Genomic DNA, 144179 nt, shown 5'->3' with positions numbered 1-144179 from the left:
TTCATACTCCAGCCTCAAAAAATGTATTCGAGATTTTTAGCACGACATGTGCTAGCTAAATCTAGCGCGTCACGGCCAAGCAAAAAGAGGAAAGTGCAACCAGCTAAACCTAAAATACCTACCCCAACACCAACAGTGGGAAAAAAATGGAAAAATCTTGTGGACTCGTCATTGGATCAGACGCATGTCTCTACATCTGACCCTGGTCCCCAGATTCTAGAGACAATTCCAACGGTTGAGGCGATAGTGCCACATAAAACATTGGATGATATAGTGCAGATGGTAGAATGCAGTAACGAACAGCGAGTCTCTCAGCTAAAAGCCCCAGAAGTATCCTCCTCAATGTCCTCTGTAGTCGCTGCAGCAGCCCTGGCCGAGTCCCTGAACCAAACTTCCATTGCTCAGATCGCCCCCATCTTGGTGGCGATTCAGACCCAAATACAGAAATCTATTGATTCATACATGAAGCTTTTACCAAAGAAGTCCTCACAGATGGTAAGGCATGAACAATGTGATATTCCCTACCCAACAATCTCGGGTCGCCAGGCCGAGGTTCAATTCTTACAACCTAATACCTTATAAGGTCCACAAGCTCATGGCCACTCAGCTCAGAGTTTAGTAGCCACTGATGCCCCCATAAAAGATGATTGCTCCACAAATAATTTACAGGATGAAATTAGAGCCTCAGTTGAGGCGTATCTGATACGGAACTCCAGTACTAACTTACAGACAAAGCCTGCGCAACCACTGCAGGCTTCCATCCCCGTTCCTGTTTCTAACCTGGCCCCAGTCTCTCGACAGGAGCTACGGGAAGAAATCAAAGCATCTATTGAAGCCTTTATTCAGCAATCAAATGAGACTAATCAATATAAAATGACAGAAAAAGGATTTCCCTCACTCAAGCCCCTATTACAGGGGCCACAATCAACTACTGCTACATACCAAGAAAAGAGGGCCCGATCCCCAGCAAGGTTACCAATGCCATCAAGAGATCGATCTGCTCAGACCAAGGCAAAACAAGAGCTATCTCATCATCGTTTCATAATCAAATGTCGAGATACCCCATTCAAGTCCTATGATCTGAACCGGTCTAGTATTCTCAATATCTGTGCAGAAATCCCTGCTCTATCAGCTATTTCATCACTGGACATTGAGCAGATCGAGTTTACAAATCATACTGATTTGTCTGTAGCGCGATTATATATTTGATCATCCTTGGTGGCCGAAATTTTGTGGCAGGCCACAATGGTTTTGTTTGACCTAGGGTTTAGTCTAACACAAGAAACCCGGCCCGGTCCTACCACACTACAGGGCCACATGTCTCGAATTTGTACATCAGCTTGTAATAGTGCCCCCCACCAAGAGTTAGTGGATCAGATCAGGTCTGCATAACTATGCCTGGATGTCAAAATTTTGAGTGTGATTTCCTGGAACACACGAGGGCACAACCACCTCAATTCTATGACCGTTGGGGATCTGGTTGATATTGATGTTGTTGCCTTCCAGGAAACCTGGCTCGTGCTGCCACCGATTTGGGACTCACATACTATACTGTTTACACCAGCAGAAAAAGGTGCCCTTGGTAGACCCAAAGGTGGGCTCATAATAGCAGTGAAAAAGAAATGTGGCCTGGAATTGACCATTTGTAAGTCTCCATCTTTATCATTTCAAGTGGTAAAACTGTCTAACATCTATCAAAAAATAGCAATTGTCAATATCTACTGGTGTATTAATACGTTGAAATCAGAGGACTTTTTCAATCAATTTGCGGAAATATTAGATGCTTTGGCCCTTGAGGTTGGTCTAATGTATATTTTAATATGGGGCGATCTCAATTTGCATCTTATTACAGAGGGGGACTTTGCCCTAACGGGAGATAAAATGATATGGTCTTCAATTATGGCTGAGCGCAACTTCCTGATGTTAAATGGAAACGTGAGGGGCGATTGCCCCGCCCAGGCCACCTGGCAAAGAGGCGCCCAGCATGCCATAATAGACTTTATTTACATTAATGCAAAAGCTTTTAATTGTGTCCAAAAGTTGGAGGTTATCCACACAGATTTAAGTGATCATCACAAACTAAAATTGTCATTGCAGATTGGTCAAACGCAAATGATACAATGCTCGAACACAAACATAACCGATGCTGTAGTGAATAATGGGAGAAACAGATTGTCTTGGGATAGAGAGAAATTAAGAAATCTAGATTATAATTTAGAGAACATGTATCAGAGCCATGATCTCTTGGTTAAAGATTGTACAACTGCCATGCAGATGTTTACACGAGTTGTTAGTGGTAATGGGCTGATTAAACAACGACATACTCATGCCTATGACTCGGAAATTAAATATCGAAAAGCTGACTTAAGACAAGAAATTCAACAATTGCGGAAGTCAAATAAAATTGATATTGCTGAAAGAATCAGATCAGCTAAGCAAAGATATAAAAAATGGCTCAGAACAAGAAGAGCCGTGCTTTATGAACAGGAGGGGGCATCCATGCTTAAACAACTGGTATCGAAATCAACAGCTGGTATATGGGCCCTGCTTAATCATACTTCCGATACACCCCAACTCGGAGCCCAGATCAACTCGATATCATCTGAGACATGGCAGATGTATTTTCAAAAATTATATCTCTCTCCCTTCTCTGACATGCGATTGTGTCTCCATTCGATCACAGCATCAGGAGAATTTACATTTGAAATTGATGATATCAAACGTTGCATTACAAAACTGAGTTCCTCTCGTGCAGTAGGTCCTGATGGACTGCATAATGTTATGTTAAAAATGCATATTAATGAATGGGCAGGTATTCTCCATCGTATCTTTAATCAAGTATTGAAATCTGGCTTCATTCCTGAGACCTGGAAAAAATCCACCATTCTTCCGATCTTTAAAAAAGGTAATCGTGAGAATCCCAGGTCCTATAGGCCAATAGTGCTACTGGACTGCCCGGGTAAATTATTGGCTAGGCTGCTCCGAAAAAAATGTAATACTTGGTTACAGGACAGCAAACTTCGAGATCCATTTCAAACAGGGTTTTTGCAAGGCATAGGTACTGGAGTAAATATCATCACTCTATCAAGCCTCATTCACAGAGCCTATCAATGGAAACAGCCCCTGTATCTTGTTTTTATTGTTTTATTGATTTCCAAATGGCTTTTGATGCTGTTCCAAGAGAGCTTCTGTACAAGTAACTGGCTGATGCTAATTGCCCATGGAATATTCTGAAATGGATAATCCAATTGCACACTAACACTTCAATCCAGGTCAGACTAACTAACGGCGGTCTATTAACATCTCCAATTGCAACTGCAAGAGGTTTAAAGCAAGGTTGCTTATTAGCTTCAGCCTTATTCAATTTCTTTATTTCCGACATCAATCAAAGCTTTGCTAAATTGATATCTGACTCTCCGAAAATCATGGGGTTTCAGATACAATGGTTATTGTATGCAGACGACATGGTACTAATATCACATACACCTAAAGGCTTGCAACATCTATCAGGTGCCCTGGACGTATACACCAAAGTAAACGGCATAACAATCAATATTGCAAAGACAAACATCATTCAATTTGGTACCAGGAAACAAAGTCTTGCCAAGCTATATTGGCCTCTTCAAAATTGTAAGATCACTGTTACCAAAGTTTATGTGTACCTGGGTATGATCATTTCCAACCTGTGTGCTCCTGACCAGTACAACAAACAAGGGTTCCATAAATTACAAATGTGCATCTCGCAAGCCCGTATCATCAAAGCGAGATACTGTAAATTTTCTCTCTTACCGATTCTCACTTATTTCAAACTAAAAGGGGTGCCTGTTATTCTCCATGGCGCGGAGACCCAGAAGATAATGTCATATTCTTACTGGGCCCTTAGGGAAGGTCGATACTGGAGGCAAGTTTTAAATTTGCCAATCTCACAACCTCTACCACTTTTAAGATATGAGTTGGGCCTAATTTCCGTCTACGCAGTCTACAAATGGAACTTGTGCGCATTGTATCGCAAATGCCTTCTGAATAAAACTACAACAGGGATTACTAACATCATATCTACATACCTAATGAGCTCTATGGATACTTTTCCGAAAGTATGGAGCTTACAAATTCAATCAATTCTAGAAAAAGCCCAGATAGATTCAACCTTGTTAATGGAAAATCCAAACAAAGCGAAACTAAAAATCTGGGAAGCTGACTGGATCCACACAGGTCTTGCTTGTGCCAAAAACACAAAATCAACAGTTTGTGTAAAAACTTTGAGGCTTATCCATTTTGAACTGAAGCGTTACAACACTGTGGCTGATTATATGGGGAGGTCCCCAAGCTCTAGCCATCGAAATAGCTTTATTAGATTTAGACTAAAACTGTGGTTGACAAACGACGTGCTGAACAGACGAAGTAATGTTGACATTCCTCTGCCTTGTAGGTTTTGCAAGCAACAGGTAGAAACCCTTAAGCACCTGTGTACAGAATGCGATAAATTGTTACTAATACGTTGTGTTCACTTTAAGCCTTTATTTACGGACCAACAGGTCTTGACCCCAAAAGATTTATGGGACCTATTATTCCATACCAAAAGAAAGTCAGTCAGATATGCTGTTGTTAATTATTTGCATCACCTGAAAATACCAAAGTATGCAGTGCCAAAATGATTATTACTTTGAGTGTGTTGTAATCCCTGTTGAAACTTTTAAATGAGCTATGTCTTATTTTATATGTGAAGATTTAATCATTTTATTTATGTATCACTTTGTAATTTGGTATGTTTTTAAGTTGAAAGGTCTCGAATTTCTGTTCGCGACCAAAACAACTATAAATATAAATAAATAAAATAAGGGTCAAAGACCCACTATTCCAAAGGAAGGAATGATGTGTGTATGAATATTGTTAAAAGTGAAATGGAAACCCAAAACCATAAAAGAGGAAGTGCAAGACTTATTGGGAGACCCTACCCTTGGAAAGAGGAGATAAAGTAAACACAAACTATGTTGAGAAGGGGTCAGTGACCCAACTGTGGAAGGCTGTTGTGAAGTGGATGAAAGAAAGAGTAATTCAAGAAAGAGAAAGTCCTGGCAGGTTAGTGCACCGGGCAGACAGAAAGTGTGAGACTTATAACCAGGAGGGGGAGACAAGAAGCAAAGTGATATCCTGGCAGGAGAGTATACCAGGAGTAGGAAGTGAAGCAGTGCCCTGGCAGGAAAGTATATCAGGAGTAAGAAGTAAAGCAATATCCTGGCAGGAGAGTATACCGGGAATAAGATGTGAAGCGATACCTTGGCAAGGAAGTAAACCAGGGTGAGAAGCAAATCCCTGGCAAAAGAGTAAACCAGGAGTGTGGAGTGAAACAATATTTTGGAAAGGGAACATCCCAGCAGTGAGAAGAGAAGTAAAGTGACATTCTGGAAAGAGAGTAATCCAGGAGTGCGAAAGCGAAGTGAACTTGAATTTGTGGAAATAAAAAGTTAAGATGTATACCCCTTGTAAGGATTGAAGAGAGATACATTAATACTATGGCAGGAGAGTACACTAGTGATGGAAAGTGAATAGACACTTTGAACTGCCAGAAGGACTCTAGGGGAAGGGAGATCTCTTTCCTGGTGATAAACTGTTTTATTCTTATGTTCTACACCTTAAACCCTTATGTTGAGAACTTTTTAAACAAGCTATCAGTGTATCCTGATTCACATTATATTGAGTTTAGCATGTAAGGGTCAGATTCAGACACAGGACGGAAGAGGCTCTTTTGTTTGAACATCCTGACACAGGCGGTCCTTAGTTTTGTTGAGGCAGAGAAACCTCTCTTAGGATTAAGGATATATAGGTTGTTTTCCAACCCTTCATATTATTTTCTGGAAATGAAAGTTTATAGCAACCAACAAACATGTCATGATGTCCTAGCCTTACTCTTGACCCCTTTCATTCCATTGCGCTTATCACCCCCAGCCCAACAAGCATGTAGAGCACTGAAATGGGGATCTTAAATACGGCTCTGGGTTTACAGTTTTTATGGATTTTTACATATAAATACAGAAAGAAATGCATTTGTTTTCTGTCTGTATAAAAAAAGAAATTAAATGGAAAAAAAAGGGAAAAACCAGCCTTCCCATTGTGATGCTGGAAATGCATCGGAGGGACAGGGCCTCCGTATCCTTGTCCTTTACTGCCTTTTATCGTGTGTTCTGTTGTATTTTCCACGCAGGAGTTCATGTGGGACTCCTGGCAGTGCAGCTCTCTCTCTTTTGGTTTGGTGAACAGACCAGTGGGATACCCTAATGGCACCCATGGGTGGGGATACAACCCTGTGCCCCTAGTGTATGTTTTTGGGCACCTATGGGTGGCCCGCAGAGCAGGGTATGGGCTGGTGGCAGCTCCATGCTGAATTTGACAGGTGCGCTGAGTATCCTCCATTTTGGGATACCCTGGCCCTGCCATTGGAATCAGTTGATTCCTGATGGAAAACAAGATGGCCCCTGTGGCCTCTTGCTTTCTATTACCTTGTTTTCCCAAAGTCCTCCGAAGCCCTGACTCTGTCCCTTCCCCCTGACTGGCTGTTGGGTGGAAGTGCCATATATGGTGTTGCTGTGAAGGCCCGGCTAGACTAGCTGGAGCCTTCCCAGTGATTGTATGCTGTGGGTACCTCCTGTGGGTGGGACCTGGGTGAATGGAGTGTGTGACCAATATGCACTTCTTGTTGTGGTTGTCTGGTTTCTGGCATGAGAGACAAAGACTGAGACAGCCCTGCCGGAAACTGGCCTGAATGCAGTGTGTAGTGTTGAATGGCTGGGTACTTGTCCCAATCCACATTCCTTGTTGTGAGTGTCTGAGAGGGGGGAGGATGGCCTGAATGCACTGTGTGCCTGATTGGCTGACTGACTGCATGAATGCCCTTCTGCATGATTGGCTGCTAAGAGTGCCCCAGCAGTGTGGATGAGAGACAAGATAGTATATCTGGGGACCTCTCACCACTGGAAATTGTTCAGAAGCGTTCAGAAGCTGTGTCTTCACATTAAGAGTAACTGGAACTGCTGATCCTCGACGCCCAGCTGGAAGAAGAAGACTTGCTGTTGCATTTGCTTCGACCGATCTGAAAGCTGCCGAATCCGTCGAAGACTGATCCGAGAGAGGACCTGGTAAGGCACCCTCTTCCCATGCTCCGAGGGACCATCAAGCACCGCTAACCTTCGCCAAAGCTCCCTGGAAGTCAGACCCTCGAAAGGCTGCCGACCCGAGACGGGACCGCTGAGGAAAACGAAGCAAAGCACCCGGACTTCGCCGCTGTCAAAGTCCATTGCCGTCGACCAGGGTTTGCAGGTTTGTGTAACCGCTGGAGGCCCGTCAAAGTTGTGTTGCCAGCCGTGGGGACCACTTGACGCCGTGCCGGCGATGACCGGAGCAGCCCGCTCCTTTGCCTAAGAACATTTAGAATCCAAGGACTCCCTTGTCCGCAACGTCGACCGCTTTGTCCCGCTGGAGAAAGTCGAGGACGACCAACGCGCCGAGGAGAATCCGCCGGTGGGTTTCCCACCACCTAAAGGCCACAAAGACTTCGCCGACTCGACGCCCTTGTTGGGCCACAGTTCTTCCGAAACTCTTTGCGGTCCTGAACAATCGCCGAGGTGCCCCGCACACCTCATCCTCACAGGACGTCGCTGACGAGCACCGCCTGGATCGACATCAGGGTCTCGGCACCCTTGAACTTCTCATTGCCGCCGTCGACGACAAGTTCACCCTCTTCGACGCCTCTCAACGATCCGTGGCTCCTGCTTTAAAGGGAGGCACTCAAGAAGGATCCTTCGACACATCTTCGAAGAACTCTATTCCACCAGGTACATTGGGGGGGTAAAACCTTAATAGGAGGAAACAAGGCTATTGAACAATATATGGACTGGGCTTGTGCTATTTTTTTTTTAAAGTATTTTATTGGTGTTTTGTATTAAACGCATACAAATACAAACATATAAACTGTATTCGGTAACAAGTAAAAATGGAGAAAAAAAAAAAAATAAATAAAAACAAGAACATAAAAAAACAACAGTCTTCATGAGGTGTGGTGCATGTCTCTCGGGTGAATGTGAGTAAAGAGAGATCGCTTGTCTCGAGGAATCGGTGGAGTCTTCTGTGGTATCTCAAGCGTTCGGTTGTAGCGTATTGTTGGGAGTTGTCAAGGGGGTTTGTGGTCTGCGCTGAAGGATGTGTCTCTCAGTAGGGCCTTCCAGGAGTCTAGGGTGCCACTCGCCATGTCTCCGGTGGAGTTGGCTCCATCTTGCCAGGCTCTGGTTTCAGCTGCTGTCCATCTCTGCATCTCCTTCAACCAATGTTCGTATCTGGGGCCGGCTGGTTTCTTCCATGCCATGGCTATAGTTCTCTTTGCTAGGATGCATGAAATGTCCATCATTTTTACAAGGTGTTTGTGTTTAGTTGGTCTGGGGTAAGTGCCCAGTAAGCATTCTCCTGGTGTCCACTTATATCTTTCCATTCCTACATCTTTGCAGGTCTGTTTGATTTTGGACCACAGTTCCATCGCTTTAGTGCATGTCCAGAACATATGGATCAAGTCCGCTCTGTCGTTCCCGCACCTTGGGCATGCCGGGGAGGTTTGTTTGTTGAAGGAAGCCACCCTGTGTGGAGTCATGTACGTTCGATAAAGGACGTGCAGCTGGATCTGACCGAATCTGGAGTTCCTGGACACTTTCTTGGGGTATATTAATGCTCTTTCCCATTCCTTGTCTGTGAGGGTGGTTCCGATATCTGGTTCCCATTTCGCCTTCAGTGCCTCTCCCTTGGGGTTGGGTTTGTCAGTGAGTCTGTTGTAGAGCCTGGAGATCGGTCTCCATCCGTCCCCAAGATCGTGCATTTCATGCAGTAGCGGGTCTGGAGTGGGCTCCTCTGGCCAGCCGTTCCAGTTTTTCTTGCTGGTTTGTTTGATGCGTTGGTACCAGAGAAACTGGCCACTTGAAAGCCCTTCTTTGGTCTGCAGCGACTCGAGTTCTCTGAATTCTCCCTCCTCAAACATATCTCCCCATGTGTAAATGCCTGCCACTTCCCATCTTCTTGCTGTGGATAGGTCGGATTCTGATTTGCACACATCCACCAAGATGGGGTTGTCTGGGGAGTACGGGTGTTTCACCTGCCTGATGTAGCAGGTTCTGGCCCATACCTGCCTGCCAAGACCGATGACCAAGGAGGCGTCGGGGGCTTGTAGTAGGGGGCTCCATAGGGTTTCCTTGGGTGTTAATTTGGTGGAGAATTGACTCAGGAGTCCCAGATCGGCGGATGGTACATCTGCGAGCCACTTCGTGATGTGGCTGAGCTGCGCCGTGAGGTAATATAGCTGAAGGTCCGGTAGTTTTATTCCTCCCTCCTTGTGTGGGAGAGATAGTGTGGCCAAGGACAGTTTGTGCCTGTTGGGGCCCCACAGGAAGTCTCTTATGAGCGCTTCAAGTTTCTTGAAGAAGGGTGGTCTCACGTAGAAGCATATATTCAAGAAGAAATACAGGAACCGGGGGAGAATTATCATCTTGACAATCGCCGCTCTGCCAACCATTGCTAGCGGGAGCTTAGACCAGAATTTCATGGATCTGCGAAGGCTTGATATGGCAGCTTCCGTGTTGTGTTCATGTGTGAGCATCGGAGTGGCCCACTTTAATTCCTAGGTACCTGAACTTATCGAGTTGCCATTTTATTCCAATAGCCGGGAGATCGGTCTCTGCCAGGCCTCTCAGGCCGGCCAGGGGGATTGCTGAGGATTTGTGTCTGCTAAATTGTATTCCAGAATATTTCGAGTAATTATCTAGTACCTCCAGTGTGATCGGTGCATTGACCTTGGGGTCATTTAGGTACAGTAGAACATCATCAGCGTAGAGGGAAATCACGTGGTAGGCATTGCCGACCTTGATGCCAGCATCGAAAAATTGTTGCCTGAAATATATGGCAATCGGCTCTAGGCCAAGTATATATAGCATAGGCGAGAGAGGGCATCCCTGCCTAGTGCCCCTCTGTATCTGCCAGGGTTCTGACACCGTTCTGCCTGTCTTCACTCTTGCGGTTGGAGAGTTATATAGTACCGTGATCCATCTGATGAAGCCCTCGCCAAACCCAAATCCTCTCAGTACCTCGATAAGCCACTCCCAGTAGATGGAGTCGAAGGCTTTGATGGCGTCAAGTGAGAGCACCGCTAGGTCTTCATCCCTTTCATAAGTCTCTGCCATGATGTGTTGAAGCCTTCTCAGGTTGGCTGTGGTGTTGCGACCGGGAACAAACCCATTTTGGTCTTCGTGGATTATGGAACCTAGCACTCTGGCGAGTCTACCAGCTAGTATGGTGGTGAGGATCTTGATGTCGTAATTTAGCATGGCGAGAGGGCGATAGGAATCGCAATCGGTGGGTGTTTTATGTGGCTTGAGCATGGGAATGATTATTGTCTCCCTCATGGTGTTGGGTAGGACCCCGTCTGTGTAGGCCTCTTGATATACTTCGTGCAGGATTGGGGTGAGGGTGGATTCGTATGTTTTATAGAACTCAGATGGGAGGCCGCCATTTCCGGGGGCCTTGCCGGTGGCGAGCGATCTAATTGCTGCCTTCACGTCCTCGGCCGTGATCTCCTTCTCTAGTTCATCCCTCTGTTCGTTGGTGATCTTGGGGAGGTCAATCTCTTCCAGTGTATCAATGATTTCGTCTCTGAGAATTTGTTTGTCGTGAGTGTACAACCTGGAGTAGAATTTGGCGAAAGCCTTGTTAATTCCCATCTGCGTCTTGTGAGATGTCCCTTCTTCGTCTAATATCTCGGTGGGGAGCTGCTTAGGATGTTCTTTCCTGCATAGCCAAGCCAATAGCCTACCAGGTTTATCTGATTCTTTATGGGATCTGGTGGTGTACGTTGCATAGTCGAATTTCTCTAATCTGTCCCAGGAGGACTGGCAGTTTTCGCAGAGCTCCCTCAGTTGCATCTCAATTACTGGAGTGATGTTAGAGGAAGATTCCAGGCGTGTTATCTCCAATTCCTGTTAATCAAGGGACGCCTTTAGTTGCCTGCGAGTGCCGCCAGCTTTCGATATTATTTCACCCCTTGTCACCACCTTCATGGCCTCCCACAGTGTGCTCCAGGAGGACACTGAGCCTTTGTTGGTGTCAACGTATTCCTCAAGTTTTTCGGCGAGGTCCTCTTTGAACACTGGGTCTTCGAGGGCCGCAACAGGCATCCTCCACATAGGGATGGGGGGTCTGGGACCTTTAAGCTGCCATTGCATGATCAGTGGTGAATGGTCGGAGATCGATCTGCCCAAATATTTGGAAGACTCCACCAATTGTATCTGTTCTCTATCAACGAAGAGGTAATCAATTCTTGTGTAGACTCTGTGTGGGGCTGAGTAGTAGGAGTAGACCTTCTCGGCGAGGTGTTGTTCTCTCCATATGTCCATTAAGTGAAGCTGCGATAGTGCCTCTTCTGGGCTTGTGCTATATATCTTTATTTTACAGGTTGCCCAGGTGGGGGGATCTCCACACAGAACTGTGCCTAGCGGTAGGGGTCAGAAATCTGCCTATTGTTTCAACCATCTTGCGTTCCTTCCTATCTCTATTGCTGGTTTCCTCGTTATTGATCTGTGTGACATTTTAACCGTACAGTTGATGCACTTTAATGGGATTTGATAACATTGGTGGTACCACTTTAGAATTGTATATATTTATCATTGTTGATTTCCGAGTACAAAGTGCGTTATTGTGATCGTGTACATACCTTTGAATATTAATTATATAAAGACTGTGTTTTCAGTAATACAGTGTGTGGACTTTCCTTTGTGGGGGTTCGGGGACTACACTGTACCTAAGAACCAGCCCCCATCACCTCCTGAGAAGCTAGGCCTTGATTGCTCGTCCATTGCTACCTTATAGAGAATCTTGGCTGGGGTCCCCTGTGCCTCTCCTCTACCATATAGAGAGCAGAAGTACAGACACCCCCCTCCAGTCTTTACACCCATGCTGCCTGACATTCATATCAGGCCCAATGGCTATGCAATCTAAAGGCATGCAGGGTGTTTGTGGCTCTTAATTGGCTGCCGAGATTTTGCTCGAGTCCTGTGCCATTTTGGAAGCAGTTCCAACACAACACTACAGCAAGGGAAACGTGCAGCACATGCTACCAGGGCACTCCGGAGCGAGTGCAGCAGACCTTCTGTAATGTGAGAAGTCTTGCAAACATTTTGTGAAACTATTCAAGTTTCCTAGCAGTATTTACTGCATATTTTTGAGGCTCAAGGTAATTGAAATAAGAAAACTTTGATCTGATCTCTGGACGACCTTGTCTGTTCATGTTACAATCACGCAGAGCTCAGAGGCCCGTGTGTGTTTGTTTTAAACAGTTTTATCACTCTAAGTGAAAACAAAAAGTTGGGTGATTCTATTCTATCCTATCTCGGTAAGCCAAGTTTCTTTTTAGTTTTGTTTTAATTTAACTCAGCATAGTTGTGTTCTGAACGCAGGACCTTGGTAGTACGTTTCTCCTATGCTGCCTGTGATTTTGTTACTTCTCCCCCCCTCCCCGTCCTGCTGTCCATGTCTCCATTTTCGTATGGGCTATGGCTTAAATTCTGTGTAAAGCTTACTTTTTCCCTCTGCCCTACTGTCTGTGTCTTCATTTTCGTTTGGGTTTTGGCTTCATTTTTGTTTAAAGCTTACTTTCCCCCCCTTGCCCTGCTGTCTGTGTCTCCGTTTCCTTTGGGTTTTGGCTCCAACTTTGATTAAGTCATACTTTTACCACCCTGCCCTGCACTCCGTGTCTCCGTTTTCATTTGGGTTTTGGCTCCAACTTTTTTGTTTAAAGTTTACTTTTGCCATGTCCCGTACCAGGTTTTAACAAGCATTGGCAAAGTCAACAGTTTTGGTTTTCATGTAGGCAAGGGAGAGACATTTTCAGGCACTGCCCTGCTGGTACTAACTGACGATAAATGGCAATAACTGGAAAATGGTGTTAGCACCTCTGTCAAACACACAGTTCTTGACAAATACCTATGTAAGAGCCAGAACTATTGGCTTAAGCAATGCTTATTAATAGGAATTCTGTGAAAGAAACAAACGTGAGGATACACATACTTTTTATAAATCTTTTTTTAAATCTTTTATAAATCAAGTGCCTGAAGGCACACTTGGGCTTGGCATTTTTATTACACTAGGAGCTGGTCAATAGTAGTTGTAAATACCAATTAACTTACAGGGACTAGTTAAAAATGACACAGGCTTCCCCCGAAAAGTACAGTGCTAGCTTAAAGAGATCTGGGGAACAGTGTTTTAGATGGTGAGGTGAGGGTAGTGTAATAATTGCTTTCTCTTTGCTTTGGAGCCAAGATCCCTGTGCTCAGTGTGCGGTTTAAAAAAGTGATGCATATTCGTTGTGTAGATCTACAACCACAAAAATGCCTTTTCCTGCTAAATAAACACCTTGCACTGGAAATTGGTTGCCCTGATGTCATGGAGTCCGCTGGTCACCCGAGGCCGTCTCTTCTCCTTTGAACCTTCAGGTAAACCAAAAAAACATATGTGTAGCGTTTGAGGGGTCACCTGGGTCTTGTATCACTACATGTACAGCGGAAGACTTAAAGTTCATCAGTAAGTTAAGCAGGCCCTGCAGTCCTATTCAACAGTGAAGTGCCTAAGAACTAGGAAACAATAATATAATAGTGAAGAGGCCTCGCTAGTTTATTTAGCATAAGCAAGCAATCTCACACACGCGCATCAGTTTAGACATTCTTATTTGCCCAGCCTCTAGCTTGCATACTTTCTAGGGGGCGCAGAATATTTCATTTTCTGGTTCCAATTATTTAGAAAGAAGTACACCCACATAACCACTTTTGAGTCCTTCTGAAGTAAACTGAAGATCTGGTGCTTACGATCTTTTATTGCATGGCCATTATTTTTTGTGGCGTGCACTACGCAATGACTAAACATCTCCTAGATCTCAGACCACAGGCCATACGTCGAAATCCTCATCATTCTTGATACCTTACATTTGTAGAAATGGGTTGCAAGCGTAAGGACATTGAAGGCTATCCATTGGAGTACCCAGAGTTTGAAGCTGTCACCGTTAAAGGGGAGAAGATGTTTACCGGCAAGTCTTGTCGAACACCTATGATGATTACACATAGAGCAGCAGATAATATCAAGGCTCACCTAAACAGCAAAATGCATGATCGACTTTCTGTTCCACCCACAAAGCAGGCACTGATGGAGCAAATGACTATTGAGCGATGCACAACTCGAGCACAACAATACATTGAAACAGCTTCAGACATTCCATGTACATTTGTAAAAGCGGGTTTAGACCATTCTGCCCTGCAGCAAGGACAAATATCTTCCTGAGGTGTTTGAAGTGCAGCTCGGAAAGATATGTGAAGATATTGCAGACGTGCCTATATCTTTGACTATTGATGAAACTCCAGAGCTGTATGGGGATCCTGCATAGGTACACTAATCACACATCAACCTGATGATGAAGAGAAAGGCCGCTGCTCACCCTCAGTAGATTTTACTGTATCTGATGAGTGTAATTATGCTACAAAATTGCCCTGCTCATAAACAAAGTGCTTCAGAAATTGGGGAAATCATGGCATTACATATTATCTGTTTGTTCTGATTCTGCCTTTTACATGACCAAGGCAGTTACAGATCTGCAAGCGGCTCAAGATGTTAATTTCCTTCATGTCAAAGAATCAGGGCTATCCTTCTCTTAGACACACAGCAAGTGCGAAAAAACCTACAGAAGGCTAGGAATTATTATAAACTAGCCATTTGGTCACACAAACAAAGTGGGAAAATTACTGAGAAAACAAAATGTATTCTCATTGAAGAAGCATGATGGAAATAAAATATTCTTCAATTACTGAGCGTAAAACATACAATTCTGTACACGGTGTGGTTAGTAGTACAAAGGGTGATATTTCATGTACTGTCAAACATTATCAGTACATATCTACTGTCAACACAAAATAGGTGGTTCTGGTTCGGAAGTGGTTTAGCATCAAGTTCTCTGAGTGGTACAAAATATAAAATGCTCCGAACTGTCTTCAGGACAATGTGGGATGTTGTTAGCGAGAGACTTGAAGAAGCAGAGGTGTCTATTCATCTATAGATGATTGATGGTGTCTTGAGATAGGACTGGTGGACGGCTGTCTCATGTACAGGCACATTTGAACAAGCATTCAGTGGTCTTCACTTTATTAACAAACCAGAAAGTGCCTCCATGTCAGCAAAGTCTCTTGAAATGCACATGTGTTTGTACTACAATGCTAATGTTTTCCGATAAAGGTTGTACTATACTGTACTGTATTTTTCTCTACGTCTCATGAAGCACTAGCACAAATTTTAAATTTGAATAAATGTGGGAAAATAACAGTTGCAGTGTAATTAACTATACAGAAAAAAATACAGATATAATTACCAACAAATTAATATGGTTAAATACAGATTGAAAAGTTGAAAAATAAACAGGATTGAAATGGCCCCAAGCCTTACCTTTGGCTCTGTTTGGCATGCGCAATAATACCCAATGTGAACACAAACTGTCTGCGCATGAAATCCTCAAAGGTCGTCCCATGAGAATGGAAACTGCACCCTCAGCAATTACCCACATCCAAAGTTTGACTTTGGAGGATGATACTTTACTCAAATACTGTTGCATGTTAATTACAATTGTTCAATCTCTCCACGCTCAAGTTCATGAAGCCCTGCCTTAACCAACTATTGAGCTCTGTCACGCTTTAAAGTCAGTATATTGGTTCCTGGTGAAGGTCCATAAGTGGAAGTGTGTGCTGCAGCCCAGGTGGCACGGCCAGTTCCAGGTCTTCCTAACTATGCACACTAAAGTTAAATGTGCTGGGACCCCAGTCTGGATTCATGCAGTCCCCCAGAACTGCCATGAAGCATTGCGTCAACATTCCCCGATTCAAGCAACAACGAGCCGGCGGGGTTATTTTCCTTGTCCTTGTGGCCAGAAATTGGAATGCCCTCCCTCCTTCCCTAAGAGAAGAACCATCCTATTACCTATTCCCCAAAAAACCTAAAGCCTGGCTCCATGAGCGAGACACTACCTCGATGGTATAACTATCTGGCCCATATCCTTCTGTAAATATCCTTCCAAGATTTTCTGTATGTACTCAATGATGTAACCTGCTCTTCCTTACTGTCACATGGTGTATATCTGTAAATGCTATATCTTACTGTCTCCGGATAACATGCCTGTATATCTGAGAATTGTTATATCTCACTGTCAGCCTATAACATGCCTGTACTTTATGTAACATGTAAGATTAGCGCCCAATTGCCCAAGGGTTCGGTGCGCTCTACAAACAAACAAACTAAACTAACTAAACTAAACACTGTTGAAAGATCCCCACCCCCGTCAACGACACCACCTCCGCTTCGACCGATCTTCCTTGGCTTAAATCCAGTCCCACCGTGACCACCGTCTAATTCACCAGTGACGCTGCCGTTTGCCAATGTCAGCCCCTTCCAGTGCTGCTGGAATGGAACAGTCAGTTCCAGAGGGCGAGGTTGCAGCCCTCGATCACCCAGTTTGCTCAAATGCTGAAGCAGGACCCACAGCTTTTGAACCTCTTGCATACACTGAGGTCCCTGCAGGAGCTTTTGCTAAGGCTCCTTCATCAGTCGATCGAAGCCCCAGAGGAAACAACCCTAATTCAGACCTCACTTCTAGCATACCACTTCCAGTGTCTAACCCCCATGGATCTGACAACACAGCCCCAAAAGGAATGCTTTGCAGTCCTGCAGAAGAGCTCCCAAGAACCAGTAGCTCTGAACAAAGTGGCAACTGGCCAGGTCACTCGTTCCTAGATTTGTCCCCTCAACTACAATGAATCCCCCTGAGGTGGCAGTGCACTGTCAAAGAGTAAAAGCCACCACTGTTGAGGCACCGATACCTGCAAGTTATGGACTCTGTGTTAGAAGGTCCTCCCGGTCCTTATGGATGGAATGCTGAACGAATGCATGACGAATGCCAGAATTCTACAGTTTTATCATATCATAGTTGTGCCCAAATCGAGTTTATAACGTCATGTAGGTAGAGCCTATGCTCGGACACTCCTTTAGAACATGTTTTACTGTTCTAAAGTAGCACTACATTTGCACATAGAACAAAATCTTTGATCCTTTAACAGTTTACATCTTGCTCCCCATACAGCTCTAACTGGGAGTTGGTTGGTGTGCACAAGTAGTCTATATTTTTTAACAGCCGAATCAGGGCACTTTAATAGGTATGAATGGGCACGGAAATAGGTATATAAAATTCCTTCTATTTGTGTGTAATTATGAAGAGTATTCATGTAGTTGAAATTGTTTACAAAATCCCATTTCTTAATCTTTCTTTTGAATGCACCTTTCAAGATATTGTAGTTTCTACAACGTGCCCTATCTATTGACCAGTGCATTTCTGTAAATAATTAATTTACTAGATCATTATATATGTTGGTATTTTGCAAGATGTTGACATTATTTCCCAAAACTCTCAGCACAGGACATTCAGGGTGGGTTACCGCTTTCAGTTCAAGGAGGCCTCTGCATTAATATAGTGACTTTAAAACATAGTAATCCCAATCCAGCTTTCACATGTTGGATTGAGAAGGTAGGAGGCAGTTGTAATATAGTGCGCCAGAAAAAAACCTTAGATTCTGTCCAGCCATGTCAAGTCTCTGATAACCAATGCCTCCAGTCCATATGATATAACTGGAATGAACCATTGATTATAGCGCATTACTATCCCTTGCAAGGTATTTCCTGCAAATCCTGCTACAAATCTCCGTACTAACATTGTGATTTGCTTAGCATAGCGAATCTTAGTTTTGAGTAGCTGAGTGTAATTAAGGCTACACTGCATTACAATGCCCTGATAGGTATAGCTATCAGTATAGTCAATCACATCCCAACTTGTCTCTTGTCTCCATTTTATGTTTGGGGATTTTCTTAGCGGAGATTCACATTATTTGGGTTTTGTTCAAATTGATCTTCAGCTGGTGTTCATTTACAAATTAACCCAGTTTTTCTTATATCTCTTGCATTCCTCTGAAGGTGTGATCGACAATACCTAGGTCCTCTGCATATAACATTGCAGTTACACGTGTAGCTTCAAATTTAGCAGGGTAATTGGCCTTGTTTTCTAGTCTAGGAAGGAAATCTTATAAATATGGGTTGAAAAGGAGGGCTTCTAATAAGCATCCTTGTTTCACACTTCTATTTACATTATTAGGTCTAGATAGAAGTCCTTCATATCCAAGCAGATTTGGGAGCTATTATTAGTATGAAGCGCAATGACAATCCCCAAAAGCCAGCTCGGGCATCCCAATTGTTCTAACTTACCCCACAGGATATGTCAGTCAACACTATCAGAAGCAGCGCTGAACTCTATACACGTCACATATACTGAAGGGCTATTTCTTGTTTTTACTTTCGTTATTATAGCATCTAATAATCTAATGTTATGAATGATACAAGGACCTGTCCTAAATCCTGTTAGGAAGGGATGCAATCAGTTATTTTGCTTTCTCCAGCAAAGTCACAAGATTTTAGTATCTGTAGCGATGGAATTTTCGAAAAAAGATTTACTAATGCAGATCTATTCATATATTTTTTAGTTCTGGTTTCAATCTTTTCACTGATCACTGCTACGCAAGCATCAAGCGCTCGTTCCAGTTCTTTTTTGTCAATCTCCTCCACAAAGATGTCTTTTGGGATATGGTTAGGCTTAGTGCACGGTTTCACAAAATGTTGAGGGTTGGAATTTATTTAATTCACTGATGTTGTAGACTGGTTTACTTGTTGGGGTTTCAAACCATTTCAAACCATAGTGCTCATTATTGCTGGAATTGCTCTCCTGTAGTAACTAGCTAGTTAAGGTTCCAATTTTCTGTTGTCAGCATTTCTTCTCACGATTTTCTCTTTTTCCTTAGGCATTTGGTTTTCCCTCGAGGCTCGGAGGGATACATTATAGCAGAGTTTAATGGTTGTGTTTGTTCATCAAGCGGTAAGTCAACAGCAGTAATTTTCTCTGTGTTTTTCTTGCAGTTTGCGTAGTTTATCATATCTCCGTCTTTGTTTATGCATCGGATATGTGAGAAGGGAGCTGGTTTGGTTGTATATACTTGTCTGTTGTTCAACATCCTCTTGGGTAGTAATGATGATGGGAAGTATATTAGTACTTGCTGGGTCGTTGTCAGGGTGTTCTTGGATTTCGCTACCGTTAATGTTGCCTTTAAGTTGGTGACAGAGTCTTTCCACAATGTTGCTGTGATTCTAAGTCTCCATATAAATGCGACCACAGAGCTTTAACAGGATTTTCATAGGGTAGTTTAGTAATCCATTTGTCATTTGTGACCCAGTTCTGGAGGAATTTTTGTATCTTAACTGTTGATTGCTACGTGGAATTTCATCCACACCACTTTCTCTTTGTTCAGTGTCTGCCATGTCGCATATGACATTATCAACTCTGGGTGGTGAGTTCAATGTCATAGGAAAGAGTATTAGGGAGGTGGAAAACCTTTGATGATTAGTTATCATGTCAGTTCCGTTTACTTGAGGGGGCATAATACCGGCTCAGATTATTTTACAACACTCTTCTCTGGGTTAGCTCTAAATGATCCACATAGGCGGTAACATAAGTCGAGAAGAGAGTTGTCGTCAATCTCACCAAGGGAGCCAGCTGATAGTAAGTTGACATTGTTGTTGCCTGGGTGTATTTCGGCTTCAGTCACATTTTTCGGCATGACTTCTTTCGCTTCATTTGCTTTATTTCCTAGTTTGAAATAGACAGTGAAATGGCCAATGGATGGATGGTCTTGAGGGAATTTCTTTAGTGGGGCTGGGGAGAATCGGTCCATGATGCTGACTCGCTCGATTTCCATGATTAGTTTCTTCCCTTTCTGCCCTCTTACAACCATTTGTTTTCCATAGGGGTTGGTTTTACACAGGTTGTAATGTTTGCTTTTGCATTGCACTTTGCCTGGCATCGTCTGGAATGGGGAGGCTTACCTTTTTTTCCCTTCTCCCACTCACCCCGCAGACCGTTGCAGACCACTTTAACATCGCTTTCACATGCATGGCGCTATGCGCGTACTAGCCGGTTATAAGTAGTCCTTCTCCACAGGACCAGTACAGGCTCTGCCTTCTCCACCAGCAAGGCACTGAAAACAGACTCCAAGAGCACTCTACAACACAGCATAACCCGTTGCAGACTGCTTTAACATCGCTTCCACACACGCGGCACTACGCGCGTATTGGCAGGTTATAAGGAGTTCTCCTCCACAGGACCAGTACAGACTCTGCCTCCTACATCAACAAAGCACTGAAAACAGACTCCAAGAGTGCTCTACGACCCAGCATAACCCACTGCAGACCGCTTTTAACACCACTTCTACACACTGTGTCCTACTTTTGCATTTCTGATGCCAAGGCCACTTATGTGAATTTCCTGACTGTTATGCAGGACAGCCATGTCATGTCTAGGAAGCTCTTTGCTCCAGATGTTTTTATCCCCAGGTAGTTAGTTGCAGCTGAGAACTCAGATGGGAGAGAGTTATCTATTGAGTTCTAGTGAACAAAGCATAGCAATCCCTAACCTTACCGGCACCTCATGAACTTTGTGAGCAGTGGTCTCAACGGGGATACTAAGATAGGATAACAAAGGAGATATTACAGAAGGAGGAAAACCGGAATCACCCATTGGAGGATGAAAAATATTAGAAATATAGGTGAAGAACAACCAATCATTGTGGGTCATTGAGGGGAATAAATGAAGGGTATTAAACTAGAAAGGGTACATGGATGTCCTGCAGGAGGAGCACGTGTCCATCCTATGCTGGCAGCACAAGTCAGTCCTGTGGGGTGCATGCCAAAGCCCCCCTGGATCCAGCGAGATCTAGAAACAAGTAACTCAGGTGTGGCAAGAGCTGAGGCAAGCCAGCCCCTCCCCTGAAGTGCAGCCGGTGGGGTGGACCAACTAAGGAGAAATCTACTACTACAATAGGGGATGCCAGGCCCCTGGCCTACATGGCAGAGGTGACCTAGGGAATGTGCAGGGCCTGAACAGCTTCAAAGCGACAAAAGAATTCACGTAGGTGTTTACATTCATTCACTGATCCCTTGATTCTAAGAATAGACCCTAACGCAAACTGTTAAAAATTGCTTTTATTTTCAAAATACATCATTATCAAAACTATAGTAGGTCTACAATTGATACCAATGTTGCTATTATAAATGCACACAAGATATTAAAACATATATGCAGCTTCTAGTCTGCCTATAGCCATTCGTTTCTATAATTCAGCCTCCGCCCCTCTTCTCCCTGATCCAGGATCCTGCCTGACCAAACTTTGAAAATGCTTCCCTACAGCTGGTCATTACACCTGTCAATCATCTGCCAAAACACTTCCAGGTTACCCGATGTCAAAGGGGACCGTACTGCCTTCTAAAGAGACAAATTCGACACTGTAATCACGTCAACTGCCCAGAGAAACTGACCACTGTGCGTGATGTCACTGTCTGAAAAGAGAAAGAAAAAGACGAACCCCCTGGATATCAGGAGCACTGCAGCGTCAAAAGCAAAATTTAAAGTGACAAACACATCATACAGCCACAAATACAAATAGTGGGATATAAATAAAGTGGATCGCAAAGCTTTAGTCACAGACACAAAAGAAGGATGCATGTGGCTCAGTGAACTGCATGGTTAAAAGCGTATATGCACTATGTTGTGAGGTGAACGAGTGAGGAGCAGTGCTCCAGGAAACGGCACAAAGACCCGGAAGCATTGCTACCAACACTGCGACTGCATAGCTCTCAACCATTTGTGTTGCAAAGGCGGGTGAAAGCACTCGATTTTGTTTTTGGCGGGTGAGACGCCCATTGGAATGCATGGGCGTGCAGCAGGCTTGGCGGGTGAGTCAACCCTTTAGAAGGCGGGTGACACCCGCCAAAAGCGTGTGAGTTGAGAGCTATGCGACTGTGATGCCTGCATCTGTATTAGGGCATGTATTTATCTGCTTCAGAAGTAAAATGCCTCTTAACTGGAAGGATGCTGCAGCTGCTACATTTCACGTGCCGAGTAGTAATGCAAGCACCAGGGGCCACATTCCACAAGTTCTGCACCGGTGCAAGGGCAATTTTGCAGGGTATTATGGCCAATGGTGCTAATACCATTAATGCGTACTAGCACGCGGGGAAACTTTGCCCTGATGCAAGAATGCATTGAAAGAATAGGGATTTGCAATACTGCTAATACAATGCAAAATTGCACTTGCACCGGTGCAAAGTTTCTGTGATCTTACTCCAGAAGTTAGCACCATAAATAGTGCCGATTTTACAACCGGCGCAAGGTTATAAAAAAAGCCCCAAGTGATACGATTTTAGGAGAGTATGCTGTTTACAGCGAATTATTTCCCCACCAATCAAATGTTTTTATAAAGTTATGAAGCAATTAGATGTTATGGTATACATTTTAAAAGTGGCGAAAAGAGTACACCGATAACTGAGATAAAAAGGGTGCTAGTTTAGCGTTTGCACGTGACTGAAAAAAGAGGAAGCGTGATATGATGTGCGGAATATGCAAAGACTGAAGGGGAAGCAAAGATCAATTTCTGAGATCAAGCGATGCCTAGGTTGTGATGTGGGAAGTGAAGTGTGAATGAGAAGTCTTAGAAAGCATTACTTTTCAGTGTAGTTGTTCACGTTAGAAGATGTAATGTAGAGTGATATGCGTTCATACTAAGGATTCCAGGTTTAATACAGCTACTAAATGCACTCCGGTGTTCCTTGCTTTTAACTGCTACATGTGGGGTCGTGTGCATGCTCACTGCACTCTTTGCCCATCGTCGATCTCCCATTGTGAGTTCCTTGCGTGATGTTTTATGCACCAACTCCCATGTTGAGTGTACAGAGACCCATTTTACAGTAAATTAGCTCACTGTCTTTTGTATATGTATAAAGAACCTTACTCCAGAAATATTTTACGCCAATGCTTAATTGAATGCACCTCTTCCTAGCTGAAGGGTTTTTACCTACTTTATCATGTATTGAACGTTTGCATGTATTCCTGTCTCACATAATGTTGAGATCTGGATATCTAGGAGAGATCGCCATTTAATTGTTTAATAACAGCACACTTGTTTCAGGCGGAAAACATGGTTCCAGTCTGAAGGATGACTCGTCTCTAGGTGGAAAAGTTTAATGAAGATGGGAAAGGAAAACCAGCGGAGGACTGAATGGGGAGGTGAAGCAAACTGGTGCAAACATGCATGGAGAAAGACACAGCCGGGGCCTCTGGGAGAGAGATATATTAGACTAACCTCCATGACACACATATATATCAGTCACTGCCATTTCCTAATATCCCTCCTTTCTCTCACATACTAATTCATCAAACTCTAGCAAACTGGGGGCCTAGCAAGTGTAGTATGGTGTAAAGTAGTCCTTTGTCTAGTAATTCACAACCTACCTCCTCTGGGTGCCGAGGCACCTCCTGAGGCTCTGCCAGGACTAATCCGTGGTGGCCTCTTTTTCTCAGGTGGCTCCATCAAGAGCCCAGCAAAAAAGCCCTCATCAGACATTCTGCTCTTCCTTCAATAATTACCCTCATTATCGTAGCCCTTCCCTTTCATGGGCCACCATACTCCCGTACCGGGGGGATCGTACCACACACCTTGTAGGGAGACAGTTGTAGGCGGTGTGAGTAACCTGAGGGTGTCCTCACTTCTTCTTTTCCCCCTGGATCCTCCTCTCATATGGCCAGGGAAATGCCATTGCTTTTGGATCCCGATCCTGAGGTGGATATGGGAGGGAGGATCACCTGGGTGGAGGGAACTTGGGGATTGGGGAGAGGACGTCTTTAGGTGAGACATAGTATTCCCATTCACTTTTCAAAATAAACCTTCCCTCCCCCCCCCCCAAGATGCAACCCAGAAACACCACAACAACACTAGGACGAGGAAGAGACCAACTAGGAAGACACATCCTCATTTGGGAGAGACAACCCCATATCAGCCCGATAGTGTTCATACAGAGACATATCTGTCAGGTACTGGGACAAGGAGGAGACAACACAGAGTTATGCATACTTCCTTTATTAAAACAAACTTCCCCAAATACCATTTTTGTACTGAGACAAAGAAGAGGAGTATGGAGTTAATGCAGACTACATGTTATTTGGTCCAAGGTGAGCGGAATAGCTCTAATTATCCCAAGCCCCTGCGCGGGTTTAAAGAGCTTAATGGAGATCAGCTAGATAGCAGGAGAGGAAGGCGGAGACAGCAAACCAATTTCCTTGACCGGAGCGGAGAGAGCACAGGAATCTCTGAAGAACTGAGACCAGGTGCGGAGTGAAGGCAGCAGAAGGTGAAGCAATTGGAAGGCAGAGGTCCAGTGTGAACTGCGAGGAAAAGGCAGTAACCAGCCTGGGGGTTCACGCTGGGAAGCCGAACCTGCTGACAGCACGCCAACATTGGGAGCAAGCCACCGAATACCGCTGCATTGCTACAGCGAAACGCCCAGAGGGGAAGCAAGATTGTGGCTGCCTGGGACCTTGCAGAAGTGCTGTGAAAGCTGTGAAAGACATCCGGTGAGTCCTCTGAGAAAGGGGGCCCAGACATGGCAAGATGGCAGTTTTGTCAATACATGTAATATATTCATACAACCTTTGAGTGGGGAAATGTAAGAGAGGCAATTGTGAATGACGGAACAAGTACTTTTGAATACTGAACGAGCTGAAAGACATTAAAAGCACATTTGAATGCCACCCAGAACAAAAGTCAGTTATGAACACTCGTGAGTGGAGTGAAAAAAGGTGGTACATGTGGCAGATACCACAGAATGTGTTATTTGAGATCCAAGCAGGGGCAAAAGTCGAGAGTATACAAAGAAGGGTATCAAATGAGAAATCAAGTATTGGGCTAAGCCAAAGAAGCTCAAGGAACTGCAGGTGCAGAGGAAACCTGTATTGGCAAGAGACAAAGGAATACAGAACTAGGCTAGCAAAGAGCATGGTGGCCCAGCAAGCCACACAACAGTCTTAGAAGAGCGTGACACTGATGAAAGAACCAAGCTGCACTGTCAAAGGAAGGCAGTTGCCAATTATTGATGGAAAACAGTCAAGAAGGGGCATCACTGGTCCAAAACTACGCCTAGGCAGAGTGCTCCTCTGTATGGAGAAGCTAAGGATGGTTTCCATAACACTTGTGCTTTACAACAGCCGCTTATGTGATTTGAACATTAAGAAACAGAACTATATGTAAGCCAGTTAAAAATACTGATGTCAAAAGGGCTGGAAAGTGTCCCAAGGAACTGTGTTGTTTTGTTGAAAGGTGGAGGATTTGAACTCTTGGGGGAGGAAACCCCTTTTGTTGCTTTTTTAAAAGCTGGAAGATTTGAACTTTTGTGGAAAGGAACCCATGTACTGTATGAACTATTTTGAACTTGGCGGAGGGGAAGCAGATTACACGCAAAGAGCTGAAAGAAGCACTGAACTTTATTTTGAACACTATTTCTTTTGATGCTGGCATCCCTACATTCTGTATTCATTTACTTGTGAGGACAAGATTAGTATTTGGACACAGACTGTTATTTAATTTGGACATCCTGATGCAGACCATCCTTAGTTTTCTTCAGGTAGGGAAATCCCACCTTAGAATAAGGCAAGTTCGTCATTACTCCACCGTGCCATTTGAAGTTAATAACATTTTATTAACGAACTTGAACCTGTTGTCTGCGTCTTACTCATGACGCCTTCATAATGGGCACACAACATACTTATCATATACCTTTACTGAATACTTAACACGCCTCTTACCTGTCTCCAACACCACTTACCTGGGTCCAATTTCACCCAGGTGAGCCCCGCAGTGACAAGGGGAAGGGATGAAAAGAAAGATTAGGGCAGGATTTTCCCCAAATACCCTTAAGGAAAAAAGACACTAGGTTAAAATAATCTGACATACAAAAGGAGAGGCGGACAAAGGAATGCTGATTTACGGTTCTTTTAGTTGTTTGCTCATATATATTTTTCTCTTGCGGTACTCCAGCAGGGTTTTAGGAGCGTTGTAAAAAGTGGAAATCACAAGACACTATATACATTTAACTTAACCCTAAGCATCTGCATATCTAAAAATACCTTCGCAAAAATACCTCCCCCACAACCCTACACAATGTGCACCATGTCTGCCAGGTGTGGCCCAGGGAGTCGAGGTGGGCCACCTGTTAGTGGCAGTCACTTTAAAAACTACACAGCCCGGGAGTGCTGAAATTTACACTGCATTATAGTTCATTAGAGTCGGCCAGGGAATTGACCGGGGAGGCAACTCCTGGTTAGTTCAGGCTATTAGGAGTCGCTTACAACACCTATGAGCCGAAACTATTGCATTAGAGTACAGCTGGGGAAAAATGGCATGGGAGGAGCGACACACAGATTGTAGGTGTTAGTTGGTTATTTGCCCACCCATTGATTGCCCATGGCCATGCTACTCCCTATGGACATTCCCACCCAGTTCTTGTCCCACCTCACTCAAAACACCTCCTCATGGGAACTCTTTGAACTGGCTTAAATCAAGCTTTACCATCAAACATTGCACTCAAAGTGCCTGCTAGTATGTTTTCAAAGTTAATGACTTAATTGGAGCAGTAAACGTGCCTCTAGTGTAATAGAAATGTCTTAAATGTCTGCCTTCAGTCACTGGATTCATAAGCACTTAGCGTGTCCTTCACTGAAGTCCTGTTAAAAACAAACATTGGCAAAGCCAAATGTTTTGGCTTCTGTATAAGTACTAGCTGAGCGGAGAGCATCGAAAGCAGCTGCAGTGCGAGTTTGTGTAGCATGCTCAGTGTGGTTTGATGCCTCTTTGGTCCTTTCCTCTGACACAAGTCGTAAACGGATTGTTGCTGATGCATTGCTGGTGAAGCCAGTGACGTTGGTGAAGCGTGAACTGCGAGTCGAGTCGTGCTGTGTGTCGGAAGGACATTGCCAAGGGCCGGGTGGTGAAGTCAGGGTGCTATGGTGAACAAGCACTCACAGTTTGAGGTAGGCTTTTGAACTGGGCTGTGCTGCAGTGAGCGCAGACAGCACCCTGCCATGGGCTTGCAGATTAAGATAGCCTTTCCGGGTCCTCAGTAAAACCTGGAGACTCCTGTAGCGCTGTGAGGCACTTGGGGACCACCACAACGCCATACCATCATTTTTCTATTGATTCTCACTATCCCCCAGATTAGTGCGTTTTGCCGCTCAGCGCCTCAAGCTGAGAGCGGTGAAAGCCCAGAGTGGGTAAGATCCTTTGAAAATTCGCTTTACTTTGCTTGTTTGAGTAATTTATTGAGAACTTCAACTGACTCTGAATCACTGAATCATTGAACCACTGAACTTGGGCTCCCGTGCCTCGAAACTGCAACCCGATTGCATATTGTGAACACCTGTGTGCATCTACGAACTAAACTCTTGTCCGCTGTATGCCCAATGTATGGTGGTTGTCGGAGGCAGCAGAACTTTTTTCGTTACCTTTGTCATCGTCAACGTTGTTTCATTTCCATGAAATCTAACAAATTGCATAGATATGGACTACAAAGCGAGTTGCACAAGGAAACATACTTGCAGTCCACTGAACCACTCCGGGGATGTTAATGATACCCCCTGTCCCAAAAAAGATAAATTAGACTTGGCAGCTGTTAACCAAACCAAACTCACTGGTTTTTCTTTTTATCCCGCTGAAGTCCCCATCGAGGTTGGTATTAACAACACGCATGTGAGCTTTTCTTCTGCCAACGCTCCTTGTAATTTGGCTAAAAATACTTTGGATGGCTCTTCTATTATTGACAATAACGGCCCACTTCTCAATCTATGCCTAGGCTTACAAAGACGATCTCTGGGGACCTCCTTGGCAAGCTGCAATAACATTATTGGAACTCATCTGTCCACAAGTCTTGATTTGGAGAAATTGGTCTCCTCTTCTGAAATATTTAGTGGCAACAGTGCTACTGAAGCAGAGGGCCCGTCCCCTGTTCATAATACATCTTTTGTGCCAACTTTCTCTTCCTCTACATTCAATGTTCTTATTTCCAGGATAGATGCTCTATTTACCCCTTGAGCAAGTACGCCTGAAGAACAACGCAAACGTAAGGGTATCCTCGCCTGCAATGCTGATTGCAATATGATTAAGACTGAAGACTTGAATAATGCGTGTGATCCTTCTACACAGCCATCTATACCTTCTGGAGACTCTTACTGCTCACAGGGTGATACTGACATTTTACCATTAGTCTGCCCTGGGCGGGAGCCTAATAAATCAGATCTATCGACTGCTGAAGTTATTATTGTACGACAGGATTCTGTAAATGTCATTGCAGAAACAGAGGAGGAGGCTATCGAAGCACTCTGCAATGAGATCTCTATGATCAGCATCCCATTGAAAGCATGTAAAGAAAGGCGTAAAAAGCGTCATCAAATCTACAACCAATGTCAGCAAGTCTGGCGCGAGGAGCTTTTCAAAACAGCAACCACTAACGTTATATTAAAACGTGTTCCTCATAAGAAGTCTTTAACCTCCACCGGTCAAACCATTGTTACTAATGACCTAGGAGGTGGGACTACTAGCCAGGTGATATTATCTGGTCCTTTGGACGGATGGTTACGCCCTGGTCACCTACCTCTTCCTCTTCATTTCAGACTACTCACAACCAGGAAGAGTTGGCTCATAATTCATTCGAAGCCCATAGACCCCCATTGCAAACTGATATGATTACAAGGACATGTTCATTGTCTAAGGGAAATCGCTTACCTTATACAACTGTATTGGTAGATTGTGCCCTAGCTATTAGGGGTCTAAATCCCTTTAACAAACCTAGTGATGCATTGCCACTGGGAAAACTGGTCAAGCTGGAAAAAATGTGGCCTAAAGCCGAGAGGCATTTTCTTAACTGGTCTTATCTGCTTGCATTGTGGAAGAATATACCCTGTTTGTCATCTATAAGTAGTGATGATTTGTTGCACACCGAGCTACCCAAATTGAATAGCCCAACAAATTGGGTTTGCCTCTTCTGCTATAATGTCTCTTTTGAATACCTGTACTGGCATATTGTAAAATATGAGTTTTACTCTTATGGTAGGCCGTAAAGTTAGGCATTCTGACGATTTCGATCTCAATCCCTTACCTAATCGAAACACGAAATTAATGTTAGAAAGAACCAGTCTGCAGGCAACATTTGCCCAAGCCACGGTAGTCGTACGAATGCTAAGGAGAGTACTCTCTGGGTGCTGGATACTCTGGAACTGCCTAAGTATTGACAAATGACCCAATTGGCCACCATCAAGTTGATTTGTTACAACACCAGAGGACTTCTATCTTTCTTAGTGCATCCTTTGGGTGTAAAACACATCACTTCTTGTGATGTGAACCGGCCAGCAAAATCATTTAACTTGGACAGTAATAACATATTGTAGCGTCCTGCTATTCAAGGAACTAAAGGTGGCCGGCATGCAGTCTAGCCATCACTGCTCAATCCCAATATGTTCTTAAACCCTTTATTGTTGATATTGTCTTGACTTATGTTTTGTCTGCTATATTTAATGATTTATTCCATTCCTCTCTACAAAGGTTGATGATTATCAACATTTACAACCCCCCTGGGGGATGCCATCTCATCATTAATTATATAGAAAACCTGTTGTTTAAATGGATTGATTTCTGTCCTGTTGGTAGCATGGTTATTGCTGGTGATGTGAATGCCCCCCAACTGATTGCTTTTATAGCCTCGTCTGGTTCTTCAATCCGATGATGCATCACGGGAACGCAACTCATCACTGTCATTTGGGGTCTTGGGAAGGGCCAAGCTTGCCAATCTATATTGTCTAGGCCCACATTGTGTGGGTCGCCCTAGTGGAGAATCTCATCCTGGCCAAATGAGAAATCTTCCTCCATTCCTGACTATGTCTTTGAGGATAGAAAATTCTATGAACGTTGCAGCCCCCTATCTGTGTAGTTTAACCTCTCTTAGTGACCACGCCGTTCTATCCTGGTCTTATAAGATTTCTTGCCAATATAGAATTAACCATACCAACCACCAAATAACTACAAATGTACAGGGAAATCGTATAATTTGGAGTGGGAATAATGTCATGTGAATTAATGATTTTGGGTGTGTGCTCTAATCATCCTTTTCTGATGCTATGGCTGGCAAGTATGGATGGGATCTGCATAGTTTGATGCTATGTATGAGAAAACACTGGCATCTGGATAATAACAATTTGGTTGGCCCACTGGCCTGGTATGTTGGATATTGTAGTGCAACAAGCAAACAGGAATTATCGGAAAAAGTGTTCTGCTGTCAAGAATAAACTTTTTATTTACAGCAAGCGAGAAAAGAAAAATGCTTGCTCAGGCCTTTACCCATTACAAAAATTAGCTCAGAAACCATAAACATCACATTACCAACTCCGACTGGAAGCTCCTGTTTGGCCTCCTTAAAAGTAATGATAATAGGCAATGTTGGGCCATGGCTAGGTGCTACATTACTGGATTGTCCATGCAGGAACTAAATCCAATCAGCAAAATTAAATGGATTGATGCAATTTTGAAACTTTATTTGGATTACAATTGTCCATCTGTGGAGTCGGTTACATATTCTCTGTCCACAGGTCTGGTCGAGGGATTTGAGGGAGATGATATCCTCTTGATTATCGGGTCACTTAAGGCCTCTCGAGCCCCAGGACCGGATTCTTTGGTAAATGTAGTTTTCAAGGGAAATCCCCAGTTTTGTCTTGGAACACCTATTCCATAAGATTCTAGTTAGTGGGCTCATCCCGGTAAATTGGCGGAAATCTATACTGGTGTCTGTATTTAAGGGTTGTTGTCTAAACCCTTACAATTACAGGTTTTAGGCAATGTTAGACATTAGCCAAAAGATTTTCTCTGCGATCTTGCTAAAGAAAAATAGGCAGTGGGTTACAGATAAAGGCCTATTATCCCTGTTGCAGACGGGCTTTCTTTCGTAAAGCGTACAGTACTCTACATAACATCAGTGCCCTTCATTTTCTTATGGCCCGTAGTTGAGGTCTCATGAAGAGAGATCTTTATCTCTGCTGTGTGGACTTCACAAAAGCCTTTGACACTCTATGCCGCCCTCTGCTTTGGAGCAAGTTAAGAAACTGGGGGATTGAATCATCCTTATTACACGTTCTCACGTCCTTGTACTACTCTGACACGCTGGTTATTGTTTGTATAAATTAATTAGGGGTGACCACACAACAATTACCTACGAACCTTGACCTCAAGCAGGGCTGTGTCTTGGTCCCCCCATTATATAATTTGTAAGTCGCCGACTTGGGCATTGATATCAGTCTAGCCGGTAATTTCCCTCCTCGAATCGGAAGTACTGTAGTATCTTGGATCGGGTATGCTGATGGTACCATCTTGTTAGATTATACCCCGATCGGCCTGCAACACTCGCTGGATACATTGGCTATTTATGCTGAAAAGAACCATCTTAGTGTCAATGTATCTAAAAGAAAAATGTGGATCATTAGTACATTAGTAGCAAAAAAAAAAAATCACCAGCTTAATGGCACACTCCGAGCAATCGCTAAAATATCTATCTATCTAGGAGTGCCGATTAGCTCCTTCCCTGTTCATATTTTTTATGGCAATTACATCATGCCTAAAGGCTTAAAGGAATGGTTGCTGCTCACAAGATGCATTGCTAAGAAGGGTGGCCACAATGTAGAGGGTCTTATTATAGGATTATTGTGCCTGGGATACTCTATGGTCTGTCCTCACTTTCTGAATCCATGATGAGTTGTTTGGAAAGGTTTGAGGGCATGCTTTTATGGTTTGTACTAGGAGCTGAGAAGTCCCCACTGTCTGTACTAGGAGTGCCTAAGTTAGTGCCGGGTGAGGCTCTGAGGTGCATATTGGGAGTGCCATCAGCTCATCCAGCACTGCAAGTTCTTTTTTTATTAGATCGTTACTTGCCCCTCTGACTCAGTCTAATCAGTGCTCTGGCTAACCAATACTTATGTGCACAAACCAATTATTTTCTATCTGACTTACTACGTACTACCGCACTTAATCATTTGAAAAGTATTGGTGTTGTACTAGAGGACCTGGTTGAAGGCCCCTAATTCACCCGCAATATTAAAGAACAAAACAAGGGATTTGGACATGGTTTGAAACATAGATAAGTTGGTGGAAAAACAGATGTATGTGGCATATAGTACGCAGGCTTTCTGCCGCAACTCACCTTGCTCCTACCCGAGTAAGTTGTGCTCTTTGCAACTACGCAGATTTATTCCCTATATGCGATTTAATATTCTCCCTATTCGTAAGCATACATGCGAATGAATTGGCAAGCCTCATGGGGACAGGACTTGCCGTCTCTGTAACTTAACAATAGAGACGGCACGTCATGTGCTTCAAATTGAAGGCGTGTTATTTAAAAAGCTAATTACATATCATCTCAAATGTTGAGTCGATTGAAACCGACCAGTTTGGGAGCTGTATCTTTGGGGCGGAGGCTCTGGTAATTTATGCTGTTGCATATCATGTGTGGAGGGAAGCTCTTCATCTCTTTACACTGCTTTAGTATCTTGATGACTGCCTTTTTAGTAGTATTCATCAATTTATGAATTCTATTAGAATTGGGTATCAGCCTGGTATTAACTTGTGAATTTGTTGTATGATCATTATTAATCAAATTAGCTGTTTTTAGACGTGTAAAATGTTATCTAGTCTTATTATGTCCTATCTGGGGTTCTTGCCACCTTTTATACTTCTTTCATCAACTGTGCTAAAGTTTTGTATTTTGATAACCAATGCGCGATAAAAAATAAACAATAAGTACTAGGCCTATGCCAGACACTGCTATTAGATGCCCAGGTACTCGCACTATTTTGCACCTGTTAGCACCAATTGCCAGTTAATACGACAATGGATGTGCTTGGTAAGTGTTGTTGCCATGCCTACACAAAAGCGCAAACTGTTGGCATTGCCAACGCTTGTGTTTACATGGTCTGTGGTCTTGTGTATTACAGGTCTCTTTTCGAGACCGCAGTTAATGTGTTAGGTTCTTCTCTTCGGTTGTGAAGACCCCACACCTGCTGACTGTGCTGCTGGGGTTGGCTGATCACTGACTGGCAACACTAGATCCCTTCACCGGGCAGGCGGCAAGACGGAGCATTTCACTTTCCTGCACTTGGGCACGTGCCCATGTGCATCTAGGCATCCCTTCAATTCAAGCTGAGATCAAAATAATTGAGTTAATGGTTAAGCAACCCTTCAAAAACTCAGAGCATCGCCATTAATGCTCAAAAGTTCTAAACACCGAGGTCAAAATGGGTGGGAAGTAAAGGGTACGACGTTCGGAATTATCCGTCATTGTTCCCTTACTTTATGTGACCAGGAAAACAGTCCCAGAACAGCAGGACAGGCTACCAGGTAACAAGTCACTGCTGCATCTCGTTGCACTACCTCACAGGTGCGCTCGGTGCGCTCTGTTCATTTGAATAGACCGCTCGTGGGACATAAGTAACGCCCATTCCCAAAAGGCCAAAAAGTGTATGGGATCAGGTGGGGGGTAGGGGCATTGTTCCCTTACTTTATTTTGTTAACACTTCGATCCTTTATTAAAGAACAGCTTACAATTAAACTCCTGATAATCCTCACCCTCGGCTCCACTGCAACCATTAGCGGACAGGCACGGGTTTGGTCTAATTCATCTTGCAGAGTCTGTGCATTTCATGAAAGTCAAGCTGTGAATCGTCCAGGGCAGAGGTAGCGTACGTGTTTCTGTTGAAATGCACACATAACATGCATGCATAGTTGCGTGCACAAACCTCTGCATGTTACATCACCGGTGTATGATTTAATATCCCATAGAACTCCCTACTTATTTGGGTGCGGGGGGGCTGGTTGAGTGATGCAGACATTTCCCACACCCATCAGCAAAGGACACGTATTCTCTCCACCCTTATATGCACACTCAACTGTAAACCACAACTCCTACATCTTGATTCCCAAGCAGCAGTTTAGTCTCAGCACACATCGCTTGATCGTTGTAAAGCATGCAGTGTTCTGCACCCTAAATGCCAAGTCACCTTCTATATGTTCTTTCACCACAACTCGGGATTAAGGCAACACACAAGACTTTGTCTTTCCTAACAGTGTTAGGAAAGATTTCCATGTATGGGTAATTTTCCCTCCAGTGGCTTACCCCCCACCTTTTTGCTGTTGACTGACCATCAGTGGCGTATTTAGGCTTTCTTCTGCCCTAGGCCCAAATAAGTGCATGCGCCCCCTTCCCCAACTTTACTCTGCTTCTGCCACACTCTGCACCTCTACCAGATTCCGTTCCTTCAATAAACTCGGTCAGCGGTGTCCAAACTACACCCCTTAACCCCCATTTATTTTGTCCTCCATTTTGGCTCCATAACATTATAACAATGTTTTTAAGGTTGCAGGGATTAAAAAGCCATTGCTTCCATCTCTATTAATTCAAGCCTGTCTTCTATGTTATGTTACTTGAAAGAGTGTTTTCAGATCTCTGCTGCCCAAGATTTGGAGAAGGCAGTGTGTTCTACAGTTGAGTGCACTTGAGGTTATTGTTACAGCTAATTGTCTACTTTCGGGTAGCTCTGAAAACAATCTTTTAGAGGAAGCAAAAAGAACATAAGATGTCTGCCAACTGGACACAAGTGAGAGAAGGTCAGATTTGGGTTTCAATGCTAATATCTGTTTTCTCTCACAAATTGCCTGCTGTCACTCTATGAGAAGCACCTAAACTGGTCTGTACTATTAATGCAACATAATGTCATGATGCCCGCTCCCGGGGAGCCGGTTCAAGCCCTGCGTCCCCGAAAGCGAACATCCAGTCCCCAAGGAAGGACCCAGCAACCCCATATAGGGGCCCTTTGGACAGTGTCCTGGCACCTATGGCACCAGGCTCATAAAAGACATCAGTCCTGGCGCCAGGCTCATTATGGATGTGCTTGGGTGCACTTACCTGATTACAGACCATGCTGCAGGATCCCGGCCTCCTTGAGGCCTGAAAGGAACTACTTTACCTGTGGGACTAATTTACCATCCGGGCGTGGTCGGGGAAGGATACATACCTGGAACTTCTTCCAAGGCTATTTAAACCCCACCCGAACAGCCACACGTGCTTTGCGTTGTTCTGCATCTAGCAGCTGGACGCTCACCATGTCTGCTCCTGCATCCTGACTTCTGCCACGCCTGCCAGCATCCTGGATCACCTGCAAAGGAAGAGAAGAAGAGAACAGAAGAAGGAAAAGTCCTTACCTGCTAAATCCGCATCCCGGAGACATCTCGTCGACAATCCTGAAAAGGAAGACTTATTTAAAAGCTCATCGCGTCGATCGCTGCAGCGCCGCATTCCACTCACCTTTACTGGGCGCCTCCATGTTCAGCAGCGATCATCCGGATTCGCAGTCACGCCCCAGCGCCTAGGGAGAAAAAGACCAGAACAAAAGGCGAGAGAGAGAGAAGGGAATAAGGAAAGCTAAATCTCCATGTTAAGACTTACTTGTTGATTCATTCCCTCTTCATTTCGGGTCCGCGCCGCATCCTGGCATTTCCGGACCCCGGCCCCTAAGGGGAAAAAGAGACATCAGCGTTAAAGAGCGAATGAAAAGACATTACCAAAAAACGCTCATTAAAGACTTACCTGATTTCTACAAGGATTTCACCTCTCATCTCGGGTCGGTGCCTGTTCCCCGGCATTCCGTACCCCGGCCCCTATGGGGAAAAAAAGACACTAGCATTAGTACATTAATGCATGGACACAAGGGGAACCTCTTATCAAAAAGACTTACCTGGAAGCCAAGCAAGTTTGGTTCTCACCAATCCGAAAATCCAGTGAAGGAAGTAACTGGATACCAACGCGCCCCTGCATCAGAAGCAGGATGGAGAGCTCGTCCTTCCAGACCCTAAGGTGAGACGCTACGAGGAATCACAGAAGGGTTTCGAGGAGGGTGAGAGGGGAAAGTGGGAGGCTGATTGCATTACCACGCAGACAGTTAATCCCCTATTTTCGCCTACAGAAGGATAGTTCTGCGAGCCAGACAAGCCAGATTTGGGGGCCCGGCCCGGTCCAGTCCGTCTTCCGAACCCTGCGCATCACCTTAGAAGAGGTCACAGCAGCGCGAACCAGACCAGCGCCTCCGTGGGAGTCAGGTGAGCATTACACATAACTACATTTCTACACCCAGTCTTGCCAAATGGTAAATTTTACATATGAAATATATGCAAGTGGTACAGGTACATCTTATAAAAATGTTGCGTAAAAATAACTCAAACCCCTTCTCATGGTTACAGCTCTGGTGTTAGCAGGGGGCAAAATGGAAATAAGGCAAGTTACCTGCTGCAGCCGATGTACCTCCAGTCCCTTGGGCTGGAACGCCAGTAAACAATGGTAAAATCACAAGTGAAGTTTGTAAACTCTGCCTGGGCATAAACACCTCAGTAGAGGAAAGACAGTTGGACAAGGTTCTTGGAATCTTTTGCTGTGCACTTACACGGTGGAGTAATATATAAGGAAGACCCTGAACATTCATGTGTATGAAGCAACAGCATTCCTCATATCTGCACAATGCAGGCACCTTTTATAACAAACTAGAGAAGTACCTATTCTACGAATGGGTTCTGTAGACAGACATAATAACACTCATCCTAGAGGTTGCTGATCCGATTTACTTATCGCTTGAAGTAAACTGCATTGAGAAGGGGCGCGTGTGGCTGGCTGACATACCCCGGAAGCAGAGGTTGGCGCAGGTTAGAGTTGGTGTGCTGCTGCATACTGAGTCTTCGGTGCTCGCTTCTCACCTGTTGCCTCACCCTGGCATGGTGCAGTTCGTTGCAGTGCATTGCAGTGCAAATATCTTGCAAACCGTGCATCCTAGGGCTTGGTCCTCGAGTTTGGTTCATCGCGTTACGACCAGTCCATCTATGACCACATTGATGTTTCGCTGATTCCAGACAACCATTTCATGTGTGAAGGTGCTGAAATCCGGGGAAAGGGGTGGGGTGTCCATATGCCATGTAGCTAGTAATGTCTGGATGGTCGTAACAGGTAACTATGCAAAATGTAGTGCAGATTGGGGGAATATTGTGGAATTGTATAAGAAACAACACTTCACCAAGCCACAAACCCACAAACAAATGTTGACTTTTGCTGAAATACGGGGGAAGAGGTTGGGTGTCCAAATGTCATGTACCAGTAATGTCCGGAGGGTCCTAACAGATAACTATGCAAAAATTGGTGCAGATTGGTGAACAGATTGGAATTGTATAAGGAACAACGCTTTGCTACAAATCCCACCACAAACAAACACATTTTGACTTTTATGTATGTAGATGAAGTGGTACATACTGTTTACATCATTGTTTTTTGTGCACTTTGAGATTTGTGGGTATGGATATAGATGTCCTGCTGTCATTTGAAGTACTGTTTCACAGTAAAAGTCCTACCTTGTATTATATTTAAAATATAATTAATGTATTAGATCACTTATAAACATCACTGTTATGCATTGTGTCACATACTTTGTAGTTGGTTCTCCTGGTAGTACTGAGCGTGCAGCAGAATGTCATCAAAGACACATGATAAACCCAGCAGGGATGCCATTTGCCTGCTTAGCACTGAGCACCTTCTGTAAAGATGGCAGAATGAATATCTTTGCGGGACACCATTGGCACACAGTTTTTGTTCTCACCCTTCTATGGCTTTAGGTATGCTCTCACAGGTTTCCTGAAGCACTTGCGCATTCAGGTTTACAATAGTTCAAACATGCAATTAATTCCATTGTTTGGCAAATAGATTAACTCAAGCAGTCCATTCCAATGTTTGGCAATTGATTTTCATTGTCATTCACATTGATTCCATATTCTATGTAGGCCCCTCTATACATGTTTCCCATACTTTTGTTGGTATGGTTCCTCAGGAGAGATTAAGATACACTGATCCTGAATTGCAAAGATCTTATATTTTTGTTTTGATGAAACTAGGTAAAAGGGAACAAAAAGTTATGGCCAAATTATTTGCATGCCCTGGTACAATATTTGCCAATGTCACTAAAAGACCCCATGCTTTTCACTTAAAACTGATGAAAGTATGTTATAGAAGTTTGTTTCCTTATTTTTCAACTGAAATTATCAATTTTGCTTTTCTATAGCCCTCATATACGGTTTGCTGTGTTTGATTATCTATAATATAATAGACAGATTGCTCATTAGTAATAGAATTTCTGTTTGAAGTTGCTAGTGGTAATTCAGTTAGGCACTGGCTATCCTTCCCCTTACCTTCATCTGTTGCAAATGTGATTCTTTCTGTCTTTTCCGGCTAGATTTGAATGCAGGATTCAGATACGATTGTCCGATCTGCAATTCAAAATGGCCACTTCATATACTACGTCCGGGACATAACGTGATGACGTCACTACATTCCGGAAGCGTTTTGCGCATTCCCATCGCCATTTTGGATCGGGATTTGCGCTATGTTATACCGTATTGGAAGAATTCTTATGTCTGATACAGAAAGTATCTTGATCCATCTATCTTCTTTGAATATAAAAAAAGGTGGTGGATTAACCATGCAGTGAATATTTACATTTGATGTACATGATCTTGCTCTGCATTTTTGCAGTATACTTACTGAGCCGTGAAATATTAATATGTCCAATTAATATTTTCTAATTCAATCAATGTTGCTAAATAAAGTGTCCCAATTCCGTATCAAAATTAAGTCCATTGTTGCAGCAATCTAGAATGCATATCCATCTTGCGTCTCTTTGTGGTAGTCTTTTTTTCTCCATTTCCTCCTCTTTGCTGAACTTTTACTAATTCTAGCCCATGGTATTTTATTCCATCGATATCATCATTGGGGTGCTCCAAATAAAAATGTTTGCCCAAAGGATATCTTGTGTCTTTGTTTTTGATACTTCGCAAATGTTCCGGGAATCTGATCTCTCACTGTGCTGCCTACATTTAGTTTTTTACATAGGCATACTACCACATATACTACATAGCTCGTATTACAATTTTCACATTTTCAGCATGAGTACAATAGTTGCATTGTCAACATTTATAGAATCCCTTCAGTCTTTCTTGAGACCACAGTTGGCTTCTTTTATATTCTATAAATGTGGACACTGCCTCACCCATCTTCCTGAGTCGCTACAACCCCTTGAAGAGACCCCATTTTTACTTAACCGCACGATTGAGTGCACCGGCACCGAAAGTACTTTTGAGCTCAAGGCTCCACTCATCTTAGGGACTGGACTGCCTCTTAGCTACGGTGTGAAATGTGAAGGACTGCCACAGAGATATTGTCACTGTATAACCCCTTTCTTTACAGTTTGTGGTACTGTACCGAGTAATATCCCTGTTGGCCATTGGTTTGCTAGATAAATGTATATATATTTTTGATATACACCTGTAAGAGTAATTTGTGGTGTTCTTTACCGTGTGTGCTCATTGTGGGCTTTCTATCACCCTCACCCCTCCTGAGACCTAGTCTTGACCACCGCCAATGCTACGGTGATTGTTCTGGCTTGTCCAGAAGGTTACCCTGTTCCAAGAAACTAGGGTGGCCTTATGAACCTCTGCCCACCCAGAGTTCAGAAATCCATCTTAACAGTCTGCCTATGCTAAACATTTTTTGTTAACACCACACAAAACCACTCCTTCAATTGCCTAATGAATCAATGGAGCAAAATAGCACAACTGAAAGGATCGCAAAGAATGTGCTCATTTCATGTGCACTGTTTTTAGAAATGCTCAAGTTACCCTATTCACAAAGGAGACCTGAGCATTTCAGGAGGGGCTGGATAATAGTGCAAAGATGCACAGTGTAGCCCCTTGCGCTCCCGATACCAATGTATTACAGGCTCCAAAAGCAACTACGTGGTTGCTGGGAGTGCATGTCACTGAGACGGCCGCTAAAGGACAAAAAGACACAACACATTTCTACCCTCGGCTGTCACGCTTCAAAAGAAAATCATGGCAGGGTCACAAATTACAAGCATGATTTGCACCTCCCCCGGCGCAGGTTTCAAAAGGCGCAGTGGGGTGCGTGGGGTGGAGGGGTTTACCCTAGTTTCTGAACATTTTTAAGCACATTGTACATTTGGACATTTGTGATGCACTTTAAAATGCCCTGAAATGCCCTCTTATTTGCGCAAAGGGGAAAACAAATCCAAGATGCTCATTCAGATGCCCTTTGTGAATTGGTTTGTTACGTTTTGGGCACAAGTGAGGAGATGCGCGTGCACATCTCCTCACTTGCGCACAAAATGGTTTTGAGAGTCTGGCTCACTGTGATGAATTGCCATCTGGTAAGAGTGTAGAAGCCCTGTGTTTTATTAAATAATAAAATTATGTAGGTAATTCCATCTCAGAAGTGATGGTGGGGAAATCTGAACCCAAACGGTCCATACCAAGAGTATAGTGTCACCTCTACCCTGCTGAAATGGGTCTCCAAATCTTTAGCTACTACTCTCTAATGGCGGGTTCAAAGGTGCCCTGTTTGACAGCTGCAAAGTCACTGCAGAGGTTGTATTTAAATCAACACCTCTCATCCAAAACCATAATAATGATGATAGACTATTGCCTGGAGATGGGGTAATCTTGAAATATAAGTGATACCCAGTGTTTGGTATGGTGGCCGGTAGTTCACATACTTATTAAAGTCACATCAGCTTTGTAGCATATACATGTCAGGACTGTGAGCCCAGGCCAGCCAGGGAAGGGTGGTGTGCATTCTAGACAGACTGCCTGCCTCTGCTCAGCCAGCCGGAGAATGGGCAGAGAGATTGTGCCTCTTTGATCCTTTGCTAAATCAGGTAACGCCTCTCTCCACCAGGGCAGCTTCCAACAGGTGCCCCCTGGAGAAATACAAAGCTTCAAAGGGCACACCCTACATTAAAGGGCCAGCCTCACACCAGGTTGTTGCATCCCAAAGGGCCTTTAAAGTGTGTAGGTTTAGGGATGTGTGGGGTTAGACTGTCAGACAAAAAAGAAAGGTAGGGAGCAGTCTCCCAACTTGGTTTTCTGTGGGCTTCCCATTCTTTCCTGTCTCCTAAACTTCCAGCACAACATATCACATAGGGTATGATGCAAGAAGTCAAATGTCACTTAACAGGGATTGGATCCCTTAAAGCAGGTTACCCTTTATCCAAACCTGAGCAGCCTTTTGCCTTTAGAAGCAAGGGATCTTCCACTCCTTCAAATCCTTGAAGGTCCACAATGAATCGAGGAAGAAGAATTAATTCGGAACTCTATTGGGAGGGCAATCTTTTCCAGAGTCTCCTGCCTGAGATGAAGATAAGAGTGAAAGGAGGAGGCAAGCTCTGCTTCCTACCCATCCCCAGGGCACATTGAGGGTGAACTGCTGTTGGTAAAAGGTTGGCATCCCTCTGCCAGTTTCACCGGTACCCAGCCCCCTCAATGGAAGTGAAAGACTCCTGCAGGTGTTGTTAAACCTCCACCGGGTTGGGAGTGACCAAAACAAGGTATAGTTTTGCTACTGAGCCCCTGGATTGGGACTCACAGTACCCAAAGAAGCAAAGCAGCTGGTATCTTGCATTCTAACATGCCAAACCACTGTCAACCATATTTGAACACCTTCCAACCACTCAGACCCATGGTACTGCTTTTGGCACTTCTTTGAACCTCTGCATTCCTCGAACTAGTTTTCCACCGCATCACACCAGCTCTGCGCAGCCTGTGCTCAGGCTCAAACAGGAAGCTCACTGCTGTGGAAGCCTTCAAACTGCCACATATCAAATAGTCTCAGACCACCAGTGACCCAAGCTTGGCCTTTAAGCCGACCCTGGTGGCCCACTGAGCTGCATCAGTGAAACACCACATTGAACTGCACAAAGCTTCATCTCAAACCTGACTCAACACAGGCCCCCCAATCCGGATCACCACATCCAAACCAGGTTCGACCTGCTTGCACAACACCGAGAAGCATGGTTCTACACAGTTGAACCACTATAAACTGAGAGAGCACTGCTGGGAGGCCCCAGCATCCTTGACCTCTTTTGGGACCTTATAGACTACTAAGCCAGCCACCCTTTGAACCTTTTTCTATAAGACATATCCTTGTTGGTGACATTGTTTGCCCAGTGTGCTTGCCTCATCTACATTTAGCATATTCACTGTTCTTTCCAAAGGGGTGGGTTCTTGTAAGGGTTTTATAGACAGTTATTACTGCAGATCGGTATGTTTAGTTAAATAATACCTCTTTTTCGAGAACCTTGATTGGACATTCCTTTACTTTGTACTGCTGTTCCATTCACGTTTCGTTGCTACTGTGATCACATTCACACCCTTCTTAAGAGTATAGTCTGCCCTCAGCCCATGTTACAACAAAAGGAGGTATCTGTCTTGATCGCACCTGTGTCACCTTTGTGATTGTGATCACTGTCGGTCTGTAGTAGTGCGAGGGTTGAATAGGAAACAAACTGCTCAAGGGCCTCAAAGCTTTTGAAGGAGCTAGGGGGATGGGTGGAGAGTTCCCAGGGGCCACCAGCTATCTGGAGCCCCAGCTCATGTACCCATTTCTCTGGGGGTGCAGAGATGGAGGGGGGACAACAGCAGTTCTCACCATTCATCGTAGAGGGCAGGTAGTCCCAAAGTTCCTGCTGGTCTTAAGCCGCAGTTAAGTCCCACACTTCTGTATGGTCCAAAGCTTCAGTTAAGTCCTGTGTGAGTCGTACTGTGGACATGCTAGCTGAAAAGAAGTTCATTCTAGATGAAAGAAGGATAGCCTTCGATGAAGAGAAACACAATGAAGCAGCAGCTTTAATAGTAAAGGCACTGATGGCTGGAGTCACTTCAGCAGAGCAGAAACAGAGGGAGGCACAGAAAGCTGCAGCGATTCTAGCCTAACAGACAGAGATTTGGCAGTGCTAGAGCTGCGCGAGCTGGAGAATTAGCTGTAAGGCAGACCACCTCTTGGGGAGAGAAGTATCACCAGAGGAGTCACCCAAGAAAAGCCTAAGTGCCACATCCCCTGGGACGTGATGCAACCAAGCGAGGTGGGGGAAGAGACATCTTTGATTAGGTTGAGGCAGTGGAGCTCGACTTCCACCTCCAGGGAGATGGGGAAGAGATATGGGGAGCAACCCTTATGAGCCGCCTACCGACAGCTTGAACTGAAGTCATGATTCAGTTGGCTCCTGATGAGAGAGAGCCATTGATGGAAAAACGAAAGCCACCATCCTCTGAATGTTACGCAAAACCCCATGGCAGTACCTCCAGAGCTTTGGAGAGTGCACCAAGAAAGGAAGTCAAACTTTTGAGGAGTTTGTACAACAGCCCTTGAAATATCTGTGCAGATGTGTCACAGGTAACAGAGCTAACACATTTGAAAGGCATGTACAATTGAGTGGCTTGCGAGAATAACCTTAGGAATTGTGAGATTGAGTCACACCAGCATTTAGTGGACACGAGTATCATAGAACCAAAAGAGCTGAGCACATGAGTCCAGAAAAAGGCTTAGGCAACTGCAACCAAACCAGAGGACAAAGCATCTGATAATATTAAACATGAGGGATCGACAGAGGGTTTGACCCTTCTTCCAAGAAAGACCCTCAAAAACCCAAAGGGAAAGCCCACACCATGGCTGGTCAAGCCCCACAGCAAGTGTGAGGGCACCTCTAACACAGAGACCCCCAGCACTCTCAAAAACCCATAGGTTGTGTCCTGTGTATATGGGCGCCCACAAGGGAAATAATAAATGCCTCAGATACACCACACTCACACACATTATATACACAGCTCCACAACCACTGCTCACACACCTATGCTACAACAATTCAGCTCCTCACATGAGACTCATTTAACACTACTCCCTGCCAGCCCATACTCCACTTACCAGAGTAAACCTGGACTTCATTCTGTGCACACCACTCATAACAGACATATCCCTGCTACACATTACTGGCTATATCCCAATTGAACCCATCCAAGCCAGTCACACTCGCCACCACCCATTATGCACAGCCTGCTGCACCCTTAAAGTTAGAAATAGATTACTAGGACATTCACGCAGATGTATATATGTTGCATGTTCCAACAATACCATGGGATCCCACTACCCCAACTTCTAGGGAAGCCCTCAAACAGCAGAATAGGGTGCGTCAAAAACAGGGTGTGTGGCACAGTCGTGAGGAGTTGCCAGGTGACGACACACTCTATGGCTTTACTTTTCCTTTTATTTCTGTAGGCCCTTTTATTTAGTTGAAGTGACCAGAGACTACAACTCGTAGCAGTCAATTATTGGATACGTGGAAGCCCATTACTGGGATACTGTTCATAGTGTTTCATACTCTGGTTACTTGTAAATCCATTGCAGACTATTGCCCATCCTCCCTTGTTAGATTCCCACTCCCTTGGTTCTATGCTCCCTAACCTTATTCTTCCCCCTACGATTGTAAAACGCTCCATTGATTCCCAAAGCCAAGTCCATGCTCAATATTTACCCTAATAATAATACAGGGGTCTTATTGGGTAGCCGGCAGGAACTTTACAGGAGGATAAATCACCAGGACATACTTAAAATAATTGTGTGGACCGCAGCACTCAACAAATGTTCCAGCATGGCATGTAGCCTAGCTGACCATGCTCTCCATTTCTGTGGTGAGGCACTTCCATGTGTGGGGAAAGGCCAAACTGATGCTCAAACATGGCACAAGTCCAGCAATTGATTACTTTTTTTCCCCATATCCTTCCCCAACCAGTTCATAAAACAGAAGCTACTAAAGTTACTTTTCCTTTCTGCATATAGGTACCGAATCACAAAGTCCTTAGAACGACTGGATATGCATGTGTTGAGAGACAGATTAATACATCATCCATAGCTTCTGCCCCTCCCCGCCCCAATTTTGCACAGGTGAGAAATGCACTCACTAAGGCAACCATACCGCCCTTATCCCAGTCAGGTACAGCAGGTGATGAATACAATCTAATGCTGAACATGGCACGAATAAACCAAACCTACGTTACAACAATACATATGCATGCATTTGACACAAAGCAAATATGCATTCAACATGAAGAATGCGAACACTAGGTAACACGTGCATTAATACATGAAAAATATGAACATAGCATCCATAAGACATGAAGCATATTAACATAAGCAATGCATTAGCTGAATGCAACATTAACAACACAAATATAGCTCACTAACATGAACATTTTGAATTAACAGAAAAAAGATCTGGGCAGAGCTCAGACAGGAGCCGATAACCACAGTGAAGGTTACTGCAAATTAAGGGAGGGTCAGAACGTTGATGTGAAAGCACGAGATCCCAATTCCCACGATGCAAGAAGGATACTCCCAAGTTAATTTAAGTTTATAAGAGAACAACCAGCCTTTGTAAGCCAGGAACAGGATAATTATAAGCCCAAAAACTCCATGGGGAATAGCTCAAGAGTGTCCCAAGTGGTAAAAGAAACTGCAACACATGCACCAATATTGGCTAAAATCCTAATATATGCTAATAATCCATCATTTTCATTAGTAAAGGACACAGATAAGAAACCTGTCTCACTCCTTACACATATCGCCAGACATGAGACACCACACAAGGCCAAATACAAATGGATTATCCTGGCTCATGGCCTAGAAACGAGGGATGGTATCTTCTTTAATTGAAAGGAAAGCAGTCTGTGAACTTCTCTCCCCTTACCCTTGTCTAGCGCATATCTTGACAGCCTGTCAGTTCTCCAAGGTGGGTAGTACAAAACCGACCAATGAGAACCCCTAATGTTATGCCACCCATTACATATTATGCCAACAAATAGTTTATTGTAGAGATTATGTCTTTTTACTATTAATACCTGGTGAGGCATAATGTGATTGTAACATGCAATCTCATTGGCCCTCGCCAGGGTATTACCCAACCGGGAATCCCTCTCCCCTACAACATTCCTTCCTTTCTGTCCCCGGTAATCCCCACTCCGAGCCACCACACGGCTGGAGGCTGCCATCTTCCCCCGCCAGGGAAGAAGTTAAGTGTTGTTCCCTGCCCCCCATCCAAAGAATCCCCTCCCTGCCCTCCCAACCCCACTTACCTTCTTTTTTGTCCATTCCGGGAGTGGACGCGCTGGGAACAATTCTGTTCCCAGCGAGTCCGGTCCTGATCTGTGACAGGCTGTCATGGAAAGGAAGAAGGGACTTCTCTCCTTTCCATGGCGCCCATTTTTTTTGTTTACATTTTTTCCTATTTTTTGAATGGCCATCATGGAAAAGGAGAAGGGACTATTTGCAGTCCCTTCTCCCTTTCATTGGCGGCCAATTTTTTTTAACCTTTTTACATTCATTTTCAATGGCTGCCATGGAAAGGGAAAATGGACTTCATGTTCCCTTCCCCAGTGGCCATTTTTCTGAGCGTTTCGGAACAGAAACAAAATGCTTTTAGTACTCTGGTTTTATGGGCCAGGGTACTAATAGCAATAGGCCCCTCGCAGGGGGGTATTACCACTATAACTATGGGCACCAGGCATTACCTGAAGTGGTAATGCCCCCCCTGCTCGCGGCCTATTGCTTAATTATCAATTGTCCCGGGAGGCTAGCTCAGGGGCAACGTGCTCACCTTGAAAGCAAGACGACACAGAGCGCACACTTAGAAACCTCTGGGTATTAAGCGCATTATAAATAACCTTTTCAATGACTGCAAGGAGATTGTTGTGTGCTGGTAGTGTGTTGCCATTACGTGTTTCCAGTTGCTCCTGGCTAGGGCCTACTCGAGATGAAAAAAAAAACTCCACTTCATTGGTGTCATGCTTTTGAAATATAACGTTTTTGACTGAACCATGGAGTCTGTGTGAAATGCATTCTGGGTGAGCCCAGACGAGCAATGGACATTTTTCTCCCTTAGTGAGATCTGCATTTTAATGCAAAGTCTGAATGCTGTCTGTATTCTTCCTTTAAAAAGCATGGTTTTCTCACCTATGCTAGTTTGGAGTGCATCAAGGATTGTTTTGAATAGAGATGCCAGCAGCTGTTAGATGATGTGGTAGTGTCGATGCAGTCTTTCACGCTCCCGTGAGAAAGGGAAGCGTTTACCTCTTGCGTTTTCGATGTGGCATTTCAGCTGAATACCCATGGAGGCGAGGAAGTCAGAGCTTTCTGCAAAAAGACCCATCCTGTATTTATGGGAGGGTTAAATTGGAAAGCACCAGATTAGGCAGATGCGGAAAGGGTGGACGCACCACTTTCTATTGCACGTTAAGCACAGATCTCTGTTCACCTGGTTTGGAGATTCCCAGTGCAGGTTTGGCAGAGACTATGAGTTATCTGGCTGGTGCTTGAACGGTGAAGCATACTTAAACTACATAAAAAGGTTAATGTAAAAAAGGTTATTTCTTTTTGTATGCTAATTTGATATTAAACAGCCATAATGAGCCATTTTACATTTTAGTTGAAAGTGTATTATGTGAATAAATGCCTTTCAGAAAGTAAAGGTTTTTCTCTCTGCTTTGTGCATTGGGGCTGTGAAAAAAGTGACCGTGCACATTTGAAAAGCAAAACAATTGGATGCAGCCACAATTTCCTTGAAGGAGAGGGCCTTTGATGTGGTGGTGGCCAACATGAAAGCGATGTCATTTCAATGAGGACACTGCCTTTTTTGGTGGCAGCCTGTTGATGTAGAGAGAGAAAGTCCACCGGGTTGTTTTCCCTAGATCAGTAGGTGCTTATTGTCCTGCAGCTGTAGGATCCATGTTTCAATCCATGGTGGAGATTGCAATGCCAGGCCATTGCATATTGGTATCAGCGGCCCATGGCCTGATGAGTGAATTGTTGTCCATATACAAAAGACTTGGAAGTGCTTGCATCCTCACACAACGGTGATGGCCTCATCCTCAATTTGCAAATATGTTCATTCCAGTGGAATGAACGCTCTATTTGTGAGTGCGCTGGGACCACTTCTCCCACCTCAGTCACATGGCTTAGGACTAGGACAGCGCCCAGCCTTAAGGACTAACGCCAACTACCACCTCTGCCTGATGTGTCAGGTTGACGTGCACCATGGTAGTGCTCTCTGCAAGGGCATCCTTTGTGGCCTGGAATGCTTGTTTTTAAAGTGCGCCCCAGATCCAGAGTTCCATTGTGTGTAGTCTTCTGAGAGGTTTGGTGACAGACACCCGGTCCAGGATGACACTGCCACAGTAGTTTACCATACCCATGAAACATCTTACTTTGAATTGGTTTTGTGCCAGGGTGCAGAATTAATATCCAGCACTTTACAAGGATCTGTGGAAGTCTTACCCAAATAATTACGGCTTTTTGGGTCAAACTCACTTCTTCCTGTTCAGTGAGAGCCTTCTATAAGTTACTGCAGTACTTTCCTCAGAAAGCAGTGGTGCTCGGGTGGGGATCATGCAAATATCAGTATGCCATCGCTCGCATTCACTACACCCTGTAGGCCAGCCAGCGCTCCATGGATCACATCTTGAAAGACTCCAGGTCTGCAATAGTCAATACTTGGTGCATTTGCCTCTCACTACACAGCCTTGTTTGGGAGAAACAGGTAGACACATATATATGGACTTGGTCCGGCTGTTTGGGTGTCTGGGCTACCACAATGGGCGATATCAATGGCCTTCGACCCTGCACTTGTTCGACAGTGTCCACCTCTAGCTTGCAGCGCTCTTCCTCTGCCTTGCCTGGGGTGGAAAGCGGTTTCTGTGCTGCTCCATGTCGTACATGTTAAAACGTCCCTTGCGGTGCTTCAGCCTTCAAATGTTCTGGAATAGGTTGCAAAACTCATCAAGGAGGTCTTGGAGTTCTCCTTCTTAGATACTATCTGGAACCGGATTAGCACCAGCTCTTCAGCTGTGTCACAGGTAAGAGTGTAGCGTTGTCTACCAAATTCACATACAATGTTACATTTGCACCGTTTTGCGCATGCTTCATTTGTGCGAGTAATCTATCCATATGTGGCATGGGGGCATCCCTGCTGCAAGCAGAGATCTTCACCTCGTTGCTCGCCAATTTGGTTTGCGACCGGAGCAAAATAAATTGGACATGGCTCATTACATTCAAGGACGCCCTGCTGTCAATGGGGGCTGGGATGGATGTACCCGACACTACCACCTGGAATTTTGGCTTTCAGTGGCCTTTGGTTTACTGTCCAGAGGGCGAGATTGGGAAAACGGCCAGCTCTTGGTGCAACTACTTGCTGCGAGACCACTTCCCAAATCTTCTCTGCATCAAACAGTGCTCCCTTTGGGCAAAGGAACATCAGGACAGAAGCACCCACACTTTGAACATGACGTTCCCCGGCCTCTGCTGTTGTGGGGTAATGACCCTCCACATTCTCCACCACAGCACTAGGTGTGTCTGGGAGGTGTGGTACTGTGTGACTCAAAGTTCCCTGCGGAGCCCACCTGGCCTCCTCTACACCGGTTTTAGGACTTCGGCCACTTCCATGTTCTGAAAAATGGCCTCCGCCTTCCCCGCACACACCTCTGGGAGCTACTGGGAATGCTACAGCTCTAGGATCTTTATGCAGCAATGGGCCGGATACACAAAGTCTTTGCCTGCAGGTTGTTAGAATATTATCTTGAATAAGCTGGGGCCTCGCCTCAACAATTATAGCGCAATGGCGCATCCTTGCATAGAAGGTGTGTATTGGTTCCTGTGCCACCTGCCATTGCTGGAAGGGTTCAAAATCTGCATTTGCCTTGAGGTTGAAGTAGTCCAACATCTGCTTTGTCCCATTGCAGGAGTAATCAGATCAGTTCAGTCTGGAAAATTCGGTGTACGCCTTTGCAAGCAGAGAACAGTTTTTATGACCTCAGTCTACTTGATGAAGGAGAAGTACATTGCCAAACGCTCCACCCAAAGAGAGCACTTAAGGCAAATAAGAGCTCCAACTACCTGGAATTTCTTTATGGGTACTGTAGTCTGAGCAGGCTTCAAGGTAGTGTGGCATCCTTGGGCTGTCAGGCTACCAGGAGGGGTTAGAAACGACTCCTTCATCCCCACTCGCCATCCTCAAACAATTGTTACAGGGCTCCACTTGGTCTTACTGGGTAGTTAGCAGCAGCTTTGCAGGAAGAGAAATCACCATTAAATACTTCAATAGCATGGAAGTCAGCACCCCATAATAGCTCCGACACTGTATATTGTCTGGCAGATTCCCACGAAGCACTGGAACCCTGATTTCTTCAGGTCCAAGGCGACGCGTGCATGTATGAAGAATTCCTGGACTGATGCGAAAATGACAGCAGGCTGGTGCGATTACAGCTTCCCCACATCTCTTGTGCAAAGAACAAGATCTGTCTGCATGCCTCTTTGCAGGGTTCCCCTCATAGGAAATCAGGCAACACACTGCTAATGTATGCAGCTGCAGCCTCTATAGTATTGTCAGGCAATATCCATTTAATATCTTAGTCTAGTCCCTAATTGTCTAGATGTCCTTTCAGGAAGTTGCCCCAGGGAGGGCAGTGCCAGTAGCCCAGGGAAGATGTATATAGTATGTAAATAGAGAGATGTGGCACTGTGAGTTAGTCAAGTTTGTGATGGTGGTGAGCATTGGTTAATAGTTTTGGTGATGAGCATTGGTTTGTAGTTTTATCTATCAGAAACATGCTAGACCTTTAACATGCATCGTCTTTTTTGTACTTTCTTCTCATTGTTGAAAAGATGAACATGGATAGAGGACAACGAAGTGTGAGACCATGTTTGCTAGCCATCTCTGTAGTGATATTTTATAATGCAGATGAGCAGACCTGTTCAACTTACTGTAGCAGCACTGGAAATCAATGATAATGTAAAGCATTTGCCAATCAAGTCAGGCACTGAACAGAGATCAGCTCTGTTTCTAGGAGATCAATGCTTACCTACAATTAGGAGGACAATGATTATTCATAATGCGACAACATCAATATAACAAACTTTGGTAGTGTTCATTTTCGTAATGTTGTTCGATACTTTTGTTCCCTAGACATTTGATAAACCCTACGTGTGCAGTATGCCAGAAAAGGCAGACTATGAGGGTCGATATTACTCGAGGAAGAGGGCTAAGCCAGCCCGCAAAGGCCCCCCAACTTAAGGGCACAAACATATCGAGGATCCCCTAACTGAACAGCGGTGCCGTTATCAGCAGGGTCGGGACACTGCAATATCGCCATTAGCACACATGGAGTGCTAAAGGCTACACAAAATAATAAATACAAGTTTTGTAAAAACTCCCCCACTTCTGCAACAACGCGTCGGTGGGAGGGAGTCCGTATTCATTGTGGATTGCAATACTGTGATCAACATAGAAAGCAGACTTGTACAGGAATGAAGGTAAACACATTTTTCGTTTTTAGGATTAGGGCTAGCCTTTAACACGTGATTTTCTCGGGCACTATAGGCGGCGCATGCGCATGCAAGGCTCAGGACTTGGGGGCACTCAGCACTGAGGAAGGCAGCCTGGAACACTGGCTTAAAACCAGTGAATCCAGCCTGCATACCCAGCTGCTCGATTGTCTAGCACCCCCACCCAGAGTGCTAATGCACTCTGGCCATAATGTGACGTCCAATACCTCAATGCAGACCTCAGAGGGTTCTCTGTAGATCCGGCTGCCATGGCATAACATCTGGAATCCTCACAACGATATCCTTTACATCTGTATTGGACCTCTGCACGTGTCAGCCCACTGCACTACAGTAGGTACCATCAGTGCTAGAAGTCAAGAGTACGAAGGAAAACTCGAGTGTATTGGCGTGCAGACTTCCAGGTGTAGAAGAATGCGTTGCTACCGTAGAAACTTGAGAACAGTTGCAATGTGTGGGGAAAGAGCTAGTGGCAGCGACATGGACAACTTGGAAGATCGAAACAGGCACGACAACATGCGCCTCTTTCGAAGTCCTAAAAACGTTGAAGGTGCAGATCCAAAGACGTTCAATAAAAGGTGCTCTCACAAGCCTCAAGAGTTAAATTGCACGATGCTAGAAAAAATATGCAAAAGACCTTTTAGAAATAACGACTACTGGGGAGTGTCCACAGATATAAAAACAAAAATGGTATACAAAATAAAATATAAACTCTGAGACAAGTGAAATGCTGCAGTTTGACCTGCTGTTATGTGTGTCCGTACACCCCTTGCTCTCCTTACAAATTGCCCTAGTCATCGCACCAATCATACAGATTAGCAGATGTATTATTGCATGTGAAGAACTGAAGGCTAGAATATGTACTGCCCTAGATGGAGAAGGTAGCACACATATTGCACTCAGATCTGTGAAGGTTAGACTGAGTTGAGGGTGGGCAGTGTGCTGCACTTAGATGGACTTGGAAGTGGGCACTTTTGTTGCACTTTGTTAGCCTGTCCATTGCACTCAAAGATAGATGATGATTGCCATTTTAAGTGCAATGGATAGGCTAACTTCTATATCTTGTAACACAAATATATATGCAAGTATCCTTAAGATGTCGAAGGTAGCCCAATATAGAACTTAGAAGATATATAGCAAGACTATAAGGGTAAGCTGTATTGCGTTCAGAGAATCCTACGACCCGAAGATCTTATTGTAGCCTGTCTGTCACACCTAGATGATGTAGTAAAATAGCTAGTATGCTTAGAAGACCTTGAGGGTAGAATGTCCAAAGTGCCTAGAAGAGCCTATGAGAGTACCTTCTCTTTTCACATAGACGATCGGTTCACACAACAAGATCAGTCTGAGCTTAAGGTACGTATAACACCACTTCGGTGGACATCCACACACATTAGAAAAGGCAAACCCCAATAGATCTGCTGGCCCTACGCTAACAACAGGACACATCATAACATGCACTTTATTCTAATCAACTTCCTTGGCTTTACTCAGAGCTGCAACAAAACAAAATAGTTTGAGATAATTGGAGAGTCCCAGCCAAGCCACTTCCAGGTACCACATCTCCGTTTCCCAAATATGAAAAAGAAACAACTTTCCCACTTAAAAAGAAACCATTTATTCAGAGAAAATCAAACATCACATCAAAGGATGTAAAAATATAATTAAAATTCAGTCATAGATTATTTGACAGAGATCATTATTTACTGAGTTTGCATGCTTCACACCCCCAAACCCAACCACACAGGCATCCTGTAATTGGTGTCCCATTACATACGAAATCCATATAAGCCTCAAAGAAATCCACGCCCAGAATAAACACACCCGCTTCCTGTGTGTCAAGGATGTATGCATCTTCTGCAACCTTGGGTTCTGGTGTAGATTGTGTGAACCAATTTATCTATAAATGGATGGTGGGAGAATGCATCGCTGGAGTGCCTTAAAAGGGACACTGGTAGGGGAGATTGGAGACCTGAGATTAGAAATTACTGGCATAAACAGAACATCGTTGCCTGAGGAACTCCCTCAATGTGTGCTCCCATTGCTCAGTCACTTGTTGCGCCCATGACCATACCCACATTCACGCAAGGACTAAAGCGCATTTATAGAGGCCCATAGAGACCAGAAGCCATGGCAATCAGAGGCGCACCTATACACAAATGGCTGAGCAGAAGCCCAGCATGGTCTGTTGTACAACATTTGACCTACGTGCCATACTAGACTAGGAAGCAGACTGGTCTGAGCTCCCGGAGCTCGTTGTCCAGCGAACCTCCCTCACTGAAGGAGACCCAAAAGGGAAAAGGAACCCAAGAGGTAGACTAGAAAATTAAAAGTGCAGTCCCCAAAATGACTGGCCTTTCCCAGCTACATGGAAAAAGTAGGATGCGAGGCACCAGAAAGGGTGAGTGGCGAGTTGCAATAACAAAAAACATACATCTCCAATGTTTTCGCATTATAAAGAGTACCTTCCTAGTTGCTTCTACTAAAGTTATGTTGGTGGCGAGATAGGTTTCAAGCCAGCCAAACACTTCGCCAAGTAGAAGTAGACTCCTCAAATTAGCTGTACCTTAAATCTCAGTCTGCCAGCAAAGGACTCCCAAGCCCCAAAACACGGACCACTAAAGTGCAACAAGTCAAGTTCTGGGCGAGACGAGAACATTTCACTTTGCGATTGTAGTTTTTTTTTCTTCTCATCTGCCATTCACTTCTAACCGAGGCACTGGATCCAGGTATCAACTGAGCAACGACAATGTGACTAAAGAGCCGATGTGAGGTCCATCAGGTTCCACCGAGGCCATCCTCTCTCCGCTAGAAGGGCTGCTTCTTGATGAAACGGCTAAACATAGTAAGAGCAGCTTTTGGCTTATCTGTTGGCACCATGTGACCAGCTCCCTGTAGGATAGATAGCACCACAAGAGGTTTGACTATTTTTACATATTCAGCGATTACATTATAGATGACACTGTAGGAGGGGGGAGTAAAGAATTTGCAACATAAGAAGAGTAAAGAGGAAAAGTGCAAAAGCTACATGGGTGTGAATGAGGATGGGTCAGAACAGACAGGAAGGAGAGGAGTCAGAGATCAGGAGTCAGCGATCAGAGGGTTAGAACTGCAATGGATTAGTATAAAGAGACTAGGGAATTTAGGTGGGGGGGGAGAAAGAAAAGCAAGGGATCACAGAGGAGATTGGAGACCTAAACACCAAGAGGGGAGGAGGGGAGGCGAGAGGGGGTTAAGCAAAGATAGTGTGACTATAGAGGAAAGAAAGCTGTGAGAATAGGACAAATCAAGAGAGAAAGGGCCAAAATAAATCAGCACTGCCAGACCCAAGGTGAACAACAGTAGAAACATATCAGCTGCAAGAAGATAAGGAGGGTCAAGAGAATGGGGCTGGCAGGAGGATGTGGGTCTAGTGTCTGAGAAGCAGAAATAACAGCCGAGTCCGTGAGTTTTATTTCCACATGGGTCTCAATTGCTAGGGCAGCTATTCTGGAACACAGAGGATTCCTTGAAAATGCCACGAACTGCAGATTCCTTGAAAATGCCACGAACTGCAGTTAAGGTGTTTTGACGCCAAATTTGCACATTTTACACAAGGTGATAGATTAGGGGACAGAACTTCGCTCCAGGAAGACAAAGTAATATTATTTGCTAGGAGCGCAGGATATTTACAGAACAAAAGGCCAAGGAGCGCCAGAGAAGAAGAAAGTCAGACCGGTTCCAGCATACCTTGATCGTCAGGAAACTGATGTTGGGGAATTCTTTAACAAAACCTCCAATCTGCAGTCCATGGCCATCATCATACTTCCATACTCTGCGGTTCACCTGCACCTAAAACACAAGAGGCAAGGACATGCAACTACAAGTAAGAAACAGGACCTGATGGTGTGACATACAAGGAATGATCCTGCTCCCTTTTGCAATCACCATATTTTGGTGCGTTTCAAATGACACATGTAGCAAGTGTAATATGTTTCATTATAATTTTAAGACAGGAGCACTTCGTCCCTGCATTCATCACACAGAGGGAAGTCGGAGTAAGACCATATACATTTTTTTAAATGAAGAACAGGACTCTTTGATAGCATCATACCTGAAGGAGGATTTGCTTTTATGGGGCTATTGAACTAAACAGGGTCGTCATCTACAGAGCATACATTGATTTACAGCCCGGGACATCGTGGTTATGAATAGGAAAGCCGTCCCAATATGGCCACCGCATTGGTCCCCATTTCATCAACCATCTGAAGCGCTGTGGTCTCAGCACGTGGGGGCTCACACAAACACTGATCATGTGACCACTACAACGGATTAATTTATATTAGTCCCGGAGAGGGTAGTCTGTGTACGAAGGAGCAAGCAGCAGAGGGGCGTTAAGCCCCATGCTTGTTTGCAAATTTCATCCCATGAATGCAGCAAGAACATTCATTGGCAAGGGAGTTTGATTCACTGCGCAACTTTTTATTTTTGTATTTGTAAAGCAAGTGAGCCCGCAGGCAACTGGGCGCTAGTGACATGAGGTACAGTTGATAAACATGAGGGTAACAAGTATCAATTAATTGTCAAGTTGCAACGTCAGGGCATTGTGACGGGATAAAGGAGTATCTTGAGACAATGTGCATTACACTAGAAGAAACACAGCAACCTACTGTTAAAGTCTAGGTTTTGAGACGGTAGCGATACGTAGGCAAAAGGGTGAAAGTTAGTCCAAGCACTTCTGTATCAGGCTCCATACTGACTGGGTGAAGTGCCATCTATGACGCTTGGATAGATTGTTGTAGATTTCAATTTAGGAAGAGGGAATACATGTTGTCCCACTTGACACACATTACTTAATGTGGAAGATAAAAAAACAAAATGTTTGTGTATCACGATGAGATGGGTAAACAAAAAGGTGATTCTGTATATCCCTTTTTTTGCATTTTGATAGAATGCAATAATGACATGGGCTGTAAAAACCGGGTTTAGCTGTATGAAGAGAATACATTATACTGAAGGCCAAGGTTAGTGAAGTACCTTATGAACTATGATAAAATAAGAAGTGAGAAGGATCCAAATCTGGACTGGGCACAAGGTGGCTTGGGAACAGTCAGCTATTCCAGAGGATACTGCAAAACTTCTGACAAATCAACAGCAGATAAATGAAGTTCCTTGAACCTATATAATTTTCCGCAAGGCAAGTGCATTCATTGTGCCGAAATTCAAAAACTCTTAACTTATAAGATTTAGAGCAATACTGCACTATGGGGATGGATTCCAGGTTTTTGGGTTCCCCTTAAAAACTTTTTTTTTTCTTTTTTGAATTTATAGAAAAAGGGCTTGGGTGCCTTAGAGGTATACCAGGCACTGACAGAAGGAGGCAAAGCAGTAGTCAAATTGAAATTCGGATTCAGCTTAGTTTTAGAAGTATGCTAGCAGAAATACTAGTTCTCTGAATGGGTTCTGTAATCATGATAACTCTGATCCTGTAGGTCGCTGTTCCGATTCACTTAATCGCTTGATCTGCTTTGCACCCTGAAGTTAACTGCACCCAGAATGGGCGCATGTAGCTGGCTGGCATAGCCGGGAGCAGATATTGGGGGGGAGGCAAGAGTTGGTGTGCTGCTGCAACTGGGACCTTCTGTGCTCTCTCCCCACCTGTCATCTCACCCTGGCGAGGTACTTTTTGTTGCAGTGCAAAATTCTTGGAAACCATGCATCCTAGTGCCTGGATCTTGTGTCAGGATCAATCCTTCTACAACCACATTGATGTTTCATTGATTTCAGGCAACCATCTCATGTGTAAAGGTGCTGAAATCCAGGTAAATGGGTGGGGTGTCCGAATGTTATGTAGCTAGTAATGTCCGTAAGGGTCCTAACAGGTAACATTGTAAAATTTGCTGCAGATTGGTGAGTGAGAGAGAGAGGGAGAGAGAGAGAGAACACACGTTTATGGGTATCCGATAGTGTTTTTTGCTCCACTCTCTCTTCCTTTTCTCTTTTTTGACTCTGGCTATCTAATACCGTTTCTCCTAGGGAATAATATGGTACACCGCCCTGGCCTGGTAATACCGCTTCAATTTTAATTTTATTATTTGTGTAATTTCACAATAGATCCTTTTTCTTTTTGGCTCTAGGGCTGTCTTGTTTCCGTTAACATTTGGGGAATGTAATTTTATGATTTTTGCAGGACATTTTATTTTAATCTGTCTTGCATTTTCTTTTCCCAAAAAAATATCCTTCCTTTTTTGCCCTCTATACATCTTTGTTATCACATAGGTCCATTATTATTAATGTAACTTGTCTTTAGGCATTTGCACTTCATAACGCAGCTTTAAATGCTGTAGACTAAAGGTTATATATTAATTTAATGCACCTGCATTTCAGCTTTCAACTATATGTATTTTATACTGGTAGGTATTATGGATAGGAAGATATCAGTTTACATATGCACTTTATGGCTAACGATATTTCTGACTGTATATTGCTGCTATGTGAATATTTGCACTGAAATGCATTTGCACTTTATGCCGAAGTTATGGACTGTAGAATGTACGACATCTTTAATGAATGCACTTGCACTTCATGGTTTCTCCGAAACATGTTTTATTTTTATGGTTGTCGTACTGATACTATTGCATTTGTCCTTGGTATCAATATGTGTTATATACTTAAAACGCAACCATACCTATGGACTTGCACTAGCACTTTATGACTTTTATTATTATCGGATTTAATGTTTTCCATTTGGTTACATTTTATCTGTTTTCATTTTAGACACGTTCCTTAAACTGCTTTATTTTGCAGCTTGGGAAACCACTGTGCTCAATCCATTCCATCATTGGATTGTACTTGGTTTTACTCCAGTTTAATATGGCCGCCCTGGTTTCATGGCATATTGTAGGACCTAATGGAGATTGGCGAAATGGTAAAGGGACTACATGCTAATATCCATGTTGATTGTTTGCCTCGTTCCCCTAACGTGACCAAGCGCCCAGGGAAGCACGAAACGCATTGTTCAGGATTCCCCCTTGGCGTCCTGTTTTGTTTGCTGTGATTTTTGTCTACAATAAACTCACTTCTTTACTCCGATTCGAGTTATTAATTTTTTCATCTTTGGGATTTTGCAGTGCCTCATTTTTGGAGTGCAGGTTTTTTTCTCTGACGTTTTTCAGGAGAATATATATCACACTGCCATGATAGTGGCAGTGTAGTTATGGTTAAGTTGCTGTTTCCATAGGAAGAGCACTTTGTGGGCGGCTTATAACTTCGCTCCCCCTGGACAAATCCTCACCAGGCTTTGCAAAAAAAGTATATGGCCCACTCTAAATTTTTTTGCAAAGTTTGGTGAGGATTCGTGCAGGGGGGGAAAAGTTATAGGGGGGGTCCCAAAATTTCTGTTTTTCCCATAGACTGAATGGGAAATTTTTTTGCTCGCGCCTACAGACCAAACCGATGGACGGATTTTCACCAAATTTAGACCAGGAGCAGCGGCTTGGTCCCGAAAGCATGCTTTTGCAAATTTGGTGAAAATCCGTCCAGTAGTTTTTTTTAAAATGACCAAAAAGTAGGGCAAAAGAAATTAGTGATATCTGTGTTTGGTCCGCGGACGGACTTCCCTGTTCGCTCCGCGGTCAGGACGGTGATTGGGCCAGCAGCTTGCGTGATGTCCGCGGACATCTGACGTGCTCCCTCATTGGATGCGGTGAAAGCGTGCAGTGCGTCTGGCTTCAGAGACGCCCGCCATCTTTCTTTCCCGCATGAGAGGCTTTGTCAGGTCAGCAGGAGCGTGTCTGTCTCCTGTTCCTCCCACCCCCACTCATGCCCCGTGTCTGCCCAGTGTCTGCCCCACCCCCGCTCATGCCCCATGTGTCCTTTCTGTCCCCCCCACCCCCGCTCATGCCCTGTGTGTCCTTCCTGTCCCCCCCACCCCCTTTCATGCTCCGTGTGTCTATCCCCTCCCGCTCACCCCCCACTCATGCCCCGTGTGTCTCTTCCCCTCCCCCCCACCCCCCACTCATGCCCCGTGTGTCTCTTCCCCTCCCCCCACCCACCGCTCATGCCCCGTGTGTCTCCTTCCCTCCCACCCAAACCCCGCTTATGCCCCGTGTGTCTCTTCGTCTCCCGCCCACCCCCACTCATGCCCCACGTGCCTTTGCTGTTGCCCCAAACCCCCCGCTCATGCCCCGTCTCTCCCTGGTGTTGCCCCCCGCCCCCCGCTCATGCCCCGTGTCTCTCTCCTGTTACCCCCACCCCCCTCTCATGCCCCGTGTCTCTCTCCTGTTGCCCCCCAACCCACCGGTCATGCCCCGTGTGTCCCTGCTGTTGTCCCACACCCCCCGCGTCTCCCTGCTGTTGCCCCCCACCCCCTGCTCATGCCCCGCGTCTCTCTCTCCTGTTACCTCCCACCTCCCGCTCATGCCCGTGCCTCCCTGCTGTTGCCCCCCAACCCCCGCTCATGCCCCGTGTCTCTCTCCTGTTCCCCCCCACCCCCCGCTCATGCCCTGTTGTGTTCTCTTTATACACCCCGCCTTCCCTTTCCATGGTGGCCATCTTGGTAAAAGATTCTCCCTCCCGCCCCCCCACTCATGCCGGGTGTGTGTCTATCCCCTCCCGCCCACCCCCCACTCATGCCCCATGTGTCTCTCTGCTGTTGCCCCCCACCCCCTGCTCATGCCCCGTGTCTCTCTCCTGTTACCCCCCCACCCCTCTCTCGTGCCCTGTGTCTCTCTCCCGTTACCCCCCACCCCTCTCTCGTGCCCCGTGTCTCTCTCCCGTTACCCCCCACCGCCTCTCATGCCCCGTGTCTCTCTCCCGTTTCCCCCCACCCCCCTCTCATGCCCCGTGTCTCTCTCCTGTTTCCCCCCACCCCCCTCTCACGCCCCCTGTCTCTCTTCTGTTACCCCCCACTCCCCTCTCATGCTCCGTGTCTCTCTCCTGTTACCCCCCACCCCCTCTCATGCCCCGTGTCTCTCTCCTGTTGCCCCCCACCCCCGATCTTGCCCCATGTCTCCCTGCTGTTTCCCCCCACACCCGCTCATGCCCCATGTCTCTCTCCTGTTAACCCCACCCCCTCTCATGCCCTGTTGTGTTCTCTTTATACACCCCGCCTTCCCTTTCCATGGTGGCCATCTTGGTAAAAGATTCTCCTTCTTGCACCAGGATTTGGGAAGAAAAATCTTTTTTTTTAACCACCTGGGGTTCCCACTTTGAGGACCTAAGATGCTAGTGGTCTTCATCTATTGAAAAGGATGTTATGGTGACGTTGCACTAATAAAAACCTATGAAATGCAGTAAAAAAACTTTGTTAAAGGGACGTTATGGTTCCAAGTAAAACCCTTGAAATTCGCCAGTTATGGTAAGCTAAGCAACCATAACTCGCGCCACCACCGTGCACTGCTAAGACTAACACCCACGACATCAAAGATGACATCACAAATGTCATTGATGACATCACTGATGACATCACATGTCTGGCTCACTTTTTTCTTTTGCCGACAAATCTAGGCCACATGGTTTTCTTCAGTAACAGTCAGAAACTAAAACATTTATTTTATTTGTAGACGTATCCTTCAAGGAGGTTCTTACAGTAATTTCCTTAGAGTCCAGTCACATCATATGAATCATATGCATAGGGGAAGACACAAGCTTGAAAGACAGCAATCCTTTTTGTGCATAAATATAATCAATAGACTTATCAGCACTTTGATAGTTCTGTTGTTTTTTTATGGCTGTACTTTCCCTGTATATGGTCATATTTGTATACATTGTACTCTCACTACTTTCCTTAGGGTCCAATCACATCAAGTGATACATATACATAGGGTAAATAGCAGCTTTGAAACAGCAATCATTTATTTGCATGAAAATAACCAGTTAGGTTATGAATTGTTTCTGCTACTACTTGTGCTTTTTTGCTAACTTCACTTTCCCTGTATATACCCATATTGGTATGTGTTCTTGTCTCTTTGTGTTTTGTCTATAGTAATGCAATTATGTAATACATGGGTTTTATTAGCTACTTCTTACATATTTCACAGTACACAAAAATCTATTAAGAAAACAATTATTTAATTATTCAACATATTAACATTACGAATATTATACCTTCATCTTGTACGCTGCACACAATGCTATGTTTCTGTATGAGTAGCTTAGTATACTAGATAGAACCCCATAACAGAATGCTATTTATATCAATGCATCGTTCAATGCACTAATTCGGGTATGATATTTATTGCAATGATCCTTGACACTTGTTTCGCAACATCATAATAAGAATCCCTTGTACACATATTTCATGAAAAGTACATACACATGTGATGTCATCAGTGATGTCATCAATGACATTTGTGATGTTTGATGTCCTGGGTGTTCGTCTTAGCAGTGCACGGTGGTGGCGCGAGTTATGGTTGGTTGCTTAGCTTACCATAACTGGCGAATTTCAAGGGTTTTTCGGTTTTACTTGGAACCATAACGTCCCTTTGACAAAGTATTTTCACTGAAATATATATATATCTCTCATAACGACTCTCAGAGACCCAGATGCCCACTACCATGTGGCTCCTCATTGAATGTAAATATGTTTATAGTATTGCCTTTAGTGTACGTGTTCTACCCTTCCTATATGGCGTGATACGTCCGGCACTGTAACCCTAGCTGGACCTCACCCCACTGTATGTAACTAAGCTTTGCAACCCTCTTGCTGCCTTTGCGCCTGGCTACCCTTGGGTTAGGTGCGCATTACAAATAAATATATATATATATATATATATATATATATATATATATATATATATATATATATATATATATATATATATATATATATATATATATATATATGAGAATGCATTACTTACCGTAAAAGCATTTCTGATGGTTGTATCTGCTTAGATTCACATGCTGTGCATAGGTCCGACATCCAGTGGTCACTGCGGAGTATTGCATTTTGTTTTTCGTAGTCCAAAAGGGGACGTCGACCAGGCGTGTCTGAAACACTATCCCTATAGTGACGTGCGTTGTACCCACAATCCCTCACGCGTCGAGGTCCCTCTGTTTGTATTTTTTCTGCCCTGAGGGAGCCTTCTAGACGTGAGTGAGTACAGAAAGAGAGAGAGATATATAAAGGAAGTCTATGTTCCTTCCATCCGAGCGGGGAGGAAGGGTGGGCGCATGTGAATCTAAGCAGATACAACCATCAGAAATGCTTTTACGGTAAGTAATGCATTCTCTTCTGATGTTTGTTAATCTGCTTAGAATCACATGCTGTGCATAGACTAGCGAGCAGTACCCGGAGTTGGCGGTGGGTTATGAGAAGGAACAGTAGAGAAAAGGTGTCGTAATACTGCCTGTCCCACCTGGGAGTCAGATCTAGAGTGTGTATCTAGACAGTAGTGTTTTGTAAAGGTGTGCACAGAACTCCAGGTAGCCGCTTTGCAGATGGACTCAAGGGGAACATTTGCAATGAATGCTATGGATGCCCCCGTGCCTCGAGTAGAGTGTGCTCTTGGCTTAAAGGGTAGTTCTCTCTTAGCAAGAGTATAGCAGAGAGTGATGCATTGAACAATCCATCTAGAAATAGTGGATTTTGAAACCGCATCTCCTTCTCTTCCTGCTGCCACCGAGACGAAGAACTGATTAGTCTTCCTCAATGGTCTGGTTCTTTCCATGTAGAACATGACCGCCCTGCGTACATCAAGTGTGTGCAGAGTCCTTTCTCCCAAATTGGAAGGATTTTGAAAGAACGTTGGTAGTTCTATAGACTGGTTTACGTGGAATTTAGAAATAAATTTCGGAGCAAACCTAGGGTGAGTGCGTAGAACCACTTTATCTTTGTGAACTGTAACAAAGGGGTCTAGAATAGAAAGAGCCTGAAGTTCACTTACTCTCCTGATGGAGGTGATAGCTATTAAAAAAGCAGTCTTAAGAGTAAGATGTTTAAGGGATGCTTTGTGCATGGGTTCGAATGGAGAGCCCATGAGTCTGGTAAGTACCACATTAAGGTCCCATCCGGGAGCAGGGTCAGCTATCGGGGGGTGTATTCTTTTTACTCCCTCCATGAATGCCTTTATAACTGGGATCCTCCACCACGACACTTTGAGTTGGGAGGTGGTGTATGCAGAAAGTGCCGCTAGGTGGACTTTAATGGAGTTAAACACTAGGCCTGAATCCAAGAGATGGGTCAGGTATAGTACCACATGTGTGGGAGAGCAGTCAATAGGGTTGATGCTTTTACTCCTGCACCAGATGACAAATCTCTTCCACTTGCTAGAATAGCAGTGGCGAGTGTTCGGTTTTCTGGCTTCCCTGAGGATGTCCATGCATCTTTGCGGGAGTTGTAGATGTCCGAACTCTATGACCTCAGGAGCCAAGCTGCTAAATTCATGTTCGGGGGGCATGGGTGCAGAGTCCTGCCCTTGTTCTGAGATAGCATGTTGTACGGGCAGGGGAGTTTTACTGGGGGAGATAGAGACATCTCCATCAAGTGAGCGAACCATGGCTGTCGGGCCCACATTGGGGCCACCAGTATCATGGTCACTTGTTCCTGGTGCATCTTGTGCACCACCTTGTTGAGAAGGGGAGTCGGGGGAAAAGCGTAAACAAATTTCCCTGACCATTGCATCGATAGACCGTTCCCCTTGGATTGGTTCTGGGGGTACCTGGAGGCGTAACTTAGGCATTGAGAGTTCTCCAGGGTTGCGAACAGGTCTATTTCTGGGAATCCCCATTGTGTGAAGACGTCGAAGACGATGTCTTCGTGCAGACGCCATTCGTACTCTTCGGGCAGGGGGAAATCTCTGCTGAGTCTGTCTGCCAGCAGATTGAGTTCCCCGGGTACATGTAGTGATAGTAGGAACATGTCCTGTTTGAGAGCCCACTTCCATATATTCTGGGCCAGTTTGGACAAGCCTGGAGAGTGGGTGCCCCCCTGCTTGTTGATGTAGTACATGGCTGTAGTGCTGTCCGTAAGGACCATTACTGTCTTGCCTTGTAGGTGTTCTTGGAAGGCTTTTAGCGCCTTGAATACCGCTAGTAGCTCCAGTAGATTGATGTGTTTGGATGCTACGTTCGGAGTCCACACTCCGTGAGCAGTCTGATGGGATAGGTGAGCACCCCATCCTGTGAGGGATGCGTCTGTGGTTAGAGTGGCTTCCGCCGCGGGTGTGGCAAAGGGTTTTCCTTTTTCCATGTTCCCCTTTGTCCACCACTGTAGCGAGAGAACCAAGGCCTGCGAGACCACCACTAGATCGTCCCATTGTCCGCTGGCCTGACACCACTGGCTGTTGAGCCACTCTTGCATTGGGCGCATGCGCAGGCGCGCGTGAGGTACCAAATAAATACACGACGCCATCATTCCTAGCAAGCGCATTGCTTTGCGTACCGTCACCTCTCGGCCGGTCACATATTGGGGGATCTGAAACAGCATGTTTTGGACCCTCTCTTTGGAGGGGAAGACGAGGCCGTCCCTTGTATGAATTAGAGCCCCTAGAAATTGTTTGATTTGACTGGGGTCTAGACTGGACTTCTTTTCGTTGATGGAGAAGCCCAGTTGGAACAAAAGGTCTACCGTCTTTTGGGTATTGGAGAAACATGTTTCGTAGGAGTCCCCTGTTATGAGCCAGTCGTCGAGGTAAGGGTAAACTGGGATGGACAACCTGCGCAGGTGGGCCGCAGCCACTGCCAGTACCTTTGTGAATACCCTTGGTGCTGAAGCTATACCGAAGGGTAGCACCTTGAACTGGTAGTGTTTGCCCTCTATCATGAACCTTAGGTATTTTCTGTGCGCTGGCAACATTGAAATATGAAAGTATGCATCTTTCATGTCCAATGTTGTCATGTAATCTCCCTGTGAAAGCAGCGGGATCACCTCCTGTAAGGTCACCATACGAAACTTTTGGGGTTTGATAAACTTGTTCGCTGGGCGCAGATCTAATACAGGGCGCATGGTTAGATCCTTTTTGGGTACAAGGAAGTACACTGAATAAATACCTTCCGTTACCTGAGATAGAGGCACGACCTCTATGGCTCCTTTTTCCAGCAGTTGTTGTACTTCTTGAAGAAGGATGGCAAGATGTTCCGGCGTCAACCGCCGTCCCCTCGGGGGTCTGTAGGATGGGGAACTGTTGAATTCGATACAGTATCCGTGGGCTACGGTGGAAAGTACCCAACGGTCTGACGTTATCTCCTCCCATGCAGGAAGAAAGGATGTTATCCGGCCCCCGACCGGTGTTGCATGGGAGGGGACGCGAATCTTCGCGTCACTTGGAGTTGTTGGGGGCTTGGGAGCCTCTGGGGGTGGATCCCCGACCTCTCCCTTTGCCCCGGCGTTGGCCTCTTTGGCTGTACTGCCCACTATTGGCTTGGTAATTGGTGGCAGGGTATTGCTGATGGTGACCTTGTTGTTGTTGCCGTTGGCCACGAAAAAAGCGCTTGTTGCCATAGCCGCGTCTGGTAGTGGGCTTAGAGATCTGGTCAAGAGTCTTGATAGTGTCGAACTCTTTTTTGGCCATCTCTAGGGCTTCATCTACCGCTTTTCCGAAGAGGTTGGCGTCCTCGACAGGTTTATTTATTAAAGACGCCTGTGTCTCCGGTTTAAAGCCCGAGTTGCGCAGCCATACATGGCGCTTTAGGAGTATTCCTTGTACCAGGGAACGTCCTGCTGTTTCTGCCGCGTCCAGAGAGTTTTTTACAATGCTCTGGTTCACTTGTGTTCCTTCGCCAATAGTCGACAGTAGGCGTGTACGTAAAGGCTCCGGTGCTTCCTCTGCGTCTTTGCGCAGTTTGGCCCACTGCGCGTCTGCGTAGCTCGCAAGCAAGGAATTGTTGTTGGCAATTCTTGCTGAGAAGGCAGCCGAGGAAGTAACTCTTTTTGCAAGGGCATATAGCCTCTTGCCCTCCTTGTCAGGGGGTGCCTCACTGGTGGAAAGTGGTACCCCTGCCCTCTTTCTAGTATTAGATACAACTAGGGAGTCCGGTATGGAATGTCCCCTAATGTAGAGCGGGTCTGAGGGTGAAGGAGCGAAAAGTTTCTCAATCCGTGGATTGACCCCTCTGATCAATGCGGGAGTGGACAGCGACGGGGTGATCCTCCTTTTAACTGAGGCGAGGAGTGGAATGGTCTGGCTGACCGGGGGTTTTTCTTTAATGACTCTTTCTACAAAGTCTAATTCTGGAGAGAGTTCTCCCGTGTCCAGTTCGAAATGCGCTGCTGCTCTGCGCAACAGTGCATTGAAAGTAGGCTGATCGTCAATTGGAGACGTGTTCCTAACTGGAGAATTATCCGGAGGAGTTAGATTTAGGGCATCAGTGTCGGAACACACTGATGGTGATTGTCAGGGGTGCGAAGGTCCTCCTCCTGGGCTAATCCCGAAGCCTTCTTCTATAATGTCTGTTCTGTCTTCTAGACATTCCTCCTGGTTCTGTCCTTCGTTGTCCATGAAATCATCTTCTTCCTCGAAGTATTGTTCCTCCCCAGTGAGGTCATATACATCTTGGAAGTCTGAGGCTGTGTCCAGCAGGGGATCGACCAGCCTCGGTTTTTTGGCTCTGGGGTCGTCTTGAGGCCCTTCTCTAGTTCTTCTGAGAGTTAGAGGGGCCTGGGTACTCATAAACTTTTCCATCCTCTCCATACAGAGGTGGAGTCTCTCCATAGTTTCATGGGGTACCCCAGAGCGGTCTAGCGGGGGAAAACTCGAGTTGTCTACCTCGAAATGGCTCGACCTCTCCCAAAGCGTCGAGGAAAGTGTCCCGTCGCCCTCCTCAAAACCCTCAGGTGTGTCGGGAGACTCCCTGACTGAAGGGGGTAGTCCCTGCTTTCCTTCGGGTGTTTTCGGCGTATCCTTTGATCTATGCGTAACGCTCGACGAAATCTTCGGCGTACGCTTTTGGGCGTCGGCTACAACGATCCTGGCTAAGCTATCGGCGACATTCTTGTCGGCGGAAGTTTGAGTTTTCGACGCTATGGGTATCGAGCGCTGTACGGCGGTCTGCGCCTTCTGTTGATGCGCACCGGCCGATGGTTTGGTGGTGGCGCCCTTGTTTGCCGAAAGCCCAGTCGCAGGTCGCAGCTGCGGTTGCGAGAGGGGCTTCGAACCCGAACGGTCCGAGGAGGCCGCCGGTGGAACCTGCGTCTCCTTGGGCGCCGAAGCTCTCTTCGACTTAGACGAAGAAGAGCCATGGGTTGTGTGCTTATCTTTATGTGAATCTTTGTGTGCGTCAGTGTCGCCGGGGTGTTCATCCCCATAAGCAGGGCGTGAGCCGAGCCCGTCGGGGCCGGGGACAGACGACGAAGCGCGTAAGCGCTCCTTAGAGGGGGTTTCGACTTCCGTGGCGGAGGTCGTGTCATCGCGTTCCTCGTCACTGTCGGTGGTAGCAGCGGCGGGTGAACCTTCGGCCTTCGACATCGCGTAGGCCGCCCACCTTTTAACCCTACGGTCTTTTAGAGTTTTAGGCTTCAGAAGCCGACAAGCCGCGCACCCTTCCTCTTTGTGATCGAGGGGCAAGCAGCGGTTACACCGTGAGTGCTTGTCCTTCCAAGTGAATTTGCCTTTACAAAGTGGGCAAAACCTAAATGGTGTCCTCTCCATAGCAGAGGCAATAAATCGCGATAAACACCCCCAGGGAAAGGAAGGGGAAAGGGAAAGGCATTCTCAGAAAGACCCAGAGATGTCCCACGACCCCACTCTCCCTACTGTATGTGGCCAGCGAGGCCAGGCCACGTGTTCGGCAGCGCCGAAGATTTCCTCCGCTCGACCCTCCGTCGACGATTTTGCTCGGCGGAGAACAGCTACACTGCGTCGAGGGAGTGCTGTATTAATCTTCGTAGAAGAAACGACCAAAGGTCGAGGGTTGCAATGTCTCTCGAGGAGCTCCGCGTGAAGGCGACCAGAAGCTGGGCGGAAAAAAACAATCTGAGGGACCTCGACGCGTGAGGGATTGTGGGTACAACGCACGTCACTATAGGGATTACTCACCGTAATCGTATTTCTGATGCTTGTATCTGCTTAGATTCACATGCTGTGCATAGGCCGACATCTAGTGGAAGCTGCGGAGTATTACAGTTTGTTTTTCGAAACTCGAAAATGGGCGTCGACACAGGGCATGCCAGTAATACTATCCCTAGTGTGACGTCCACTGTACCCAAGATCCCTCACGCGTCTAGGATCCTCAGATTGTATTTTTTCTGGCATGAGGTAGCATGAGGAGTAGCGTGAGTACAGATAATCCAAGCAGATAGACAGAAAAGTAAGACTACAAGCAATCATGCGCCTTCTCTCGGAGGGAAGGAAGGGTGGGTCGCATGTGAATCTAAGCAGATACAAGCATCAGAAATACGATTACGGTGAGTAATGTATCCCTTCTGAGGCTTGTGGAATCTGCTTAGATCACATGCTGTGCATAGATTAGCGAGCAGTACCAGAAGAAGGAGGTGGGATGTGAGAAGGGTCATGAGCAAATAAGTGTCTTAGAACCGCTTGTCCCACTTGTGTATCTGCCTTGGAATGGGTGTCAATGCAGTAATGCTGAGTAAAAGGGTGAATAGAGCTCCAAGTAGCTGCTTTGCAAATGGTGTCAAGGGGAACAGGAACATTTGCAATGAAAGCCAGAGTGGCCCCAATGCCTCTAGTAGAGTGGGCTCTTGGCGTAAAAGGCAGAGTCTTTTCAGAGAGTGAGTAACACAGCTGGATACAGTTAATAATCCACTTCGAGATGGCACCTTTAGAGACGCGATCCCCCTCTCTGCCTGTAGCTACGGAGACAAACAGTTGATCTGTTTTCCTTAGCGGTCTTGTTTTATTTACATAGTAGAGGACCGCCCTACGCACATCTAGGGTGTGTAGTTTCACCTCAGCAGAACTTTGCGGGTTCTGGAAGAAAGCCGGAAGCTCTATGGACTGGTTTACATGGAATTTTGATATAAATTTAGGTGAGAACCTAGGGTGTGTACGTAAAACCAGTTTGTCTTTATGGATAGTAAAGAAGGGATCCTGCACTGACAGAGCCTGAATTTCACTGACCCTTCTTATAGAAGTAATAGCTACTAAGAAGGCCGTTTTATAAGTCAGGTGTTTGAGACTGCTTTTATGCATGGGTTCGAAAGGGGGGCCCATGAGCTTGGCTAGCACCACATTAAGGTCCCAACCTGGTGGTGGGTTTGAAATAGGAGGGTGAAGTCTCTTTACTCCTTCCATGAAGGCTTTAACTACTGGTACTTTCCACCACGACACCTTGCTATGGGAAGTGGTGTAAGCCGAGAGGGCTGCCAGGTGTACTTTCAGTGAGTTAAAAACCAATCCTGCATCTAGCAGGTGGAGCATGTATGTAACAATGTTGGAAGGAGTGCAATCAACCGGGTTGATTTGTCTACTCTGGCACCAGATAACAAACCTCTTCCACTTGTCAAAGTAACAGTGCCTTGTGTTTGGTTTCCTAGATTACTTTAGGATGTCCATACACCTCTGTGGCAAATTGAGATGTCCAAACTCTATGACCTCAGGAGCCATGCTGCCAGGTTCATTGAGTTGGGTTGCTGGTGCACTGTTTGACCTTGGTGCTGGGACAGTAGGTTGTACCAGGCTGGAAGTTTGATGGGCTCGCACACCGCCATCCTGCGTAGGTGTGGGAACCACGGTTGTCTAGCCCACATGGGAGCAACTAGGACGAGCGTCATCGATTCCTTGTTCATCTTGTTCACCACTTTCCTGATGAGAGGAGTTGGTGGAAAAGCGTACGCAAACATCCCTGACCAGTTCATCCACAGGGCGTTCCCCTGGGAGTCTGGTTGGGGGAACCTGGATGCAAATCCTGGGCTTTGTTTGTTTTCGCTTGTGGCGAATAAGTCTATAGTGGGGAAACCCCACTGAGAGAAGAGATCTTCTACGACCTCTCTGTGAAGAACCCATTCGTGTTCCTCTGGGAGGGAGTCTCTGCTCAGAGCATCCGCTAGGGAATTGAGCTCCCCTGGAACATGTTGCGATGACAGGAAGATGTTCCGTCTGAGTGCCCATATCCAGATTTTCTGGGCAAGCTTGGGCAGATTTGGCGAGAGAGTCCCTCCTTGCTTGTTCAGGTAGAACATGGCTGTAGTGCTGTCCGTCCGGATTTGCACTGACAGGTTTAGTAGATGGGGCTCGAACGCCTGAAGCGCTCTGAATACTGCCAGAAGCTCTAGCAGGTTGATGTGGTTCTTGGCCACTGAGTGAGACCAGAGACCCTGTGCTGTGTGGTGGAGATGGTGAGCTCCCCACCCCGTCAGACATGCATCTGTAGTGACTACTGCCTGTACTTCGGGATCGTAAAAGGGTTTCCCCTTTGCGAGATTCTCTCTTGTCCACCAGTGGAGGCTTTGTACCAGTGTTGGCGAAACGACCACTAGATCGTCCCACTGACCACTTGCCTGAGACCACTGTTTCGCCAACCATTCCTGCATGGGACGCATGTGCAGGCGCGCGTGGGGGACCAGGTAAATGCATGACGCCATCATGCCCAGTAACCGCATTGCCTTGCGTACCGTTATTCGTTGACCGGACTGATAATGCGGAATTTGCAGTAGTATATTCCGAATTCTTTCTTCTGAAGGAAAGGTCAACCCCTCCTGGGTATCCAGGATTGCTCCTAGGAATTGTTTTGAGGTGCTTGGCACTAGGCTTGACTTCTTCTCGTTGATTGAGAAGCCTAATTCATGGAGGAGGTCGATAGTCCTTTGAATGTTTGTCCTGCAAATTCCTGGGGTTTCCCCCGTTATGAGCCAGTCGTCCAGATAAGGGTACACTGGGATTGCCTCCCTGCGTAGGTGTGCAGCTGCCACCGCCAGTACCTTGGTGAATACCCTTGGTGCTGAAGCTATCCCGAAGGGCAGTACCTTGAATTAGTAGTGGCGACTGTCCACCTTGAAGCGCAAGTACTTTCTGTGCGCTGGGAACATGGAAATATGAAAATAAGCATCTTTCATATCCAAGGTTGCCATGTAATCCCCCTTTTTTAGGAGGGGGATTACCTCTTGTAGCGTGGTCATACGAAATTTTTGGGGCTTGACATACTTGTTGGCAGGTCGTAAGTCCAATACTGGGCGCATTGTCAAGTCTTTCTTTGGCACAAGGAAGTAAGTTGAATAAATACCCTTGTTTACCTGGTGTCCCGGGACGAGTTCTATCGCGTCCTTTTGTAGAAGAATGCTGATCCCCTCGAGGAGAATCTTCTGATGTTCTAGGGAGTGTACTTTTTGTCGTGGAGGATGGTTCCGGGGACGCTGCAGTAGTTCTATACAGTACCCTGTGGATACTGTTGACAGCACCCATCTCTCTGAAGTGATCCCTTCCCAAGCCTGGGTGAAGTTTGAAATGCGTCCCCCTACTGGGGTTGCGTGAGAAGGGACCCTGAACTGAGCGTCACTGCTTTGGTGGAGGCGTGCCGCCTCCCTTGCTGGGGCTGCCTCTGCCTTTACCACGACCTCTCCTATTACCTCTGCTGTAACCCTGGGTAGACTGTTGGTTGTTGTTCCACTGTGTACCCTGCCCCTGGGAATAGTTGGATCCTCTCTGGGAATTTTGGCCGCGTGGGCGACGAAAATTACTATTCCCTCTCTGGTTGGGGGGTTTATTGGTTAACTGGCCAAGGGATTTGAGTGTCTAGTATTCGTCCTTGGCATTTTTCAGTGCGTCTTCGACCGCCTTCCCAAACAACAGATCGGCTTCCACCGGTTTGTCTAACAATGATGCCCGAGTTTCTGTCTTAAAACCAGACTGCCGTAACCATGCATGTCTCTTGATAACAGTACCTTCTGCTATCAATCTGCCTGCGTTGTCCGCGGCGTCAAAGGTTGCTTTCAAAATGCAACCAGACACGGCTCTACCCTCTGCGGAAATCCGAGCTAATTGGCCCTTTAACGGTTCAGGAGCAGAGGCTATGAGAGCCGCGACTTCTTCCCACTGATGGCAGTTGTAGCTGGCCAACAGGGTGGTGGAGTTAGCAATCCTTGCTTGATAGGCGGACGTTGAGGCTACCTTCCTGCCGAAACCGTATAGTTTTTTGCTCTCCTTGTCGGGAGGAGCTTCTGACGAAGACAAGGGTGTTCCAGCCCTCTTACGAGTGTTGGTAACAACTAGGGAGTCTGGCTTCAGATGTCCTCTTATATAGAGAGGGTCAGACTGAGCTGCCCTGAAAAGTTTTTCAACCCTGGGATTGACTGCTCTGGTGAGGTTTGGGTTCACCAGGGACGGATCTATTCTTCGCTGAATGGATTGAAGGATAGGGATGGTCTGGGCAACCGGCCTCCTTTCTCCCACTAACTCTTCTGCAAAGTCCCTTTCCTCCTGTACACCGTGGGTGTCAATGTGAAAATGTTCTGCTGCGCGAGCGAGAACCTCATTTAGGAGGGGCTGGTTATCGACCGGGGAGTCGGTAACCGGGGCTTCGTTCTCTACCGGGGAATCTACTCTGTATGTTTCCGGGTCATCCTCTTCTTCTTCCTGGTCCTCATCATCCCCATAGTATCCCGTCCCGGTTTGCTCCTCTATCATCTCAAACTCTTGGTCCCCACCAAAGGAAGCCTCTCCTTGATACCGAGAGTATGGTGTTGCGTAAGGTTGTACCTCGAAGGGTTCAGACCTCATCGGGGTTTCAAACCGGGCCTTCTTACTCGGGGGGATAGGATCAGTAGAGCCTGAGGGTGTGGCCCCTTGTGGATCATATGAGAGGAAATGTTCAGGATTTTTATCATAAAAATCAGCCAAGGAAGACATTCTTGACATGACCCTATCTATGTCTTCACTGGACCATTTTTTGGAACTGGGAATGACTTTCTCAGCAAGTCTATGGGATTTATCCTGAGTAGCTTTGCTGGTTGTGGACCTATCAGCAGACCTGGACTTGTCTGTCTGTTTAGGGGGGTTGGAGTGTCTCACAGGTGTGGAAGAATGTACAGGTAGTTTCTTCTGCTGTTTTCCCCCCTCCCCGTGCGTAGAAAAATGTTTTCCCTGTCCCTTCGTGGCTCCGGAGTTCTTCGACGCCTGGCGTCGAGGATCGGGAGAGGTGTCCCTGTCCTTCGAGCGTGGGGCCTCGCTGGTTTTAATTGCGGGCTCCGTCTCCTGGAGCGCGGCCTGGGGGTGGAAGTCGTCTTCGTCTTCTGACGATCGAACTTCTGTTAGCCTAGGGAGCGAGGCACTATTGGCAAGAGTGGATGATTGCCTGGCGTCATGCGGCGATCTCGATCGAAAGCGTCCAGAGGACACCGAGTCGGACCGTTCTGTCTGTGCCTCTTTCCGAGAACTCGACGTCGTCGACTCTCGGTTGGACTTAGTGTGTTTAGTGTGTGTAGTATGTGAAGCGCTTGCGTCGCCGGGGGTCTTCCCCATAGCCGCCCTGCCGGACGACCTTCCGAGGTCGGGGCCCTGCGCTCGGCTGTCTTTCGACGCCGTAATGCCCTCGCCGTCCGAAAGTACGGCGTTGCTGCCATCGCTGAAGGCGCCCTCCGCTGCCATGGCCGCCTGCCTGGCGTGGTGGGCCCAACGCTTCGTCGAACGGTCCTTAAGTGTCTTAGGTTTAAACCTACTACACGCTCTGCAGTTCGCTTCGGGGTGGTCCCTCGGCAAGCAGAGATTGCACATGGCGTGCCTGTTGACCCAATGGTATTTGCGGTTGCCTTCGGGGCAGAATTGAAAAGGGGTACCCTCCATACGCACCTTGAGGCAGCGGGCTGTTAAGTGTAGGAAATATATAAGGTGTACCTATATATCAAGAGTGTAGAGTATGTACCACCCCCCACTCTCCCTACCTGCAGGGCCGAGGCCAGCGGCCTACCAGGCCCGGGCCGAGGCCAGCGGCCTTCCGAGGCCCAAATCCGTCGTGCAGCAGCTGACGGTCGATTTCTTCTCCAGCCAGCGTCGAGTGTCGAAGTTCGACGTTGGGGTGGGGAAGGATGTGAATAGATTATTATTTTATAATTTTAGCAAAAGTATGGCTAAGACCAGGGGACTCCGCAAGATGCTTCCGACCAGTATGGCAGAAAAAAACTATCTGAGGATCCTAGACGCGTGAGGGATCTTGGGTACAGTGGAAGTCACACTAGGGATAGTATTACTGGCACGCCCTGTGTCGACGCCCATTTTCGAGTTTCGAAAAACAAACTGTAATACTCCGCAGCTTCCACTAGATGTCGGCCTATGCACAGCATGTGATCTAAGCAGATCCCACAAGCCTCAGAAATATAATTATATATATATATATACACACACACACATATACACACACACACATACACACACGATAATACAAATCCTGGCAGGTTGTCTAACACAAAAATGTGATTTAAATAAATTCAATGCTAGGATTGAATAATGTTGAATTTTATGTTTGATGAATCAGCCTTGTATCTAGCTAACATGATATTATGAGAAAGTTATAAAAGTAGATTATGAAACCTTCTGGATACATTATTCATGTTAGGATTCCCCCTGCACCCCCACGCCCCCCCAAGGCACACCCCTCAATGCAATACACCAGTGGACACAAAACAAGATGGTCCGTTCCATCAGGTAAGACCTCTGTAACATGCCTACAGCCAAAAGCTTGCTTGGGTTGGGAGACATCAATCTCTCAAATTTGAAAAAAGGTCCGACGGCTCCAACTCGACTATTGACAGCTCACTAATCAAACTAGACAATCTTCCAATGCACACCCAAGTCCACCATCGATCATATATTCCTATCTTCCACCCTGTTCTCCTCTACTCAACAATCTCTATTCCTACCCCACACTTCCATCTCAATCCCTGATCTGTCACCAAACTAAATTCAAGCCCGACTCCAAGATCCCCTGTCTCAAACAAGTAAACTGATCACCCCAAGCACTTGCTCAGGCTCACTCCAATTAACTCGGCTTGTCCAAATTCAACTCTACACATCTTACTGCATTTTAAATGATCACTACCCTGCCCACTCCTTCACACCCTTAACAATGCATCCTCCCACCCCAACCATGCCACTGGTGAGGACAACGATGTGTTGCTATTTTATTTTTTTACTATGGTATTTACTGAGCATATCCCTAGCTTCAAGAAGCAACAGAGCACTTTACAGAAGTATACAACTGTACAGATAAACATCAGGGGGAGGGGGGTATGAGTAGGATGCAAAGGGGCACAGAGAAGTGATAATAGCTGTGGCGGAGAGGACCGGGTGGTGTCTAGCGAGGCATGTGGCATGAGGGGTGACGTTATGGCCTAGGTGGAGGAAAGACTTCTTGAATAGGTGGGTCTTGAGTTATTTTCTGAATTGTAGAAGTGTGGGGGATAGTCTGATGCAGATGGGAAAAGAGGTACAATAGTCTTAGGGCATAGGCAGAGAAGGCTTGTTTTCTAATCCTTTCCTTTTTTGCAGCAGCCGATTTCAAGTCTCCACGTGTCCTAGCTTCTGGTGGTGCACTGTCCACCGGAGATGCAGAGTTTCTCCGGGAGGTAGCTGGGTGACTGGAGGGCGACTCCCTTATGGATGATGCAGCAATACTTGAAGGCGATTTGTGGGAGCTAGTGGCGGTCGATATGGGTTGGAGGTGATGTGGTCCTATCTGCATATACCCTTCAGGAGGTGTGTAGGACACAAGGGCGGACGATAGGAGGCCTACAAGGAGTACATTGCCCCCATCCAGGGGGGACAGGAACAGTGCTTGAATGGTGGATCTTAAGCTGTCTGGAGGAAGGAATGGTTTGACTTTCAGCAGGGGGGAGATCCGATACCATGCAATCTGAGTTTTCTTAGCTTTGCGTGTCTTGAAGGAGAGGTGTTTGTCGATGTAGAACATGAGTGACTTGGCGAAGGAGGTTAACCCCTCAGAGTTCATGGTTGATAGCCAGGTCTGCATGTCTGGATGTTTGGTGAGGAGTAGGAATTTGGTCTTGGAGGGCGTGTGGGGGTGGGGACGGAGGCGAGCTTCACTGGACATCCAAGTCTGGATAACCAAGAGCCAGGTTTCGAGCCTATGGATGTCCTTGATGGAGTCAATCTTCCGGGTATAGCTGTGTTACGTCAGCGCATCAGTGGCTGTGGATGTTTTGTGCATTTAGGAGCACTCCCAGCAGCTTCATGTATAGATTGAAAATCACTGGGGTCAGGATGGAGCCCCGAGGGACTCCAGAGGTGACAGGTAGCATTGGCGATGTAGAGGAGTCCATCTGAAAAAACTGCTGGCTGTTGGCGAGGTAGGACTTGAACCAGTGGCGGACAAGGTTGCAGATTCCCATGGGCCAATGTAGGGTGTCCTTAAGTACCTTGTGGTCTACTGTGTCAAAAGCAATCAAGAGGTCAAGCAGAACCAGGAGGCAGGGGTGGCTATCATACAGGATGTTGAGGGCGCTGTCAATCACCTGTATGGTTGCAGTCTCCGTGCTGCATCTGGGTCTGCACACACATTGGTAGGTTTGCCAGAGATTGTTGGTGTCGATGTGTTGCTGTAGTTGTGCAGCTACTGCGTTCTCAATGATTTTATCTAGGAAGGGAAGATGGGTGATGGGGCAATAGTTACCTAGGTTGTCGGGATCCAGAGTGGGTTTCTTTAGTAGAGGGAAGATTTGCCCTGTCTTTAGCATCGATGGGAAGGCGCCTTGAGTTGGGGTGTGGTTGATGATCTCCAGGTAGGGAAGGAGAGCTTCTGCAGGGAGGGTCTTGAGGATGGATGCTGGCAGGATGTGATCTGTATACAATGTGGCTTTGAGGGTGGCCAGGGTGTCTACCAGGTCCTCTGCCGAGTGTGTCTTGAATGTTGTCCCGCGTGTGGAGATTTCACGAGGGAAGCGCAGAGGGTCTGTGGATGCAGAGCCGATATCTATGTGCTGGCAACTCTTGCCGATGAAGGTTTTGATGGGGTGGTGGATTTTTCAGTGGAGTGTGGTATGGGAGGGTAGGAGACAAAACTCTCAAGAGGGCTCTGCATTTGCTGTCAGCTTCTGCTATGGTTTTCTGATAGGAGGCCTTGGCTGTATTGATTAGTTGTCAGCAGGTTGCTCAAAGTTCCTTGAGGAATGCCAGGTCAGATGTGGTCCTGGAGCGGCAGCAGGTTCTCTTGTTTCCAGATGACTCTCTTGGCAAGGTTTCTTGCTTGTACCAGGGTGCTGACAGTTTCGGTTTGCAGGTGCATTGTTTCAGAGGCGCATGTTAGTCGATGGAAGCTGAGCAGGTGGTGTTGAGTGGTTCCAGGAGGGGAAGTTCGGTTGGTGGTGTTTGGTCCATGCAAGATGGAGGTTGGCAAGGTCTTCTGTGAAGGCTTCCACCGGGAAGGACCTGAAGGTTTGTCTAATGGAAATGCAGGATGTTAAGGCAAGGCAAGGTGGTCAGACCAGTCAAGCAGGGGAAGAGAGCAGTAGTGGAGGTAAGGCAGTGCAGTGATGATTAGGTTGTGTGCTGTGTGAGGCTGAGGGCGTCAAGAAGGCTGAGGAGAGCTTCCCTCATCGGTTTGGTGGCCTTGTTGCTTGGGAGGTTGAAGTTGCCTAGGAAGATGTTAGAGTGCGTGAGGGACATTGTGGTGACCAGGTCGATGAAGTCTCTGATGAAGGCAGTGTTGTGTTTGGGTGGTCACTGGGGAGTGCAGGAAATGGCAGCAGAGGACTTCAAAAAGGAGCCAATGTTGTTGGTGCAGGGCCACGAGATGACTGCAAGGCCTCGCCTTTTCAGCCAGTATCTGTGTTAGATGCTGTAGCCGTAGGGGACAATGAGATGTAGGATGTGGACGGTGTCAGCCAGGTCTCAGAGTGAAGATGGCATCAAGGACATAGTAATAGAGTCAATACAAACAGAGATTCTCCCACTCTTCTCACTGTCTCCCCTCCCCCCCCCCCCCCCCCGAGTTTCACACATACACCCATTTCTCTACTATAAACAAAATGGGTGTGTGTAACACCATGTCCACCCTTTAATCTCTGCCACCTCCTGCCTCATTCTTCCCTTCTCCCATCATCCCCAGTTCCCCACAGTAGGTCTACCGTCCTTTGCCCTGCAAACACATGCCATCACTTGCACATCCACTCAACTCTTGGCCTCATTCAACCTCGCTCACAACTAGTATATTTCCAGACTGTTGTACAAAACGGGCTGTTTTGTACCTCTCCTAAAAATGAAAAACCCAACTCAATACCCCAAAAACACAACTCATCCAGAATTCACACTAGTTCCCTATCATGCTCGATATGGTGGTCTTCAAAAAGCATGATCAGTTATCTTGAGATAGTCACTTGTTGCCCCCAATCCTTAGGCTTCCTTGTGGATAACAATCTTTATCTTATTTATCTGTTTGTAATGCTCCGGAGCCCGCAGGCATCATGGTGCAGAGGAGAAGGAGGAAGGGCGAAACCAATGCCAAAAGAAAAAAGCCTAACATTGAGTTTATTTGAACAAAGCGGTCTTCAAATCGCTTCCTCAACGTAGTTAGGTTGCTACCGGTACACAGATTCTTCAGGAGATTATTCCATACCAGGGCTGCCTTTGTCTAGAAGAGATCTGCCCATGCCTCTAACCAGTTTTCTAATAGGTATGATCAACCGTATAGCATTGGTAGACCTTGTGGTTCTCTCAGGTTTAAATGCATTAAATAGAATATCTAGGTGCATGCCCATGACATTTGTGTACAATCGTGCCGACAATGTAGCAAATTGTAGCCTCAACAGGGAGCCAATGTAGGTTTCTCCTGTGGATCGATATTGGCTTGTGCCGGTGTACATTTTTCACGATGCGTACAGCATAGTTTTGCACAATCTGACGTTTCCCCAGACTATCCTTACTTGCACCAGCTAACAATGCTCCACAATAGTCGATCCTAGGAATCATTAAAGCACAGACTAGCATGGTGCAGTTGGCTTCAGAAACATAAGGTTTCACCAACCGGAGTCATCTCAAGTAATAGAGTTTTGCTGGTGACATTATGTACATGAGCATCTGAGCTCAAAAATGCTTCGAGAGCTACCCCTAAGGTTTTCACTTTGGCCACTGTGCTAATGCAATGTTTATCAATAAAAAATCCAGAGTACTTGCTGTCTAATTTTGAGTGTGCTGGTGATGATCCTAAAATAGAAAGCTCTGTCTTTGCAGCATTTAGGCACATGCCATTAGTTGCCATCCAATTTTGAATGGATTTGTAGATCAGGGAGATCCTCTCTGCATAGCTTTCATAACCAGCACATAGATAAACACACTCCCAGTTTTGTCAAAAGTCATAGTGGACGGCAATATACATTAAAAAGGGCTAGTGATAGGCATGCGCCTTGCGGCACCCTGTATCCCAATCGCTCTGGTTTAGAACAGACTTCTCCCCAAACAACTTTGGACATTCTATTTTGAAGAAAGGTTTTAAACCAAGTGACTGCATCACCAGAGCAATTGCCAACATCCTCGAATCTATCCAAGAGCCTATCATGGTCCACAAGGTCGAAGGCTGCTGAAAGATCTAATAGCATCAACAGCCCCACCTTGCTGTTGTACATTATTTTCAGCATTTCATCTTGCAGCTCCAGTAATGCACTTTGTGCCATGAAAAGACCTAAACCCCGATTGCCTAGGATGATAAGGCTTCAGTCCTTTTCAAATGTTGTTGAAGTTAAATAGTGGCGCTATTTCCATCAAAAAGGGCACATTTGTAATGGGCCTGTAGTTCGTATACGCCCTAGGATCCAGTCCAGTTATTTTTATAAGCAGTGTCACTGACACATTTTTCAGTGAGTCCGGCATTAGATTATCTTTAAAGTATGCATTAATAAAGCTAACTAAAAAAGGGAGGAAAAAGCTCAATATTAGCAAGGACGATTTGAGAAAGGAGAAACTCACCTTCATATGTAGTGGGTCTTATTTTATTAAGGACTTGCCCAAGGTTTCCTTAGGGATAGCTTGAAAAGTGAAAGGTGGGATACCCGCCTTGCTTATGTCCTCTATACCCTGACAGGAATTCTTATGTCATGGCCCAGGTTGTCCTTAATTTGGGCATGGGTCGCGACGACCTTATCCGCTTCCTGCACTGCTTCACAGTCAACCTCTTGTTACCGGAGGATCTCAAAATGTTTTCTAGAATAGTTTTTGGATGCATTAATTTGAGAATCAAAGTATTTCTTTTTAGCCACTAGGATTTCTCTAAGATATAGCTTCACCAGAGACTTGCAGGTTTCTTTATTTATCGGTGTCTGATCTTTTTGCCACTTTCAGCTCTCCTTTTTCTCGTTTCCGAGCAGTTAGAGCCGGGGAAAACCACCTCCGATTGTTGGCCTTTTCTCCGAATGCACTGGTGAGCGCCACCTTGTCCAGATAATTACCAAGGGCCTTCTTGAATTCTAAAACCAGGGAAACTCGCGAGGCACCATCCAAAATTAGAGTCCATAAATCCTATAAGGCAGTGTTCCAAGTCGTCATGGTGAATTTTATTACAATCTCTATTGTTGACTTTTTTCAGAACATTTTTCGGAGTCACAGTAAATGTCAAGTTAAATGTCATAAAGCAGTGCTCTGACAAGATACATGGATTTACATATTATGGACAGGACAACAGATTCTTCATGGTGACCTAGTCCAGCACGTTACCCATATTGTAGGTAGAATCGATGCCTTATTACATACAAACTCATTTATCCCAAAAATCTGTTCAACACGGAAAGCTTCCGAGTCCTGCGGAATTCCAAGCCACCTTTTTAAATGCCCTAACACACTAGTGGAATTATTAGGTTTATACAAGGAGGACAAGATGCCTGCCAATTCCTCATAAAATAGAAGGTTGATACAAAAGCACAAAATTTCACGCAACTGTTTGGGGGAGGCATAGTTTTGAGCAAAATAATTTCATATCCCATGCATGAGATGGGTATTGAAATAGTTAAAATGTTCACGTGCCAAAATAGCCACTCCCCCACCCTTCCCACACTCTTGTTTTTGCAATAGAACATGTACCCGTTGGGTGTCACCAGCTGAATGTTTGGACCACTGGAGTGGCACAACCACGTTTCTGTGTGACACATAATGTCTATTTCTTGGCCCAATATATAGTCCCGAACATTCATAACATGCTTGTCTAATGTAATTTTCACAGAATTAGAATTATAGTGTGTCTGTAGTTTATAGGGTCCTGTATAGCGGAATCTGTGCCAACTGGACTGCATTCATATGGGACAGGAAGGGGTACTTGCAACATAGAGCAGAACATACCAGCAACAAACCAGGGGTATAAGCGGCAAGGTAGGCGGTCAGCGCTGGCACGTATCTGCGGGAAACTCACGCAGACTTGCTTGATCCCGATGCGCCTGTCCCCAGAAATAAGCCGCTCACTAAGCTAGTGTCAAAGGGAATTGTAGTTCCGGTCGACGGGATATGTCACGCTCCGCCTAAGAAGCAGATCAACCTCTAGAAATACGGCGGCCTGGCTAATTACAAATAACTAAAAGTAGTTCAAATTCTAAAATCAAATCTAGATATTTAAATACAAAGCAAATATTTATCTAAAACCTAGTGAGCAAGTTAAATACAAAGAACACCCTCAAAATAATATGTTAAACCAATAGGGTAAAAGACAGCACATACATACAACACATTGCGAAAAAGGCTGTAATGTCCTAGTTCAGGATGTCTCTAGTTAGCAAGACCAATCCCTTCCTACCACCCCAGGACTTACAAACGGGGGCACATGCCCGAGTGATCGTGCATACAGATGCAGGTAACTTCCTCTTTGCAAGGCTAAAAGCGCACCATACACGTGGCACATCACACCACTGCTCACCTCTTCTACAGCTCTGGGAAACGTGATTACATCACTGCTACCTTGCACCAGGACACTGGCTCACCCTCTCGGCTAGATCTGATTCAAAACAGTGTAGTTCATCTACAGGGCATCCAATGGCACCACTCTGATCTACCCAACAGCCAAACTAAATGCATCGGTGGCACATGGTCATCTCACAGTGACACCATCATGGAACCTGAACTGGTATGCAAGGAGAAGGGAAAAAGAAAAAGTCCTCATACTATGCTACCGTCTGCTGGAAATCCATCCTGGTGGCAATCCAGACTGTTCCAAGTCTTTTAGTTTAGGGGATAACAGAGGATGTGGCTCTTCCAAAAGTACTATGGAAGAACCTAGATACCAGCCATCTTGTGCACACCCACTCCTCCCTACCCCAAATAACGATATTGTACTGTGATAATTATTAAATATTTACTTGAGGACTACTTAAATACTCACCACCAAGGTTACGTTTTAGGACCTGTACAGTGCTCCGTTGCTCTAGATCTAGGTTAGTGCTACAAAAATCAAAAATATAAAACACTCCAGTTGCCAATTCCCTTACCACTGCCCATCTCCCTCACCTCTCTTCAATTCTCATCCCTCTAAATCTTTCTGCTGCCTTGGTCACTGGATTATACCTCCTTGGCTTAAAGAACACCATACTTGACTGGCTATCCCATCTCTTACCACTCCTCACGTCCCACAAGAGCACCACCTCCAGAGTACCCCTTCCTGTGAGCCTTGAAGGATCAGTCCTATGCCACTGCCCTTCACCTTATACACCTTCCCTGTTGGAAAGCAAAGGTCTTCATTTGACCTTAACAATCAGCTCATTGCTGACGATACTCATCTCCTCACTCTCCTCTCCTTCCCCTTTGCAATATCCAAACACATAACCGACCGCCATCCGCCAGTGATAGTGCTGCACTGCCTCACGCTAAACTCTTCAATGTCAGAAGTCATCTTTCTCTTTGGTTCAAACGCCAACCCTACTCTCCCACCTCTTTTACACCTAACCACCATGGCTAGCAACCTTGGGGTTCCCTTCAACAGCGACCTGTAACTACTAGCAACTGCCTCCACAGCCAGACTCAACCTCCTAAACATTACAAAATTCAGGACACACCAGTCAACTTAAGTGGTTCTCTGAACTTGTGCTCAGAAAACTGGACTGCTGCGCAGACCTACTTCTCTTCTCTATTGCTGCCCTCAACAAAGTCCTCAACTTTGCAACAAGAACCCTTTTCAACCTACCCACTCTCCCCCACACCTCTACTTATAATCGCAATGATGGATGGCTCTCCATGTAAAATTCATACGCTTTAAATTCCTGTTACTGGTCTCTAAATCCATCCGGTTCTATGCGATATTTCTGCATTTTGAAGGTCTAACACCAACAAGACGGACTTATTTTGGTTGTTTTGGTGGCGCGCCCAATAATCACATATTGGGCCCGACCCTCTCCTGTGCTGGTAGGTTTTTTAGTTAAACCTCCCTAAATCCCAGAGTCCCCCTTTCATGCCCCTTCCCTCCCCTGCACCACATTTAACCTTTATACATTAACACCATCCAATACATTTTAACTACACCCGCGCCCCCTCCCATTCCCACTACAAACATTCACCCAACTCTCAAATACATGTACACACACACCAACACCTTACTTCAACAACATCCCTCGTATGAGTCTCAGGGAGTAGCTGTCATTCCCAAGATGGCCGTGCAATGAGTGGAAGGCAGCATCAGATGGAGCAAGGTAAGTGCAGGGGGTTAGGGTGGAGGAGGTTTGATTATGGGCTAGGGAGGTGGGTGAATGGGGTTGAAAACTCGAATTATCAATTTTAAAATCTGTCTTTCTAAATCGATCTTTTTCCGATTAATAAAAAACGATATTTTCACTTAATACAATCCATCCATGGTCTCCACCACTACTCCTCTATACTCTCCCTCTCCTACTTTCCCCTCCTTGTCCCTTCACCATCCATCAGTTCCCCACCTTCTCCCACTTTTGCTCCCTTCTCCTTGCATTACTCACTCTAGCCAGCAAAGCAGTCTTTTCCGTTGCTAGCATGTGGTGTTGGAGCCCCATTATTTTGAAGAGTTCCACTGAATGAGCCCACCCACAACCCCACCCAACGGCCTCTTACTCAAACTAACTTCCCAACCCACCTCCCTTGCATTCTACCCTCAGGAGTACGCCATGTAATTTCTAAACATAAATACTGGCCATAGGCTATCAATTTCGGAAATGATTTAATGCCTGCTTGCCCAGTCCCTAATTTATGTTCCCGTCACCCCTTCACCAACCGGTATGTCATGCAATTCAACAATGCTCTTCTGTAATGGCGCTTTGCCCGAGGACTGCCTCGGCTCTGTTATTGCCTATACTGCAAGTCATTTTTGTTCAAAATGGCACTGTTCTTATTATAAATACATCCAGATGTTAGTCCTCATTTTATGCAGCAAGGATCCTCACCTTTTGGTGCAGCCCTTCAACAAACCATTGATCGCCCAGGAAGTTGCAGGCCATATCCACATCACCGTTATAAATCAGGACCCTGTATTTCTAAGAGACAAAATGTTTTTTTTTGTTAATACATCAATGCCTACTGCAATCTATGCTTGACCCCAACCCCCCAGAGGCTCCCACTCACCATAGAGCTTAGCAATTTCAAGTACTGCTTCTCCAGGCTCATCACAATGCGCTTGTACCCCTGGTACACCTGTAAACTGCACAAAATCACAGCACCATCAGTCCAGGTAAAATCAAATACACAGCAGCAAGTGACACATGTAGAGAGAAATGTGGAGAGGAGCAGGCCAAAGATGACCATTCACCCAGCCATTGACCCGTCATGTCTGCTCTCTCCTGAGAGAGAGAAGCGATCAGGGCAAAAGAAATATCCACAGACAGAGACCAATATTAAGCTGCTACAGACTCTCCAAGAGGTGCTGTTTGTTTTACCTGCAGACATCCCAGGTTGGCGCCTCAGGGGGGATATGCAGGGCTTTCCTCACATATGCGTTATTTAGGAAGGTTCTGGAAGCAGTGCTGTTCACACAAGGCGGGTCCATTCTCACCCGCTTTGGAGACCTTGATAAATGAAGCAGCTTCTGTGGGTAACAGAACAGGCATCTTAGAAAAGGGTCGATGGCAACAGTGCAAGCTGTAGGAGGAGCTGCCAAAACATGTGCCAGTCATGCAGGAGCTGCCACAACTTGTTGCTACAACCACTAAACGCTGCCAGCGAAGGTGAAATATTCTCTACCAGCAACACAATGAAGGCATCACAACCTTTTAATGCAAGTGGGGCACCAACACACAACCTCTACTGGGTTTAAAGTGCGGCTACTGCAACATCCACTGGTTGCATAAGGGGATGCTGAAACTTCTACAGGACAAGTGGCCACAACAAGCATCAGTCAAAACCTGTGACAAATTGAATTCGAGTACATTTAGGAAGCAACTGAAAACCTATTTGTTTACATTATATCATTGCCTTATGGAAAGTATTTGTCTTTGTGGTTCCCTGCCGAATTGCCATCTGCACCCAGATGCAGGTTCTGCCTGGACACCTGAATGGGGAATGCGCATGCGCGATACAAATTTACAGTCCAGCGACAAAGTGTACATTAGGCGCACAGCCATCGCAACCTCAGCATGGTGCAATGAAGTGCAGCTACCACATTCACTGGCTGCATGGGAAGCTACCATAACTTCTACTAGAATCTGCCCCCCCCCCCCGTCTCCCAACTAAGCCAATCGCAAAGGAGAGCCACTGCAACCTTACAGGTGCACGGGTGGGCCACTGCCACCACCTTCCACAGGTTGGAGTGGATAGCACCACCTACAACTAAAATGGTCCGTCTGCTTCCCCTCATTTCAGGCAGACCGTGTTGGAAACTACTGGGCAGGAGGAAAATGCATTTGCTTACCACTCAAAATACAAATATATTTTTTATTATTTTTATTTTTTTATTTTAATGTAACAAATAGTTACTCCACAACTTTAATTACAAAATACAACAATATCAAATCTTTCCCATCCTCTTCAGATATGATCTTTTCATTACTGTTCAATTTCTCTAAGTCTATGTAAAAAGAAACAAGAAGCCGTCTCATCAGGATGGATCCAGTTGAAGAACATTTTCCAAAAAGTCTATCAAGGCACATGTCAGTCTCACATTATTTCCAGCTATAGAAGAATTCCACCAGTCTTCAGTATTATGATGTAATAATGTAAGATGCTGAAGAAAAAAATGAACGCTGGATACACACATGACTGCATTCAGTGATTAAATGCTTTAAAGATTCTGGTTCAATCATGCAGAACCTACATTTATTGTCAGCTACTTCTTTAAAGTGTCTCTGCCACATCATCTCCTTAGTTTTAAGAATATTCAGCGGGAATTTCAGAAATGTATTGCGATGGTGCCTAGATGGAAATCTTTCTAGATACTTAGGTAGTTGATCTAGTTTGTTACAGGTTAGGTCCAGGTTAAGTGCAGAAGGCATAGAATCACGTGTTTCATTGTTTTTTATCCAGTGCCATTGTCCGAGTTTTTTTTTTGCAATTTGCGGCATGTCTTGCACAGTTTCCCAGGAAATGTCGGTAGTTGTTAGGATCTTACGTATTTTCATGGCCCAAATAGCTAGAACACCGGTGTATGGATTATTCGCAGATTCTTTTATAATTTCATAGGCAGGTGCAACAGTACTGAGGTTCATTTTACGTAGTAAAGCAATTGCTTTCCATTGGATTAAGCCATTTATAGGATCCAGGTCCAATTCATGACGTATTGCTACAATGGAGACATAGGTTGGTAATCCCAAAACTCTCTTCCAGAACTGCCCTTCTAGAATCAGCCAGATCCGCTTGTCAATGTTTAGTCCAGCTTTCGCCCCATATGTTATCGCCGGGATGACTTTCTGCCAATAAAATGTCATTATGGGAATGAAGGTGAATTTACCATATTCATTATGTAATCGTTTACCCTGCAATGTAAAAGATGCCATACGATGCTTCAAGTCAATTATCCAGTCTTGTTCTCTTATGGATTTGGATCCCAAGATATCGTATCACCGAGACAGTCAATTTTTTCACCATCCGCTGACCAACCAAATCTTTTCAAGGCCCTTTTTTCAGTTGTGCCAAAAGCCATGATCTTTGATTTTGCAGCATTGATTTCAAGGTTGTTTGCTTGCAGGCAGACGACCAATGCGTTTAGGAGACGTTGAAGCCCAATCTCAGTTTGGTCGACTAATACAATGTCATCGGCATATAAGGCCCAGCTTATCGTTTGGTGGTTCAATTTTGGCGGAAAACAACGGATGTTCTGAAAGGCTGCTGGCAGGTCGGCAACGTAGAGCTTACACATTAACACTGCTAAAGGGCATCCTTGTTTGACTCCATGGGTTGTAGGCACCTCTCTTGTCAATTGACCACTGTTAGTGCGAACGTTTGAGGTTTCTTCATGTAAGGCCATAAGAGGCTCAAGTAAAGTTGGGGGGCACGCCCATGTTATAAGTTTGTTCCACAATTTTGTGCGGTTAATTCGATCGAAGGCTTGACGCATGTCTATGAACGCTACAAAGAGTTCTTCTTAGTCTTTAGGGTTTCCAGCTTTAACAGATTCACAATTAGAATATTAACTTCTGTTCCAACATCTTTACTAAAGCCAGTTTGGCGGACATCTAGTAGATTTTTGTTTGCCGCCCAAGCTGCAATTTTCTGTTGCAAACAAGTAGCAAAAATGTTTCCTATTATATCCAAGAGGGCAATAGAGCAACAGTTGGAAGGATTATCCCCATTGCCCTTCTTGAAAATAGGTACAATGATCGCAGACTTCCATGAACTTGGTATACATTTGGACACTGAAATTACTTCAAATAGATCCACAATAAATTCTGCCCGTAGCTCCTGTTTTTCTTTTATCATGACATTTGTTAACCCATCGGGTCCTGCAGCACGCAAGTTCTTTAACTGTTTTATCAATATAAGGAGTCTGTCTCTGGATTCACACACATCCCAGGGCTCCGTGGATTGGGTAAACTTTGTGATGTCATGTGTTAATGTACTAGCAAATACTTTTCTGAAGTGGTCTTCCCATGTTGCCATGGAAATGCCATTGGCCAAACTTAATTCTTGGGAGTTGTTCATATTTAGAATTTTCCAGATGTCTCTAGATTTACGTTGGATTATCAGTCCAAGCATTAATTCTGCACGTTCTTGGTCTCCAACTATTTTAAACTATTTGAGCCAATTTCGATATTTCATTTTGCAGTCTGATTGCTCTTTGTGTCAGCTTTCTTTTTTAATTGTCTGATGGTCTTGTGCATTTGTTTTTTCTTCTGGTTGACCTGAAGACTAAAGCCATATTTGTGTTGTTGTTGATGAGACTTTGCTGTTGTTTTTTTAGTGCAGAATTGCAGCAGTAATGGGGCATAATTTATCTTTTCAGCAGCAGTTAACTCATCTTTTAATCGGTTGCTCAGCTGACAAACATGATGGTCTTTTATTCGCAGACGATTCCTGCCTTCAATTGCTTCTACTGGACAGTTATATTGGTGCAGAGTTTGAACACGCTCCATTTCACAAGTTAATTCCAATATGCTATGATCGCTGTTATCGGTTTTATGTACAGCCATTGTGTTTACTTTTGACCAGAAAGACGAGGAGATCCAGATATAGTCCAGTGTTTTGTGACTTTTGTCTCAGTGCCAAGTTGGTCGTGGAGGTATGTCTCCATAGATGTTTCCGTTAACCAACTAGCAACTTCTCGCTTTCATCCATTTGTGACCCCTTGTATATGTCGAGCATGTCTCGGACGTGATTCTTGAAGATACTTTGAACCAGGAGAAATTGAATTCTCTGCAAATTAATATTTGTAAGTCTCTGTATAGCGTTAAGCCTGTATCAATTTTAGCTGTAACTGCTTTGATGAAACTCGCCGACGAAATCATAGCTGGATTCCAGTATAGATTAATCACCAATAGCTGTGGAGTCTGATTCATATTCGCTGACGTCAGCTGTAGTAAGGAACCTTGTACAAAAATATTTGGCATGAAGGTTTGGACAATCTCCCAGCCAAAGGCGTTGTTTACCATTGTGATTAGACCAGAAAAAGGTCTTCCACAAAGATTTTTCTTTGCTTTGTTTAACACAATGGAATAACCAGCTTTTATTGGAGTTTCCCTCAACAAAGTTTCTTGTAAACAGATCATAAAATTATTTATCTGTGGAATTGGAAATTCTTGAAATAAGTGGATAAATCCTCCGGTGTTCCAGGATAAGCTTCCACATGTTTCCTTTCCTAAGGTTAATGATGGTTACGCTCGATGGGCTTTATTGAGATCAACTTGCAATTTCGGTTGAGTCTTTCAAAGTATAGTTTGTTGGAGTCCGAGGGGCTCTTACGGAGAAATGCTTCTTCAGTTCGTCGCGTCTGTGTTCATTTGCACAAATTAATTCTGTTGATCTCGACGCTTGTTTCACACTTCTCTCAGATTGTATTTCAAAACCATAGGATAGAAGTTCATCTTTTGCTGCTAAAAGAGTTCTTTCCACAGCAGTTGAACTTATGTGTAAAAAGACACCGTTAGCCGACTTTTCAGAGATGTGTTCTACAATCAGTATATCTTCTGTAGTTATTGTGCATAAAGAGGGAATGTTGTGAAGTAATTTCATCACATTTCGTCTGTTTAGATCCACTTCATTATCATCTTATTTCCCCAGACGGCAATCGCATTTCTGTTCCAGATTGAATTAAGTTGTTGAAAAAAAGTTTCTACACTTTTGACAATCAGGCAAATCCTTCACCAGAACGATTTAAGCCAGGAAAGCTAAATCAATAAAATCAATTGGCCGTTCATGCTAACATGCCCCATGTTAGGGAGAATTCTCAAAAATGTGTTAATTCCCTCAACCTTAGAGCACCCCCCAGCAACTTTGCTGGATTTTTTAGGGCTTGATTGTTTTACCTGGAGAGTGTGACCCTTTACCCCCCCCACTCTCTCATGTATTTTAATGTGATTTTTTACACGGTTTCTGGTTGTGGAGTCCAACCAACTCAATGGGCATCATCAGTGCAGTGCCACATGGAAGGCTTCCAGATTTCCCAAGGTTTAAATACCTTCTCTGCGATCAACTACTGTTTCCCAGAGCAGTGGAGTGAAATTGACTTCACTTAGTCCTATAAAATTCTAGACCCAGCACACCCTAGCTTACAATATAGTGCTGGAGGGGGTTACTTAGTATCCCCTGTGTCTAGTTACTCATGTAGAATTTATATGATACCCTTTCCTCTCAGAATGGCTGATGGCAGTGGTTTTGTAATGAACTACCATGATTTGCCCAGATCGCGAATTGTTCGCAGCTCCAGTAACGTTAAATCGCGGGAGCCATGTTTTTCAAAATGGCGTTAAGCCTCCTTTGTTAAAATAGTCCAGTCTTCTTTTTTGCCATTTCTTTGTGGCAGGGTCCCTCGAGTTTCTCTGCGCGCCAAACCAGTTTGGTCCCTTTGTTCGTTTCGCCTTTGGCAGGCTTCTGGAGTGAAACCTGCCTCTGGCTCCAGAGTGTCTGGGGTAGGCAGGAAGGGAGTGTGGTGCCTGAAACTCCCTGTGCTTAGTCTCCTAGGAGACACAAATGCACTATGTGACGATTGGCTGACTGACTATCCAGCAAGGACGGCCACCCTGCTGGGTGAGTGACAGCTAGGCTAGAATGAATGGGAGAGAACTGAATAAAAGGCGTCTTTTGGATTGGAAGGCAGAGTCAACCACTGGACGAAGGAACCGAAGAAGAGCTTTAAGAGGACACCTACTGCAACTCCTGGACCGTTGGTTTGCCCGGTGTAGCCCTGCTGCAGTGACTACTTGCCAAGTTCGCATCAACGGAGAAGCCCTGCAAGGACGACTTCTCTCTTGGAGTTGGTGGGACCAATCAACTCCCAAGTAAGCCACCTGAACACCCATCTTGGAGCTGGTTGAATTTCCTCAGAGTTGCTGCAGGAAACCCTAAAGCCAGGGAGAGGGACACCAGATTGTGTGCGTTGCTTGTAAGATGGCCTAAAGCTTTTTGAAGATCCTCCGGACTCCCACAAAGCAGAACTGACCAAGCCTGACACCCCACCCCTCCCCTCCCCTCAGTCGAGTGCGGGACCTCAGATGTGAGGAAAGTCCACTTTGACAGCCAGGAACCGTGCTCATTGCCATTTGCTGAACTGCAAGTAGCTGAAAGGCGAAACAGCCACTGAAAGTAAAGTTTGCCAGTTTTGACAATGCCAGTGCAGTGCAGGAGTCCCCGACATCCTCCCTCTTGTCCCCACAACGGAGGCCCAGAAACAGTGAGATCTGCATCGCTGCACAGGAAGAGGCGTCTTTAGCTGCATCTTTTTCTTCTTTACCAAGGGACTGTAAAACAAGTCTAAGAGAACTTACCTCTTACTGTGGAAGTGCTTCTAACTTCTGCAACTCACAGGTCAAATCAGCTTGTGGCCCTACATTTGATTCTTCTTTTTATCAAAGACTCCTAAGAACTTGTGCAAAGACTTTTCCACTTGCTTACCTGAAGTGCTGCATCCTATGCAAAGACTTTTGCCCATTAACTTTGGCTTAGCCTATTTGAATTGAATTACTCTAAGTGCAATCTGAAAGTATTTGCCCTGCTTATGAATATTTGTAATTTCTTGTGTTCTAATAACCTTTGCCTTTTACCCACTTTTTAAGAGTGTTCTGAATGCCAACAGTAAGATATTAATGTCCCCAGCACCCTTGTTACTGAGGTCACCTGTAGGTGTAGGTTGCGTCTATGGGCCACCCCAAAAGGGTCTTGTCTGATTCGGAACCTCAGAGTGTATAGTATTGAAGTATATTTGAAGCATTCTTCCAGTTATGACAGCATCAGAACTTTCTCCAACATAAGCCTCAGAGGAAGAGCTAGGACTGCTCGAAACACGCGTCAGGCTGTACACTGGTTCATGCAATAAATCTGCAATTTAAGCAGTGTCTTATTACTTATTGTGTTGGTGCAGTGAGACTGAAACCCTCTTCAGTTATATCAAAGGTTGGGTTGCCTATATCTATAGTCATAGGATGATGCTGGAAATGCATCGGAGCACAGGGCCTCCGTATCCTTGTCCTTTACTGCTTTTTATCATGTGTTCTGTGGGGTTTTCCGCACACGAGTTCATGTGGGACTCCTGGCGGTGCAGCTCTCTTTTGGTTTGGTGTACAGACCCATGGGATACCCTTATGGCACCCATGGGTGGGGGTACAACCCTGTGCCTCTAGTGTTATGTTTTTGGGCACCTGTGTGTGGCCCACAGAGCAGGGTATAGGCTGTTCGCAGATCAATGCTGAATTTGACAGGTGCGCCGAGTGTTCTCCATTTTGGGATATCCAGGCCCTGCCATTGGAATCAGTTGATTCCTGATAGGAAACAAGATGGCCCCTGTGGCTTCTTGCTTTCTATTGCCTGTTACCTTGTTTTCCCAAAGTCTTGGGAAGCCCTCACTCTGTCCCTTCCCCCTGACTGGCTGTTGGGTGGAAGTTCCATATATGGTATTGTGGGGAAGTCCAGGCCAGATGGCTGGAGCCTTCCCAGTGACTGTAAGTTCTGGGCACGCCCTTGGGGTGGGACCTGGGTGAATGGAGTGTGTGACGAATATGCATTCTGTGTTGTGGATGTCTAGTATCTGGTGTGTGACACAAAGACTGAGACAGCCCTGCCCGAAACTGGTATGAGAGTGTTGAATGGCTGGGTACTTGTCCCAATACACATAACTGGTTTTGAGTGTCTGGCGACAAGTGTATGGCCTGAAGGCACTATGCATCTGATTGGCTGCCTGAATGCCCTTCTGAGTGATTGGTTGCCTGAGTGTGACTCAGCCGAATGAATGGGAGATCAACAGTATATCTAGGGGCCTCTCACTGCTAGAATTTGGTCAGAAGCTGAAGAGGAACTGGAGTTGAAACTGAAGCTTGACCTTGAAGCCCTGCTGGAAGAGAAAAATTGCTGTTGTTCTACTTCACCGATCTGAAAGCGGTAGTGTCTTCAAGACCTGATCCAAGAGAGGGCCTGGTAAGGAGACCTCTCCTCGAGCTACGAGGGACCATCGTGCACCAGCTGCTCTTTGCCAAAGCTCCCTGGTAGACAGACCTACGAAAGGCTGCCGACCGGAGACGGGAACTGCTACAGAATCCCAAGGAAAAGCGCCCGGACTGTTGTCTAAGAACACTTGATCCAAGGATGCTCTCGTCCACACCGTCAACCACTTTGTCCCGCCGGAGAAAGTCAAGGCCGTTGACGCGCCGAGGATCATCCACCGGTGGGTTTCCCGCAACCTGAAGACCACACAGATGCCAACGACCCGATGCCCTTGCTAGGCCAAAGTTCTTCAAACTCTTTGCAGTCCTGAACATCGAGGTGCCCTGCACGCCTCTTCCTTGCAGGACGTCTACGCTCCATCATCAACAAGCACCGCTAGGTACAAAGCTGCCACTTCCCCACCCTAGTTCACCGCCCCATGGCTCCTGCCTTAAAGAAAGTGCACTCAAGAAGGGCCGTCGATTTCCCCCAATGAGGAACCTCTACAACACCAGGTACTTTGGGGTTGATGAAATATTGGAAAGACTCTTGTGAACAATATATGGACTGGGCTTGTAGTAGATCTTTATTTTACAGGTTGCCCAGGTGAGGGAGTGGGGGCGGATCTCCACACAGAACTGTGTCTAGGTAGCAGGGCCAGTATTCTGCCTATTGTTCTAACCAACTGCTTTCCTCCTATATCTATTGTTGGTTTCCTTTACGAACTGATTTGTGTGACATTTAACCATACAGTTGATGCACTTGAAAGAGATTGAAAGAGATCGAATAGTGATTGTGGTACCACGTAGAACTGTAAATATTTGCCATTGTAGATTAACTGAGCACAAAGTGAGTTATTGTGATTGTGTACATAACTTGAACCTTAATTATATAAAGACTGTGTTTTAACTAATACAGTGTGTGGACATTCCTTTGTGGGTGCTTGGGAACTACACTGTACTTAAGAACCAGCCCACATCACCTCCTGAAAAGATAGGCTTTGATTGCTCGACTACGTTACTAATAATAGAGAATCTTGGCTGGGGTCCTCTGTGCCTCTCCTCTGCCATATAGAGAGCAGGATTACAGACACCCCCCCCCCTGGTCATTTACACATAGTTGCTTGTAGTGTTCACAGCGGGTACTGCATTCAAACTTTGCCTAAGACCCCAATAGCACAATCATCATGCTACTTCATGCACTGTGCCAGACCTCGCCCATCAGCATGAACCCAGCCACCATAACCCGCAACAATCCCAATATAAAGGGGACATCACGGACCTCACACTGGAATCACAGACACAAAGGCATCCAGTACACCACAGACAAAGGCATGCACAGTACTTAAACCCCACGACGGGGGGCAGGGGGGATGAGAGGCAACTGCTACATTGCTGACCAAAACAAGCACTTAAAAATGTCATTTCTCTCCTGCCTTGCCCACAATAAGCGATCGTAGCGAAGACAGCACTCACCATTTATTTTGCTTTAAAATCAGGGGTCACGGGAGTCTTACACCATCGACATTAATAGACGTGATCAGTTCTGTCCAATGGCCGCAACACTCACCTTATTCCAATGATTGTGTGTTGGTAACCCAGAAAAGGGGATTCCAAAGTGGTGGACAACAATGGCATCTTTGTCTTCCCTGCAAAGCAAAGCAAGAATGTGTCATTGTGCACTCTCCGGCATCACCCGATTGCATTTGGTGACTTGTTGCCTCCTACCCTATTGGCAAGTATCCATCTGGGCGGGGGCGCAGGAGATTCACGACCAAACCCTGGGTGTCTTGGTATATCCCCACTCAACCTCTATTTTCAGTCAGCTGCATCTACAACAGCGGTGGGAGAAGTAAAGGGCTTCAGCATCCAACCACCAGGGAATGGTCCAGGGCCCCAGATGAGTGTTCAGCCGCTTATGTTACTTATTGGCAAGTAGCCTAGCATTGAGCCACAAGTCCCTATAACGACCCCAGAAAAGAATGTGGTTTGCAATCCTTTTGGGAGTTCGAGAACCAGAACGGTGCACTGTGAGACTTCACGTCTGTAAACTCCTACTCGTTTGCACATTGATTTAGTGCTGCTGGCAGCTTTCTTTGAAACTCCATGTGACCATGGAGCTCACTGTTCTTGGAAAAGTAATTTACTGTTGACTCTTATTGTTCCCAAGTACGCGTGATCGCAGTACCTGGCCATCCAGCTTTTGAGCTGCTGTTCTGTTGGAAGGAAGGCATCCATTTCAGAAGGTTCCGTTCAGAATCTGCCCTCCTCCCAAGCCTGCATCTTATTTGCTAGCATTCGTCTCATGTGGCACTGTGCTCCGCGTCTCCTTCCTTCTGAATGCCAGCAGCCCTCGTTCTAAGCATGCTGGTATTGCGACAGCACTTTCTTCCCCTCGAGTATCGTCTGCTCCAGTCCCTACTCTTCCACCTTACTAGAATAGCACACATTCCCATAGCAGAGATGGCCTTTCTGTCTCAACAGTCCTTTACTTCTCACGCCCTTTGCCCACTTTTGGCATCTCCAGCCCCTGACCGCAACTCCTAGGCAATCTTTTTCTTAAGAGTCTCAGCCTAGCAGTTCAATAGAGATTACTTGGTCAAGCTTTCTGGATCACACCCTTTTCTTACCCTGCCAGTCTCCCCCGCCCTCACCCCACTTTGTGGGGCATTTTCATTGTGTCCTCTTTTGTATGCACTACATCTGTTTTAGTGAGAAATTGCATCCTTCATCATGGGCACAAATAATCCCAAGGGAGTAGGCATGCAGTTCACGGTAACTATAGTCCCTGAGAGATCAGTGAAAACAGCTGCAAAATGGTTTGGTAATCTCTGCACAGATGTCTTGAGGTGGGAACAATCAAGCAAGCAAACAAAAAAAACAAAAAAGTATTTACCAGTTTGTCCATCATGCATTATGGGGGATTTCGTCCCCATTCTTATTGATGGGTACCGGTATCGTCTCCCAATGGGTCCTCAAGCTTTTGTTCTTTACATCCTTACATTAGGCTGCTATTGACAATAGGTCCAACAGTTAATGCTGTAGGTCAGTCGTCTCTTTGCTGTGCGCTCTCAACTGCAAGTCCCAGTCCACTCCGGCTATATACTCATACCTGGCTAATATGCAGTTTAGTCCACATGTTCAGCCCTGGTCTAGTACATGCTCAACCACCACACCCACGTAGGAGACAGCAGTGCACTCTACCCCAGTGTTACTGTGCCTGGGCCCTACAAGATCATGGACAGCCACTCTAGCCCCCGTACACAGTCATCCCTTACCGTGCAGCTCAAAACCAAGGAGCTGGTGGGAGACCCCCCGAAGGAGGTGGAGGACTGGCACAAAGCTGCACAACTAATCCTAGCAGAAAGGTGGTGGGGGTGGAAAGAGATACCTACCTGATTTCTCCGGGAGCTCCTCCTGCACAAGGGGCATACAAATTGTAGATGTTCAATCCCATGTTGTACACGATATACATGACTTCTTGAACCTAACGAAAAAGGGAAACCATGACCATGAAGTGAGACGAAAAAACGTATACCAGCACAACCGAGTGGGATAAGGGCATAAGCAGTATAGGCGAAAAACAAAGTAGCATATGCTCTGCTTAAATCACTCAAAAGCCTTCGGTGACTGGGACCCATGTTTAGCAAAGACATCTACAGCACCTATACTCACATGGAGCGTACAATTAGGATCGGAGGAATCGTAGAAGTCGCAGGGTCCTTTGGGACAACAGTAGGTCTGCAGGTCTGACCACAGCCTGAAAGAAAGAAAAAAGGTAGTGACTAACCAGCAACCCAGAAAGCTGGGAAGATCCGTTTCCAACCCTTAACTGCTCTGTTCTTCTTCTTCTTACCGGTCACCCACAAGTCCATGATAATAGGCAAAATTCACTAGAGAATTCTGGTTGCTGGCATAGCTTGACAGCCCGTTCCCAACAGCAATTCCCTATAAGGCAAGAAGGCAAGTATCTGGTAACTAGTGGCGTGCATGACAACACAGCAAATCAATACATTTCAGAACATTAAGACAGACCACAGCTGACACACATCCTAGAGAGGTAGTGGCCACACCAATGGACGATACACACTACTCAATTACTTGTACCCAACATTAAAGAGGGCTAACTGGACAGTTAAACATTTCAAGTACGTGTTTTACTCTTGCAGCAATTCTAGCCAATGGCAACACCAGTGTGTAGTTACCCATGCAGAAGGCACCCACCGCAGGCTAGCATCAAACACTACACCACTGATGTTTTAATGACTCTAGCCTGTGGTCGAGTACACATCATACATCGACCCAATGCTCACCTGCAGGTTGATGCTGGGATCCTCCATCACCAGTTCGCTCAGGGTGGGGACGTACACTCCTCCATAGCTCTCTCCTGTGATGAAAAACTCATTCTTGCTGTACTCTGGGAAGAGGCGGAAAAACTCCTTCAACGCTAGGTAGTTGTTCATTGCAACCTTGGATCAAAAGTAAAAACATGGAGGTCATGTTAGCTAAAGAAATGGCTAAACCAAGTCACGCATCCTCCGCTCTATGAACAAACTTCAAACCGAGACAATACATCACAAGCTCACTGCACGAGTCTAAATCATACCTTATAAAGAAGGAGTCCTAAAACGAGAAACTTGACTCCGTACGGCTCAGAATCCATATTAACCACTTAGTACAATCCACTCCTACCCAACAGATCACCCACACGCACCAAAGTCTAAAGAGAGGCTTGCGCACAGATACACCAGCAGAGACGAGTACAGACGCCACAATCCCCTCATTACCAGGATTAAAAGTCTACACCACCCAAAAACACAGTGAAGGCAGATTCACTTGGGTACACGCCGACCTACACAGATAATTAAGACAGCCATCTGGCCAAATTCTGGTATCCCTACAAAATATCCCCCCCAAAAACATTGCCATGCATATGGCCGTTTGTCTCACCATAGGCGATATTTTTTGGGGGGGATATTTTGTGGGAGCGGGGGTTGCATGGGTGTCCCCCGCAGGGTCCATATCGCCGTAAAAATATGGCGATATTTTTGCGGGGATATTAACACATGGAACCCAAATTCTCCTCCCAAAGCATGGGGAGGCAAGAAAACACATGATAGCTACAATTTCCACAGGAGCTTTCACACAGACCACACACTTTATCCAGCCAAGAGGCATCACGTACCCAAAGGGATGCTTCCATGCCATGAAATTGCACACACTACTAGACCCAGGACGACCAAACACAGAAATCGAAACACAAGCACACCTACCGCCCTGCATCTAGAGACCCACAACGGTAAGGAGTACGTATCGCTCTTCAGGGAAACCGGCTGGAGACATTCCTTAAGGCTTTGACCATCAGACACATTGGCCTCCATCTTTAGCACAGGCAACCCAAGTGACAATCCCAGAAACTAGAGAGAAAACGTGGGGCCAGAAGAAGCGTGCCATGGGATTCGTCCCCTTTTCTAAATGCTGCATGACTTGCCAGCAGTTATATGGATAGCCCACATTATCTCCAGCGGTTCCGTTCTTGGCAAACGGATGCACTACAATTACATTGCAGATATATATTTTAAAAACATAAACCAATGATATGCATGTGTGATCATTTTTGGTTTGGACAAATATTTTGATTCCATGGCAAAGATCTGAAATATTCAGTTGGCCAAAAAGCTAAAATAACTCACCTAAGAGCAACAAAGTAATTTTGCTAAACAAATGGCATCCTGGTACTGTGAATTTGTAGACATGTATGTTCCCCTGTCTGGCAGCAATGTTGATAGGATCATTTATCGTTTTTAGTTTTGGTTATTATATGGCACTATAAGATGAAACTGATGCATTATTACAGCCAGGATGGAAATGGGATAGGAGAAGGGACACAGGGATATGAGGAGGGACACAAAGCTTGGGTTTGGTTATTTATCGACCCATGGACTGCCCATGGCCATGCAAATCTATACAGCCTTTCCCACCCACTTCCTGCCCAAAGTACATCCTTCTGGGATGTCTTTGACCTTGTTTTACCAAGAAGGTACATCAAACTTTGTAATCGTGTTATTGCAAAGCAGCCACCTGAAAGGTAATGGCTTAATTTAGGCTGTAAATGCGCTACTGGTGTAATAAAAATGACTCAACCAAGTGCGCCTTCAGCCATTTGATTTATAAAGCTGCACACCAGTCGTTAACTGAGACGTGTTAAAAAAAATAAAAATAAATAAAAGAATGAAAAAATTAGACATTGGCAAATCCATCAGTTTTGGCTTGTGTATGGGTATTAGGCAGACGTTTGCCAGTGGCCTGCGCCATTTTACAAATGCTACTATTAATGTGTCATTCAGATCTCTTGTTTTCACCTTGTCTTAGATCCGTGTATACCATGTGAACCGTTTAGTAATAAAGATAATGCCAATCCAAGCATTTGAGGCAACCGACATCCAGAGATTCAATGCTGGCGAGATAGAGATTATTTCAGAAACATCTGACCAAGAACCAATTCCAATGGACACACAGACCTCACAGTACTGCGCTACTGGTAAAAGATGCCAGCCCAAATGCCAGCTACCCACACTCTGTACAGTGCTCCACTGCTCTCAAGCTAGGTCCACGCTGTTAGATAACAATGACCAATGTTTTACCTGCTCTTAACAAGTGGTGACATTAAGCAGGAAAAATTAATCATATCCAATGTACAGGATATGTGCGATAAAAACCCTGCAGCCAGCCATGAAACCACAAGCTGCTCATTTTAGTAGCAGTCCCTAGTTGGATCCTGGATTTGAAGGGTGGAAAGGAGGCAGGGAATATTGGGGAAGAGGTGGGGGGGCAGTGTTCACCACACCGATTAAGGCTCACCTCTGTGTCATTGGTTGCATAATTCTTGTCATCAGAGTAGGAAAAGCCAACGCCTGCAGGGGACTCCAGGTAGAGCATGTTCACGATCTGCAAGGGAGACAAGGGTGCACTGAAAATGACAAGAGGCAATGCACGCATTCACGTCAATCAAGAGAGCTAGGAATGAGGGAGTTACAGAGGAGGGGGCAGCAGGTGAGACAGGGAGAGACTAGGAGCCATTGGTAGAGGTTGGCTAGTACTCTTACAGTGTTCCATGATTCCGGGTTGTACTCCAGGGTAATACCATCAGGCTGGATCTGTAGAAAGGAAAACGAGACCGGTCTCAGTACATGAGCTCTATGTGGCACAGAGCAAGAGGCGGCAACGAGGAGAACAAGAGCAGTCTGTTAAGAGGCAACAGTAGAGCAGAGGGGCACCCAAGCACCACCACAGAATAAATAACAGAATCATTCATAAATCGTCCCCACCTCACCCTCCCAACAAAAGGGGGGGGGGGTTCATTCTCCAGTGTTAATCGCCAACTCACAGCAGAGGTGTAGCCAGGATAGTAGGAAGTGGGGCCTGAAGCTGATGTAGTTGGGTCCACTGCAGTGACATTAACATCTGTAAATACCCCCACACAGCACAGCTGAGTGGGCATTTACAGATTTTGGGTGGACCTTGCCCGCTAAGGCCCACCCGTGGCTACACCTGTGACTCACAGCATCCCTTTGGACCCCTGCGCACCTCAGGCAAGAAGCCAACTAAGGGTGCATGCAGAAGCACAACGCCGTCCATGCACACTGGAAGAAGACAAGCAACGGTGGTCTCGACAGGAAAGGGACAAAGGTTGGAGCTGCAGGCTTTACATACCAGGAATGGGCCGTGTTCAGTCAGGAGGCCATCCAAAGAACTGCAGCCAGGTCCTCCATTAAGCCACAGAACCACAGGGCTTTTGCCGGGGTCATTCTGAGACTCGACAAACCTGCCGGTAAACAGACAAGATTAAAAGACTCAATAATGTGGAGTCGAATTGGCACACGCACCTATGATGGGACTAGGCCGAGTAACACTACTTTTGACAGAGCTACACTAACAGGCCACACTGAGGTTACTGAAATCTTATTACACTAGTTTTAGGGTGAAATTATAACTATAAAACAGAATGGAACAGGCCTGACAAAAATCTCCTTTGAGATCACCAACTTTCAACCATCTGGAGCGCTTGGCCAGCCAAATGGCGATACCAGCGCCACACATTAAAACCCACATTAGGTAGTGGTACTCCCAAAAACCACACTCTGCTAACCTGCAGACTCCTGGGTCTAACATTGCAAAAACAGGCTTGCTTATTTACCATGCACAGCCATCTGTCTGCACCAGTTTCCGAGAGGCTCATTTACCCTCCGCCACTGTGTGTATACGCGCTGAATCAATCACATGCTGCCCTAGTACTGCTAGAACGGAAGGTACCACGGATCTCACTCCCCTACTACCAGAGCACCCCAGGGAACTGGCGACTCCCCAATTATGCAATTCTCTGTTGATGACCGCTTCCATTACCACGACCCCATCCAAATGAGCGGTATGTATCACTTTAAGGTTTAGAGCGCTAATCAAGAAATTATGTCTTTTTGGCCTATGGTTCGGATTCCACCTGAGCAATGAGTGTAAAAGACGCGGTTTGAGTCAACAGCAGGAAGGAAGGAAATCCTTCGGCAGGACTCAGCAGCACTTGGCTTATATGGATGACCTGCTGGTAGACTACAGAGGAACACCCAGAAGAATAAAACAGATTCACCCCAGGAGAGGTGGCCAAGAAGGCGCTCAAGAGGCAGGTTCCAAGTAGAAACATCCCAATGCCCATCAGTGGAAACCAACCATGAACAATCAGCATAGCAAGTTAAAACGAGGGTTTAAGATAACCATCAACCAAACAGTGAGGCATGAGACAACTCCAGCCATCAGGAAAATACAAGTATCTTCTTTACCGACAAGCAGGCAGTCCAAAGAAAGATCATCACTGACCTCAATTCCCCCAACATAAGGACTTGGACAAGGATGATGACCCACAGCCCATTCAAAAGAAGGATCTAAACAAGGAGCCCCTGGGACATCCCCTACAGAGCCAGGACAAGAAACAGACCCTGAAACATCCCTATCGCTAAACAGGATGAGGAACTCAAACAATGAATATAGGGGGGGGGCTCAAACGGAGAAGACCAACAGCAGGCAGCAATGTGGACATGAGACATCCACCTGCCCTGGCCCAAGGGATCAGAAAAGATACGAGACAGCCCAAAACAACCACAGGAGAAGACCAAGGGTGGGGACAGGAGACATCCCCAAGAAGAAGTGACCATCAAGATGACAAAAGTGGGAAAACCAGAGATTCGCCATCACCTATCAGGTGGTAAAGAGTAGGGAATACACCCACAACCAATAAAACACCAAGAGGACACAAACTGGGAGGATACCCATTCCTACATCAGGCATGGCTCAGTGAGAAAAAGGCCTCTCCCCTCGCCACCCACCCTTTGGCATCATAGGGTGTTCTCATTTCAGACTGTACCACTCAACAGTTTAAGAGGGCATGAAAGAATCCCGATGAAAAGTGACCAACTCTAAAAGGAGTCTCCCTACATCTGAGAAGGTGCAGCATAGGGAGAAAAGACAGACACCCAAACGAGGAAGTGCAATTATAAGTATAGCAGCATTCCGTCTAGCCTGTGGAATCACAACTGGCCCAACAGCCGCACACCCATGCCACAGGTCTCAGAGCTGTGCAATCAGCGTGAATCCTCAAATCATGAGGAAGGAAGCAGCGGATTGTGTGCCTCTTTGGATGTACCCACCTGAACTAAGCAGTTCTACAGAACATCCCCCAAATCTCTACTCATCCTTCAATGTGCCCCACTCGATCTGGCATCCGGGTTGGAATGGTGACAACCAGGCAAAATAGTTTGGTACAGCACTAATAGAGAGTCAGGTTCTATGCAAGTAAAACATTCTCACGGTAAAAGACCGACTCATAGCAGCAACATTTCAAACGAGCAGTAGGGACCCATTTAGCCACATTAGCAGTTTGGTTTACGCTTAAGTGAAGAAGCATGGAGATATGAAAAAATGCCGTGGAAGGAGAAACCAAGTGTGCACACCTGCTCATCCGGATTGTATAAGCTATGCAGGTGTGTGATTTTAGTCATAAACATGTGGCGCTTCACCTGCAAATGTGTGGCCGGCATGTAAGCTGCCCACCCACAGAGATGTAGTGCAAAGGGGTCGAGGCAGTTATGTGATTACTAATTCAGTCGCATCCCCAACACTAGACCCCGGCACATTGACAACAACCATAAACTACCATCGGGAAGACAGCAGCACAGACTTACAACTCACTAACACTGCCATTCCGTCACACGTGATTCCTAAACTCCCCAGTGTGAACTGATTTTACAGAAGCACGAATACCAATTTAAGTGTCCTGTGGTTGTACTGTGATATGACCATGTAAAGCTAAAAAGCAAAGTCTCCCCTGTTGGCTCATAACTGTACCCTGTGACCTATAGCCGGTACACCGAACTCTGCGGCAGGTAGTCAACCTACTGAGCTGGTCTACATTGATCTAACATGTTATACACTACTCTACTTCAATCCGCCCTACCAAAAGAGCCCTTGGTCAGTGAGGCAGAAGTTACTCACCAGTAGTGGAGGTGCTTGTTGCCCGAGACACTCAGGTAGCCAGAGTACTGCTGGAAGAAGGGCTGTTTGGCCAATCCAGGGAGGAAAATGATTTCATCACCAGCAGGAGCCGATTGTACCTGCAGCAAGGCCGACAGCAGAGCCGATAACTTCAGGGCAAACATCATCTAGAAAGATAGTAAATGCAGCCGGAGCCTAGTATTTAGCCATGTGCACGCCTTGTCCATCACAGTTCCACGTCACTAAATCTAGATCGGTGCTTCCTCTTATTGATGGTGTGGGGGCTACTACAGGGAACAGTTCTAAAGCCTAGTGTACCACTGATCAAAGACCCCCTGCCTGGTATGCAGCGTGGTCACTATCTTTATTAATAGTTCATGGCTCCAAGGGAGTTTCCCCGACTTCTTTCTACAGCAGTAGTTTGCTGGGGTACTTAGTAGCAATTGAATGCAGCACAAGTCAATTCACACAACCTTCAATCCCCCCTCAGGCTGTTAAAAAATATATATATATATATATATATATATATATATATATATATATATATATATATTACTGCATAAAAACAAAAATGCTTCTCTATTCATGACAAAACTGCTGACCTAGTATTTTCTAAATGGTTTCCCAGAGCTGTGCCAGTGGTTCCGATGTATTAACCTTACAGACAACACCCTTTGGTTTTGCCGGGCCTAGTAGTTTCAGCGTTCTTTTGGGATACATTGTGGCCAACGGTGCATGTCAAAGTGCATTGACGAGTACTGCAGAGTGCCCCAAGTTATGAAACTGGCCCAACACTGCATAGTCCTTCTGCTTCCTTACCACCTCGTTTATTCATGCCCACGTTCTGCCCTGCTGAACGCATTGCCCTCTTTACAGTTGCCCCGCTTCAAGACGGGCTTGGATGACATCTACAGAATGCGAGCCCATCCCAATTAAAAAAAACCTTCTTAATAGATTACACTCTACACACACACACACACACTACTACGAAGACGTCGGAGCCCAGAAGCACTGCCACAGAAAAAGAAGGCAGGACCGAAAATTGATTCAAGTTCTACCACGCACTTTGCTAAGAAATTATTCAAAATGGATGGTGCACAGGCCACGGCAGAAAAAGAAACAAAAACAAAACTTGTAATAGTGTGTGTTTTTATATAGTGCTTCATACTCTGCTGACTAAAAACACTGGTGTTAATATTCGTTACTTGCAGGGACACAGCTTATCAAGCACAGAAAGACGGAAACTGGAATAGCAATTCTGAACATTCAAAGTGTTCAGCCAACTGGTAAGCAACTTTACAAAGTACTCCACTTCGTCACACGAGTAAGTTGTTAGTAAGCAGGCCATTACCTGTAATATTCCGCCTAGTTAAACAGCACCAATCATCCAATCCAGTCAGCTATCTGGCCTGCGAGGAAACAGGAATTGTGTAGATGCGGATGACTAGCGACCTACAATAATGGCAGGAGGAGGGTGGCACTGCAGGAAGTCACATATTGTATTTATGCAGGCTAGTAACTTAAGGTGCGATTGCATTTGGTCTATGTCGAGAGAGCCCTTCCGTTGATTGGGAAGTAAGCGGAGTTAATGATAGCGTGAGTGAGGAAGCCCTAAGCCAGCAGGTGGCGCTCCCTGCGAGTGACTTATGGGCTCCAGGGAGGCCAGTCCATTGTTGTGAGGTGCTCAGGGACTCCGAGCGGCATTACCTGCTCCTGGCAGACGGCCACAAGGATGGGCAGAGTCATGGAGTTGGGAGGAAACTGCCGGGTGGGAAGCCGCCCGCCGGTATTTATTAACAGTCACATGGTCGCTCAAGTGATCCCAGCATGCGACTCAGCACGAGCCCTCTGGCACGGGCTTCAAGTCCCAACATCCCATGCCAAGGGTATGAAATAAAACAATGATGACGATAAACATTAACAAAGCACATCACATAAAAACATGCATTAACAGTTGGTCCATTTGGGAGCATTGGGGCAAAGAAATAATCACCTACATAAGGTATCATTACATTTGTGAACATTGGGGGCGATGTGCATTTGGGCACCCTTTATTAGTACAAGACAGTGGGAATAACGCGCTTGCTTGGACAGGAAACGCACTGCGGGCAGCCTTGATACAACGACATGCTGCTTTGCTGGGTTCTTTTTGAGCAATCTAGATATGCGGGTTCACAGCTTAAACTATACAGCCCGTTCATCGGTCTCTGGGGACCAACTATGAGACGTGACCTACCAGCGGCTTTCGACTTGGTAGATCATGCAGTTTTATGTAAACATCTTAGTTCAGCTGCTCATTTTTCAAGTGATGCCATAAAATGGGTGCAATCCTTCCTTGCGAACCGTACAATGAGAGTCTTCTCGCCTCTAGCAGCCGCTGACCCTATACAAGTCTCCTGTGGCGTTCCCCAAGAATCATGCGTATCTCCTACCATGTACAACATCTTTACTAAGCCCCTGTTCGACAAGTTGGACAGACTGGGTTTCACCTACACTAACTACGCAGATGACACTCAGATCCTCATCCCCCCTTCGGGCAACTTCTTAGAAGACTCAGCCTTAGTAAACAGGATACATCTTCTCAGTCAGGCATGGATGGCATCCCACGCCCACTGCCTGAATGATGACAAAACAGAGCTATTGATCCTAGGCTCAAAGACGGCTATTAAAAAACTCGACCCCAGCTATGCCTCATTCAACATCGATAATAATGTCATCAATGTGATGCCTGCAGTCAAAACTCTTGGTGTCTATCTTGACTCGGCACTCACATTTAAGAAGCAAATTAACGCTCTAGCATCCTCTAAAGCATACAGGTGCAAATTGATCCGCGCTTGCAGCCCATTCCTATTTAAGACCAGCTGCATAACACTAGCCAATGCACTTATTCTATCCAGACTGGATTACTTCAATGCTTTATATGCGGGATCCGACAAGTAAATTCTCAATAAATTGTAAAGGCTCCAAAATAATGCCCTTAGAGCAGCTTTAAATATCCCGAACAGAGATCATATCTCTGCATTCAGAAGAAACATCCATTGGCTTAAAATTAAAGACAGGATTACCCTTAAAACCCTCTCTCTTACTTCCAAATGTCTCAATAACGTAGCGCCTCCCTACCTGGTAGATAGAGTTAACAAGAGAACCTCTGACCGACTTACGAGAATGTCCAATGCCTACACTCTAGTGGTTCCCAGATATAAAAGGATCACAGCCGGCGGCTCAAGCTTTCTGGTCATAGCTGCCCAATCTTGGAATGGACTTCCCCTAGATCTCAGAACTGATCAACCCAACTCCAGATTCAGATGGAAAGTCCTCACCTGGCTACGAACTAATGACACTTAACCTGACCGCTTCTCTTCCCCCTATGACCCTTCGCCTTGCCTACTCTTAATGCCCTTTTATGATTACTATGTCTTGCCACTGCCAAATGTATATTCTGGTATCCTTTGCTTGTATCTCGGAATTTCAGTTGGTCACTGCCAACTTATGGTTGCATTTATGCCACCTCTGTTTCAACTGTTTATTACTCATTGTATGTAACCACCTACTCCTGTAACCAAGCCTCATAAGTATCCTTGCATTGCTCTGTAACTAAGTTTCTTAAGTATTCTTGTAATGCTTGCGCTCAGCTACCTGAGGGTTTTGGTCTTGCGCTATATTAAACAAACAAACAAACTTGTTTTTTCAGAGCCCATTTTAAGCCATAGACAGGCAGGATCACATCATATTTGGGCAATAACATTCCAATCAGTTGTATTAGTCCTTGGCACGAGAGGAGGGCACACTCCCAAACAAACAGGCAAAGCCGCACCAGGGGGCCACATCTGCTGCAGGGTGTTCCTTTCTGGGCGTCAGCCTGTGTCTCTAGGGGAGGTTATGCTATGGTGTGCTGTTCTGCCCTAAAAGTTGGTGGAGTTACGACGTGGCTGTTCTCTTCCCCCAGGCAGGAGCTTACCCCAGATAGGAGCTTGCAATGACACTAATGCAGTGATGAGGCAACCGTGTCGAGTCTCCTCTTTCTGTGCCTGGCAGAAGCTTTTCATATCATTATGGCAGCGGCAGGTGCCACGCCATTTCGGTTCTCCTCCAGGTAGGAAGGAGTTCTTCAAATCATTGCGGGGGCCTATGACAAACCAATGCAGCAGCGGTCGCAGCTTTGCCACAGTCAGCCTCACCAGGAGGAAGTGTGCAGAGGCAGCATGTCCGGGCCATGCTTCATGCTCTCTACTCGAGGCGGGAAGTCTGCTCATTCAATGCAGTGGCAGATGCCGCACCTTCTTTCCCAGGATAGAGGCAGTGCAGGCCTTAATGGCGGCAGCGCCCCGGGCAGAAAAAGAACAATTTGCCGCACCCCGGCCCCAGTGAATTGTGGTTTGGAGGTGCCAAATGTTTATTTTCGGTGGTGGGAGAAGGCAGCGGGTGCATTTAACAATAGGGTACTTCGGCACCCTATCAAGATAATTATCTCCACATTCCCGGGCCGGAGCAGGGAGTTATCACTGGAACAGGGCGCTGAAGCAAGCATCAGCACCCTATTCTAATGAAAACCGCCTGCTCCCACGTCGCAGCGGGGAGGTAATTATCTCAATAGAGTGCCAGCTCAGTTGAGGTAAAAGATGCAGGCAAGGGGCCAAGGGAAGGCAAAATATCTAGTCAGCATCCTAGGAGGGGGAGGGGGTGTGGTGCCAACAGCACAGTTGGTTTAATGGCCCCCACGCACTACCAGCTTTAAAAACTGCCATCCACCCCCCCCCCCTCCATATGTTGTGGCTGCCACTACCCATCAGGGAGGCCAAACTGCATGACATGCTCTTGGCACACACTGCAAGCATCGGCAGTCATGGAGTTTGGAGGCAACCGGCGGGGCAGGAAGCCATCCACCAGAATTTAACATAATGGCATGGTGACTCCAGTTATCCAAGCATGTGCACTGTGGCACAGCCTTCAAGTCTCAACAGCAACCAGGATTGTATGCTCCAGGGCAGCCAAGCATCAAGTCCCTCAGTTTAATTGCCAAGAAAAGCCTGCATCGTTCCATCCTACTCATCCCTCTCCTATGATCTGTCCAGTATCTTTATAGTAAATGCAGTGCCAGTCGCTCCCCTCTCTCCCTTATGTGCTGCCTGACTTCCTCCTCCCTGGTCTACTCATGCCATTCTCTTCATCACCTGACTCCCGCACTTCGTCGTGCTCAGTCTCTTCTTCCAGTAGTGTCCTCGGCTCCTTCCTGGACTGTATATGCGCCCGCTTGTGCGCTCACCGCCGCCTAGCTGAGTCTGTTATTGCCCGGTTTCCTTACCTCTTTTGCACCCGCCTCTGCTCTCCCGTTCCGCGCACTCGCCGCTTCCTTGTCGCTCGAAACACTCAGCACTTTCCCATCACATGACTCTTGCATAAACCTTTCACGTGATGAGCCGATCACCAGACCCGAAGGAACCAAGTCAAACAACGACGTGGAGAGCCACAGAGGCTGGCTTCCAACATCCGTCCAGTATTTAAGATTAGAAGAAGTCTATGCACAAGAGTGCACGGGTCTTTAATTATGATTTATAGTATATTATTGGCTCTTTTCTCTAAGCATATAGGGGTGATCTAGGGTTTTAAAACGGGTCCGCATACTCATGTGTTGTTGTTTACTTCGGCAGAATTCCCCTCTTCTCCTTTCCCCATGAATTTGCAGTAGCAACCGAGCCCGACTCCTTCCCAGGTGGAGATGGTGTATTTTAGAGCACATTTTGCAGAGCTCCTCGAAAAAACCTAAACGATGTATATATAGCTCGATGTCGACATATAATAATCTATCATCAATAGTCACCCAACCTGCTGTGCTACCTTGCAGTGTTCTGCTTTGGAGCCTGTCACTAAACTTTAAAGAATTCAACATTGCAGGTGGATCTCTGATACTGCCCAACATCACGGTGCAGTTCATGCTTAAAAGCTATTTATCTCCTGCAGCATTGACAGTGCGAGTAGTTTCACTTGAGAAGTACAGTCGGCAGCTGAAAAGTCATACATGCCAAACCTCCAGATTTAGGCGGGAGACTCCATATTTTTCAATTACAAAAATTGCAATTTTTTACTTTCTTCGCCTAAAGTACTTATAACCCTAATGCAGTCCTATAGGAAAATTCATTTCTCCCGCTTTCTATTCGGAAATCTTCCCAAGTGCTCCAGAATGTTGGCACGTATGGAAAAGTGTGAACAGCTCTATTGCGGCAAAGCATAGCTCTCAACTCACCCGCTTTTGGCGGGTGTCACCCGCCTTGCAAAGGGCTGACTCACCCGCCAGGCCTCCTGCACGCCCATTCATTCCAATGGGCGTCTCACCCGCCAGAAACAAAATCGGGTGATTTCACCCGCCTTTGCAAGACAAATGGTTGAGAGCTATGGGCAAAGTGCAGTTCCTGCCTCTATTGCTACATAATAACTCTTACCTCACATGCTTTTGGCGGGTATCCCCTGTCCTGTAAGTAGTTTACTCACCCATCAAGCCCTCTACATTCCCATACACGTCAACCCTCCCGATTAAGGCGATTTTCCAGTTAATAATATTGCAATTTTATACTTTCTCCCACCTATAATAATGAAATCCCCAATAGAATTCTATGGCAAAATCCTTTCTCCCGATTTCTATGGCAAGATCTCCCTCCCAGGTGCCCGAGAATGTTGGCATGTATGCACTTCAATGGGCTTACCCCATCAAAAACTATTGGGTGTTTTCACCCACACTGGTGCCAAAAAATGTTGATAGCTATGCCTTTGCCTCCCTTTTCTTGGAGCCCATGCCATCACTGCAAGATTTAAAGAGAGGCAGCTAGTGGTTTATTGCAATGACAAGGGCGTAAATATTATCTAGTCACTGGCGATGTTACGTACTAAGAAAAAAATATGCCCCTTAGAAACAAGACTTAAACAAGCTGACTCCTATACAAATTGCTCTGGCACCTGAAACCCTGGTACGGGACATCCCTCATCATGATGCATCCTTTCCGAGTCAGAGGTCAGTTACATACATGCCAACATTCTGAAGCATCTGGGAGGGAGAATTCGTCAGAGAAATGTGAAGAATGATATGATACGACATTTATAACACGCCTGTACACACATTTTTCTAGTCGCGACAAGACAAGGAAGGGAAAACAGAGGGAGGAGAAAACAACGATCTTACTAGGCCTTTGTGTAATTCAGATCGCGCAAGTGCAGGGAAGGGGAGAAGCTCAAAGAGGGGTGAAGAAGTGCAGGTAATCAAAAGTGCAGCCAGCGGTTGGCTCAATGCAGTTAATCAGAAAGTGCAGCCAACGGGTGGCTCATAAGTGCAGAGAGAGGGGACTGTAGGGTTACAGATACAGACCACAAGTGCTGGGGGAGCCAAGAGGCAGTGTGAGGTGCAACTGGACAGGCAGGGACCTGAGCCCAAGTTCAGAGGGTGGCCAGGTGACCAGTGCGCAGAAGAAGAGAGAAAGCAGCAGCAAAGAGGAAGTCTTGGGTTGCTTCCAAAACCGGAAATGGTTCTGCTCAAGTTTGAGAGAGGCAGAGAGGCTGTTCCAGAGGGACGCCCCAGTCGAAGAAAGAGATCTGCACCCAACTCTCTGCTTGGAAAAGCGACTGACCCTCAAAGAGTTGGAGATTTATGAGCATAGAGCTTGAGATGTGAGATAGTTAGGATGAGAGAGTTGGTACTAGTGCAGTCCCAGGCCCCAGAAAGCCTTGTGGACAATGCAGAGGGTCTTGAACTTGACCCTTGCCACCACTGGGAGCCAATGAAGAGATTTCAGAGCTGGAAAATAGCAATCCCTGGGTTTCAGCCAAGGACAAGTCTTGCAGTCCTGTTCTGGATAAGTTGTAGAGAACGGAGAGTAGAGGCAGAAAGGTTTAGAAAGAGGCTGTTGCAGTAATCCAGCCCTGTAAGGACCAGAGCTCTGGGGACAGAGTGCTTCTGGGGGAAAGTGGGGAAAGAAAGAACACCTTTGGGGAGATGCAGCTGATAGTTTGACTTCTTAGAGATATCAGAGATGTGAACAGAGAAAAAGAGGGTGGAGTCGAAGAAGACCGCAAGGCTCATAGCCTCACAGGTAGGAGCAGGAAGAGGACCCAGAGTAGGCGGCCAGATAGAGTGAGGGAAGGAGGGAGCTGGTGCTCCGATGAGGAGGATCTCGGTCTTACTGGCATTAAGGCAGAGATCATTGGTGGCACACCCCTCCCGAATTGCGGACAGACAGTCTGGAATGAGAGAAGAAGTATAGGCGGCCGAGGGGAGCCTGAAAGAGAGCTGGGTGTCATCCGCATAACACTGAAAGTTGGAGCAGAGAGCAGCGATGCGGTTGGCAAGAGGTGTCAGGTATCGGTTGAACAGCCAGGGAGAAAGGTTAGACAACTGGGGAACACAACAGGTAGAGCGACGGATAGAAGAGAGGAAGGACCCCAGTTGGACCTGAGAAGGCCGGTCAGTGAGAAAGGAGGTCAGCCAGGCCAGTGCCTCATCAGTGATACCCAGGTTATCACGGAGGTGCTTGAGCAGGATGGCATGGTTGCTCGTGTCATGAGCAGAAGAAAGATCGAGGAGAATGAGGACTGAAGGAAGGTTAGAATCAAGGTTAGAGAGCAGGTCTTCACAGACATTTAGGAGAGCAGTTTCTGTGCTTCTTGCCGCTCTGAAGCCAGACTGATGGTCATGGAGACAACTAACAGATTCAGTATGCAGGTTAAGCTGGGAGATGACCAGCTTTTCCAAGAGTTTTCTCAGGAAAGGAGTGATAGAGATGGGGCGATAGTTAGCCGGAGAGGAAGGATCAGCACATGGCTGCTTTAAGAGGGGGTGCGCAAGGGAGTGCTTCAGGGGGAGGGGAAGGTTCAGTCTCATCGGCCAGGTGGCGAGGGCAGGAGCCCCCACCCTCCCCAGCCCAGGATCAGCTCATCTGAGCTGCTGCACCGTGCCACGAGGCACGAAGAGGATCGCCGCCCAGACAGGCCCCCACGAGCCTCCACCAGCACCCCTGTGCTGCCCACCCTTCCAAGAGCACCTTTCCACCGCCCTGCCGCCCACCCCTCACCCAGAAGCGGCCCGGGTCGCGCTCCTGCAGCCGCGCCGACATCAAAACAAAAAAAAGAAAACAAAATGTCGGGCGCGATGCGGCGCCAGAGCGAGGCTCAGCGTCCTGGTTGCTAAGCAACCGTGCTTAATAGCACCCAACATCCGCCGGCAGGCGGAAGAGCCGGCCACCTTCAAAGGCCATTCTAAGGCCCTGTTTGCCCCTCTGCACTCAGTCTCATCGGCCAGGTGGCGAGGGCAGGAGCCTCCACCCTCCCCAGCCCAGGATCAGCTCATCTGAGCTGCTGCACCGTGCCACGAGGCACGAAGAGGATCGCCGCCCAGACAGGCCCCCACGAGCCCCCACCAGCACCCCTGTGCTGCCCACCCTTCCAAGAGCGCCTTTCCACCGCCCTGCCGCCCACCCCTCACCCAGAAGCGGCCCGGGTCGCGCTCCTGCAGCCGCGCCGACATCAAAACAAAAAAAAGAAAACAAAATGTCGGGCGCGATGCAGCGCCAGAGCGAGGCTCAGCGTCCTGGTTGCTAAGCAACCGTGCTTAATAGCACCCAACATCCGCCGGCAGGCGGAAGAGCCGGCCACCTTCAAAGGCCATTCTAAGGCCCTGTTTGCCCCTCTGCACTCAGTCTCATCGGCCAGGTGGCGACGGCAGGAGCCCCCACCCTCCCCAGCCCAGGATCAGCTCATCTGAGCTGCTGCACCGTGCCACGAGGCACGAAGAGGATCGCTGCCCAGACAGGCCTCCACGAGCCCCCACCAGCACCCCTGTGCTGCCCACCCTTCCAAGAGCGCCTTTCCACCGCCCTGCCGCCCACCCCCCACCCAGAAGCGGCCCGGGTCGCGCTCCTGCAGCCGCACTGACATCAAAACAAAAAAAAGAAAACAAAATGTAGGGCGCGATGCGGCGCCAGAGCGAGGCTCAGCGTCCTGGTTGCTAAGCAACCGTGCTTAATAGCACCCAACATCCGCCGGCAGGCGGAAGAGCCGGCCACCTTCAAAGGCCATTCTAAGGCCCTGTTTGCCCCTCTGCACTCAGTCTCATCGGCCAGGTGGCGAGGGCATGAGCCCCCACCCTCCCCAGCCCAGGATCAGCTCATCTGAGCTGCTGCACCGTGCCACGAGGCACAAAGAGGATTGCCGCCCAGACAGGCCCCCACGAGCCCCCACCAGCACCCCTGTGCTGCCCACCCTTCCAAGAGCACCTTTCCACCGCCCTGCCGCCCACCCCTCACCCAGAAGCGGCCCGGGTCGCGCTCCTGCAGCCGCGCCGACATCAAAACAAAAAAAAGAAAACAAAATGTCGGGCGCGATGCAGCGCCAGAGCGAGGCTCAGCGTCCTGGTTGCTAAGCAACCGTGCTTAATAGCACCCAACATCCGCCGGCAGGCGGAAGAGCCGGCCACCTTCAAAGGCCATTCTAAGGCCCTGTTTGCCCCTCTGCACTCAGTCTCATCGGCCAGGTGGCGACGGCAGGAGCCCCCACCCTCCCCAGCCCAGGATCAGCTCATCTGAGCTGCTGCACCGTGCCACGAGGCACGAAGAGGATCGCCGCCCAGACAGGCCTCCACGAGCCCCCACCAGCACCCCTGTGCTGCCCACCCTTCCAAGAGCGCCTTTCCACCGCCCTGCTGCCCACCCCTCACCCAGAAGCGGCCCGGGTCGCGCTCCTGCAGCCGCACCGACATCAAAACAAAAAAAAGAAAACAAAATGTCGGGCGCGATGCGGCGCCAGAGCGAGGCTCAGCGTCCTGGTTGCTAAGCAACCGTGCTTAATAGCACCCAACATCCGCCGGCAGGCGGAAGAGCCGGCCACCTTCAAAGGCCATTCTAAGGCCCTGTTTGCCCCTCTGCACTCAGTCTCATCGGCCAGGTGGCGAGGGCATGAGCGCCCACCCTCCCCAGCCCAGGATCAGCTCATCTGAGCTGCTGCACCGTGCCACGAGGCACAAAGAGGATTGCCGCCCAGACAGGCCCCCACGAGCCCCCACCAGCACCCCTGTGCTGCCCACCCTTCCAAGAGCGCCTTTCCACCGCCCTGCCGCCCACCCCTCACCCAGAAGCGGCCCGGGTCGCGCTCCTGCAGCCGCGCCGACATCAAAACAAAAAAAAGAAAACAAAATGTCGGGCGCGATGCAGCGCCAGAGCGAGGCTCACCGTCCTGGTTGCTAAGCAACCGTGCTTAATAGCACCCAACATCCGCCGGCAGGCGGAAGAGCCGGCCACCTTCAAAGGCCATTCTAAGGCCCTGTTTGCCCCTCTGCACTCAGTCTCATCGGCCAGGTGGCGAGGGCAGGAGCCCCCACCCTCCCCAGCCCAGGATCAGCTCATCTGAGCTGCTGCACCGTGCCACGAGGCACGAAGAGGATCGCCGCCCAGACAGGCCCCCAGGAGCCCCCACCAGCACCCCTGTGCTGGCCACCCTTCCAAGAGCGCCTTTCCACCGCCCTGCCGCCCACCCCTCACCCAGAAGCGGCCCGGGTCGCGCTCCTGCAGCCGCACCGACATCAAAACAAAAAAAAGAAAACAAAATGTCGGGCGCGATGCGGCGCCAGAGCGAGGCTCAGCGTCCTGGTTGCTAAGCAACCGTGCTTAATAGCACCCAACATCCGCCGGCAGGCGGAAGAGCCGGCCACCTTCAAAGGCCATTATAAGGCCCTGTTTGCCCCTCTGCACTCAGTCTCATCGGCCAGGTGGCGAGGGCAGGAGCCCCCACCCTCCCCAGCCCAGGATCAGCTCATCTGAGCTGCTGCACCGTGCCACGAGGCACGAAGAGGATCGCCACCCAGACAGGCCCCCACAAGTCCCCACCAGCACCCCTGTGCTGCCCACCCTTCCAAGAGCGCCTTTCCACCGCCCTGCCGCCCACCCCTCACCCAGAAGCGGCCCGGGTCGCGCTCCTGCAGCCGCGCCGACATCAAAACAAAAAAAAGAAAACAAAATGTCGGGCGCGATGCAGCGCCAGAGCGAGGCTCAGCGTCCTGGTTGCTAAGCCAGTATACCACTATGCCATTCTAAGCTGCTCTATAGAGCATACATATGCGCATTCAAATGTACGCAGCTCCCTAGCGTGACTCTCGTTCCTGTACGTCTGATTCAGGCCCCACTCCTAGTCGCTGCCCAGGAATATTAGTGAATTGCTGCATTATGCCTGTGCCCCACACTGCTAGTGAACTGCTGCTATGTGCCTGTGCCCCACACTGTTAGTGAATTGCTGCTATGTGCCTGTGCCCCACACTGTTAGTGAATTGCTGCTATGTGCCTAACTCCTGTGCCCCACACTGCTAGTGAATTGCTGCTATGTGCCTGTACCCCACACTGTTAGTGAATTGCTGCTATGTGCCTGTGCCCCACACTGTTAGTGAATTGCTGCTATGTGCCTAACTCCTGTGCCCCACACTGCTAGTGAATTGCTGCTATGTGCCTGTGCCCCACACTGTTAGTGAATTGCTGCATTGTGCCTGTGCCCACACTGCTAGTAAACAGGGCCCAAACCTCTGTTACCTGACTTCCACACTGTGCCTTAACTAACTGCACCTACAGATGACTGCTACCCTATGCTCACCCATCATGGCCAATACCACACCCCCACCATCCGCACTCATCGCCCCTACGCCTTTCCTCCCATCTTTTTTCACCAAACCTACAGAACACAAACCCAACCAACCCTCAACGCACCCCAGAACCACAAACTCTAGAAATCAAAAATTAGGCCTCCGCTCTAGACACTCACAGCAAACCCCTCTAAGCAAAATTGAAAACAAAATATCCCCTGAACACAAGAAACTGTCCACTCCCAAGAAGGTAGCCAAAAAGCCCAATACCACTCCCACACCTCGCCCAGACCTACAGTGTGCATTAATTAATGCCAGATCCCTCCGTGCCCACGCCACCGAAATCCATGACCTTCTCACCAACCTTGACCTCGACATTCTTGCCATCACCGAAACCTGGCTACACAACGCCGCCGGCCCAGCCATTTCACTAGCCATTCCACCAGGATACTCCATCCTCAGACAGGACAGAACATCATCTACAGGTGGAGGAGTGGCACTCATAGTCAAAGACCACCTTGAATTAAGACAAACTCCCTCCAAACTAGGGGATAACATCGACTTTCTATCTGCCAAGATCGCACTATCTCACAACACCACCATCACTCTCAATCTAGTATATCGCCCACCAGGCCCTTTACTGGACTTCCAAGACAACCTCACACACCTGCTAGGTGAAAACCTTAAAACCACTACCAAAACCATTCTCCTAGGAGACCTCAACTTGGGGCTCCACGACCAGAAAGATAAACCATCCACTAAGTTAGCACAAGCTCTCCAAGAAATGGGCTTTGTACAAAGAGTTCTCCAACCTACCCACAGTAAAGGGTGCACCCTTGACTGGGTAGTTGACCACAACTGCGGCATCGACATCAGCTCCACCACGCCCACGCCATGGTCCGACCACTTTCTCATTCACTTCTTCATCCCCCTACCTATCAACCCGGTAAAAAAACTCTCACCTGCACCCCAAGCCATGGCCAGGAGCGCCAAGAACCTCACCAAAGAAAGCATCACACCCTACTTAGCTCCTCTCACGAACAACCTCCCTGCCTCACTTGACCCAGCTGCACTGGCAGATATCTACAAAACCACCATTAGCACTGCCATTGACATCATCGCCCCCCTACAAAAGAAAAAATCTAAAAACTCCAAACACTCCAATACGTGGTTCTCAGCAGAACTAAAAGAACTAAGAACTAAAAAACGCAAAGCCCTCAACGTATGGAAAAAAGCACCCAATGCCTCCTCACTATCGTCCTACAAATCACTGGCCACCCAATACAAAAAAAGCATCATAGCAGCCAAATCTGCTTCATATAATGAAAGAATCTCCAACGCCACCTCAGAATCCAAAGAGCTCTTCGCCATCTTCAAGGAACTCTCCACACCAGCCACTAAGTCACAAGAGATTGTCAAGGACCAAGCCTGGTGTAACACCATACAAATTTGTATTTTGTATTTGTATTTGTATTTATTTTATTTGTAACGCGCAAACCCACAGGCCCGGAGGCATCAGGGCGCAATTTGTACAGGTTACAGATATACATATGTACAGACATAATATTAAAGAATTTACACAGAGACAGTAGGTGACTAAAGGAATCTATCTACATATACTACAGTTGCACAAAGACAGTAGGTGACTAAAGGAATCTATCTACGTATACTACAGCCCTTCTAAAAAAAATCAAACTCCTCCAAGCCAAAATCTTAAACCATCACAAAAATCTCACTCAGCAAATCTTAGTTGCATCCCCTAAGGAAACAGTGATTGAGAACAAAAAGATAAGTCACATCACACCCTTTAAATTTAGAGAAGTCTCAGAAAAAGAGGTAATCGATATCGTTAACAGAATCAAACCCTCCAACTGCAAAGGCGACGCCTGCCCCGCCAAACTAGTCAAAGACTGTGTTGAGACACTAGTACCATTCCTCAAATCCTTCATTAATGCATCCTTCAACTCTAACTCAGTCCCAACCAGCCTAAAAGAAGCTTGGGAGCGCCCCCTTCTCAAGAAACCCACTCTAGATCCAGAAAACGCCAACAACTATAGACCCATTACAACAGTTCCCTTCCTGCTCAAGATCCTCGACAAAGTCGCCTACTCACAAATACAGCACTACCTCGAAGAAAATCGCATCTTAGGCAAAAGGCAATCGGGCTTCCGCCCGGGGCATGGGACCGAATCGGCCCTTCTAGACCTTAAAATTCAGCTTAATGACATGATGGACAAAGGCAAACCGGCTCTCCTCCTACTATTAGACCTATCTGCTGCCTTCGACCTGGTCAATCATTACATTCTAGGCACACAACTGAAAAATGAAGCTCACTTCTCGCTGGAAGCCGTCTCCTGGGTCAAATCCTTCCTCGAGGGTCGACTTATGAAAGTCTTTTCTGAATCTGCAAACGCTACCCCAACCACCATCCACTGTGGCGTCCCACAAGGATCCTGCACTGCACCCACCCTATACAACATTTTCACCCTCCCTCTGTTCAATGACCTCGACCATCACCACATAGCTTACACCAACTATGCTGACGACACACAAGTCCTGCTCCCCCTTACTGGCTTATATGAACAAGACGCCGCAGCACTAACTAAAATATACACAGCCATTCAAACCTGGATGGCAGCCAACGGACTCTGCCTTAACGGGGACAAAACAGAGATCCTACTAGTTGGCACCAAAGAAACACTAAATAAACTCCCGCCTCTATACAAATCCTTTAACGTCGATAACTGCACCATCACAGTCTCCACTGCGGTAAAAACGCTAGGAGTATACCTCGACTCCACTCTCTCCATGACACGGCAAGTCAATGCCATAGCCTCCTCTGCTGCACTAACCACTAAGATAATCAACGCCGTTAAACCCTTCCTATCCCCTAAAAACTGCCTGAATGTAGCCAGAGCCACAGTAGGTACCAAATTGGACTACTGCAACGCCCTCTTCCTGGGCACATCTGCACAAAACATTAAAAAAATGCAAGTCACACAAAACAATGCTCTAAGAGCAGCCCTAAGCATTCCAAAAAGTGAGCACATCTCCCAAGCCAGAAAAGAAGCACACTGGCTACCTATAAAAGAACGCATACTATTTAAATCCATGGCCATCACACACAGATGCCTCTCTGCCAATGCCCCACCCTATCTTTCTGAAAGGATCACCCTCCATACCTCCACTAGACCTACCAGGTCACACCTGACCAACCAGACCTATGTACCCACTTTCAAAAGAAGCAAAGCCGGAGAGTCCAGCTTCCAACACCTAGCACCCAAAAACTGGAACGCACTCCCCACCGCCTTAAGAAGCGAAAAATCATACCATGCCTTCCGTAGACTACTCAAAACCACGCTGTTCCACTAACCCCGCCTCACCTGTATTCTCACCACTGTAATTATGGAAATAACAGCAAATGTATGAAAAAACGCGTCTATGCTAATCTGTATATCTGTATATTCACCATGTATGCCTGTAACAAGTAAGACTTCTTAGCGCCACGATGCCCCCGGGCAGATGTGCGCTCTACAAATCCAAATAAATAAAAATAAAAATAAAATAAATAAAGGTTCCAGTGGCAAAAGAGTGATTGCAGAAATCGGCCAAGGCTGGAGCAAGGGTGTCGATGTGATCCTTGATGGTTCTGTTTTGATGAGACTTTCATAGATCGGACTTGTCTAGAAACGTCATCAGGAGTGAACAAGGGAAAGGAAGAGAAGGGAGGAGGAGAGGCGGCCACAAGAAGGCCAGGAGTGGAGGAGGATGAGGAAGAGGAAGAGAGGGTCGGCAGGATGTCCTGAGTTTTAGTGATGAAATGAGAAGCCTAGGCCGTACAGAGGGTCTGGGAGGGAACAGGAGAGGTAGAGACTGCTGGAGGATTGGCCAGCTCCTTTCATATTTTGAAGAGTTTGGCCGAGTTGTTAGATTCCGCAGAGATGCAGGCTTGGATGTGAGCTCTCTTGGTGAGGACAGAGAGTCTGTACTGCCTTCGGAGCAGGTGGCAGGCCAGTTTGTCAGAGGGTGCACCTCTTGCCCTCCACTTCCTCTGCACCACCATGCACTTACGTTTAAGGGTGATAAGGCCGGAGTTGTACCAGGAGTTGCACTTGGATTTGGACTTTAAGTGGATCCTCATGACATGCACATCAAGAGTGTTAGGGAAAGAAAGATGAAGCTTGGAAAGAGCTGTTTCAGGGTGTGAGTCAGCCAAAGGTGCAGAGGGAGGAGAGAAAGTAGTGGCGAAAGTCTCCACTGACATACGCTTCATGGGTCGAATGACCGAGAAGGTAAGTGGAAGTACTGGAGTCGGCTGGGCCTTAGGGGTGGAGAAAGAGAGAGAGAGATGGCAGGAAAGGAGGAAGTGATCACTCCAGAAGAGAGGAGTGGTGAGAGGGTTGGAGAGGGGGAGCTTTGAGGAAATCAGAACATCCAGGGTGTGCCATGCAGAGTGAGTCGGGCCAGAGGGAGTGAGAGGGAGTCGCAGAGGTTGCAAAAGAGTCCTGCAGAAGGAAAAGAAGCATCCAAGTGGATTTTAAGGTCTCAGAGGAGGAGAAGTCCAGAGGTAGAGGTGAGGAGGGAGGATGAGAGGTCTGCCCACTCAGAGAGGAAGGAGGCTATCAGTCCGGGAGACCGGTATGTAGGGGACACAGTGAGAGAAAGGCCAGTAGAGAGAGAGCGTGCAGGCCAGGCATTCAAAGGAGGAGTAGTCATGCATAGGAATGATAGAAGCAAGGATCCACTCTGGGAAGATCAAGGCTACACCCCCATCGGGCATGGAGGGGATTGTGTATCCATTAGGAAGGAGAGTGTCAAATCTCATGACAGAGCTGGCCGTGAACCACGTCTCGACATAAATCACACACGGATCGGGTGCGGGGAAAAGCAGAGGAGACGGGAGGCAAGCTGCTGACACTTAATCCCACGGGCATCAGCGCTTAGAGGCCAGGGCACAACAATTACATACAGGAGCCAGCTCCTTCCCAAGGGCAGCCCAGCCCGCGGTGCCTAAACCATCCGGGGAAGTGGCAGCCTAAGGACTGCAGGGGACACATGAAATTATGGAGAGATAAGATTCACACTACGCCACCATCCCCCCAACATCAACAGCTGTAGCAAAGTACCCCGGAGGGGCAAAACATTTTGGGAAGGCCTTTATAGCAAGCCGCCTCTAAGCCACGTACACAACATCAGCCTGAAAGCCTCTGCAGGCCCTCCAACGCCAGCAAACAAGCTCCAGGTGAGCCTGATATATCCTGAGCACGAAGCGCTCTCCACACACAGTGAGCAGACTTTATTAAAACCCACAAAGGGCACCTCTAGGGACAGCTACACCAAGAGGAGGTGAAAACGCCAATTGTCACCCCACCACAAAGGAGGCCCAAAGGGAAGCGGCAGAGGGAAACAAGGCAAGGGTTGGCCTCAACTAAGCAATAACTGTGAAGGACAGACAAGTCATCCCCTTGCACTCTTTCTGGGGGCAGGCCAACCAACCGCACACCCTGAAAACCCCCCAAGCAAAGCTATCCTAGATTCCACCACATTGTCAGTGCACTCTGAGCCCAGCTGTAACGCTCACCTGGTATCCACAGGGATGCCACCCGATCTGGTTGGACTGCTTCCGACCTGGATCCACCTCCCCCGGGTTCTCGTTCTGCCGAGGATCGAGTCTGGAATACAGGAGTTTTGATTTAGCCCACAATCTCTTCCTCTCTGGGCCCACCTCCCTTGTGAACCCAACAATCCCCTTAGAGCTTTTCTCACCTTGGATTTTGATATGGTGCGCTCTCCGTCCTGCAGTTCTGTACAGGGGTGCGTCATGGATGGGGTGCTTCGCCGCTGAGTTAGCTTCACTGGCGCGGGCCCGTGAGTCCAGACCTGCTGCGACTCAGTTCTTCAGGTAAGCTATTGTTTTGATAGTTTATCCGTACTTGTAATTGCCCCTGTTAATGTCTTTCCTTCTCTCTTAGGTGCGGGAGGAATGATGAAGACGCCGAGCTGGCTGGGGCTGTGCTCGAGATGGTAAGTGAATGCGCAGAGCGTGGCGCTATGTGCACTTTTGCGGTGTGCTAACCTGTGTTATCCTTCTCTTGCAGGCTGCCGTGATGTTCCAGATGGTAAACTGCAGAGAGGATGCGGAACGGTGAGTAGATGTTGTCCGAATTGCCATTGAGTAAGTATGCGTGTTAACCAGCCTTGCCTTTCTCTTGCAGGTTGATGAAAGGCCGGAATGGGAATAAACCAACAGCGAGTTCCGCTCAGGTAAGCGTGCTTCCGAATGTTGCTTAAATGTGAGATGCGAACGCTTACTAATACTGTCTTTCTGTTTCTTTCCCCAGGTTGCGGCTTCCAGTAGAGAGCGAGCGTCCGCCGAGATGCTGGATATTCGGGACACTGGAGCGAACAACAGGAGCTGGAATAACTAGCAGGTAAGGGTGGCCAATATGTTCTTCTTCTTCTTCTTCTTGCAGGTGCAGGCTTGGAATGCAGAGGACAGACTGCGGTGAACGTCACGCTGCGAGTGCAGAGCAACGTAAAGCGTGTTCTGCCGCTCAGGCGTGGCTTATATAGTCTGCAGGTATCCCAGGTGCCTTCAGGCCTGACCACACCCTAAATACTAGACCGCATGGTTCAGTTCAGGAACTGAACCATGTGGGGGCATCCATGTTGTGCTATTGCCATTGAGAGCTCCAGCCCCCCCCCCCTTTTGCCATACAAGCCTGGCGCCAAAGGTGCCAGGGCTGACTCCAAGTGAGTATTGGGGGGCATGATTGGGCCCTTGGGGCCATGCAGGGACACTGTGATGCGGCCCCGAGTGCCAGGGCAATGGTCATGATAGCACTCCCCCCGCCCCAAACCCCTCTCAGGGTGGTTCTTCTGTCTGGTCCTGGCTTGGTGGGGTAATCACAGTGGAAATGTCGTATCAAATGTGGTGCATGGATGTAATCGCTAGGTTCCCATTTTCTGTCCTGTGGATCATATCCCTTCCAGTCTACTAGGTAGTATAATTTTGTTCTGACGTACTTTGAGTCCAGGATGTCTTTGACTTCAGATTCCAGTTCTCCATTGACCATTACAGCTTTGGGTGGTGTGGTTAACCGTGTTCCAGGCTGAACTGGTTTTAAGAGAGATACATGGAACACAGGGTGAATATGCATGTTGGCCGGCAGGGCCAATTTAACTGCAGCTGGGTTTATAATGGATTCAATGGTAAAAGGTCCTAGGTATCATGGGCGGAATGTCCGGGTTCCTTTAAGAGGTACATGCTTAGATGCTAGCCACACTCTGTCTCCTACTTGGTAGTTGGGGGCCCTTTCACGATGCAGGTCTGCGTATTTGTTTGGCGAAACTTGGCTTGACGTAAATGCTCAATGGCTCTTGTAAAGGCCTGAGAAATGATGGCGTGTAAGGTTTTGATGGCTGGCATTTCCAGAGTAGTAGGGACGTCCAGTTTGGACGTGCGTGGGTGTCTGCTGTATATAGTATAAAATGGAGTCTGTCCAGTACTGCTGTGTTGAGAATTATTATAGGCATACTCGGAAATCCACAACAAGTCTTTCCAATCCCCTTCCACTTGATGGAGCATTGTAGTGATACACAAAATTGCAACCTTGCCAATCAGGGCTTTAGATGACAGCATTAGCCGCTGAAAGCCAATAGTGTATTCAAAGTATGTGCCAAAAATGCTGACAGTAGTCTGTTGTAGCACTTCCATTATGCAGTAGTGAGCTACAAGGAATATGCAGGCCTAGTATGAGTGATAGGTCACATTATGCATTGTTGATAGACAGGCAGGGAGAGGGCCCTAGCTCTGTAGCTAATAGACATTTTTGGAGTGTTTGGAACATTATGGCACCTATATAGCGCTTAGATAGCCAGTCTTAAGCGCTATGAACACTAAGCTATGAGTGCATGCCTTTTAGAGCTTGCAGATGGGGTTAATACATCCCTGCTTCCCTTAGAATATTCTGCCTCACTAACGGTAGCCCTGCATGGCCCCAAGCTAATCTTCCTTTTCTCTGGGAAGGCACTGATAAGACATTCCTGAGCTTTCGCGCAGATGGGCCAGGGAGGGGCTCAGAAGAAGCACAGTGGAAATTAACAGAGTTGGGTTTTTTCCATGAGCCAGCCTATATTTTGCACAGGGAAAGTTCTGGAACTGTGCGTCATGGACGGGCAGCACGAGATTATAAAATATGCATGCTCACATGACTCGGGTGGGAGATCGTCCTGTGGACTTGGTTCGAGCAAGATCAAGTGCCCGGAATTGGAGCTCTGACGGCACCCAGCAGCGCTGTCCTCTGAGCGGGGCTTGTTACAGCTAGCTTATGAGGGCCAGGGTCTCCCAGTGCTGATTGAAGGGGCGTAAGACTGTGTTTCTCTATGTTTCTCTATGTTTATCTAAGTTCTATGTTTCTCTATATTTTGCATTTCTCTAAGTTTTGTGCTTTGTAATCTTCTCTAACTTGAATCCCAAATGTATATGAAATTCACTGTTTAGAATAAATACTAAAACTTATTGAAGGTGTCATTTGTCACTAGCATGAGATCACTGCTCAGTACAATAGAACCTGTATTTTGGGCTGAATTGGGTAATTATTGCTCCCGAGGGCTGGTCCCGAGGACGATTTGGCCCATATCAAGACAAGCATATAGCGCAAGTACTGTTCGAGTGTTTGGTTCGTTCTTTCCATTTGGCCATCCATTTGGGGGTGGTAGCTAGTGGGTAGCCTGATGTCCATTTGGGCCATTGAACAACATTTTCTCCAGAAGTTGGATACAAATTGGGTACCTCGATCCGCGATCAGTACTGACGGGAACCCATGGAGCCGTACAATGTGTTCTAGGAATGTCTTTGCCAGGCTGGATGCATTTGGGTGACCTTTAAATGGCAATAAGTGGTCCATTTTAGAGAACAAGTCTATGACCACTAGTATGGTATTGTATCCTTGACTAGGGGGTAGGTCAGTGATAAAGTTAAGAGATAAAGTATGCCATGGAGCCGGCGGAATGTCCAATGTTCTGAGGAGCCCAGCTGGTTTCTGTTTCCATGACTTACTCTGTGCACAAATACCGCAAGAGATGGTGAATTGAATAACGTCCTTGCGCCATGTGGGCCACCAGTAGCCCCGTTTCACCTTAGCCAGAGTTTTGACAATTCTAGGGTGGCCTTCCATGAGGGAGTCATGATATCCTGAGATGACCTGTTCCTGAAGCTCTTTCTTGGGCAAGAAGAGACGGTTCCTAAAGTATGGTAGTTGGTCCTTGACTGCATAGTGTTCTCCCCGCGAATCCCATTCTTGTAACAATTCAGGAGTCATCGCATGTCGGATTCCTTGCAGCAATTTGTTGTCGTGATAAGCTTCTAGGCGCTTGCAGTAACCTGCACTTGCACTAACTGTCCTTTCTGCGACCCTTTTTCTCCCACTTCCCCCTTTGCTTCCACACTCTCCTCACCTGAGCTGCTTGAGTCGATGCCTTCGGTGGACAGGTTTCGCCTGGCGAGGTAGTCTTTCTCCTTTTTTGGTGGTAATTGCCTGTCACGGAGGGAAGCCACAGTGAACGCTGATGGAACAGCACGCCTGTGGCTCCCTCCCCGGGAGCAAGCTGATACACAAGGGAAAAAGCCAAGCGGCAGAAAAAACCCTTGTCAGGCGCCGAACTGCACTCTGCCCGACTCCAAGTAAGAACTTCCGAAGTGATGTTGCAGACAGAAATGAAGGATGTAGCAGGAAGAGGTGCGGACTCAAAACGGCAGGGATCCGTAGCAAACGTGAAGCCAGAAGGCGTGGCTGGTATCCAATGCAGCCCGGCAGGACACAGGAAGTAAAGGACTCAGGTAAGAGAAGAGAAAACTGAATAATAGGAAGTAGACTGGGAATCCAATTGGAGAGGAGCCCAGGGTAAACGGAGAGGAGAAAGCAGAAAGAGCAAAGGCGCCGGGTCTGGAAGGAGGAAGACGCGACCCGGACGAAGAAACCGTAATGAAACCGATAAGAGGCAAAGTAACAAAGAAAAGGAAAACTTTGTGCAGAGGACGAAGTTAGTAACAGAACAAAAGCACTGACGATCCAGATGGAGTGTCAGTAAACAGCGTAAACCCGGAAGCTGGGAACACTATCCAGAGGGGTTGCAACGCAGCGTCCACCAGGAGGAGGAGGAATAAATACTCCCGGCGGGCTCTGCGCTGAGGGAATTGGGACGGCTGCTAGAGCTGAAAAATAGAGAAAGGACCACCAGTCTCTAAACCCATACTGTCAGCGATACCGCGGAAATATCCGCCAGTCACGGCGGCGGCGGATGACAGTATGCCCCCCTCCAGTGCGTGAAAACCCCGGCTTACCAGGGTGTAAGCGGTGGAATCTGGATATTAACCTAGGGGCATGTATCTGTGAAGCGGGTTCCCACGAGTCCTCCGACTCGGTGGACCCTTCCAAGACAGTAAGTATTCCAAACGACCTCTATAATACCTAGAATCCCGTATGAAAGACACCTCATATTCATCCTTTTTCTTCTCAGGAAAGAGAACTTGACAGGGAACCTTTCTGCAGTGGGGGTCAGGTATGAAGGGTTTGAGAAGGGAAGAATGAAATACTGGATGAATGCGACTGAGGGTAGAAGGGAGCTGAAGCCTATAAGGGACAGGATTGACTCTAGAGAGGACAGGGAAAGGACCCAAGAAACGAGGAGATAGTTTAGAAGGATGTGTCCATTTGGGTAAGAATCTAGTGGACAACCACACCTTGTCGCCTGGCTCCAATCTCGGGCATTCTTTGCGAAGCTTGTCAGCCTGCTCCTTATTGTGTCTTCTACTGTATTCCAGGCTTTGTAAAGCGGCGGTCTGAGCTGCTGCAATATTCTGTAGAACTTCTTCTGCAGCCAGGGAATTGGTGAGGCTTGGAACATTGAGCAGAAATGCTTTGGGGTGAACTCCGTAAGTACAGTAGAAAGGGGAAAGACTGATGGCAGAATGCTTGGTGTGGCATTGAGGCGTTCGGTCTGGCAGTTGGTTTGAAGATGAAATCCCGAGGAAAGCGCTCTTTCAATACCTAGTCTAACACAAAGAGCCTTCCAAAACTTTGAAATGTACTGGCTCCCTCGATCAGAAATAATCTTGTCCGGAATGCCATGTAATTTGAAGATGTCTCTGGCAAAAACCTCAGCCATTCTCGCTGCGCTGGGAAGACCCGGAAGGGGAGAGAAATGTGCCATTTTAGAAAACGTATCCACCGTGACCATTATACATGTACATGATTCGGACAGAGGCAGATCCACTATGAAGTCCGTGGATATAAGTCCCCATGGTCGAGTGGGGAGTTCCGCTTGTGTCAGTAGTCCAAGGGGTTTGCCTGTAGGGTATTTGTCTCTGGCGCAGGTGGGACATGCTCGTACGTAATCCAACGTGTCTCTTCTCAGATTAGGCCAGAGGAATACTCTTGAGATCAGCTCCATGGTACCTTCCGAGCCTCTATAGCCCGCAGTGCGAGGATTGTGGCACCAGTTTAGTATCTTCTGGCATAACGGACCGGATGGGATGTATAGACGATTCTTGTAGAATACCCAGCCATCTTTCTCCTGGTAATGGGAATTAGGATGAAGTGGTAATTGAGCATACTCCGGTCTAACCGCGGCTTTCACTTATTGAAGGAAAGAGCTTACCAGAACCAGGATTTGATTCCTCCAAAACAGTGGTTCCGAGCGATCTGAAGACTTCTCCTTACTCATATCCTTGTGGGACAGTGCGTCGGCCAAGCGATTCAAAGTTCCGGGAATGTAGGTGATGTGAAAATTGTATTGAGAAAACAGATAGGCCCACCGAGCCTGTCGTGAATTTGAACACTCCATATCTTGCAGTACCCTCAGATTCTTGTGATCTGTCCGAATGGTAAACCGATGTCGTGCCCCCATAAGCAGATGCCGCCACTCTTTGCACGCTAACTTCATCGCCAACAGCTCTTTTTCAAGAACTGAGTAGTTTAGTTGGCTGGGGGAGAGGGTTTTAGACAGATAAGCCACAGGATGTTCCACTTCAGTAACCTTCTGTAACAAAACTGCTCCAATGGCTATGGCAGAGGCATCTGTCTCCAAGATGAAGGGCAATGTCTGGTCCGGATGCCATAACATAGGGGCAGAACAGAAGAGTGCTTTGAGAAGGGAAAAGCTACGTTCAGCTTCAGTTGACCAGTGAAAAGGGAGAGCATCCTTCTTGAGTAGACGGGTAATGGGATACACCACTTCAGAGAAGTTTGGTATGAATCGTCTGTAGAAATTGGATAAACCAAGGAATCTTTGTACTTCTTGAACTGAAGTAGGGGCAGGCCAGTCAAGAATAGCTTGAACCTTGTTGCGATCCATGGCAATACTCTCCGCTGATAAGATGTACCCTAGATATGGTACCGAAGGAACTGCAAAAATGCACTTCTCGGCTTTGACCAAAGGTTGGTTCCTTTGAAGACGATCCAAAACCTGAGTGACATGAGGAATATATTCTTCCATTTTGGAGGAAAAAATGAGCATGTCGTCCAGATAAATAATTACAGAAATGGTGAGCATGACAGAAAACATTCGGTCCATAAACCGTTGAAATACAGCGGGAGCGTTTACCAGGCCAAATGGCATTAGCCGTTATTCGTATAATCCGAATGGAGTGCGAAAGGCGGTCTTCCACTCATCGCCTTTGGCTACGCAGAGCAGATGGTATGCATTCCTTAAATCGAGTTTAGTGAACACCTTAGCCCCCTGGACTGCTTCAAAGATGTCTGTGATGAGAGGCATCGGATAGCGATCCCGGATGGTGACCTGTAATCTATACAGGGTCTAAGCTCGTCAGTACCTCTCTTCTTAATGAAGAAAAAAGAAGCCCAGCGGGGGATTTTGAGGGCTGAATGAGGCCATTCTTCAAGTTGGTATCCAGATAACGTCTTAGTACATTTTTCTCTGACAGTGTAAGGGAGAACATTCTTCCAAATGGTACTAAAGCGTTAGTCTCTATGTCAATGGTGCAGTCCTCTGGTCGGTGTGGGGGTAATCTAGCGTGATGATTCTCTTGAAACACTTCTTCAAAAGATGAGCAAAATCGGGGTAGCGCATGCACTCCAAGATGGGTATCCGGAATGATTGTTACAGACTGTAAATCACACCAATCTTTTAAGGGAAGGCAATTAGTAGTACAGTAGGTAGAAGAAAAACTCAACTGGTTGTTCGTCCAATCAATACGAGGATTGTGTCTCCGGAGCCATGGAATCCCAAGAATTATAGGGAAATGAGCTGCTCGTATGATGTTGAACTTCAGCATCTCAGTGTGATGGTTGATAGTCAAGAACAGATCCTCAGTGGAATGAGTGATTAGACTAGAGGACAAAGGGGATCCATCTACACCTTCGACCTGTTGGCCTTCTTGACGGGCGATCCTGCGTAGGCCTGCTTTATCAGCCCACAAGGTATCAATGAAGTTGCCTGCAGCTCCGTAGTCCAACAAGACTAAAGACTCGACTTGCTTACCCTCCACTTTGAAGGCCACGGACAGAACCATGAGTCTCAAATCTTCGTGAGAATTCGGAGCTGACACTGAGAGAGAAACGTAGGGACGAGAAATGGAACTTGATGACCCTCGGATGCCTGTCCCTACTGGCGCCGAGGGAAGTTGTTTCCCGATTTCCTGTTGGGTACCTCCATGCAGTCTTTCAAGAGATGCTGATCCGAACCACAGTAGGCACATAGTCCTATTTCTCTCCGTCTTCGTTTTTCCGCTGCTGATAGGGGTGTCCTAGTAGCTCCAATTTGCATAGGTTCGTCTGAAGACTTAGAAGGAGAGAGAGAAGGGGAAGGATGTGAAAGAGGGTCCACCAAAGATCCTGAAGTGCGTTGCTTGCGACGTTCAGATCTTCTTTCTTGAAGTCTAAACTCTATATGGAGGGCGGCTGCGAGTAGATCAGAAAAAGTTGCTGAACGTGGAGATCTGGCTAGTTCGTCTTTAATCTCCTCCCTTAAGCCCCTCCGAAAGATGGCGTACTGGGCGGGTTCCAGCCAACCTGCCCCAGCCGCCAAGGTCTTGAAGGAAGAAATGTAGGATAGGACGTCCAAAGAACCTTGTGTTACGTCCAACAGTTCCTCACAAGCGGTAAAAGACAACTCAGGTCTTTCGAAGGTCTGTTTAAGCAGGTTCTGGACTCCCGTAAAGTCATGCAGTATGGCATTTGCACCGGTTACCAAAGGAGTTGCCCATGCCAACGCATTCCCAGTCATATTAGAGATTAGGAATCCAACCATGGCCGGACCGGTAGCGAAAGTGCAGGGTCTAATCGTGAAATAGATGGTACAAGCCTCCAAGAACTCTTTTACCCTTTTGGGAGAACCATGAAACTTTCCTGAAGAGAGTGGCATGGGAGGTAATTCCACGGTAGGATGTTCTCTAGCCGATACCATCTGTTTGAGAAGAGCGTTCTCTGTCTTCACTCCCTGTAGCTCTACAGACATAGCCTGGAAAGCTCTTGAACTTGTTCCTCTGCCGACATCTTGTTATATATTGGCGTTGCAATCTGTCCTTTCTGTGACCCTTTTTCTCCCACTTCCCCCTTTGCTTCCACACTCTCCTCACCTGAGCTGCTTGAGTCGATGCCTTCGGTGGACAGGTTTCGCCTGGCGAGGTAGTCTTTATCCTTTTTTAGTGTTAATTGCCTGTCACGGAGGGAAGCCACAGTGAACGCTGATGGAACAGCACGCCTGTGGCTCCCTCCCCGGGAGCAAGCCGATACACAAGTGAAAAAGCCAAGTGGCAGAAAAAACCCTTGTCAGGCGCCGAACTGCACTCTGTCCGACTCCAAGTAAGAACTTCCGAAGTGATGTTGCAGACAAAAATGAAGGATGTAGCAGGAAGAGGTGCGGACTCAAAACGGCAGGGATCCATAGCAAATGTGAAGCCAGAAGGCGTGGCTGGTATCCAATGCAGCCCGGCAGGACACAGGAAGTAAAGGACTCAGGTAAGAGAAGAGAAAGCTGAATAATAGGAAGTAGACTGGGAATCCAATTGGAGAGGAGCCCAGGGTAAACGGAGAGGAGAAAGCAGAAAGAGCAAAGGCACCGGGTCTCGAAGGAGGGAGACGCGTCCCGGATGAAGGAACCAGAATGAAACCGGTAAGAGGCAAAGTAACAAAGAAAAGGAAAACTTTGTGCAGAGGACGAAGTTAGTAACAGAACAAAAGCACTGACGAATCAGACGGAGTGTCAGTAAACAACGTAAACCCGGAAGCTGGGAACACTATCCAAAGGGGTTGCAACGCAGCGTCCACTGGGAGGAGGAATAAATACTCCCGGCGGGCTCCGCCCTGAGGGAACTGGGACGGCTGCTAGAGCCGAAAAATAGAGAAAGGACTACCAGTCTCTAAACCCATACTGCCAGCGATACCGCGGAAGTATCCGTCAGTCTCGGCGGCGCCGGATGACACTAACCTACTGAGCTATTTGAGTATATTAGAGCTTATTCGAAGCGTGGAGGAAAATGCTGAAATCAGCCAGGCCTCTCGAACTGGGTGAGCCCACATGCTTGCAAGGGGTTAACTGTGGAGGCCCTTCATGAAGACATAAACATCTAGCCTTTGCAAGAGGCTCTACGCATCCCTTGGGAGCTAGGCACAGTTTTGCACAGCTCTGCTCATCTTCGCTCTGTGAGGCAGGTGCACTGATAACACAAGAATGCCAGGCCTTGCCCAAAACAACATAAACAAAGCCTGGAAGCAGAGACTGGCAGTTTCCAGTTTTGTAACTTTCCAGGAGAAAACATGTTTACTGCCCAGAAGGATGAGCCCAGAAGCTTCTCGAACAGCTGGTACGTCATAGTGATTGACGTGCAGCCCCTAATAAGAGAACTATACCTGTGCCAGTGAGGGAGGGACTCATCCTGGGCTGTTGGGGAGACGCGTGGACGAAGAGGAACAGTGCGTGGACATCCAGCTGTGCACTATCTGGGCCGAGACTCCTAGCATCACATCCCCGCTCAGGTGTAGGACTGTGGGGGGCTTGGCCAGTGCTCCCCTCCTCTCTCTCGAGGAGTGCCGGGCACCTGTAGCGGCAAGGGTCCCGGGTGTGATCTGATCGTACCGTCATCTACATTTTATAGGAGCGTAAGATAATAATTGCATATTCATCTATGACTGACACTTGATATTATTCAGCTTGCACTTTTATTCCCATATTACTGTAAATTGCTGCTTAGTTCTCATTAGACACTATAGAAATAAATGCAAGCATCATGTATTCTGTGTGATTGGCTTTCTTCCAGACGATGTTCATCATGCTTCGTATAACCTTACTTGTGTGGGAAGGTGATTAGGAGTGATTCATTTGCACTAAGGGCTGGTCCCTGGGGGGTGCGGGTTCTCCTTTTTCACTACATTTGGCGTAGTCGGCAGGATTTACGAGCACGATGCCTTTCTGGAAAAAACAAGCAAACGATGAATGCAATGTGGGAGATAGTGCACTCTGTCACATTCCAGGATGGCCGGCATCAAATGTTTGGTCGGGTGTGGCAGACATTTTGCATCGGTACTCGGCACTGAGGGTGTGGGACATGCTTGAAAATGATGTTTCCCCGGCGGTAATTAGTGAGTGCTTGGAGAGTTTGTCGCTTGGGAAATGCAGACGGGAGCTACAAGCAGCAGGAAACATAAGCTGGTTATTCCTGCAGACGCTCAGGAAGTTGCATGAGAATGATTGCTTAAAGATGCACAGATTATCAAATTAATTGATGAGATTTCCCTGCTCCAGGAGCAACAAATATTTATGAGAGAGATCCTTGAATCTTTCGATAAGTGGGCTGATCAGATGGAGGACAGATGTGCCTCCTTAGCTGTGCTTGTGTTACGCTCACCTGACTCCCACGGAGGCGCTGGCCTGGTTCGCGCTGCTGTGACCTCTTCTAAGGTGATGCGCAGGGTTCGGAAGACGGACTGGACCGGGCCCCCAAATCTGGCTTGCCTGGCTCGCAGAAGTATCCTTCTGTAGGCGAAAATAGGGATTAACTGCCTGCGGGGTAATGTAACGCTCACCTGATTCCCACGGAGGCGCAAGTCTGGCTTCGAGTGCTGATGCTTCTTCAATGGTGAAGCGCAGGACTCTGAAGATGGACAGGAAGGGCCCTCTACTCTGGCTTCTCCGGCTCGCAGGAATATTCCCCTGTGCGTGAAAAGGGAGTATTACCTACTGACTGAGTTATGCTCAAGCCTCCCACTCTCTTCCAACCCTCCACGATACCCTTCCACGATTCCCCGTGAAGTCTCACCATAGGGTCTGAAAGGACGAGCTCTCCATCCTGCTTCTGACGCAGGGGCGCGTTGAACCCAGTTACTTCACTGGATTGAGGTTGGATGGGAGTTCAGGTAAGCTTGATTATACTGGTAAGGCGCTGTAAAAGTTCTGTTGCAAGTTCAAAAGTTCAAGCTTTAAATAATAATGTTCATTGTCTTTTTTCAGGTGATGAATGAAGATTCCTTTGGAGACTTCTTGCAACAAAGCGCTGATGTTGATGTCTTTTCCCCATAGGGGCCGGGGTTCGGAATGCCGGAGATATGGCGCCGACCCGAAGTGAAACGTGCAGTTCCAGTAAAGATCTGGTAAGTCCTAGATGAGCGCTCAGGTAATGTTTTTGCATTCGCTCATCTAATGTCTTTGTCTTTTTTCCCCATAGGGGCCGGGGTCCTGCTTGGAAGCAGCAAGACCCGAAATGAAGTGGGAATGACCCAACAGGTAAGTCTTAGAAGGAAACTGAGCTTTTCCTATTCCCTTCCTTCTCGCACCTTTTATTCTTGTCTTTTTCTCTAGGCTCTGGGAAGTGGCTGTGTATCCGGATGATCGCTGCTGAAGATGGAGGAACCCAGGAAAGGTGAGTGAAATGCAGCGCTGCAGCGATCGTAACGAAATGCTTTTAAAAATGATGTCTTCCCTTTCAGGATCGTCGGTGATGTCTCCATGGTGCAGATTAGCTGATAGGTCTCTTGTCTCCCTTTGCAGGTGACCCAGGATGCTGACAGGCGTGGCTGAAGTCCAGATGCAGGAGCTGACACGGTGAGCGTCCAGCTGCGAGGAGCAGAACAACGCGAAGCGTGAGTTGCTGATCGGGTGTGGTTTAAATAGCTTTGGAAGAAGTTCCAAGTGTGTATCCTTCCTCCGATCAGGTATGTATCCTTCCCCGACCACACCCGGGTGGAAAGTAGTCCCACAGGTAAAGTAGTTCCTATTCAGGCCTCAAGAGGGCCTGGATGTGGCAGCATGGTCTGCATCAGGTAAGTGCACATTAAAACACTTGAACACATGTCTAGCTTTATGAGCCTCGCGCCTAAGGCGCCAGGACAGAGGTCCAACATGAGCCTGGCGCCTAAGGCGCCAGGACTGAATCCAAAGGGCCCCAGCTTGGGCCCGCTGGCACTCCCCTGGGGGAAATGATGCCTGCCTCTGGGGTTGCTGGGTCGGACCTGGCTCCTTGGAGGTAGGCATCATGACAGTACCCCCCCTCAAGGCCCCTCCCAAGGTTGTTCCCTCCGGGGGTTTGGGCTTGTTCGGAAATCTCCAGTGAAACCTTTGTACTAATCGAGGTGCGTGGACATGGTTACTAGGCTCCCACGATCTCTCCTGAGGTCCATATCCCTTCCAGTCAACAAGATAGAAGAGTTTCGACTTTACCACCTTGGAGTCTAAAATGTCTTTAACTTCGAATTCTAATTCCCCTTCAATTTGAACTGGATCTGGAGGCTTGGACAATCGGGTTCCTGGTTGTACTGGCTTCAAAAGTGATGCATGAAAAACTGGATGAATACGCTTGTTAGACGGTAGATCCAGTTTAAAGGCCACTGGGTTGATTATAGCTTTGATGGGATAAGGTCCTATGAATCTGGGATTGAAGGTTCGTGGGCCCTTGAGGGGTAAATGTTTAGTTGCTAGCGATACCTGGTCTCCTACTTGGTAAGGAGGAGTTTTACTTCGGTGCAAATCAGCGTTTTCTTTATACTTTTTCTTGGCTTGCTGTAAATGAGTTGCAGCTTCTTTGAAGGCTCGGGTTATTGTGGAATGCAGATGATTTACTGCGGGCATTTCCAGGGTCAGAGGTGGATCTAGATCAGAGGTCTGAGGATGGTGACCATACAAAGTATAAAAGGGGGTTTGTCCGGTTCCAGAATGCACTGAATTGTTGTATGCATATTCTGCGATCCAAAGGATGTCTTTCCAATTTAACTCGGATTGGTGTAACATGCACCGAAGATATTGCTCGAGAGTTTGATTGGTTCTCTCGGTTTGTCCGTCGGTCTGGGGGTGGTGGCTGGTGGATAACCGCACATCTATTTGTGCTAGTTGGCAACACTTCTTCCAAAAATGTGAGATAAATTGACTTCCACGATCCGAGACTAAAATGGAAGGGAAACCATGTATGCAAACTATATTCTCCAGGAATTCCTTGGCCAAGGTGGAAGCTGAAGGCAAACCCTTTAAAGGGATAAAGTGGGCCATTTTGGAGAATAGGTCCACAATTACAAGGATTGTGTTGTAACCAGCACAAGGAGGCAGATCTGTTATAAAGTCCATTGACAGGGTGTGCCATGGTGCCGGTGGAATATCCAAGGGTTGAAGTAGGCCGGCTGGCCTTTTCTTTTGAGCCTTGTTTTGGGCGCAAATTCCACAAGACAGTACAAAAGACTTTATGTCTTTTCTCCAAGAAGGCCACCAGAAGTGGCGTTTGATTTTTTCCTCCGTTTTAGCGATACCAGGGTGTCCTTCCATTAAAGATTCATGATGATGGGCAATAACAAGTTCTTGCAATTCTTTACTTGGCAGAAACAACCGCTCCTGGAAGTAGGGTAAGTCATCCTTAATGGTGTAATGAGGACCCTTTTGACTCCATTCCAGTAAGGTTGAAGAGTCTAGAAGTTGTTTTACTTGCGTTTGGATATCCTCAATAGATTGCAATGAAGTTAAGCCTAAGATTCTTTGCTCAGGTTTGATGGGCACAGGTTCTAAGCTCGAATTAGGTTCTTCCATGCCAATCCGGGATAAAGGCGTCTGCTTTTCCATTCTTGCAGCCAGGGCGATAGGTAATTACAAAATCAAATTCTGCAAAGAATAGAGCCCATCGGAGTTGTCGTGAAGATTGAGCTTTGGCCGTCTTTAAATACTGTACGTTTCTGTGGTCCGTAATTACGGTGATGGTGTGTCTTGCCCCGAGAAGGTAGTGACGGCAAGCCTTGAAAGCAGATTTGATGGCCAGTAACTCTTTGTCGGTAATTGCGTAGTTGATTTCAGGAGGAGAACATTTTCTGGACCAAAAGGCCACTGGGTGTAGTTGGTTAGTTTTTGGGTCTCTTTGCGACAGGACAGCTTCCATGGCCGAACTGGAAGCATCGGTTTCCAATATGTACGGGAGATCTGGGTGCGGGTGCTTCAATACAGGTGCAGAGGTGAATTTGGTTTTCAGGTCCTGGAAGGCTTGTTCGGCCTCAAGAGTCCATTCGAAGCGTTTGTTTTTCTTTAGGAGAGCAGTGATGGGTTGGACTGTTCGGGAAAATTCCGGGATGAATCTTCGATAGAAATTGGCAAAGCCGAGCATGCTCTGAACTCCCTTCACCGAGCTTGGAGATGGCCATTTGAGGATGGCGTCCACCTTTCGCGAGTCCATTCGGACTCCTTGAGGTGTCAGGATGAATCCGAGAAACTCAACTTCTGTGGTATGAAAAACGCATTTTTCGAGTTTTGCAAATAGTCTGTGCTGGCGCAATTTCTCAAGAACTGCCCTAACATGTTTTCTGTGATCGGATTCTGAAGAAGAGTACACCAGGATGTCGTCAATATAAACAATGACACAGACATCGATAAGTTCCCGAAGAACATCATTCATAAAGTACTGAAAGGCGGCAGGTGCATTGCACAAACCGAAGGGCATCACCTGATATTCGAAGAGCCCAAATTTGGTGCGGAATGCAGTCTTCCATTCGTCGCCTTCTTTTATGCGCACCAGGTGATAAGCTCCTCGGAGATCTAACTTGGTGTACACACAAGCGTCTTTCACCTGGTCGATAAGGCCAGGGATCAAGGGCAGAGGATAACGATTCTTAATCGTTATTTGATTTAGGGCGCGATAGTCTATACACGTTCTAAGGTCGCCTTCTTTTTTTGGCACGAAGAACAGAGCTGAAGAGACAGGAGACTTGGACGGGCGAATAAAACCATTGGCTAGGTACTGATCTAAATACTGACGCAAATGCAGGTTCCCAGGTTCCGTAAGAGCATAAATCCTACTACAAGGTAGTTGAGCATTGGGTACCAGATCGATCTGGCAATCATAAGACCGATGGGGAGGTAACGTGTTAGCCTGTTCTTTCTGAAAAACGTCTTGGAATTCTTGGTATTCTGACGGTAGCTGTACAGGGGTGGAAGTTGCTGTGGCTAGACCCATAGCTGGATTTCTTGGATAACAAGTTGGTTCACAATCAGGAAAACTTATCTTCTTTGCTCGCCAGTCAATTCTGGGATTATGTGTTTCTAACCAAGGAATTCCAAGAATTACTTGAAATTGTGGGGCCTTGATCACATCAAACACGATTGCTTCCCGATGTCCATCCTGACCCACCAGTGTCACTTCAACAGTGGAATGCGTGTCAGGGCCTGAGGCTATTTCGGTTCCATCTACTGTAGTAATGACATCTTGGGTTACTTTCGGGCGGAGAGGAAGCTTAATCCTGGAAGCCAATTCACGGTCTATGTAATTTCCAATAGCTCCACTGTCGATGTATGCTTTTATAGCATGCAAATGCTGAGGCTGTTTTGGGTCCACGAGCACCATTGGCATGACGAAATGCGAGGTCAAAGAGTTAGTTTTCAAGCTCGGCAAGCGGACCCCTACGCTTGCCGGGCTAGGTCGTTTCCCGAATCAGGTGTCTCTAATTCATTATCAGTAGCTCCAACCACCTTCTTAAGTGGTTTAACTGGACAATTTCGAAGAAAGTGACCGGAAGTCCCGCAATACAGACAAAGTTGCATTTGCCGCCTTCTCTCTCGTTCTTTCTGTGTTAAAGGTCCTTTAACACCACCGATTTGCATAGGTTCAGCTACGTCGGTACTCTTGGAGGTAGCGTGGGTTTTGATCGGTGCTCGGTTTTCATACTTGAACCGATCTGCTTTTCTATTTTGAAGTCTGTGATCAAGTTGAACCACCAAGTCAATGTAGTCTGCGCAGACCTGGGGTGGGTTTACTATCTGAGCTAGAACATCCTTAAGCTCTCCGCGCAGGCCTCGATGAAACAATGTGATACTTTTGCTTTCTGGCCATCCAGTTTCCACAACCAGTCTGTTAAAGGTGGCTATGTAGGACAGAAGATCCTGATTACCTTGTCGTAAGGATAGCAGTTCGTTATCAAGGGCCTGTCCTTGAGAGTGTCGAGCGAAGAATCTTTCCATGCTGGCCTGGAAGCCCTGAAAATTCTGGAGAATGGGATCATCCTGATTTACCAATGGAATAGACCAATCGGCAGCACTGCCACTGAGGTAAGATAGTATAAAGGCTACCTTGGTCTGGTCGTTAGGGAAGGCTCCGGGTCTGCATAGAAAGTGTAAACGACATTGGTTCATAAAGACGGCATATTTCTTGGGATCCCCCGCAAAACGTTCAGGCGGGGCCAAAGGCATGTGTCCAGGTAGATTAATTTGTACCGGGTTACTCAAACCCATTGATGTGGAAATGTCTCCGGAATTAGGTAAAGGAGTGTGCCCTGCCTGGGCCTGTAATAACCTTTTGGCTAGGTCATCAGTTCTTTCCTTAGATAAGATCAGTTCTCTTTTGAGAGCGTTAGTCTCCTGGCGGGCTGAGTACACCTCTGCCCGTAATTCCCCCAAAAGCTGGGCCAGCTGGTCAGTCTCGGAAGTCTCCATAGCGCCCGGGTGGGAAATTGTGGGTAGGCTTCGCGTTTTGTAACGCTCACCTGATTCCCACGGAGGCGCAGGTCTGGTTTCGAGTGCTGATGCTTCTTCAATGGTGAAGCGCAGGACTCTGAAGATGGACAGGAAGGGCCCTCTACTCTGGCTTCTCCGGCTCGCAGGAATATTCCCCTGTGCGTGAAAAGGGAGTATTACCTACTGACTGAGTTATGCTCAAGCCTCCCACTCTCTTCCAACCCTCCACGATACCCTTCCACGATTCCCCCTGAAGTCTCACCTTAGGGTCTGAAAGGACAAGCTCTCCATCCTGCTTCTGACGCAGGGGCGCGTTGAACCCAGTTACTTCACTGGATTGAGGTTGGATGGGAGTTCAGGTAAGCTTGATTATACTGGTAAGGCGCTGTAAAAGTTCTGTTGCAAGTTCAAAAGTTCAAGCTTTAAATAATAATGTTCATTGTCTTTTTTCAGGTGATGAATGAAGATTCCTTTGGAGACATCTTGCAACAAAGCGCTGATGTTGATGTCTTTTCCCCATAGGGGCCGGGGTTCGGAATGCCGGAGATATGGCGCCGACCCGAAGTGAAACGTGCAGTTCCAGTAAAGATCTGGTAAGTCCTAGATGAGCGCTCAGGTAATGTTTTTGCATTCGCTCATCTAATGTCTTTGTCTTTTTTCCCCATAGGGGCCGGGGTCCTGCTTGGAAGCAGCAAGACCCGAAATGAAGTGGGAATGACCCAACAGGTAAGTCTTAGAAGGAAACTGAGCTTTTCCTATTCCCTTCCTTCTCTCACCTCTTATTCTTGTCTTTTTCTCTAGGCTCTGGGAAGTGGCTGTGTATCCGGATGATCGCTGCTGAAGATGGAGGAACCCAGGAAAGGTGAGTGAAATGCAGCGCTGCAGTGATCGTAACGAAATGCTTTTAAAAATGATGTCTTCCCTTTCAGGATCGTCGGTGATGTCTCCGTGGTGCAGATTAGCTGATAGGTCTCTTGTCTCCCTTTGCAGGTGACCCAGGATGCTGACAGGCGTGGCTGAAGTCCAGATGCAGGAGCTGACACGGTGAGCGTCCAGCTGCGAGGAGCAGAACAACGCGAAGCGTGAGTTGCTGATCGGGTGTGGTTTAAATAGCTTTGGAAGAAGTTCCAAGTGTGTATCCTTCCTCCGATCAGGTATGTATCCTTCCCCGACCACACCCGGGTGGAAAGTAGTCCCACAGGTAAAGTAGTTCCTATTCAGGCCTCAAGAGGGCCTGGATGTGGCAGCATGGTCTGCATCAGGTAAGTGCACATTAAAACACTTGAACACATGTCTAGCTTTATGAGCCTGGCGCCTAAGGCGCCAGGACAGAGGTCCAACATGAGCCTGGAGCCTAAGGCGCCAGGACTGAGTCCAAAGGGCCCCAGCTTGGGCCCGCTGGCACTCCCCTGGGGGAAATGATGCCTGCCTCTGGGGTTGCTGGGTCGGACCTGGCTCCTTGGAGGTAGGCATCATGACAGGCAATGCAATCGGCCTCCCACTTTCCCCTCTCATCCTCCTCGAAACCCTTCTGTGATTTCTCGTAGCGTCTCACCTTAGGGTCTGGAAGGACGAGCTCTCCATCCTGCTTCTGATGCAGAGGCGCATTGGTATCCAGTTACTTCACTGGATTTTCGGATTGGTGAGAACCAAACTTGCTTGGCTTCCAGGTAAGTTTTTTGATAAGAGGTTCCCCTTGTGTTCATGCATTAATGTACTAATGCTAGTGTCTTTTTCCCCATAGGGGCCGGGGTACGGAATGCCGGGGAACAGGCACCGACCCGAGATGAGAGGTGAAATCCTTGTAGAAATCAGGTAAGTCTTTAATGAGCGTTTTTTGGTAATGTCTTTTCATTCGCTCATTAACGCTTATGTCTCTTTTTCCCCTTAGGGGCCGGGGTCCGGAAATGCCAGGATGCGGCGCGGACCCGAAATGAAGAGGGAATGAATCAACAGGTAAGTCTTAACATGGAGATTTAGCTTTCCTTATTCCCTTCTCTCTCTCACCTTTTGTTCTGGTCTTTTTCTCCCTAGGCGCTGGGGCGTGACTGCGAATCCGGATGATCGCTGCTGAACATGGAGGCGCCCTGTAAAGGTGAGTGGAATGTGGCGCTGCAGCGATCGATGCGATGAGCTTTTAAATTAAAGTCTTCCTTTTCAGGATTGTCGGCGAGATGTCTCTGGAATGCGGATTTAGCAGGCAAGGACTTTTCCTTCTTCTGTTCTCTTCTTCTCTTCCTTTGCAGGTGATCCAGGATGCTGGCAGGCATGGCAGAAGTCAGGATGCAGGAGCAGACACGGTGAGCGTCCAGCTGCTAGATGCAGAACAACGCGAAGCACGTGTGGCTGTTCAGGTGGGGTTTAAATAGCCTTGGAAGAAGTTTTAGGTATGTATCCTTCCTCCAATCAGGTATGTATCCTTCCCCGACCACGCCCGGATGGTAAATTAGTCCCACAGGTAAAGTAGTTCCTTTCAGGCCTTAAGGAGGCCGGGATCCTGCAGCATGGTCTGCATCAGGTAAGTGCACCCAAGCACTCCCATAATGAGCCTGGCGCCTATGGCACCAGGACTGATGTCTTTTATGAGCCTGGCGCCATAGGCGCCAGGACACTGTCCAAAGGGCCCCTATGTGGGGTTGCTGGGTCCTTCCTTGGGGACTGGATGTCCGCTTTCGGGGACGCAGGGCTTGAACCGGCTCCCCGGGAGCGGGCATCATGACAGCTTGTAGCCACGCACAAGCGCAGACAGCGGCGGGGCAATCCGTCAAAGATAAGGATTCGCGCACTAATTAGGAAAGATAACTGGGACCCAAATTTATGGTCGGGTGAAGTTAGTGACAGCGAAACTGAACAAAAATGTGACTGGGATGAATCTGTTGAAGTCAGGCTTGCAGAGTTAGACTGCTCTGCTGGAATGTGTTCCAAAGAAATGTGTTTATCCAGCGCAGCCGTTAATCACTAACAAGTCAAAAGGCCAAGCTGGCGGTGGAAACATTCAGAATACTAGAATTGTTCGTGATTATACACAGACTGAACATTTAGATGTTGCCAAATTATTCAGACAGAAGGCAGGTGAAGCACTTCTAAAGTGGTATCTTCGTTTGTGGAATACGGGAGTCGATGCAATCTTCTTAACCCCAGAAGAACTGTTAAAGATGGATTCACTCACTACTAATGTAATGCTGGGGCAGATAGTGCACGGTGCGCTCAGGCAGCAAGGCTCGCATTCCTTGTTTAATTGGCTTCAGACTGCCCTATTGAATTTGCATGGGAGTCCGATGGATATGGAAGAGAATTGGGGCATTTGGGGATCAATAACAGAAGCAACAGATCAGCTTAGAGAGATGGGTTTACAGTGTGCACTGTACAGTGCAAATTTTGCAGGGACTGACATGGAGTTATTTACTGCTGGAATGCGCGCTCGCTTGCTGAGAAATGCTCCGAGCCATATGAAGGGAGCATTGCTTTCATTGCTGGGTCCAGCGCAAGGCAAACCCATTGGTGAAGTGGCACTTCTGTTAGGGAGATTAGAAGGGCTGGATGTGCGCAAAGCGGCGCGCCTAGTGGCTGCGAGTAATGACTCAGAGAAAAAGCGTGGCAAAAATCTAAAGTCCAAAGAGAAAACTGACACCGTCGAGGTTACACGCAGACAAATGTGTGTGGACCTGCTAAAAGCGGGAATTCCAAGGAATGTGCTGCTTGAGAAATGGAAGAAATTGAGAAAACAGGGATCAGGAAAAACTAAGCCCCCTACACCCTCTGAAGAAGAGGTGTTGAAGCCCAAAGTGCGAGCAAAATGTTACCCTGATTTAGCAAAGGTCAAGTGGGAGGTCCCGGACCCCATTTTTGATTGAAGGGCTAGCTCTGTCTTTGAGGTACGGTTAATAAAGAGAACCAGTCAGAGAGACAGACGCCCTTTTGTGCCATTTACATTGTATTTGGATGAGAAAGTAAAACACGTCTTGGCTCTATTGACACGGGAGCTAAGGTAACCATTTTGAATGGCAATCCCAGTAAATTATCTGGTCCAAGAGTCCTAGTCAATGGGTATGGGGGAGCAGAAACTGTTGCAAAAGCTTTTAATGTAAAAATGTCATTTGGCGAGGGATTACCTTTCACAGCAAATGTCTTGATTGCAGATATACCGGAATATATCCATGGCATGGATGTGTTGTTGGGCAAAAGTGTGACTACAGATTTAGGTGAATTTGTTTTTGGCAATCGGAAGGTCCTTGTGAGAGTTGTTAACCCTGTGGTGGTTGGGCATGCCAAATGGTCCCCCTTGCATTTACCTCCTCCTGCTGAGCCAGTGTGCGTGAAACAGTACAGGTTGCCAGGAAGACATAAAGAAATTGGTGAAACTATTGAATCATTGGTCAAAGCTGGCATAATGAGACCAGCAGTCAGTCCATTCAACTCGCCTATCTGGCCCCCACATGGGGCATGGCATTTGACAACTGATTACCGCATTTTGAATAAGAAGGTGTCGCCCTTAGCTGCGGCGGTGCCAGACATCATTACTCTGATTGAAAACCTTAGGAAAGAAGTGGGTGAATGGCATGTGGTCCTTGACCTGGCCAATGAATTTTCTCCATTGATATTGACACTGAATCACAAGACCAATTTGCTATCACTTGGAAGACAGACAATTTACCTTTACTAAATTGCCCCAGGGGTATTTGCATTGTCCCACTCTGTGTCATGGATCGATTGCCAGAGACTTAAAGATGGTGCAGTTGGATGATGTGTATGTTGCTCATTACATTGATGACATCATGCTGACCAGTGCTGAGAAAGAACATGTAGAGAAAACTGCTGAAAAGTTGATCACACACATGCAAGACCAAGGGTGGGCCATAAATCCCAAAAAGGTACAGGGGCCTGCTCAAGAGGTGACATTTTTTAGGTGCAACCTGGTCTGGGTCAGTA

General features: G+C 46.7%; 1 protein-coding gene across 3 annotated transcripts; it reads right to left on the bottom strand.

Moving 5' to 3' along the window:
* Positions 1-52969: 52969 nt before the first annotated feature.
* Positions 52970-109178, bottom strand: CTSA (cathepsin A). 3 transcript variants are annotated; one of them, XM_069651235.1, is made up of 15 exons: positions 109023-109178; positions 103721-103887; positions 100895-101006; positions 100288-100338; positions 100043-100129; positions 97495-97650; positions 97038-97129; positions 96857-96941; positions 96577-96668; positions 94752-94830; positions 85061-85209; positions 84750-84825; positions 84572-84661; positions 55105-55206; positions 52970-54267 (listed from the first exon to the last, which is right to left on the bottom strand). In XM_069651235.1, exons 1-15 carry the CDS (start codon positions 109116-109118, stop codon positions 54184-54186), a joined length of 1518 nt encoding a protein of 505 aa, XP_069507336.1. In that variant the 5' UTR covers positions 109119-109178; the 3' UTR covers positions 52970-54183. The 3 variants fall into 3 exon arrangements, with proteins under 3 accessions (XP_069507336.1, XP_069507337.1, XP_069507338.1); XM_069651236.1 differs by having other exon boundaries at positions 108892-109046; XM_069651237.1 differs by lacking the exon at positions 109023-109178 and adding an exon at positions 105072-105124.
* Between the last annotated feature and the right edge of the window lie 35001 nt (positions 109179-144179).

This window comes from Ambystoma mexicanum, chromosome 3p (genome assembly GCF_040938575.1).
Source record: "Ambystoma mexicanum isolate Mex_15411 chromosome 3p, UKY_AmexF1_1, whole genome shotgun sequence".
In the NCBI taxonomy this organism is placed as follows: domain Eukaryota; kingdom Metazoa; phylum Chordata; class Amphibia; order Caudata; family Ambystomatidae; genus Ambystoma; species Ambystoma mexicanum.
The sequence above is the reverse complement of the archived record's forward strand: the minus strand, read 5'-3'. Positions and strand labels throughout refer to the sequence as shown.

Coding starts and splice junctions, on each gene's coding strand:
- CTSA (XM_069651235.1), bottom strand. CDS start 109,118: ATGCAAGAGTCATGTGATGGGAAAGTGCTGAGTGTTTCGAGCGACAAG. Junction 94,831..96,576: donor GGAGCTCCCGGAGAAATCAG/GTAGGTATCTCT, acceptor TTTGCTTTGCAG/GGAAGACAAAGATGCCATTG. Junction 84,826..85,060: donor CCAACCTGGGATGTCTGCAG/GTAAAACAAACA, acceptor GATTTTGTGCAG/TTTACAGGTGTACCAGGGGT.